Source organism: Zingiber officinale, chromosome 3B, assembly GCF_018446385.1.
Source record: "Zingiber officinale cultivar Zhangliang chromosome 3B, Zo_v1.1, whole genome shotgun sequence".
NCBI lineage: Eukaryota > Viridiplantae > Streptophyta > Magnoliopsida > Zingiberales > Zingiberaceae > Zingiber > Zingiber officinale.
The window spans coordinates 59,190,112-59,334,290 of NC_055991.1; the positions used below are offsets into that span (position 1 = coordinate 59,190,112).

Sequence of the window (144,179 nt, forward strand, 5' to 3'; positions counted from 1 at the left end):
CAACTATAATTTAAATCTCATACTCTAACAAAATATAATCAACACAAATTTAGTTAAATATTATTTATTTTTTATAGGTAAAAAAATTTAAAAAGAGATATAATTTTTTAAAAAATTTTAGCCATTTAAATCAGATTCAATTTAATAAAAAATATATTAAATTTTAATTTAAATATTCTGAATTTAAAAAAAAAATTATATTTTTTAGATTGTTTTTTAATACGGACAATTGACAAATTAACATGTATTAAGGGTTGAATTAAAAAAAATACATAAAAAAAAAGTGGAAATAAACATTTTCTGATATAGAGAAGAAGAATAGTTTAGTATCGAGAGTGGAATTTGAGCAAATTTCCTAGAAAGTAGGGGTGTCAAAAATGAACCCGATTTGATAATCCAATTTAAGTCAACTTAAAAAAAATCAGATTCGGATTGAACATTTTCGGATTCGGGTTGAAGGATTGGAGGGTAAAAAAGTTTCGAGTCGGGTCTGGTTCAGGTTCGGGTTGACTCAGGTTGACTTAAATATAAAATTTTGTGAATATTTTTGGGATTAAATCAAATTTTATTTTAAAATTTTAGATATTTTTATGTATATTAATATCATGTTCGTATGATAATGATGGAATATTGAGATAAAAGTGAAGAAATTATAGGGAAAATAGTCCAAAAAAATCGTTTTGAATAGGATTTTCAAGTTATATGGGTCGAATTCGGATTGATCAAGTTCAGAGTCGGATTGAGGTGTTTTGGATTAGACTCGGATTCGGATCAAATTCCGATTGGATTAAAAAAATAAAACTCATCTCGATCGAACCCGATTCGAACCATTCAAATTAACACCCCTACTAGAAAGTAAGTATTTGTTCTCTAAAGTTTCAAAAAATACTATTAAAAATATTAAATAATGAATGAGTTAAGAAATTATTTTTAAAAAATAATTTATAGAACTTTTACGACATGCGAAGTACTTACTGGCAATTAAGCTACGAGGACCATAATTAAAATATTAATTTTAGTGACTTTTAATATAAAATAAATAATTAAAGTACAAGCATAAATCCGTGAGCTAAATCCAAGCAGCAAGAGGAGAAAGAAAGATTTAAGAAAAATTACTGTCACGTGCGTACCTTGCGGGTGAGCGAGATGTCGGGCTTTGGGAACTCGGTGAAGCACGTGCCCGACGATGCCGGCAGGCAACTGTTGCACCTCGGCATCGACTTTCGATCGTAGGACTGCGAGTCGACTCGGAGCGAGTTGAACAGCGGCGCGCCGGGCGTCCCGGGTGTCGCCGGCGCCGACAGGTTTGGTGTCGCTGGCTCCCCCATTGCCTCTCCGAAATCGACGCACAAATAGTCTCTTTCTTTTTGGGATTTTTGTTTTTCTATAATTTTTTTTTTTTTTTTTTTTTTTTTAGGAGAAGATAGCTAAGGAGAAGGAGGGCTCAACTTACATGATTTTGAGGCTTTTATAAAGCTTTCGCTATAAGAAAGGTAAAATCCTTGCCAGGATTTTAGAACGTATAAATCTAAGGATCAAGGAGAAGAAGAACTTGATAAGCCAGACGGATGAACTCAAATTCTTTCAGGCTTTTCTTTATCTGTCGGAAGATCGAAGAAGGGAGAGAGAGCAGAGGGCCCGAGCAATGGAAAGGGGAAGAAGGGGAGAGGAAGAGCAGAGCATGATGGAGAGGAAGAAGGGGAGGCAGGGTGAATATATGGAGATGTGTTGGAAGGTCAATGGCTCACCCATTGACAGCTAAAATGCCATAGCGTACAGTGAACCTGACTAAACAATTCAATAAATTAATAAGATTTGCTGCATTATTTGCATCAGAATTATTTTAGTTAAGTTTTTTATTATTAAATCAAATATTTTGAATTTAGGTGAGGAAGTAGCTTCCTGTTTTTCGGATCAGTTACGAACGGAGTTCCTCGTGATAATTTTGAAGTAGTTAATAATTGATTGCATCAGGCGTGGTGGAGGAAATAAATAAGATAATTACAATCTGTAGTTTGACTTCAGTAGCTTGTGTAATACTTTACCGGAAAATGTTAAAATATGAGCTTCCTCGATATCTTGGCACGAGCTTGGAGAATGTTATTTAATTTGGAGGATTAATGAGTTAGTAGGCAGCTTGAGTTTCGATGAAAGAGCTTTGTTAATTATTTTTGTGATGGTCAAATGTATAATATATTGAAGTCGGCTTGCTAGCGACTTCGAGTTACAGATCTACCTCAATTTGAAAAGTTGGTAATGGATGGAGCTGTAAGAATAAGAATAAGAATAAGAAATTAAGAAATCTAATGAATAAGAATAAGAAATTAAGAAATAATATTAGAGTAATAAAATTTATTATTTATTGATATTTGTCCTAAGGATAATAAGATATATAATATTTAAAAAGTATTTTATTAATTAATTAATTAATTAATAACAGAATTATTCTAAGAATAATTCTGAGAATAATTATAACAGAATTATTTGAATAATCTAAATACTAATATGATTTGATTTGGTAATTTGATCTGGGCAATTTTGATAATTTTGTTTTATCTCTTTTATTTTCCGACAAATTCAATGGGAGATCTCTGACGTTGAGTTTACTTGCTAACTTGTTGAAACATTGTCTGGATAGTGGCTTAGTAAAGATATATTGGCACGAGCATGGAGAATGTTATTTAATTTGAAGGCTTATGAGTTAGTAGACAGCTTGAGTTTCGATGAAAGAGCCTTGTTACTTATTTTTGTGATGGGCAAATGTATAATATATTGAAATCAGCTTGCTAGCGACTTAGATGATTACAGATCTACCTCAATTTGAAAAGTTGGTGATGCATGGAGCTCGGGTAAATCTAATGGGGTCATCGTCCTATCTGGGCCTATACGCTGGCTGACGTATCTCATGATAACATGGCCCTATCACTCGACTTCCTTTATGTTAGATCGAAAGCGCTATAGGGAGGGTGAATAGTGCTCGTGGCTTTCACAATCGATTTCGGAATCATAAAAGTAAATGCAATGGAAAAGAAATAATACAAACACAGAAGACACGAGAAGTTATTTCGTTCGGAGCCTATCTCGACTCCTACTCGAAGGTCCGCGGTCGTTGACCGCTTTCGGTGGGCAACAACTATATAGTGCAAATCTTTACAAGTAGATGAGAACAAGTATGAGCTTAAAAAAGAAAGATTATACCGACAAAATACAATATATTAAGAGTGGTTGCTGATTGTCGGAGCAGCAGGGCGTTGTTGAAGCGTATGGAGCAGCACACTAGAGCACAGGAGATCTTCTGTTCGAGAGTTGTGTTCTCAAGCTGCACCTCGAGGCCTCCTTTTATAGCTCTACAAAGTCTGATCCAGATCCCCAAGCTTCGGGATCAAGTTTGACCCGACGCGGATCGGTCGACCGATCCCAAGGTTCGGTCGACCGATCAGGCGATCCCTCCTATCTGATCTGCCCGATCTTCTCGCTCCGCTTCGATCCGGTCAAATTGCATCCGAGGTTCGGTCGACTGATAAAAGGTTCGGTCGACCGATAAGCTCTTCTGACTCAGCCCAGTCAGCCTGATCCAGTCGACACCCAACCTAGGTTCGGTCGACCGATCCCCTAGTCGAGCCCAGTCCAACCTCTGGAGATCTGATCTGTTGATTTGTGGGTTCGGTTGACTGATCCCACGGTTCGGTCGACCGATCCCGGTCACTTCTAACTCTGCATGAAAAATGTTAATTACCTGCAAAACAGAGTTAGAACACAATGGAATATATAAACGAATAAACTGATAGCCTTCAGACTGTCCGGGTCTGACTTCGGGTTTCCGACCGAAAACCCTAGGTCGACCTGACGCCTACTGTTTCCTCTAAGGGGAACGCGTCCTCACCTACTCCACTCAAGAGATTTACCTGTTGCCAGTGCGATCCTCCAGATCGACTGGACTTTTCTCGGCGCTCGTTGCCTCCGGACTTTCTACTGGACGCCCGCTTCCCGACCCGTCCAGTCTTCCACCTGGTTCGCGACACCAGGTCTTTCCACCTAGGGTTACCAGCCCCTAAGACTTTCGCCTGAAGCACCCGACCCACCAAGACTTTTCGCATAGGGTTACCACCCCCTATGACCTAGGGTTACCACCCCCTAGGGGTTTTTCCCTTGCCTAACCACAGCTAGGACACACATTAGCTAACAATTAAACTTAACTTTGAATCCCTTTACCATTATCAAAACTTGAGTTCGATCGTCGGATGCTTCCCGCACCAACAATCTCCCCCTTTTTGATTATGGCAACTGAAATTTAAAGTTAAGAAAAAAATGCAATAAGGATACGCATAAATAAAACGTAAGTACATTAAAGCTCCCCCTTAATTGAACCTCCCCCTTAACAAAAAATTTTCTTTGAACAGTCTTTAAATTTTCTTTTAAATTTTCTTTGCATTTTTCCTATTCTCCCCCTTTGCCATTTATCAAAAAATATGTTTGAGAAAATACCAACTTTTCAAAAAGATTTGATAATCAGAGAGATAGTTTGGGGATTATTTTTGCTAAGTGAAAAATAGAGTTTACTTAGCTCAATTTTGAATAAAATTTTAAAGATGATTTTTGCTTTGAAAATTTGAGAAATTTGATATATTTGAAATAAGATATACTAAGTTTAAAAGTATTTGCTAAAATATTGGTAGACAGCTATAGAGATCACGTAGCTAAGCATTTTACAAATACTTTAGTTGTAAATATTGAATTTTGAAGGATCCTAAAAGGATATTATAAATTTGATAAGATGTTTTAATATAAAAATATAGCTAAAGTTGGAAAGAGGGAGTAGTTAGACTTATAAAAATTTAAGTAAGGTTATTCATTCAAATTCAGTTGGTCCTTAAGTCCAAGCATGAGATTATCCAATTTACTTTAGAGAGGTATCAGAGCCCTAAAGTTCATGCCTGAGTAAATTCAAAAACGGTTTAAATATCAAGCACGTTGATTTGCGGCTACAGGTCTAATCATTTAGCTACTAGCTGATTATCTGGAGGGCAACAACTTTCACTTGGTTAGTCAAGTTAAGTCAATAGATCCAGTTAGATTTGACTAGTGCTGGAAGACTTAACTTGATTACTGTTGACTTGGTGTTTAACGCCCAAACTCATATTGATGCACAGATATAAGCATTCTTGAGTCCAGGCTGTACCCTATGCATCTCACGTCGTTCTATGTTTTTCAAACACAAGTAAGGTAAGCCTAGGTGTTTGTGAGATGCTCTGACTGAAACTTAGGGGAGCAAGTTTTCTAGGGTAGAGCCTAAGCTAATTCCATATTTTGAAAATCTAGTAAAATTGAAATTTTAAAAACAATATTTTCCTAGAATGTTTAAAACCTTATTTTGAAAACAAGTAGAACAGTGAAGCTAGGAAACTGATTTGAAACTCACTACCTACTCTACCCAACACATTCCTATTTGTCTTCTAAGTGAGCTGAACTCAAGTTTAGGTAAGGGTTTTGTGAAGATGTCAGCTAGGTTTGATTTTGACTCAACATAGTTGAGTTCAATATCACCCTTAGCTACGTGATCCCTTACAAAATGGTGCTTCACTTCTATATGTTTAGTCCTTGAGTGATGAATTGGGTTTTTTGTTAGATTTATTGAGCTTATATTATCAATTGAGATTTTTATTTTATGATACTCCAGTTGATAGTCTTTAAGGGTATGCATCATCCATAGCAACTGAGATGTGCATTCACCTAAGGCTATATATTCAGCTTCAGTGGTAGATAAAGCAGCACAGTGTTGCTTTCCACTTGACCAACTTACTAGACATTGTCCTAGAAATTGACAGCTACCAATTGTGTTTTTTTCTATCTAGCTTGCATCTGGCATAGTCTGAGTCAAAGTAGCCGGTTAGGTCAAGGGTGCCAGATCTAGGGTACCATAGTCCTACATTTAGGGTTCCCTTAACATACCTAAGGATTCTTTTGACAAGGGTTAAGTGAGACTCTTTTGCACAAGATTGGTATCGTGCACACATACCTACTGCGAAAATAATATCTGGTCGACTTGCAGTTAGGTACAGTAGACTTCCTATCGCATTTCGATAGTATTTCAAATCTACTGGTTTACCATCTAAGTCTGAGTCAATTTTAGAATTTGTAGCCATTGGTGTATTAATTGTTTTTAAGTTCTCCATGCCAAATTTTCTAACTAATTCCTTAGCATATTTAGTTTAATAAATATAAATTCCATCTTTAGTTTGCTTAATCTGTAAACCTAAGAAGAAATTAAGTTCTCCTACCAGACTCATTTTGAATTCATTTTCCATTAGTTTGGTGAATTCTTTTAGAAATTTAGAGTTTGATGAACCGAAAATAATATCGTCGACGTAAATTTGGTCTATGAAAATGTCATTTTCTAAGGTTTTTACGAAAAGGGTTGGATCTATTTGACCTTGTTTAAACCCTTTTGATGTTAGATAATTAGACAGATGTTAATACCAAGCCCTAGGTGCTTGTTTTAGTCCGTATAGGGCCTTTTTTAGTCTGAAGATATAATTTTGTTGTTCTATGTCCTCAAATACTAGGGGTTGACCTACATATACTTCTTCTTTAATAAATCCGTTTAAAAATGTGGATTTTACGTCCATTTGAAATAGCTTGAATCCCTTGTGTGCTGCATAGGCCAGCAACATCCTAATGGATTCAAGTCTTGCTACAGGGGCATAGGTCTCATCATAGTCTAACCCTTCTACTTGACTGAATCCTTTAGCTACTAACCTAGCTTTGTTTCTAACTATTTCATCTTGATCATTTAATTTGTTTCTAAAAACCCATTTAGTGTCAATTATGGATTTATTAACGAGTTTAGGCACTAATTCCCAGACCTGATTTCTTTCAAATTGGGTCAATTCTTCTTGTATTGCTAGAGTCCAATCTGGGTATGGTAGGGCTTCTTTTATGGTTTTGGGTTCGATTTTTGAAATCAGGGCTATTTGGCTCTGGTTTCTATAAGATGACCTAGTTCTGACTCCTAAAGTTGGGTCACCCAAAATTTGGTCAGATGAGTGATTTGTGCTTGTTCTTGTTGGTCGTATACCATTTGAGTTAGTGATTTGTTCTTCAGATTCGATAGGTTCAGGTTCGATTTCATCATCTTCTTTGTTTCTTGGGTTAATGTCAACATTTTGATCTATATTAGGTAGATTATCTTCTTCATCAAATATTACATTAGTTGTTTCTTCAACTTTTAGGGTATTTTGATTATAGACTCTATAGGCCCTACTGGTTGTAGAGTACCCTAAAAAGATTCCTTGGTTTGATTTGAGTGTAAATTTTCCTAAGTAGTCTTTAGTGTTTAAAATGTGAACTTTACATCCAAATACTTTTAAATAGTTTAAGTTGGGAATTTTATTATAATATATTTCATATGGGGTTTTATTATGAAGTTTGTTAATTAGAATTCGATTTTGAATATAGTTTGCCGTATTTATTGCTTCAGCCTAAAATTGATGGTTTAGATTATATTCGTTTAGCATGGTTCTAGCGGCTTCTTGTAGGGTTCTATTTTTTCGTTCCACTAGACCGTTCTGTTGAGGGGTTCTAGGGCATGAGTATTCATGTTTATACCCATTGATTTTACAGAATTGGGTGAATTTATGATTTTCAAATTCCCCTCCATGATTACTTCTTATTCTTTTAATTTTAGTATCTTTTTCATTTTCTGTTAATTTGCAAAAATTACTAAACACTTCAAAGGTTTCATCTTTTGTTTTTAGAAATTTTACCCAGGTGAACCTGGAGAAGTCATCAATTATAACTAAGCAATACTGGTTCTTGCTTAGTGACTTGGCTCCATGTGATTCAAATAGGTCTAGGTGAAGGAGCTCAAGTAAACAAGTAGTTCTAACTAGATTTGTTGACTTGTGGGTTGATTTAGTTTGTTTTCCTTGTTGACAAGCATTACAGATTGAGTTTTCAATAACTTTTAATTTGGGAAACCCTCTAACTAGTCCATTTTGACTCATTTTTGAAATGAGTCTAGTGTGAGTGTGACCCAATCTCCCGTGCCACAACTCAATTCCTCTTGTTGTGTTAGAAAACACTTCATTGAGGGTGTTGGTAGATAAATGGTATAGACATTATCTTTCCTAGTGCCCTTAAGTATGAATTTTGGATTATCAATATGTTTGACTATACATTCGGACTTGGTGAAATTAACTGAGTAACCAGTATCGCATAATTGACTTATACTTAATAAATTAAAATTGAAATTTTCAACTAATAAAACTTTTTGAATAATAAAATCGGAGTTAAGTTCAATATTACCTTTTCCGATTACCTTAAGTTTACTGTCGTTGCCGAATGCAACCAACCCTAGGTTCTTTAGTTTGAGCTTAGTAAATTTCAACCTATCTCCAGTCATATGTCTGGAGCATCCACTGTCCAGTATCCATTGATCTAATTCCTACACATAAAGTAGTTGAATTGAATTTTTCCTCTTTAATCAAAAGACAGTTTAATTGAGGTAAACTCCCTAATTTTCAATCTTACCCAATCTAGGTTAATTATCAGTTAATCCTATGGGGGATTGTTAGATGGTTTGAATAATGAAGACATTAATATTAAAGGTTTTAAGTTAATTAAGTTTTGAAAGATATTTTAATTTTAAAAAAAATATTTTAAGTTAATTAAAATTTTGAAAAATATTTTAAGTTAATTAAATTTTGAAAGATATTTTAAGTTAATTAATTTTGAAAAAAAATATTTTAAGTTAATTAAATTTTGAAAAATATTTTAAGTTAATTGAATTTTGAAAAATATTTTAAGTTAATTGAATTTTGAAAGATATTTTGAGTTAATTGAATTTTGAAAAATATTTTAAGTTAATTGAATTTTGAAAAATATTTTAAGTTAATTGAATTTTGAAAAATATTTTAAGTTAATTGAGTTTTGAAAAATATTTTAAGTTAATTGAATTTTGAAAAATATTTTAAGTTAATTGAATTTTGAAAAATATTTTAAGTTTAAGTTAATTGAATTTTGAAAAATATTTTAAGTTAATTGAATTTTGAAAAATATTTTAAGTTAATTAAAATTTTGAAAAAATATTTTAAGTTACTTGATTTTAATTACGAATTTACTTTGAAATTGAATTAATTTTAATTACGAATTTAATTTTGAGATAATTGTGAGTTTGAATTAATTTTTAATTCCTTAGTCATCTCACTCGATCTAAATTTTCAATCAGGGAATCCTATAATTTTTATGAGATGAATTAGATTCAAATTTAGGGTTTTGGTTTAACTTTGTGTTAGATTCAGGTTGAGCTTTTGGGTCAACAAAAATGCGTTCTTTGGATAAACTTCTGGGCTATGGTGAGTCACAAGGACATCATTAAAGTAACCATGCCTTCGAGGTTTTCCAAATAGTCCCACCCATTGAACTTAATACAAAATCTTGGTCTAACTGGTTAGGATCCATAGAGGGTAGCTTCGGTTAGTTTCACTTAGCCAAACGCACTAGGTCGAAGCCATATCTTCCTAGACATGCGATGACTAAGCTTCCCCAACGTACTATCATCCAATACTTCACCAGTACCATGGGTCAAGTGAAAGCTTGCCCACTTTACTCTAATCTTAATTACCCTGCCGGGTAGTCTACTCTTGGTTACCCTTATCGGGTGGATTAAGTTAGGAGGTGCCAGCTATTCTGGAGTCTTCCTTTGAATTTTAATTTGAATTTGATTTAATTTGGATCTTAGTTTAATTTGATTTAATTTGAATTTTAATTTAAATTGAATTTTAATCTTATTTAATTTGAATTTTAATTCAATTTTATTTTTATTGTTTTTCTTCTAGCTCCCCCTGGATCATAGCCTCGATATGGTCTATCGAGGTAATGTATTTGATCCTTAGGGACCCAATATTAACCAAGTCCAACTTGATTAACCAGGTTGGACTTGGGTACCCATGCTTGGACTGATTTATTATTTTGTCTATTTATAATTGACAAATATGATTTATATTTCTTTTTTGGTTTGAATCCTAGTCAAGTTCTATTGTAGATTGTCCTTTGTGTCCCAAGAATCAGATCAAGGTTCTTAGAACCCAAAGAGAATTGTTCTAATATTTTCTCCAGATCCTTGACCTGAGTTTTCAGGCTGGAATTCTCTTCCTCAAGTTTTTGGACTTGAGTCGAGTTTCCAGTCTGAACTGGTTCAGTCAAAGATTCGGAGTTAGTCACTTCTTTAAGAACAACTACTTCCTTTAGAAGTGACTTAATTCTAAGATTAGACTTAGCTAATTTTCGTAACAGGTAATTGATTAGATTGTTTAGTCGAGGGATACTTACAGTGGGATCGGGCCCTTTGGAAACGGATGCGGATCCGTGGCTTCTTTCTGATTCTTCTTCCGACTCGCTCTCGGACACGTCGATCTGGTCCCGGGCCATCAGTGCAAGAAGGCTCGTCTGTTCGAGCTCGTCGTCGGTATCCTCTTCTGAAGATTCGTCCCATGTCGCTTTTAGGGCCTTTTTCTTCCTTAATTTCTTCGGATCTTTCTGATTTGGGCAGTTCGCCTTGATGTGTCCCTTCTGATTACATCCGTAGCATGTTACCTCAAACTTCACCTTTGATTGAACTTCCTTGGACTGAACTGCCTTCTTGAGGTCCTTCTTGTTGAACCCCTTCTTCTTCTTGTACAATTTCTTTACAAGATTGATGAGTTCAGCTGTTAGTTCATCGTCTTCATCGTCTGAATCTGGTTCTTCTTCTGACTCTGGTTCGGTTCTGCGCTTTATCTTTGATTCGCGCATTCTCCCTGTTCCTGCAACCAAAGACAACCCTTTCTCGGTCGGGCGTGCATTAATCTGTTCATGAAGTTCGAATTCTGCAAAAAGTGTTTCTAATTTAATGGTAGATAGGTCCCTAGAAACCTTGTAGGCATCTACCATGGATGCCCACAAGGTGTTCCTCGGAAAGGCGTTTAAGGAGTACCTTATGATGTCCTGGTTATCTACCTTTTGTCCAATTGCATGAAGACCGTTGAGCAAATCTTGAATCCGGGCGTGGAGTTGGGCAGCCGTCTCACCTTCCTGCAGTTTGATATTAAATAATTTATTGAAGATTAGGTCTCTTTTACTTACTTTGGTGTCGGACGTTCCTTCATGAAGTTCAATGAGCTTCTCCCACAGCTCCTTGGCACTATTGAAGGGGCCGACCCGGTTAAGTTCTTCTTTTGATAGGCCACACTGGAGGGTGTAGGTCGCCTTGGCATTAGTTTCCACCTTCTTAATCAGAGATGCGTCCCAGTCCTTGTATGGTAGTGGCTTGTTGGCGCTATCAGTTGGTAGTTGGAGTCTAGTTTTGACAATTATCCAGACTTCAAAATGAGTCTGGAGATATGCCTCCATCCGACCCTTCCAGTACCCGAAGTCGTCTCCGGTGAATAGTGGGGGGGGGCGAGCTGTACTGTAGCCTTCTTGAAGGGCCATTTTAGATCAACTATGAAGAAAATAAACAACAAGAAAATTCCAGGACTTGGTCCTGGATTAGTAGTGCGGGAAGTATAAAAAAATAGAACATGAACTCGGGTGGTGTTGCACCAACCTCGAGTAAGAAATCTAATTACAAAAAATAAATTAGAAAATGGTAAGAGTACCGATTCCAATCGACTCCTAAAACCAAAAAATGTCACGAAAGATGCTTGATTGGTGGTTGCACCAGATCAAAGCTACCTTGCTCTGATACCAATTGTTGGATCGAAAGCGCTAGAGGGGGGGGGTGAATAGCGTTCATGGCTTTAACAATCGATTTCGGAATCGTAAAAGTAAATGCAGCGGAAAAGAAATAACACAAACACAGAAGACACGAGAAGTTACTTCGTTCGGAGCCTATCTCGACTCCTACTCGAAGGCCCGCGGTCATTGACCACTTTCGGTGGGCAACAACTATATAGCGCAAATCTTTACAAGTAGATGAGAACAAGTATGAGCTTAAAAAAGAAAGATTATACCAACAAAATACAATATATTAAGAGTGGTTGCTGATTGTCGGAGCAGCAGGGCGTTGTTGAAGCGTATGGAGCATCACACTGAGCACATGAGATCTTGTGTTCGAGAGTTGTGTTTTCAAGCTGCACCTCGAGGCCTCCTTTTATAGCTCTGCAAAGTCTGATCCAGATCCCCAAGCTTCAGGATCAAGTTTGATCCGACGTGGATCGGTCGACCGATCCCAAGGTTCGGTCGACCGATCCCCTAGTCGAGCCCGGTCCAACCTCTGGAGATCTGATCTGTTGATTTGTGGGATCGGTCGACTGATCCCACGGTTCGGTCGACCGATCCCGGTCACTTCTAACTCTGCATGAAAAATGTTAATTACCTGCAAAACAGAGTTAGAATACAATGGAATATATAAACGAATAAACCGATAGCCTTCAGACTGTTCGGGTCTGACTTCGGGTTTCCGACCGAAAATCCTAGGTCGACCCGACGCCTACTGTTTCCTCTAAGGGGAACGCGTCATCACTTACTCCACTCAGGAGATTTACCTGTTGCCAGTGCGATCCTCCAGATCGACTGGACTTTTCTCGGCGCTCGTTGCCTCCGGACTTTCTACTGGACGCCCGCTTCCCGACCCATCCAGTCTTCCACCTGGTTCGCGACACCAGGTCTTTCCACCTAGGGTTACCACCCCCTAGGACTTTCGCCTGAAGCACCCGACCCGTAAAGACTTTCCGCATAGGGTTACCACCCCCTATGACCTAGGGTTACCATCCCCTAAGGTTTTTCCCTTGCCTAACCATAGCTAGGACTTGCTAACAATTAAACTTAACTTTGAATCCCTTTGCCATTATCAAAACTTGAGTTCGATCGTCGGATGCTTCCCGCACCAACACTTTACTTGTACGGCCACAGTGGTTCGCGGATAATGAGAAATCTTGATTGAGCTATTTCTTTCTAACTTCAACCTCTAACAATCTTTGACACAAAATCGACCTTAGCAAGGTTGCTTACCTTGAAATCAACATCGAGCTAAAAATCAGACAACGTCAAGAGTACGGTCCAACAATTGTGCCCTCAATGTAATGTCTTTCTTATACAGTTGGCTAGCAAGAGACACTTTGCTCGTCCACGTGACCTACCTAGGACTTGCATGGTAACTTATGTGGACCTTCCATCTCTATGACTATATAAGATTTTGCGAAGGTAAATGAAGGTATGATTTTTTTCTCCTCTCACGCAAAGGCTAATCTTCTCCGTCTTCTTCAAATTCTTACGCTCTCTTACGCACACACACGAGCCTTCCCTCTTATCTCGACGTCACTAACTTAATGGTCGGATGGATCACACCAGCAACGTCGACTCCCAACTTACATGCTTCAATTCGTAGCAGGCAACGAACACACCGGAGGACCTACCTTGACCGCCGTTCTGAAGGAAGGAGAGGAGGAACCCGAACAAGTGAAGGACAAACCGAGTTAAAAGGAACTCTATTTCGAGTTACAAGTTCAATCCAATCAAACGATTTACAATTCAATCAAAATAGGCGGGGTGTTAGACATTGCATCAGTTGCAACGTTAGGAAGATGAAGGGGTGTCAATTCACCTTCATCTTCCTCCATTGAATGCCATCAAAACATCGGTTTATAACCGATGCTTGCTTCCTATTTATACTGGCGTCCAAGAACAATCAAAGATAGAAGAAAATCACGGTGATTAGAGTGCACGTAGCGAAAGCGACAGTGGACAAAGGAGAACATCCGAGAGGAAAGGGATTTGGCTCGTGAAACTTGAAGAGCTTTCCGGTTCATCCGTGATCGCACTTCCGACAACAGCGACATCCAGTGGCTTCTTCGATTTCTTCTCGAGAGATCACTATGAGATGTTACATGTTTCATTTCCTGTTTGTTTCATGCTATTAGGAACAACAATGGTATCAGAGCGTTTTTTGAAAGTATGAATTTCAATGGCGGAACTGAGAAATTGTGACGTTGTGATTTCACTCAATCTCTGCAAGAATCGACATCCCAAAGTCGCGATTTCCACCCGGATACATGGAAATTGTGTAGTTCTCGGCGGCATAGAGTCGCAGCAGAGGAGCTCTGGCGACCAGGTTTAAATACCGATGAAAGTCAATCGAGTGAAGCCTCGCGTTTGTCACTAGATAGAAGATGAACAGTGTTAATTTGACGGCACAGTTTTTTTCCCCTATTTTAATTGATTACTCAATCGATTCATTTATTTAAATCTATTGATAAGAAAATTGAATCGATTAATTTCATGATACAATGATTCATATACTTAATTGACTCATCAATCGATTGAATTTATTTTAATCGATTAATGAATTCATTCAATTAAATCGATTGAATAAAATCTTAATCGATTCAAAAGGAAAAAAAAAGAGATGAATAGTGCTATTGACGAAGTATTGTAAAAAAAACATGAAACCATGCATGAAGAGTATGATACATGTTTAAAATTTAATTAAATATATTTGTTAATTAATTAAATGCATAAAGAAATGTATTATTAATGAATTAATATATATTTAATTGGTTAGTATTATCCCTAGTACTAATTATGAGATGATTGTAAAGGGCTCATTTTGTATCATATTTTATTATTAATAAAAGGCAAAGTTGGTTATTATATTTATTTCAGTTCAGTGCTGATTAAATAAGTATAATAATGTCCTTGGATAGTAGGTTCTTATCTACAGCATATCAATTAGTTGAATTGATAGTGAAATATTGTAGATATACATGTAACACTACTCTTAACTATTCCTAATCAAGCATTAATATACAAGGATAATATTAATGCATTGAGACTAACATGTAGGTCAACGAATGACTTGATCTCACAAGTCATGGATATGAGATATCAGGTTGTCACATGGGTATATATTAGAGAATATATATTGAATGACCCGTTATGAGAATATTTCATGGATCGTTATATGAGCGGCATAAATAGTTTCATGTGACTATTGGTATGAATAGTCCTTAGACCTGAAGTCACTACAGTTCCCTACATAAGGAGTTATGTACTTTGGTATCAGCAAACGTCACCTGTAACAAGGTGGATAATAAAGTCGATCACTGGATATGTAATGAATTATGCGGAGGAATGTGAGTGATGTAGATGTGATCTATCCCTTCCATATGACGGAAGCGATATCTGTGGGCCCCTTGATTAGTAGGACACAAGAAAGCATGAACATGCGCAAATGAGTCAATATGAGATATTGAGCTTATTTAATTGAGTGTGTCTACTTAGAGATCAAGAAACACAAAAGTTTGATAAGAGGATGACATGGTCTATGTCTCATTGATCAATCTAGATATCAAAAATTGAGGGACCAAGTCATACAAGATAATAGCCATGGACATGTTAGGTCGGATCTCGACTTTCTCGTCATTTGGGTAGCAATGATGTCTTACTAGATGTCACTCATTACTTATTGATCCTGTCCAAAAGTCGAAGAGACGGATGCTGGGGGCGTGGCGCTCTCGCTGACCTCCGACAGACCTTATTCCTGCCTGCAACACAAGAAGCGTTAGTGCCGAGCTAGTGAAGGGTCCCCGGCGATGGCCCTCCGACACTCAAGTCAGTCTTCGGCGAAGCAAGAAGCAAAGAGCACTTAGCGCAATAGTAGAAATCGCGAAAAAATCATGCCTCCACAGATATCTGGACCCCCCCCCCCCATTATATAGGGCTCCTGTAGCGTGTGTGCACGCTTCTTAAAGTGGGCACGCTATCCCAAGCTTTCCCTGAAGAGACATGTCAGTAAAGTGTCCTTGACACAGTACCTTAACGGACCGAGCATATCTCTAAAGTGACAGTAGAAGCTTCCGCCGTACGATCCTCTGTCTGACCATGCCGCTCGTTGGCGGCACTAACTCCCAAAAGGATGATGAAGGATATCCTGCTGTGTCTACTGCTTGGCCGAACGGAATGACCACTCGGCTGAAAGTTCCTTATCCAAGTGTCGTCCATTGCTGGGCCGAGCGGGATGGTCACTCGGCCGGAAGCCCACTATCGCATCGAGCGGTAGAGCCGCTCGGCTAAAAGTCCTTGGTCCATGTTGTCCATTGTCGCGCCGAGCGGCAGAGCTGCTCGGCTCAGCTTCTATGCATCCCTTAAGCGTCGATTCGATTACTTCATGTCGGAGATGGTGGCTCAGTGCTTAACCTATAGTTGGAATATGCCCTTCCCGACCGGCCAAGCCCCTCCATCCGTTGGCCATCTTGACTTTGACTTCCATTGCCTTCCACCGTGGCAGCGGGGCAAGACCCCTCTATAGTTGTTGGATAGTCCTGTAAAATAAAAAAGCAAAACAACCCTTCTCGAACTCTTTAAGCTAACACTTGCATAAATAAAGCAGAGCAAATAAATAAAGCATTAAAAAGACGAGACACAAAAGGTTTACTTGGTTACAACCGATGTGGTTGTTAATCCAAGGAAGATTAAGCTCACTTAAAAACTCCTTCTGGCGGAGAAGCCTCGTACAGCGTTGAAGTGGAGAAAATAGAAGCTCAACTCTAGACTAAAGCTTACAAGCGTTGGAATTACAATTCAGAGTTAGTTTAAAAGCTTCTAGACCAAGGCTATATTTATAGCCTTGGTCGGGGCGCCTGGAAGGATTTCGGGCGCCCTGGGGGGATAAATTTTATCCCCCAACGTTCAGATCGAGTCAAAGCTCGATCCGTTCAAAAACTGACTCCCGGGCGCCCGGAAGGGTTCTGGGCGCCCAGGGCTTGTCCGGGTGCCCCGGACAGTTCCGGGTACCCCAGATACTGAGTCAACTCTGGTTGACTTTCGTCCGGGTCCTCTGCTCCAGATCCGCTTGATTGGGTGATCTCTGCTATCCGGAATAGGGCTCACCCGAACCCAAGTTCCGGTCTTCTCGAGCGGGCTTCCCTCCGGCTTCTCGTCCCTCGGAATCATTGCGTGTTTCCTTCTCGTCCGCCGACGTACTCATCCGCAGTCTTCGCCCCTCAAACGCACCGCGTGCCGTCCTTCTCGCTAGGTGCATCTCTTGCTCCCCGAGTAATCTTCCACTCCGACTTTCGTCCCTCGGAACCACCGCACGCTTCCTTCTTGTTCGCGGGTGTACTCTTCCGCAGCACCTCGTCCCTCAGACTGTCGTCCTTCACGCTAGCTGCGTCTTTCACTCGACTACCTGTGCTCCGAGTAATCTTCCACTCCTACTTTCGTCCCTCGGAACCACCGCACGCTTCCTTCTTGTTCGCCGGTGTACTCTTCCGCAGCACCTCGTCCCTCAGACTGTCGTCCTTCATGCTAGCTGCGTCTTTCACTCGACTACCTGTGCTCCTAAGCTCCTGCACACTTAGACACAAGGTTAGAAACAATGCATGACCTAACTTAACTTGTTGATCACACCAAAATAACCTTGGGGTTCCAATAATCTCCCCCTTTTTGGTGTGATCAACCCAAGTTAAGTTAGGGTCAAAACTAGACATAAAATTAAAACAAGTTATTGCAATAATGTGCAACAAGATAGAAAAAAATTAAATTTCAAAAATTTTCAATTTTCAATTTTCAATTTTCAATTTTCAATTTCTACCTCCCCCTAGACTTATACTTTCCTTCTCTCCCTTTGATCACAAAAAAATTGGGTTGTAAGAAAAATCTAAGGGTTGACACTTAGAAATTTTATAAGAATCTATTTCAATGATTTTCTGGAAAATATCTAAGTCAAGAAAATTTTCCAAGTCAAAATTAACTTTTGAAAAATTTCTAAGCATTCATTATCAAGAAAAAACTTTCTAAGCCTAAAACTTTATGCAAGAAAAATTTAAAACAGTTTTTGAGAATATTTAGAAAAATTAGAAAAATTAAAAAATTCTATGCATTTATTTAATTTTTTAATTCTCATAATTTTATCAAAAGTTTTAAATTTCCATTTTAATTTATCATAACTTCTTAAATCACAATTTTTCAAATTTAAGGCAACAAATATTAAACATGCTAAAAATTTTATTCGATCTTTTAACATGTCATTTTCTGTTATTTTTTTATTTTCTACTTCACAAAAATATTTCAATAACTTTAATTCTAACTTGAAGAAATATTTTGTGCAAAATTCGTTTGAAGAAATATTTTGTAATTTGCAAGAATTTTTTAACAAAAATTCTAATTTGCAGGAATCTATTAATAACAGATTTCTTAATCCGAAAAACTTTTTCGATGACTCAATTTCTAATTCGCAAAACTTTTTCGATAAAGTAATTTGTAATTCGAAAAAAATATTCGAAGAAAGTTTTCGACAACATTTCTAATTTCCATAATTCTTTCGAAAAAATATTTTACAATTTACAAAAGCCTTTCAACAAAATTTCTAACTTGCAAAACTCTTTTATCAAAATATTTTGTAATTCGTAAGAATCTTTCATCGAAACATTTTGCAGTTCGAAGAATTCTTTTGATAATATTTTTAATTTGCAGAATTCTTTCAAAGTTATTGGTAAACCAAAAAACTCTTTCAATAATTCGATTTTAAACTCGCAAAAATTTCTAATAAACTTTTCATTTTCAGGCAATTTTTCAATAAATTTATCCAATTTCTCATAAGGTGAAGACCATACCTGACTTACCTTATCAACGGTTGATTCTCCCCCTGTTGAGTTGCTTTCTTCCAATATCTCTCCCCCTTCATTGATGCTCACCTGGGATGAGCTCTCCGTGTCCTCGGGATGGAGATCGACTATCTCGGCAGTTTCCTCATTCTCGGACTGTTTTGTCAGCGGCTCGGTGTCCATCAAGGAGTCGGATTCGATTTCAGCTGGTTCTTCGTAGATCTTCAAGAACTTTTCCCAAAGTTCTTTTGCGTTCTTGTATTCTCTGATTCTGTCGAGATCTTCTTTTGGTATTACGGTTAGAATGTGAAATTTAGCTCGCGCGTTTGCCATAAACTCCTCACGTTGCTTGCGAGTCCAGAGACGTTTATCGATTTCTTCTCCGTACGCATTCTTCGGTTCTTCATAACCAAATTTCATTATTAAAGAAATACCAAAGTCTGAGTTAAGGTATACCTCCATTTTTTGTTTCCAGACGAAAAACTCCCCCTCGAATGCAGGTGGGTAGTCGCTAGCTCCGGCCATCGTTTTGTTGCTTCAGATGGCGGTTAGTCCTTCTTGAAGAGTCTCGGCTCTGATACCATTTGTAGGACCGTTGCGGCCGGCTAGAAGGGGGTTGTTGGATAATCCTGTAAAATAAAAAAGCAAAACAACCCTTCTCAAACTCTTTAAGCTAACACTTGCATAAATAAAGCAGAGCAAATAAATAAAGCATTAAAAAGACGAGACACAAAAGGTTTACTTGGTTACAACCGATGTGGTTGTTAATCCAAGGAAGATTAAGCTCGCTTAAAAACTCCTTCTAACGGAGAAGCCTCGTACAGCGTTGAAGTGCAGAAAACAGAAGCTCAACTCTAAACTAAAGCTTACAAGCGTTGGAATTACAATTCAGAGTTAGTTCAAAAGCTTCTGGACCAAGGCTATATTTATAGCCTTGGTCGGTGCGCCTGGAAGGGTTCCGGGTGCCCTAGGGGGGGATAAATTTTATCCCCCAACGTTCAGATCGAGTCAAAGCTCGATCCGTTCAAAAACTGACTCCCGGGCGCCCGGAAGGGTTCCGGGCCCCCCGGGCGCCCCGGTCTAGTCCGGGCGCCCCGGATGCTGAGTCAACTCTGGTTGACTTTCGTCCGGGTCCTCTGCTCCGGATCCGCTTGATTGGGTGATCTCTGCTATCTGGAATAGGGCTCACCCGAACCCAAGTTCCGGTCTTCTCGAGCGGGCTTCCCTCCGACTTCTCGTCCCTCGGAATCGCTGCGTGTTTCCTTCTCATCCACCGGCGTACTCATCCGCAGTCTTCGTCCCTCGGACTCACCGCGTGCCGTCCTTCTCGCTAGCTGCGTCTCTTGCTCCCCGAGCAATCTTCCGCTCTGGCTTTCATCCCTCGGAACCACCGCACGCTTCCTTCTCGTCCGCCGGTGTACTCTTCCGCAGCATCTCGTCCCTCGGACTGCCGTCCTTCACGCTAGCTGCATCTTCCACTCGACTACCTGTGCTCCTAAGCTCCAACACACTTAGACACAAGGTTTGAAACAACGCAGGACCTAACTTAACTTGTTGATCACACCAAAACAACCTTGGGGTTCCAACACCCTCATTATCACCGCATCACAAGCCTCCCCTTCCAAGTCTAGTCGAAGGAGGTTGTAGTCCAACTGACTGGACCCTTGTTTGCGCAGATTCCTTCCTGATCGACCTTCATTACTGTATGGACTCCGATCAGGCTAGGCTCGATTCTTGTCGATTGGCCTTTTGAAGCTTGTCGTTCGGTCCTAGGCACGCTCCCTCGATCCGATCAGGTAGACGAGGGCATTCACTTGTAGAATTTTTTCCTCGGGCTATCTCGGGCGAGCGCGAGCTAGGTTAAAGTCACCACGATTTCTTGGAAAACATGAAAATCCCCTCTCATTAAGGCAGAACAGGTTCCCATGCCTGCCTTAATTGCCGACCCATGGTAGCACGCCACGTGTCATGCCCACAGCCGCCGCACGCCTGACGTGATAGGCATTGATTGCGATGTTTGGCGGTTTAAATTCGACGATCGGATCCTGGCCTAGGTTTCCGTGACCTAGATCCGACGGCTCTAGTTGCCCGAGCTCGGGGTTTATAAACCCGCTTTATCGCCACTTCTTCATGCACCCTCATTCTCGTGTTGTGCTCTCCGACTGCACTGCTTCGGTGTTTTTCCCGATGACCTCCTCTCCTTTCCAGTAAGCTCTCTCCCCCTTGTGTCTACTTTTGGGGCATTTTGACCCGTCTTCGGGTTCCGATGCAACCCGTGGCAGTTCTTTCCTCCCCCCATTGTATTTATTTCCTCCAACTGCCCCCCTTTTTTCTCGTGTTTTCGCGATGGCAAGCTCTTCGCAGCCGTCGACCCCAGTCCTTGGACCTTGGTATACCACCATGGAGTCTAGGTTTGACAAGGGCGATGCCGAAGGCCTTAGAAATGCCTTCAAAATTCCGTCTGACCACGAGATTGTCTTGCCTTCCACATCTGATCGGCCAAACACCCCGTCGTCCAGATGCATCTGCTTGTTCAAGGGCCATTTCTCCGCCGGTTTGTGATTCCCTATCCATCCTTTCATTATCGTAGTTTGTAAATACTTCCGTATCTCCCTCCCTCAACTCGTGTCAAACTTCTTCCATCTTTTGTGTGGCGTAGTCGTCTTATTTTGACTACACGACATCCCTCTTGTCCCTCGAATCTTCCACCTTTTTTATTACCCAAAGCTGTCCGAGCGAGGTACCTTCCTTTTCCAATCTAGGGTTAGCTTGTGTTCTTTGATAAAATGTCAACCTCCAATAAACATTGGAGGGAGTACTTCATTTTCCTACGTCTTCCCGAGCGGTCGGAATTCTCGACTCACTGGCAGCTCGAAGTGGCACCTCAACCCCCACTGAAAAGCTACAAGAGCCGATCGGACTACTTGGATGCTGCGGCAATATTGGCCGATCAGAAGTATGACATCCATAAGCTGCTGCTTGAGGGTGTCCTCTACATCTTTGGCCTCAGTCCGATCCGCACCCGGTTCCCGACTAGCTTAGGTATGCCACTACTTTACCCTTTTCCTTTGATGCTAATTGATTTTTCTTTTTATCCCGCAGCCGAAGTCATGATGCGAGCACGGATGATAGACAAGGTGAAGCTCTCATACAGCACGATTGAGGCGACGACTACCGAGGAACTAGAGAGCAGAGGTCTACATCCGGTCGGGTCCCATGAAGATCCGCTCGGGTTGAGCGAGGAGATGCCTGTGGAAGTGGGCAAAGGCGCAACCAGCCATGCGTCGAGCGGAGGACCTACTCCAAGCTCACAACCTCAAACGGATCGATGCCCCATCATTCCGGTCGAAGAACCCTCGGGCTCGGCCTCCTCCGACATGCCATTGACCAGGCGCAAGAGGTGCCGAGCGGAGCCATCTTCACGTTCTGCTACCTCGAGCGCGCAACCGGTCGAGAGGGTCAAAACTTCGACTCCGGCTCCGCTCCCAGCAACTATGGAGGCTTCGTCGTCCGATCGAACGCCCTCCCTGGCTGAGCTACCGCCAAGGGTCGTGGCCGCATCTCCTGTGGCCTTCATGCCACCGCCACTGAAACCTTTAGCGGTCAAATGGTCCAGCATCTCATCGGCTTCCGGTCGGAAGGCCTCATCCCACTCGGCTCCGAGTGGCTAACGATCTGTTACGACGATCCTCCATCTGCCAACGGAGGACTACATCGAGCCAAGTGCCCAGTCCCGGACGCCTGAGCTCCAAATCCTCATCCGGGGGCCGCTCGTCGAAGTCTGGGAGGATGCACGTGTTAGAGTGTATACTAAAAGTCTAGCTTTTTGTAAACATCTATTTTTGAAATAATAGAATCATATTGGTCAAATGTCTACATTTATTTGTTAAGTTTAGTTGTTCAATTAATTTATATTGTAGATAACATAGTGTGTGGTGTCACACATAGAAGATCATATTATCAGTTCTTTATTTTTTTTTGGGGGGGGGGGGAGGATATTATCAGTTCTTTATAAATTATAAACAGTTACTCACGACTAAGATGGAAAGGAACAAACTGTTGGAATAGTCGTAGTGTAATTAGGTATTAGTTTATCTTGACTAATAAATTACACTAGTACACTCTGAGTGTATTGAGTAGGACCATTTAAGGTAAGTTCTTTTTGTACTGACTTAATAAAAGAACAAGACTTTAGTTATTATGGAAGTGTGTGCTCTTAATCCTAATATAATAGCAAGCACATATATTTAGTATTTATTTCTTTGACTTATCAAAGGGTGAGATTTAGCTCGATAAATCAAAATGGTCGATAAGTTGGGAAATGATACTACTTATAGTGCGTGTTGTTGATTATAGAAAGAAACTGTGTCATAGAAATCTAGGTTGATAATGTCCCCAAGAGGAGCTTATAAGGATTGTCATGTTAAACCCTGCAGGTGGACTTAGTCCGACATGACAATAAGGTTGAGTGGTACTACTCTTGGACTAAGATATTAATTAAAATGAGTTGTCAATAACTCAATTAATTAGTGGACATTCGACATCTTAAACACATGGAGATTAACACACACATAATAAGAAGGAGCCCAAAATGTAATTTGGGATTGGTGCGGTAGTTCAATAATAATTCTTTAGTGGTATGAATTGTTATTGATGAAATTAAGTTAGGTGTTCGGGGCGAACTCGGGAAGCTTAATTTCATCGGGAGACCAAAACCAATTCCTCCTCTCGGTCCCTATCGTAGCCTCTTATATATACAGAATTATACCCACCTATACCCACCTTCTTACCCACTCTTTGGTGGTCGGCCAAGCTAACTTGGAGCCCAAGCATGGTGTGGCCGGCCCTAAGAAAAATAGAAGGATTTTTATTTTAAAATTTTTCTTATGCGGATTCCATGGTTTTAAAAGAGAGTTTAAAATTTAAATCTTTCCTTCTACAAAAGATTAAGAAGAGATTTGATATCTTTCCTTATTTGTAGATTGAGAGGAAGATTTTAATTTTGATAAAACTTTCCTTTTTTGTAACCATGTTCATGATTTAAAAAGAGAGTTTTAAAATTAAATATTTCCTTTTCTAGTCTTCTACAAAAAATTAAGAGAAAGATTAGATATCTTTCCTTATTTGTAGATTGAAAGAGAGATTTTAATTTTAGAGATAACTTTTCTTTTTGGAAATCAACCACATATTTAAAAGAAAGATTTTAATTTATAAAATTTCTTTTTATAACCAGCTATGAAGGGATAAATTATTAGAGAAATTTTAATTTTAAAATTTCCGGAAACAAATAAGGAAGTTTTAATTTTGTGTTTAAAACTTTTCTTATTTGGAGCATGGGGATGTGGCCGACCATAGCATGGTTAAAAGGAAAATTTAATTATTTTTTCCTTAATAACCAAAGGCAAGGAATATAAGGGAATTTTAATAACAATTAAATTTCCTTATTTGTCAAGACCAAGGAATATAAAAGAGGGGGTAGAGGTGCCTTCATGTAAGAACATCTATTCTATAGTTCCTCCTCTTTTCTTTGGTGTGTGATCGACCCTATTCCTTCCTTTTCTCTTCTTCTTTAGTGGCCGGATTATCCTTCCCTTGGAGCACTTGTTGGTGGCCGGTTCTAGCTAGGAGAAGAAGGAGAGAAAGGAGGCTTTGCTCTTGCATCCCTTGGAGCTTGGTGGTGGTGGCCGGACCTCTACTTCTCTTGGAGAATTGGTGGTGGCCGAATCTAGCTTGGAGAAGAAGGAGCTTGGTGGTTCTTGTCTCGGAAGATCATTGCCCACACAACGTCTGAAATTAGAAGAGGAATACGGTAGAAGATCAAGAGGTTATTTGCTTACAGAGAAAGGTATAACTAGTAATTGTTTTCCGCATCATACTAGTTTTTCTTTGTATAAATTCCAAACACAGGAGGCATATGATTCTAGAGTTTCGAATTTGTGATTCGAGTTTGTGTTTTTTTTTGTTTTTCAAATTTGTGATTCGATTGTTCCTTTTGGTTAAACCTAGAGTTATATAAGGAAATTAAATATTAAATTTCTCTAAAAGGCTTTGTCTAGGAAGTGGTGGTTGCTCCCATATCCAAGAAGGCCTAGTGTTTGGCCATGTTTAACCTAAAGCCAATTTTGGAAATTAATATTTAATTGAATCTATAACATAGGTGGATTTGGATCAATAATGTTAAGCATCATTTGCGATCCTAATCTAAACCATTAAGAACAGATAAGTTAAATTTGGAATCAATAATGTTAAGTTCCGTTTGCGATTTCTAATTTAATTTCTAAAGAACACAATAGGTTGTTTAGGAAAGGTTCGACACTTGTACAAAATTTTTGTACAGTGGAACCGGTACGATCTTCCTAGGACCAACCAACAGCATGAGTCCGTGCGGCGATGCTACCTCCAGGCGTTCTAGCCAACAGTCACACCCAAATGGCCACCGGGGTAAGTTCTCTAATGTAGACTCATGACTTACCTCTGTTCGACTGTAACCTTTTCCCTTTTACTTGTTGTACTGGGTGGAGAGTCTGGCCATGTGCCACAGGCTTACCTTCTTGGAGGACGAGTTCAAGAAACTCAAAGTCTTGAGCGACGCCTCCTCCTCCCAAGGGCCATCTCTCTCTGAGGTCGAGAAACTGAGGGTCGACTTGGAGAAGAGTAATAAGCTCCTGGAGGCCGAGCGGAAAAAATCCACAAATCAAGAGGTGATGTTGGCTCGGCTCAACAAGCAGGTCACCACCTTCGACAAGAAGATCGATTCAGTTTTTGCTAGGAAGCAACAGGCCATTGATGACCTTGAACTGAAGAACAAGGAGGCCCGAACTCTCTCCCAGAAGATGAAGGAGCTCAAAGACTTCTTGGTTGCCGAGTGGAACAACTGCTCGGTCGAAGAAAAGTCCCTCCACGACTAGATTGCTTCTAGGGACGCCACGTTAGCCGCCACCAAGGACGAGATGGAGGGCTCCTGCGCATCACTGCGGATTTACCAGGACGCCGATGGGAGTAGGTTTGAAACCATGAAGCAGACCTACCTCCGTTAGGACAGGTTTTGCTACAGGTTCACTGATCCGACCCTTCTGTTGTTTGAATTGGCGATCGAAGGGACGATCGGTCAGCTTTGCGAAGGGGGTCACCTGCCGGCCGCTGTGACCAGTAAGGTCATAAGCCGGGAGATGCCGACTGCGATTCTACCAGATGACGTGCTAGATTACTTAGAGTGAGGTTGAGGGCTCGATTTTTTGTAATCTTCCCTTTTGTAAACCTTTTAAGTATTAATGCATGTCAGGTCATTCGGCCAAGCTCCCCCTTCTTTTTTTTTGTTTGTCTGGCCTTCTCTCCCTAGTATTGCAACTTCATAATTTTTTCGATCAACAATAGCTTACGTGCATGTCTACTTGATTCGCCCTTCTTTCCAAGTTACGGAGCTTGAAGTATGTTAGCACATTCTACCGAACGGGCCATTCATCTGTAAATTTGGGGGCTTTTGGGCAACTCTTATCTGCAGTCACTCGTTCGACTATCCGCGTAGACTCGGGTCTATCGTTGCTGCTCGGCTATTTGATGAAGCCTCGGGTTTAACATTGTCGCTTGACGATTCGAAGTAGGCCCGCGTTTAACATCGTCGCACGACGATTTTGGTGAAGACTCGAGTTTAACTTCATCGCTCGATGATTTGTCAGAGACTCGCGTTTAAGGTCGCCACTCGACCGTTGGTGGAGACAAGGGTTTAAGGTTGTCGCTCGACCGTTGATGGAGACACGCGTTTAACATCACCGCTCGACGGTTTAGAGACACGCGTTTAACGTTGCCACTCAACGGTTTGATGAAGACTCGAGTTTAATGTCGTCGCTCGATGATTTGGAGTAGACCCGCGTTTAACGTTGCCGCTCGATGATTTATCGGAGACTCGTGTTTAAGGTCGCCGCTCGACCGTTGGTGGAGACAAGGGTTTAAGGTCGTTGCTCAACTGTTGATGGAGACACGCGTTTAACGTCGCCGCTCGACGGTTTATGGGGACCCGTGTTTAACGTCACCCCTTGACGGTTGATATATACCCGGGTTTAGGGTCACCGCTCGACTGTTGATGGAGATGCACTTGAAACTTTTTTATTTAAACTTTGTCTTGCATTCGACAAACATACAACAACTACAAAATACAGGATTCACTTGTGCCCGTCTCATCTATCCCTGTAGGGTTGAAGATGGTTCACGCTCCAGGGTCTCTCAAGCTACCTCCCCCCTTCGTCCTACAAATAGTAGGTGCCCGAACGGAGCTTCTGCATGACCTTGAACGGTCCCACCCATGGTGCCTCGAGCTTGGTGACGTCGTCGACCGACTTCACTTTCTTCTATACGAGGTCACAGACCTGGAAGGACCTCGGGATCACTCGTCGATTGTAATTCTGCTTTATGCGCTGTCGGTAAGCCGTTATCCGAGCGGCGACTTTTGCCCTTGTTTCGTCCACCAGGTCGAGCTCCATCAATCTCCATTTGACGTTCCCTTCGTCGTAGTGCTGCACCCGATCGGATTCTACCCCGACCTCTACGGGGACAACCGCTTCTCCGCCATATACCAACTGAAATGGGGTTATGTCGGTTGCCTCTTTCGGGGTGGTGCAGAGAGCCCATAGCATGCTGGAGAGCTCATCGACCCAGCTGCCTCCCATGTGGTTGAGCCGAGCGCGCAAGACTCTGAGGATCTCCTGATTGGTGACTTCTGCTTGCCCATTGCCTTAGGGGTAGGCCACCGAGGTGAAGGATTGTTGGATGTCATATCCTTCACACCATTCTTTGACCTCCCGACCGACGAACTACCTCCCATTGTCAGACACGAGTCAACGTGGGATCCCGAACCGGCAGACAATATTCTGCCAAATAAATTTAGTAATCATCCGCTCGGTGATTCTTGCAAGCGGCTTAATCTCTATCTATTTTGAGAAGTAGTCCACCGCCACCAATAGAAACTTTCGCTGACCGGTTGCCATAGGGAAAGGTCCCACGACGTCCGTACCCCATTGGTCAAACAGACACGATATCGTGGATACTTTCATTTTCTCGGTCGGTCGGTGCGACATATTGTGGTACTTCTAGCAAGATAGGCAAGTTGCCATCATCCAAGCGGCATCCTCCTGAAGGGTCAGCCAGAAGTATCCAGCCAGAAGTATTTTTCAAGCCAACACGTGGCCGCCCGGATGACCCTCACAAGAGCCTTGGTGTACCTCCTTCAAGATGTAATCAACGTCTTCTGGTCCGACGCATTTGAGTAGGGGTCGGGCGAAGGCTTTCTTATAAAGTTGGTCGCCAATCAGCGTGAACCGACGGACCCTCTTTTTTATCAAGCAAGCATCCTCCGAATCGGTAGGTATAGTTCCCGAATGCAAGAACTCTGTTAGGGCCGTCCTCCAGTCATTCGAGAAGATGATTCCCTCCATACGGTCGATGTGGGCCACCAGTGAAACTTGCTCGATCGGCTAACTTATGACGATCGGCTGACTTATAACGATCAACTCTAATGAACTGGCAAACTTTGCTAGCTCATCCACCTCTTGGTTCTCCGATCGGGGGATCTTCTGTATCACCACTTCTTGGAAGTTGGCCTTCAACTTTTCAAAAGCCTCTACATAGAGCCTTAACCGTGAGCTACTCATTTCAAAGGCCCGGATAGTTGTTGGGCGGCAAGCTGGGAATCCAAGTGAATGAGGACTTTATCTGCTCCCACGTGCCGAGCTGCTTGTAAACCAGCAATCAATGCGTCATACTTTACTTCATTGTTAGTAGCTCGGTAGTCCAATCGGATAGACAGCAACATCCGGTCCTCTCGAGGTGAGATGAGGATTAAGCCGATCCTGCTGCCCTGTCGAGTGGACAAGCTATCCACATATATTTTTCATGTCGCCGGTGGCTTGTTACTCTGGACTTCTATAACAAAATTCGCCAAGGCTTGAGCCTTGATCATCGCGCAGGGTTGATATTGGATGTCAAACTTGCTAAGTTCGGTCGTCCACTTGATTAGCCATCCAGACACCTCTGGATTGAGGAGGACTCTTCCCAGAGCACTGTTAGTCATCACTATCATTGAGTGCGCTAGGAAGTACGGGTGGAGCCTCCATACTGCAAGTACCAGTGCATAGGCCAACTTTTCGAGACCGGTGTAGTAAGATTCAGCATCTTTCAATATGTGACTCAGAAAATATATAGGTTGTTGATTCTAGTCGTTCTGCCTTACTAAAGCCAATCCAACGACATGTTCGTTGGACCACAAATATATCCAGAGCGGCTCACCTGTGACTGGCTTGGCTAACATAGGTAGTGAGCTCAGATACGCCTTCATCTCCTCTAGCGCTTGGTCACACTCGGCGTCTCAATGGAATTTTGTGACTCGGCGCAGTATCTTGAAAAATGGCAGGCTCTGATTGGATGACTTGGATATGAACCGGGACAATACTATGATCCGACCGGTCAGCCTTTAAGCTTCCTTCAAATTTCGAGGCGGAGACATGTTCTGCAAAGCGTGGACTTTACTAGGGTTAGTTTTGATACCCCGCTCAGTGACAATGTAGCCTAGGAAGCGACCACTCTTTGCGCCGAACGAACACTTGCTCGAGTTCAACTTTATCTCATATGCCCTTAACGTCCGACAAGTTTCGTCGATATCTACGCATAGGTCAGCTGCTCAGAGAGATTTGATGAGTATGTCATCGACGTATACCTCCATATTAAAACTGATCTGCCGTTGGAACACTTTATTCATTAGCTTTTGGTAAGTGGCCCTAGTGTTCTTCATTCTGAACGGCATGACATTGTAGCAGTATGTTTTGTCAGCCGTGATGAAGCTGACCTTCTCTTGGTCTTCGTTAGCGAGCGACACTTGATGATATCTTTGATACGCGCCAAGCATACAAATCAACTCGCAGCCCACCATCGAGTCCACCAGTTGATCTATCCTGGGCAACAAATAGAAATCCTTCGGGCATGCCTTGTTTAAGTCTTGGAAGTCGATGCAAACCCGTCATTTGTTGCTCAGCTTGGAGACTAGCACCACATTAGCTAGGCAGCTTGGGAATTGGACTTCCCTGATGTGGTCGGCGTCCAATAGCTTTTCTATCTCCGTCCAGATGATCACATTATGCTCTGCGCTGAAATCTCTTTTTCTTTGTTTGACCAGCCGAGCGTCCGGTTGGACGTGCAACTCGTGCTGGGCCACGCTTAGGGAGATGTTGAGCAGCTCATGTGTTGACCAAGCGAACACATCATGATTCTCCTTGAGGCAGACAATCAATTCTGCCTTCTGCTTCTCCTCCAGGTCGGCAACCACGAAAGTCGTGGCTTCCAACCGGCTAGGGTGGATCTGCACCTCTTCCTTTTCTTCATATACAAAGGTGGGAGGTTTCTCAATAATAGCATTTACCTCTAGCCATGGAGCCTTTTGCGCTGATTTGGCCTCAGCCTTGACCATCTCCACGTAGCATCGTCGAGCGGCCAGTTGGTCGCCCTTAACCTCGCCCACCTGGTCATCTACTAGGAACTTTATCTTTTGGCAGTAAGTGGATACTATCGCCCAAAATTCGTTGAGGGTCGGTTGGCCCAAAATAACGTTATAGGCTGATGGTGCGTCGATAACTGAAGTTGGTGGTTCGTATCCTCCTCAACGGTTCTTCTCCCAGCGAGATGACCAGTCTCGCTTGGCCAATCGACAAGACTTCATTGCCCGTGAACTCATAGAGCAGGGTTGCCATGGGCAACAATTCTCTGCGATCGATTTGCAGCTGATCAAATGTCTTCTTAAAAATGATATTCACCGAACTCCCCGTGTCAACGAAGGTCCGGTGAATGGTGTAGTTGGTGATTACCGCTCGGATGATCAAAGCATCATCGTGAGGGATTTTGACCCCTTCTAGATCGCTGGGGCCAAAGCTGATCTGAGCTCTTCGGCCTTCTCCTTGCTGCATCCGACGGCATGGATCTCCAACCGCCGGACGTATGATTTCCCGGCCCAGTTGGAGTCTCCGCCGGTCGGCCCTCCAGCGATCATACCTATCTCCCACTGGGAAGCGTTGTTCCTGTTTTTCTCTTCCCGGACAGACGACCTATTTCGCTCGGCCGGGATCCTGGAGGGATTGGTTTCCTCCCTCCGCTGATGATAATGGCACTCGGGCTCCCGTCTATCTTCTCATTGCACGGTCGAGTGGCGACGATCCCGTTGGTCAGGGGATGGGGAGCGACGGCGATATCCCCTGGGGGCCAGTCGGTTGACGATCGGCGTCAGTCCTCGACAGTCCCGTGTGTTGTGCGTTGCCGACTGGTGGAACGAACAAAACATAGGCATCCATACCTTGCCCTTAGACACCTTGGCCCGACCAGACGCCACGTGTTGTACGCTGTGTGCTCTGGTCTCCTGATGCAGCCGGGCTCCTTCAGCCCTCGGCCCTTTGGGCGATAAATGGATGCTAGCCGGTCGATGCTCGGTCGGCACCGAATGCTCGGTTGGCGCCTCCTTCCTTCTGGCTGCCTAGGCCTCTTCCACGTTGATGTATTCATTGGCCTTTTTCAACATGTGGTCGAAGTCTCGGGCAGCTTCCGGATGAGCGACTGAAAGAAGTCCCCTTCGGCGAGCCCCTGGGTGAAGGTATTCATCATGGTCTCGGACGAGACCGAGGGGATATCCATGGCCACTTGGTTGAAGAGCTGGATGTACACTCAGAGCGCTTCCTTGGGCCCTTGTTTCATGGCGAAGAGGCTGACACTTGCCTTCTGGTAGCGTCGGCTACTGGCAAAGTGGTGCTGGAAGGTGGCTCGGAAGTGTTTGAAACTTCGTATCGAGTCGTCTGGCAGCCTTCTGAACCAGCGTTGTGCCGATCCAGAGAGAGTCGTGAGAAAGACTTTGCACTTTACTCCGTCCGTGTACTGGGGCAACATATCCTCATTGTCGAACAAATCCAGATGATCATTTGGGTCGGTCATCTCGTTATACGTCCCGATCACCAACAGGGTGTAGTGTCGAGGCAGAGGATCTTGTAAGATCTCCTTTGAGAACTATCTGTTGATCCATTCGGGGGATGCAGTGCTTTGGGGATCTTTTCCTTTCCTCGCATCCCGAATGGGCGCCTCGTCAGAAGATGACCCCCGCTCCTGATGCGCTTGAACTATCTTCGAGAGGGTTTGGAACAGAGCCCGATGGAAGGGGATTGACGATGGCGGCGCTTCCCCTTAGGTGTCGGTCGACCTACGATTATGTCCCCATATGGAGAGTTGCTCCACTCGGTCTTCTTGCCCCGCTTGCTTATCGGCCGCTAAGGTTGTCAGTTACGGTGTTGGCCGATCGGCTATCGCTTGTTGTTGTTGTTGCTCCATCATTTTTACTGCCCGTGCTTGAATGAGCAACTCCAACTCCTCTTGTGTGAGCGTCGCGGTAGTTAGTCGTCCAGCGTCTTCCATTTCCATGGCTTGGATTCAGGTGACGTTCCCACAGATGGCGCCAAATATGATCATGTCCAAAAGTCAAAGAGACGGATGTTGGGGGTGTGGTGCTCTCGCTGACCTCCGACGGACCTTGCTCCCGCCTGCAACACAAGCAGCATCAGTGCCAAGCCAGGGAAGGGGTCCCCGGCGATGGCCCTCCGACGCTCAAGTCAGTCTCCGGCGAAGCAAAAAGCAAAGAGCACTATAGCGCAACAATAGGAATCGTGAGAAAAGCATACCTCTGTCGATGCCTGACCCCCTTTATATAGGGCTCCTGTAGCATGTGTGCATGCTTCTCAAAGCGGGCACACTATCCCAAGCTTTCCCTAAAGAGACATGTTAGTAAAGTATCCCTGACACAGTACCTTAACGGGCCGAGCATATCTCTGAAGTGACAGTGGAAGGTTCTACCGTACAATTCTCTATCAGACCATGCCACTCGTCGGCGGCACTAACTCCCAAAAGGATGTCGAAGGATATCCTGCTGTGTCTGCTGCTTGACCAAATGGAATGGCCGCTCGGCTGAAAGTCCCCTGTCCAAGTGTCGTTCATTGCTGGGCTAAGCGGGATGGCCGCTCGGCCGGAAGCCCACTATTGTGTCGAGCGGTAGAGCCGCTCGGCTGAAAGTCCTTGGTCCATGTTGTCTGCTGTCACGCCGAGCGGAAGAGCTGCTCGGCTCGGTTTCTACACGTCCCTTGAGCGTTGATTCGATTACTTCATGTCGGAGATGGTTTGTCGGTGCTTAACCTATGGTCGGAATATGCCCTTCCCGACCGACCAAGCCCCTCCGTCCGTTGACCATCTTGATTTTGACTTCCATTGCCCTCCACCATGGCAGCGGGGCGGGGCCCCTCATCATCACCACATCACTTATGTATCTAAATGTTGATTTGGATACATTGACAACGTTATGAGAACCTATTGGGTCACACACAAAGATCAAGTAGATTTGGAGATGAGTTCATATGATGAATCATTGGATTAATTCTAATTCGAATTGGACTTATTGAGTTAGACTCAATTGGATCTAATTATTGGATTGAGTCCAATTCAAACTAGACTCAATTATTTAATACAAATTAATGAAATAGTGATTCATTATATTTGAAAGCGCATGAGATCAATTGAGTAAGACTCGATTGAATTGGACTTGAGTTAGACTCAAGTGAATTCTTTCACTAAGAGGATTAATGGAGATTAATTTATTGAATTTTGAAATTCAATGAATCATTCAATTTTTTAAATTGAATTCAAAATGAAGAGGTTCAAATGTGGTCCTTAATGGAGTGTAAATATTCATTAATGCTCATTAATTAAATTAATGTTCATTAAGTATTTTCATTGGATGAAAATACTTAAGCATTTTTTCTCTCATTTTGGTGTTCTTCTTTATTCTCCTTCCTCTTCTCTTCTACTCTAGTCTGAGACCTCCTATCAAGGTTGCTTGCACAACCTTAGGTGGTTGCCTTCTCCACTTTGCGAGTTTGTGAGACAAACGAACACTTATTCGTGTGGATACCATAGAGGCGCGAACGTATGACCGTGCTGAGATCCAAGCTGTTTGGAGTTCATGTGCATGCATTAAAGGTATACTATCATGATATAAACTTAGTATAGATTGTAACATGTCTTTCCCTTGCATAGATCTTCTGGAGGAACTAGAAGTTTTCCGCTGCGCTTAAGCGTGTTTAGCGCCCTAGTTCCTTACATAATTAATCTATGATTCAATTAAATTGTAAATTGAACTAAACCAACTTGTCCAATCCAGCTCAAGTTTGATTTAAATTGTTAGTTGATTTAAGCAGACCAGTTTGATTCAATAATACCTAGATCTAGTTCAAATCATTTGTTAGTTTAACCAGATCAGTTTATTATTGAATTAGTTGGGGTGGTTTTTGATTACATAAGTTGGATTGATCAAATATGACCAGATTAGTTCTATAGTGTCAGATTTGATCAAAAAGATTAGATTTGTTCTAATGAGTTAAACTTAATCCAATGGACATTGGATTGATCAAATAGACTTAAGTTTGGTCAATAAGTCTAAAATTGACTTAAATGAGCTTAGATTAAAATAATAATAGAACATAGGTCAGAAATCCTTGTCCAATTATATTAGTTATAATAAGGACAATAGACTAAGCTTAGGATCTGGATTCCTGATTGATCGATCTAATGGGCCAGTTGACTTAAACTCCTGAAAATCAAGAAGATTTATTTTTCTTGATTTATAATGATGGTTCTATGTCTGTATAAATTGAATTAAACTGGTTTTGTACTAGTTAGTTGATTTTATACTGACTTATTTAAATTTAATTTTTCAGATGACATGGATGATTATCACATTGACTCGTCGCGAAGTGCGGTGAAACCTGCTCCGGGAGGAGATTCAAGATATAGAGTATAACTCTGCTTATGGAGTTGACAACCATGTTAGACGACTTGATAGACTATTCTTGAAACTCAAGCGAGAAGTGTATCCAGTCTAGGATAAATTAAGGAGATGGGCTCTGGTTTATTCACTGTCAGAACATCTTAGGCAGAAAACATTCCAACTTTGGGATGATTCTGAAGGACACATCTCATATTTAGAGATGTGCAAACAATTACTTCAATTGGAATGGGATCCTGAAGATCCTGAAGAAATGGACCTTGAATAATTTAAGGAGGATCTAGAAATGGATCTTGAAGATTTTGAGGAGGATCCAAATCTCGAAGAATTTGAAGAGGATCCAAAAATGGATCCTAAAGATTTTAAGGAGGACCCAAATCTCGAAAAATTTGAAGAGGATCCAGAAATGGATCCTGAAGATTTTGAGGAGGATCCAAATCTCATAGAATTTGAGGATGGTTTGGAAATGGACTTTGAAGAATCTGAGGAGGATCCAGAAATGGATCCTGAAGATTTTGAGGAGGATCCAAATCTCAAAGAATTTGAAGAAGATCCAGTAATGGATCCTGAAGATTTTGAGGAGGATCTCGAAAAATCATAGGAGGATCCTGAAGAGTGTGTAGAATATCCAAAAATAGATCTGATGGATATATCTGAGGCCGATCCATCCATCATTGAGTTCGGGATGAACGGGATACAAATTCCCACTGCACTAGCATTTATCCTAGTGGGAGTGGTGCTAGCTTATCTATGTTACTAGTGTTCTATTTGCTTTCATTATGTACGAACATTAATAAGCCATTCAATTTTTGAGTCGTGTAATAATTTCTGTCTTTATGTACGAACAGAGTTATGTTATGAAAAGTTATGTTATCTGTTAACAAACTTGAAAATGTCATATCATGATTCATTCATGTTCAATGATTCTTTTATATTCATGATTAGTTCATGTTTAATTATGATTAGTTTATATATCCATATGATTAGTTCATATGAAAAATGATTAGTTCATTTGATGAGATATGTGTAATATAATTGATTAATGTTGATTAAATTTGAATATACAAATGATGAGTGGAAATCTAGCTATCACTTGATTTTATAAACAAATTCTAATTTACAGTGAGTCAATAATTAATTGCATGCATAAGAATTACATTGAAATAATGAAGAATGTGTTTATTTATTGTAGATTATGGCAGCTAAAAACATCATAGCTGAACTCAATAAGGGAGAGAAATTATATGGGGATAACTACAAAATCAAATCAAGAAGAAAGGAAAGAAATATGGACAAAGACCTAAGAGCAAGTTAACTTGCTATAACTGTGGCAAGAAGGGTTATTTTGCTCAAGAATATAATGAACCTAAAAAGGTTGATCCATCTTTAACTTCTTTCCATGAGCATTATGTTGCACGAACAGTGTTGTTAGCTGATTCTTATCCTTTATGGATTGTAGCTACATATGTGGAGTATCGTTGAGTACCTGCTGGAAACAAATAGATATATTGTAACGACCCGACTCCTGGGTACTAATCTGTGAGCCGGATCGCTACATTAACTACTGAAGCTACTGTGTGGAAAACTGGGTAAAATAAAATTTCACTAACTGACTCGGTTAATCTGACAACTGATACACCCATGCTGTTATAAAGAAGGATTCCAGACCCTTTCCGGTTGGTGTACATGTGCTAAGGAGGATACTTGACCTCCCATCTGAGCTAGGAACTCAGAACTAACTTCCCAGCTAGCTGCTGATCGATCCACGGATCGATCAACTTGCTACGATTCTGTGCCCTACTGGATCGGTCGGCAGACCGATCCAGGTGTGTCTGGATCGGTCTGCAGACCGATCCAGGCACCTGGAAACGCTGGATGCCTTCTGTTCGATGTTGGATCGGTCGGCTGACCGATCCAGGGAGATACAGTAGGCTACTGTATCCATCTGGATCGGTCGGCTGACCGATCCAGGAGAAGGAATGGCACTGGATCGGTCTGCTGACCGATCCAGGTTCTGATAGTCTGAAACGAAATCAGAATTTCTGATTTCCAGCACTGATTCGTGCCAAAAATCGCATACACAAGTTCTAGATACATGAAAACACTCTAGCACGTAAATAATAACATTCTAAACATGATAATCTAAACAAAACATAGTTCACTAAGCTATAACACCTAGCAACAAGGCTAAGTCATAAAACTAGTCATGTTAAGTATCAAAACTGAAATGGAAGCGTATAGATCCCCAAGGATCTTTATTCCAAACCCCTTGCACACACACATCATCGTAGCATCGCCCTCCAGCCTCCGCTAGTCCACTTTTCTTTTACCGGTATATGCAGTATAAGAAAAATAGCATCTGTAAGCTTAAAGCTTAGTAAGAAACCATCTACCTCACTAAAACATGCAACGATGCGATTATGTTTTTAAATCATGCTGTTTGAAACATACTGAATATGCAAGCATGGCATGGCATGGTATCATACAAAGCATAAACTGGAACTGAAACATGGCATAGCATATAAACTGAACATGAAACTGAACTAGTCATACATATATCTAAATCTGTACATGAACTCAAATCATGTAAACTGAACCTGAACTGAACTGAAAGCTAAATTAGTGTTCTCATCACTAGTTTCAAATTTGAAAACTATACATATAATAGATGAAAATACTAAACATGTTGTTGGGGCAATCAGATTTATCATGATCCCTACGAGACCCGGATTGCAAGTTCAATCCAACGAGGTTACTAGGTTATCTCGAACCTAGGGACGATCGTGGGAGTCCACCATGGATATCTGATCCAAGTACAGTGCTAACTAAGTAAAATAGCTAATTATTGTTTATTTTGCTCTTTCTAGGTTATCCGAACCTAGAGCTAGGTTATCTGAACTAGAGGCTTCTGGGAGCCCACCCAATGGATATCTGATCCATATAGCTGTAATAACTGATAATAAACTGAATAAAATATTTCTAATACATTTTACATGCTGTTAGGACGCCTACTAGTGCATCCTTCTGGACTGGGCATTCTACCGAATGCTTGGTGTGCACTAAAAGCACACCCTAAAACTGAAAACTGTAAAATTACTGAACTAACGCCAAAACTAACAAGCGAGAGCAATTATACTACAGGTGAGGGGTTTCTTACCTCAATCACAAGGTTTTCTTACGATTCTAACCGCTAGGTTTTCCGGAAAACTGCTCCGTTCGACGAACCGCTTATGTCCTCGCGTTCCTCTCGCGGAGAAGAACCTTTTTCATGTTGGAGTCGTTGCCGGAAGATGTTCCCTTGACCCTTGGCTTGGTGTGTGCCGTGTGTGAGGAAGAGGGGAAGAGGAGAGGTGCGGCAGTGGTGTTAGGTCTCGGTGGAAAAGATGTTGCCGAACCAAGTTCTCCAAATAAACCAACTCCAACTTAAGTTTATTATTCATATCAAGTGGTTTAATGAACCCAACTCTAATATAAATATATTTGGTTCTCCTTTCTTTCAGCACGGCCCTGCTGGGTTCACCGATTACTAAACTTATCCGTAAACCATAGGTCTCGGGTTCGATTCCCGCCTAAGCTATTTTGCGGTTCTAATTATTTTTACGGAAAATTCCGGAAAAATATCTAAAATTCCAGAAAATCATAGAATAATTCTAAAATAAATTCTGGAATTTTTCGGACAATCCCCATACCTTATAAAAGTTTGTCCCCGAACTTGTCTCATGCTGGCCTCTGCCTCCCAAGTCGCCTCTGCTGTGCCAACCGACTTTGACTAATGGTACTTCCTTGTTCAGTAATTTCTTTACCTCGGTCTATTATCCGAATAGGCCGTCATAGTTGAGATCATCTCGACCTGTACCCGGGGCTCAATCACCGGGTGGCGTCGAATATGCTTCTTCAAGATGGAGACATGAAATACGGACAAATGACATCTCCGAGGTAACTCTAGCTCATATGCTACCTTGCCCACTCTCTTCGTGATAAGGTATGGTCCCACATATCGGGAGCTAGCTTGCCCTTCTTCCCAAAACGCATGACTCCTTTCATGGGAGCTACTCAGGAAAACTGTATCCCCAATTGAAAACTCTAGGGGTCTGCGTCGTGTATCGGCATAGCTCTGTGCTGTCTCTATCCTCTGGCGAATATGTTGTAGGGGCTGTGGTATCTGCTACTAGATTTGTCTGAAGCTCTAGTTCCTTCTGCTCAAACAGATTGGTGATCTGCACCTCCGCCCATAGAGTGCCTCATAAGGTGTCATGCCAATAGTGGCGATAACTATTGTTGTATGCAAATTCCGCTAACTCGGATATTTGCACCAACTTCCTTGAAATCTAGGGCACAAGCTGGAGCATATCTTGAGTACCGGTTTACTCGCCCGACCATCCGTCGAGGATGGAAGGTCCTTTGAATTTTAACTGGTGCCCATCGCACACACTTCGAAGTGTGATGTAAATCTCTGTCATCGATATAATGGTTTGTGGGACTCCATGCAGACTGACAATCTCCTTGAGATACAACCGAGCTATTGCTCCATGGAATAGGATATTCTAATAGCTAAGAAGTGGGCTGATTTAGTCAACGACTATTACCCGGATGGCATCAAAACCATTCGTGGTTCGTAATCCCACTATGAAATCCATAGAGATATCCTCCCACTTCCATTCGGAACTGGATAACTCCTCACAGTCGCGATGTTCCGCCTTAACCTCTCGAGTTAGACAGATGCCGACGATTCGGCGATATCTCGCTTCATCCTGTGCCACCAAAATCGTTTCTTTAGATCCCGATACATTTGGTGGAACCGAGATGCATCGCATAGGGAGTCTGTGAGCCTCGTCTAGAATCTGCTTTCGTAGTTCCTCGATCTGGAACACAAAGTCTGTCACCACAATACACTACCCCACTGAACTCTCCATTTTCCGATTCGCCAACCCTTGCTTGATTTTCTGGATTTCATGATCTGAGCTGTCTGGATATCATCAAGCAAGGTAGATGCTAAGGACATAGTGGAAAGCTGTCCGACTATAAGCTCGAGACTAAAGGCTGTAATCTCCTTCCTTAGGGGTGGTGACATAGTTACTAAAGATAATAAGGTAGCACTGCTGTGTCTGCCACCTTATTAGCTTTCCTGGATGGTAGAGGATATCTATATCATAATCCTTGACCAGCTCTAACCATCTACGATATTCAGATCCTTCGAGTAAAGAAATACTTGACTTTGGTGATCGTATACACTCGCATTGAGCCCGTGCAAATAATGTCTCCAATCTTGAGAGTGAACACCATCAAGCTCAAGGTCATGAGTAGGATAGTTCCTCTCATAATCCTTGAGTTGTCTCGGAGGCATAGGCAATCACCTTGCCCTGCTGCCAGTATCGCTCCTAATCCCAATTTAGAGGTGTCACTGTAGATGTCTGTGTTTTCTGGTATAGCTAAAATAGGAGCACTTGGTCAATCTCCATTTTAGTTCACTGAAGCTCCTCTGTCCACCGAAATTTCTTGTTCTTCCCGTGAGAGTCACTGGGAGGCTATCTGGAGAAGTCCTCTACGAATTTCTGTAGTAGCTCGCTAATCCCGTAAAGCTTCGATTTCACCGCGCCTCGGTCTCTTCCAGCTATTTACCGCTTCTATCTTGGGATCTACCATAACACCATCCTTGGAGATGATGTGACCTAGAAAGGCTACTGGTCTAGCTAAAATTCACATTTCGTGAATTTGGCGTACTGCTGGTTCTGCTGAAGGAAAACTATCTTCGGATGCTCGCATGGTCCTCCTGAGTGCCTGAATAGATAAGAATGTCATCGATGAACACGATGACAAACTTGTCTAAGTATTCTCTGAATACTCTGTTCATGAGGTCCATGAAAGTAGCTGGAGCATTTGTCACGCCGAAAGGCATGACTACGAACTCATAATGTCCGTATCTGGTCCTGAAAGCTGTTTTAGGTATATCACCTTTCTTGACTCTAACCTGGTGATATCCTGATCTGAGGTCAATTTTAGAGAACACTGTGGCTCCCTTTAGCTGATCAAACAGGTCATCTATCCTGGGGAGAGGGTACCTGTTTTTAATTATGACCTGGTTCAAGGCACGGTAGTCTACGCATAGGTGCATGCTTCCATCCTTCTTCTTCACGAACAACACAGGTGCCCCCCATGGTGAGTGACTAGGGCGTATGAAACCCTTGTCAAGAAGCTCCTGTAATTGCTCCTGAAGTTCCTTCAGTTCTGCTGGAGCCATGCGGTATGGTGCCTTGGAAATTGGATTTGTGCCGGGAATGAGCTCTATCTCAAATTCAATCTCCCTGTCTGGTAGCTCTTCAGGGAAGACTGCTGGGTAGTCACAAACGACTCGAACCTCTGATAGCTGTTGGTTCTTGTCCTGGCCGGTGTTGACTACATTTGCTAAAAATCCCATGCATCCTGAATCCATTAGCTGTTGTGCTTTCAATGCTGAGAGAAACTTCCTGGCTTTTCTCTTTGGTTTTCCCATGTACTCCTGCTTCAGGTTGGAATATGACCTTCTGTTTACGGCACTCTATAGAAGCGCCGTATCTGATCAGAAAATCCATTCCAAAGATAACATCGTAGTCCGTCATTTCTAGCACTATCAGATCATCAAAAAGTTCTCTGTCTGCTATAATGACTGGCACTGCTCTGAGCTAGTGTGTAGATGTCATAATGTCTCCTGAGGGTAGTGTTGTCAGAAACTGACTATTGAGTACCTCTGGAGGTGTTGCTAATTTCTCGGCAAATGCCCTGGATACATAAGAGTGGGTTGCCCCAATATCGAATAAGACAGTTGCATTATGCTGTAAAATATTGATCTGACCTGTGACAACTGTCGAGGCATTTGCTACGTCCTCTCCGGTGAGAAAATCACGCATTTGTGTTAGTGGGGCTTTAATCTGCCTGATCGATCATGGACCATCTAAGGTGCATACATTCGTGTGTACCGGCCGAGCTCCATCTTGATCGGCCGAGGCCGAGGAAGACTGTTCTTGTTCGGCACTGCTTAGCCATGTGACCTTCCTGCCCACATTCAAAACAACCTCGCGTACCCTTGCGGCAACTCCGGATGATGTTTCCCACAAGTAGTACATTTGGGATGTCTGGAATGTTTTCCAGGTGGTCCTCCTTTTGGGTCCCCTTCCAGTTGGAGCTATGTCCCTGTTGTTTCTGCTGAGTACCTGAGCTAGCTTGTCCCTTGGGCTCTGTGGAAACCTGCTTCTGCTGGGTGATATTGTGCTGATAGTGCTCGGTGATCAGAGCACTACTCACTAGCTCCTCTATGGTTTGTGGCCTATGAACGCCACCAGCCACATTCATTGTGATCTCTGGGTACTCGTTCCTTCTCTGAGCTGACTAGTTCTGGACACAGACGGGCCAACCTGTTGAATTTCTTCACGGCCTCCTGAACTGATAGGTTGCCCTGACGAAATTCTGTAAACTCGTCATAGTGTCGGTTCGTGACCTGCACGTGAAAGAATTCCTCGAAGAATTCTTTCTCGAAGTTGGCCCATGTCATCTGGTTTACTGGCCACTTCGATTTAATCCGCTCCCACCACATGCGTGCATCTCCTGGTAAACAAAAAGAGGCACACTTCACCTTTTCGTGCTCTGGCCAGTCTAGAAGCTCCATCGTGCTTTCCAGGGTTTTAAACCATGCTTGTGCATCCCATGGTTCGCTGGTGCCTGAGAAATTCTCGGGCTTAATTCTCTGCCACTGGATAAGGTAAGCTTCTCTCTTAGCCCCTGCTATTGGGGCTACTGGGACTGGTACTGCAGGCTGAGCTGGTACTACCTCTGTGATTACTGGAGTCGTGAGGTTCGGTACTGGAGTGACTGGGGGAGTAGTCTGCTGGTTAGCCTTTAAGGTCTCGGGGAGGCACTGAACTACCTGCCTCATGCTGGAGCTCAGCCGCTGATGCTTTCTTAGCTGGACGTCCTCGTACCATTTTCTAAATAGCAGAGAACACATATATATAACTAGGCTATCATGTTATAGTTAACTACTGGTAACATGTTAAATACTATCACTGTAAACATGAATTAATTAACTATCAACATGAAAGCAAACATGACAGCACATATAACTGATATGAAAGCTGAAACAAAATTGGGTGAGAGATGTTCTTACTTGGAAGCTGTAGGCACAATGCTGATGTGTGTGTAGGAAGTAAGGAACTTGCTCTGATACCACTCTGTAACGACCCGACTCCTGGGTACTAATCTGTGAGCTGGATCGCTACATTAACTACTGAAGCTACTGTGCGGAAAACTGGGTAAAATAAAATTTCACTAACTGACTCGGTTAATCTGACAACTGATACACCCATGCTGTTATAAAGAAGGATTCAAGACCCTTTCCGGTTGGTGTACATGTGCTAAGGAGGATACTTGACCTCCCATCTGAGCTAGGAACTCAGAACTAACTTCCCAGCTAGCTGCTGATCGATCCACGGATCGATCAACTTGCTACGATTCTGTGCCCTGCTGGATCGGTCTGCGGACCGATCCAGCAAAGGCTGGATCGGTCGGCAGACCGATCCAGGTGTGTCTGGATCGGTCTGCAGACCGATCCAGGCACCTGGAAACGCTGGATGCCTTCTGTTCGATGTTGGATCGGTCGGCTGACCGATCCAGGGAGATACAGTAGGCTACTGTATCCATCTGGATCGGTTGGCTGACCGATCCAGGACGATCCAGTTTCTGATAGTCTGAAACGACATCAGAATTTCTGATTTCCAGCACTGATTTGTGCCAAAAATCGCATACACAAGTTCTAGATACATGAAAACACTCTAGCACGTAAATAATAACATTCTAAACATGATAATCTAAACAAAACATAGTTCACTAAGATATAACACCTAGCAACAAGGCTAAGTCATAAAACTAGCCATGTTAAGTATCAAAACTGAAATGGAAGCGTATAGATCCCCAAGGATCTTTATTCCAAACCCCTTGCACACACACATCATCGTAGCATCGCCCTCCAGCCTCCGCTAGTCCACTTTTCTTTTACCGGTATCTGCAGTATAAGAAAAATAGCATCTGTAAGCTTAAAGCTTAGTAAGAAACCATCTACCTCACTAAAACATGCAACGATGCGATTATGTTTTTAAATCATGCTGTTTGAAACATACTGAATATGCAAGCATGGCATGACATGGTATCATACAAAGCATAAACTGGAACTGAAACATGGCATAGCATATAAACTGAACATGAAACTGAACTAGTCATACATATATCTAAATCTGTACATGAACTCAAATCATGTAAACTGAACCTGAACTGAACTGAAAGCTAAATTAGTGTTCTCATCACTAGTTTCAAATTTGAAAACTATACATATAATAGATGAAAATACTAAACATGTTGTTGGGCCCTGGCAACTGTACTTACTGTGCGCGCATCCCTACGAGACCCGGGATTGCAAGTTTCGAATCCAGCAGGGTTACTAGGTTATCTGAACCTAGGGACGACTGTGGGAGTCCAGCCCATGGATATCTGATCCAAGTACAGTGCCAACTAAATAAAAGTAAAATACTGAATACTGTTTTATTTTACTTTGCTGTTCTAGGTTATCTGAACCTAGAGCTAGGTTATCTGAACCTAGAGGCTACTGTGGGAGCCCACCCAATGGATATCTGATCCATATAGCTGTAATAACTGATAATAAACTGAATAAAATATTTCTAATACATTTTACATGCTTTTAGGACGCCTACTAGTGCATCCTTCTGAACTGGGCATTCTACCGAATGCTTGGTGTGCACTAAAAGCACACCCTAAAACTGAAAACTGTAAAATTACTGAACTAACGCCAAAACTAACAAGCGAGAGCAATTATACTGTAGGTGAGGGGTTTCTTACCTCAATCGCAAGGTTTTCTTACGATTCTAACCGCTAGGTTTTCCGGAAAACTGCTCCGTTCGACGAACCGCTTATGTCCTCGCGTTCCTCTCGCGGAGAAGAACCTTTTTCGTGTTGGAGTCATTGCCGGAAGATGTTCCCTTGACCCTTGGCTTGGTGTGTGCCATGCGTGAGGAAGAGGGGAAGAGGAGAGGTGCGGCGGTGGTGTTAGGTCTCGGTGGAAAAGATGTTGCCGAACCAAGTTCTCCAAATAAACCAACTCCAACTTAAGTTTATTATTCATATCAAGTGGTTTAATGAACCCAACTCTAATATAAATATATTTGGTTCTCCTTTCTTTCAGCACGGCCCTGCTGGGTTCACCGGTTACTAAACTTATCCGTAAACCATAGGTCTCGGGTTCGATTCCCGCCTAAGCTATTTTGCGGTTCTAATTATTTTTGCTACTTCCGATACTCGGAAAATTCCGGAAAAATATCTAAAAATTCCAGAAAAATCATAGAATAATTCTAAAATAAATTCGGGAATTTTTCGGGCTTTACATATATGTGGGAAACAATGCAAGAATTGAAGTCAAAGGAATTGGCACTTGCAAGCTTAACCTACGTGGTGGGTGTACCTTGTTTCTACATGATGTCCTGTATGCTCCTAAGATTCGACGAAATCTGGTTTCCATCATTTGTCTTCCTAATTTAGGTTATTGTGTAAATTTTTATAGTCATTGTGTGGAACTTCAAATTAACTCTATGTTAATTGGCCATGGTTATGTAACAAATGATTTTATGGTTCTTGATGTAGAACCAAATAATAATGATGGTTGTTTTTCAAATATTACTCTTACTAGTAAGGCTGATGTTAATGATGAAATTTGGCATGCTAGACTAGGACATATAGGACAAGAACGAATTAATAGATTAGCTAAGGAGGGCCTTTTAGGCACTAATGCTAAGATTAACTTATCTATATGTGAGCATTGTCTTGCTGAAAAGGTAACTAGGAAACCATTTGGTAAGGCTAATAGGGTTGCATCACCATTGCAATTAATTCATTCGGATATTTGTGATCCAATGAATATGAAGGATAGAAATGGGAATTCTTATTTCATTACATTTATTGATGACTTCACTCGTTTTGGTCATGTGTATTTGATTTTTCATAAAAATGAAGCATTAGATTACTTCATTCGTTACTTGAACGAAGTTGAGAATCAATTGAAACGTAAGGTTAAAACCTTGTGCACTGACCATGGAGGTGAATATTTATCTGATCAGTTCAAGACAATGTGTAATGAGAAAAGAATTATTAGATAGCTAACTATCCTGGAACTCCACAGCAAAATGGGATTGCTGAAAGAAGAAATATGACTCTTCTTAAAATGGTTAGGTCTATGATGACGCAGGCTAATTTGCCAATCTCCAATTGGGAAGATGCATTATTAGTTACGGCCTATATACTTAACAAAGTACCTTCAAAGTGAGTTCCATCTACCCCACATGAACATTGGACAGGCAAAAAGCTCTAATTTGAGTAATTTGAGACCTTAGGGGTCAGCTGCCTACGTTCATGATAAGACTCACGAACATAGAAAATTGAGACTCATAGATAAGAAGTGTATCTTTATAAGGTATTCTGAGACTTCTAAGGGTTATGTTTTTATTGGTGAGTGACAAGATGAAACCATCTCTGAAATAGAGTCAAGAGATGCTACTTTTTTTTTAAACTGAGTTCCCAACACGAGGTGAAGTTGAAAAGACAATTCCTCTATATGAGATAGAGGAGGAGGATAATATTCCTTTATCAACAAATCTGGAGATGCTTGAATCTAGTCAACCTAGTAGGAGTAATTTACCACTAAATGAGTCAGTTTCTCAATAGTCTAACCTATGAAGAAGTAGTTGTCAGATTATTCCTCTAAAGAAGGTTTGATATTGAGAATGAGGCATTGATGATTCTCCTAGTTGATGATGAGGAACCTTGAACAGTTGAGGAAGCTTTGAGATGCTCAGTTAGAAAAGAATAGAAAGTTGCAATGGATGAAGAAATGGAGTCAATGAGAAAGAATCAAGTTTGGGATTTAGTCGATCTTCCTCCAAGCCTAAGGGCTATTGAGAATAAGTGGATTCTCAAAATAAAGAGGAAAGCAGATGGATCGATTAATCGATACCAAGCTCGATTAATTACAAAAGGATATACCCAAATAGAGGGTATTGATTTTGAAGAGGTATTCTCCCCAGTTGTAAAGTTTGTGTCAATACGTGTCATCCTAGCTATAGTAGCACAATTTGACATGGAATTACATCAAATGGATGTAAAAATGACTTTCCTTAATGATAATCTTAACGAAGAAATCTATATGGTACAACCAGAAGGTTATGTTGCTGAAGGCCAAGAGAATAGAGTATGTAAACTTAAGAAGTCTATATATGGGCTAAAGTAAGCATCAACACAATGGAACATAAGTTTTAATGAAGTCATTTTGTCTTATGATTTCGAAATGATCAATGAGAATCATTATGTTTACCATAGAAAGAAAAAAAGGAAAGTTTGTCATTTTATCATTATATGTTGATGATATGCTAATAGCTAGAAGTGACATAAAGTGTGTAATGGAAGTCAAATCTTGGTTTTTATCACAATTTAATATAATAGATATGGGAGAAGCAGAGTATATCTTAAGAGTGAAGATCATTAGAGATTGATCAAAAAGACTTTTGGGTTTGTCTCAAGAAACTTATATCACTTAGATGCTACAACACTTTAATATGTTAGATTATAATATTAAACAGACGCTTATAGCGAGAGGTACTATTTTGAGCAAAAGTATATATCCCAAGACTCTTGAGGAAATAGTCGAAATGAAGAAAAAATCATATGCCAGTGCTATTTGTAGTTTGAGGTACACTATGTTGTGTACTTGTCCTGATATAAGATATGTTGTTGGCTTAGTTAGTCGTTTCCAGTCAAACCCAGTATTGAGACACTGGAAAGAAGCGAAGAGGATATTCAAATATCTCAAAGGAATAGCAGATTATTGCCTCTATTTCCAAGGATCAGATATGAGCCTAAGTGGCTACACAGATGCAGATTGGGTAGGGGACCTTGATGACAAAAAATCCACATCTGGATATACCTTCTTGCTGAATGGTGGTGTCATCTCATGGAATAGCAAGAAGCATGCTTGTGTAGCCTTATTGACAATGGAAGCTGAGTATATGGCTTGTGTAGCGACTGTACAAGAGGTTGTCTTGCTAAGAAGGTTCCTGAAGCATTTAAAGATTGTTGAGGAAAGTAGGGGTCCTGTTATAGTGTACTGTGATAGTCAAGCTATAATAGCTTTTTCCAAGAATCCCAAATATCACAGCAAAGGCAAGCATATAGAAATTAAGTATAATTTTGTAAAGGATATTGTTAATAAGAAAAAGATAATTCTTGAGTACATTCCTACACGAAATATGCTTGCTGATCCTTTTACTAAGCTATTGACTAAAGAGTCATTTCATGGACATGTGAAGTCTTTGGAACTTCGAAGAATATAACTTATTGTAAAGACATTTTAATAAATGAAAAATGCCATGATCTATTCAGTATATATGTCTTTGTTGCATTCGAATAAAAGTTTCGATAAGTATGTTGGCAAATTGAGATTGGTCCACTCACATGATCATTGTGAGATCATTGTGAGATGTTACATATTTCATTTCTTGTTTGTTTCATGCTATTAGGAATAACACAGGGAGTGTAACATTGTTTAGCCCAACTGTTTGAGATTTGTTGATGATGTAGTTCAATTAAAATGTGAGTGGGTGAGTGTTGTTTTGTCTATGATTTTTTTTTTTTTTTTTTTGATAATCTAGGTATCTATCTCTTTGAACCAACTAATTCTGGAGATGATTGACCTGACCTCATAGAAATTTCCTATTAGCAATTAGGGTAAATTGAAAAGCACTCGCAGAGGCCCATCCAAGCGGGAAGCCTTTTTTAGGTTTGTTATCCCATTGAAGGAAAAATGCCTACCATCATGGGTGTATCCATGATTCAAAATTACCTCGGGCAGACTATCAACTAAAATTGATATAAAAAAGTAATTAATTCAAAAATACAAATAAAATAAAAAAGTATGTTAATATTTAATACATTCAAAAACATAGAATAGCTACATTAAGTTGTTGGGATCACTTAGTTTTGTGATAGATTATGAATTAAATATTAATTTAATTCTGCACAGATTTTTTGATAATTATTCACTGTTTGTGATGAACTATCGGATGAACCTTATTGAATCCACAATATCAAAATTGATCAACATGCTCAAGATTATAGAGTCATCTATTAAGAAAGAAAAGAAGGTTATGATATTTATTGACTCTTTAAAGAAAGGTTTTAAGAGGAAGTCAAAGCATCAAGCAAAAGGGAAGAAAAAAACCAAGACACTAGAACTAGCTCCAAAGGAGCCATGTCACCATTGTAGCAAGATGAGACATTGGTGAAGAAACTACAAGATCTATCTTGAGTCCATGAAGAAGAAGAATACGCTTCATCTACTTTAGGTATCTTCGTTATTGAATATCATACTATTTTTTCTAACATCTGGATATTGGATACAAAATATGACTCACATATATGTAATGACATACAGGTGCTAATGAATAGTAGAAGACTGGTCGAGGGAGAATCAAATTTGTGAGTTGGTAATGGAGCAAAGGTTGCATCCATAGCCATCGGAACATATTTGTTAAAGCTTCATAATAGATTAGTCTTAGAATTGGATAATTGTTATTTTGTTCCTGCAATAAAAAATAAAATTATTTCTATTTCTTGTTTAAATAGAAAAGATTTCCATTTGACTTTTAATAACAATTGTTGTTATATAACTTTGAATAGTATTCTTTATGCAATTAGAACATTATGCAATAACATCTACGCGTTAGATATATCCAATGACATATTCAATATCTAAATGAGCAACAAACATGCTCGAATGGATGATTAGTTGACCTCCTACTCATGGAATTGTCATCTTGTCCATATAAACAAGAAATGCATGTCCGAACTATAAAATGTTAGCAGTTTGAAATTATTTGAATTAGATTCATTTGATACATATGACTTATGCTTAATAGGCAAGGTAACTAAGTTACCCTTTTCTAAAAATGGTGAACTAGTGTGGAAGTTGATCAGCCTTATATATACTGATGTATGTGGACTAATGTCAACTGAAGAACAAGGAGTTTATAGCTATTACATTATCTTTATCGATAATTAATCATGATTCGGGTATATATATTTATTGAAATACAAATTTGAGGTCTTTGAAAAGATTAAAAAAATTAGAAACGAAGTAGAGAAACAACTTGGTAAAAGTATTGAAATACTTTGATCCGATCAATATGGTGAATACTTAAGTCAAGAGTTTCAAGATTATCTAAGAGACAATGGAATATTGTCTCAATGGACTCTGCCTTATATGTCATAATATAATGGTGTATCTGAAAGAAGAAACCAAACCTTGTTGGACATGGTTAGATCAATGATGAATCATGCGAGTCTTTCAAAATCCTTTTAGGGTTACACACTTGAGATAGCTATTTACTTGCTAAACAGAGTCTTGAGCAAGACAATCTCTACTATTCCATTTGAGAAATGGAGTAGTAAGAAATATCACCTATCTTACTTGAAGATATAGGGTTATCTTGTGGTGTGATAAATCTGCAAGTACATGAAAATGTTGTCAAGTAATAAAATATCGATCCATAGGGAATATTGATTAAGCACTAGTTGTATTCACAAAGCAAGTTATCTAGATAATCAAGGTTATGTGTGGTCACGAGAGCGAGCGAGAGAGAGAGAGAGAGAGAGAGAGAGGTTTGAGAGAGGGCCTAGAGTACAGGAGATCAAGAGAAAGCAAGTGATCGAGAGGAGAAGTTGGAATTAGTAGGAACAATTATAGAACTTTGGTTTCACTATGATGCTTGTGAACACCTGATCTATATTTAGTTTCCTATCCTCAATAGTTGTTTATGCAGGTAGACTATCCTAGGGTATCCAATGTAGACTTTTGGAACTACACCGATGTATCCATTCTAATTCATCATATACTTTCAGAGTGACAAAGCTAAGGGATTTATTTATTAAGGGAATCCCTGTCACATGATCCCACAACCCCGAGTCACCTTCTCCTACTGTGTGATGATGAATTTGAATCAATCCATTAAGATCTATAACATCCTATTGCTCCTCGTGGTAAACTGATCTACTCTCGTAGTCGACTCTCCACATCTCATTTTTTTTATAGGTCGGAGGATTGGACTCTTCTTTTAGTTCATTCCCAAATCCTCATGGGATATGAATCTCATACTTTTGGCATCAAAATCATGTGTACACAGTAGGCCTGGACCACAAATAAACATATCATAGAATATAGAAGTGATCAAATACATAGTTCATGCATCAACAATCAAATCATAGTTACTCCCTACTCCTAGAATCTGGAGATCCACTCAAGAGATAAAAAAAATAATAATCTATAACTTAATACATAAAATAGAGAGAAGAAAATGCTTATCGATATGTTATTGATCTTCTCGAATGAAATTCTTACTCCGGAGATGGACGGATCATCAAGATAGATGCATCAAAATATGATTAAAACCCTATATGAAATGCACTCATCATCTTGCTTATGTAAAGAGGACAGTATTAGATAAGTTAGATGTTAAGTCTGATAAGTGTCTAGTTATTAGTTACCCTAAGAAAACTAGGTGTTACTAATTCTATCATCCCTTGGAGAAAATGTTGTTTATTTCAAGGCGTTTTGTATTCCTAGAAAAAGAGTTTCCCTTACAGGAAAATAGTGGGAGTAAAGTTAAAATTGAGGAAAATCAAGAGGTTCCAATAGACACAGAAGAGATGATTAGTCAACAACCACAATCGATTACTCATGATGATAAGCTATCAATTGAACCTATGGAGAAACTACCTCTTTGTAGATCCAGTAGGACATACAATATTCCTAAAAGATATGAATTTCTCATAAGTGAATCAAATTATGTATTGTTCATTGAGGATGAGATGAGGATGATAACTTACTGATTATGAAAAAGTTCTAAATGTTGGATCATGTTGGCCGGCTATAAGGGGGGTTGAATAATCCTGCAAAAATAAAAGAAAACTACACTTCTCGAACTCTCAGAATAACACTTGCATAAAATAAATAAAAGTAATAAACTAAAAGAGGAGGCAAAGGGTTTACTTGGTTACAACCGGGGAGGTTGTTAATCTAAGGAATGTGTCACACTAGTATCTCCTTCAGGCGGAGAAGCCTCTTACAGTAATGACGCACAGAAAAATAGAAGCTAAACTCTAAAGAAAGCGTACAAGTATTGGAAATGCTAATTGCTTGAGTTGATTGAGCTTCTTGGACCAAGGCTAGATTTATAGCCTTGGTCGGGGCGCCTAGAAGGGTTCCAGGCGCCTGGGAGGGGATAAAATTTTATCCCCTTCGCAACAGATCGCGTTTAACCACGATCCGGTCAAAACTCGGTTTCGGGCGCCCGGAATGGTTCCGAGCGCCCGGACCACTAAAGTTAACAAAGTTGACTTTTGGTTTGTGCCCTCTGCTCCGGTGCTGTTGCCTCGATCCAAGTCTTCCACTCCGGCTCTGCTCGCTTGGGTGATTTCAGTCAACCGAAATAAGGCTCACCCGAACCCAATTTTGGTCTTCTCGAACAACCTTCCGCTCCGGTTTCTCGTCCCTTAGAAATGCCGCGCGCCTCCTTCTCGTCCGCCCGCGTACTCTTCCGCAGCAACTCGTCCCTTGGACACACCGAACCCGTCGACTCTCTCTCGTGATGTCCTTCTCGCTAGCTACGTCTTTTGCTCGACTCCCTGTGCTCCTAAGCTCCTACACACTTAGACACAAGGTTAAAACACCACATGACCTAACTTAACTTGTCGATCACATCAAAACAACCCTGGAGTTTCAACAATCTCCCCCTTTTTTATATCAGCAACCTAAGTTAAGTTAGGGTAAAATAGATAAAAAAATGAAATAACTTATATTGCAATAAAGTACAAAAAGATATAAAAAATTGTAGTCTACCTCCCCCTAGACTTATACTTTTCCTTCTCCTCCTTTGATCACATAAAAAAAGGGGTTCCAAGAAACATCTAAGGGTTAAAACTTAGAAAATTTTAAAAATTATTTCAATGATTTTTAGAAAACATTTCTAAGTGAAAGAAAATTATTTTTGAGAATTTTCTAAGCAAAAACTTAAGCAAGAAAATTTTTCTAAGCAAAAAAATATTTTTGAAAAATTTCTAAGTTTTTGCAAGCAAAATTATTTTTGAGAATTTTCTAAGCAGAAAACTTAAGCAAGAAAATTTTTGTAAGCAAAAAAAATAAATTTTTTTTAATTTCTAAAAAAAATATTTGAAAGACTTTCTAAAATATTATTTAATTTTAACTTTAATGTTTTATCAAAAAGTTAATTAAACATTTCATTTCAATATTTTGGCTTCCAAGCAGTGGCGAGGCACTAGGCCTTCTTGGTTATTGGAGCAACAACCACTTTCTTAGACAAAGCCTCATAAAGAAATTAACTGTTTAATTTTCTCGCTGAAAGTACTAAATCTAATTAATAGTTTAAGTTAAACAAGACTTTGGAACCCAATATAGGTTCCAGCCTACTGGATTAACTAAAAATTTCTTAGGGACATACCTTTTTGAAATATTTCTAATTTATCCCTTGTGATATCCAAAATACTAATTTAAATTGTTGTATTTTCTAAAATTTGTATTATGGGAACATGCATGCTTTTTTAAAGAATCTATTTGTCTTTTCAAATTTTCATTTTCTAACTTTAATTTGTCTAACTCTTCTAATGGGCAAGACTTTGCTAGAATTACTTTTAAATTTTTAATTTCCTTTTCTAACTTGCAGCAGTCTTTAGTTAACAATTTAACAAACTTAAAGAGTTTATCTGGAGGAAGAGATCGTACCTGACTTACCTTGTCGATCTCGTTATCAGTGTCTCCCCCTGAACTGCTGCTTTCTTCTGAAGTAGCTCCCCCTTCATCGATGCTCTCGATGCTCATTTCGGATGAGCTTAAATCGTAGTCCTCGTCTTGATGACTTGCCATTAATGCAAGTTCGGAGAAGGCCTTGACTTCCGATTCGGATGATGTATCATCTCACGTCACCTTTAAGACCTTGCGCTTGTTTGTTTGTACAGACTTCTTGCCTTTGCCTTTGTCCTTGTTCTTTAGCTTGGGGCAATTGTCTTTGACGTGCCCTTCTTCATTGCAGTGGTAGCAGCGAATCGTCCTTTTCTTTCTACCATACGGATTGTTAGTTTTTCTAGAATTACATAACTTCTTAAAGCATCTTACCATCATAACCATTTCCTCATCGTCGAGGGAAGACTCTGACTTAGGTTCGTCTCTCGATACTTTGAGGGTGATGTTTTGCTTGGGCTCCTTCGTACCTGCACATCTTGATTCATGTATTTCAAATGTGGAAAATAATTTTTCTAATGTAATTTTTTCTAAGTCTTTCGAAATATAAAAGGCATCTACAAGTGACGCCCATTTTGAATTTCTAGGAAATGAATTGAGTGCGTACCTTAGCGAATCTCTGTTACTTACCTTTTCTCCGAGATTCGAAAGTCCGGTGATGATTTCCTTAATCTTCGAGTGCAGATGTTCGACTATTTCATTTTCTTCAAGTCACAGGTTGGTGAGCCGGTTGCGAAGAAAATCCCGTCTTGCGAGCTTGGCTCCGGACGTTCCTTTGTGCAGCTCAAGAAACTTTTCCCACAGTTCCTTTACTGAGTCGTAGTTGCTGATATGGTTGACTTCTTGTGGTGGAAGAACACTCAGCAGATGGAATTCTACCTTACCATTTGCCATGTAGTTGGCCTGCTCCTTTTTCATCCACTGGTATTTTTCTTTGCCCTCCGGTGCTACAAAACTGAATTCCATAATTAAAAATAAATCAAAGTCTGTCTTGAAAAATACCTGCATTCGGTTTTTCCAGCTAGCGAATTCCCCTTCAAATTTTGGCGGGTAGATGTTTGGTCCGGCCATTGATTCGGTGCTTCATTCGACGGTTAGTCCTCCTGAAGCATCCTAGCTCTGATACCACTTGTTGGATCGTGTTGGCCAGCTAGAAGGGGGGGTTGAATAGCCCTACAAAAGTAAAAGAAAACTACCCTTCTCGAACTTTCAGAATAACACTTGCATAAAATAAATAAAAGCAATAAACTAAAAGAGGACAAAGGGTTTTACTTAGTTACAATCGGGGAGGTTGTTAATCCAAGGAATGTGTCGCACTAGTATCTCCTTTAGGCGGAGAAGCCTCTTATAGCAATGACATACAGAAAAATAGAAGCTAAACTCTAAAGAAAGCGTACAAGTGTTGGAAATGCTAATTGCTTGAGTTGATTGAGCTTCTTGGACCAGAGCTATATTTATAACCTTAGTCGGAGCGCCTGGAAGGGTTCTAAGCGCCTGGGAGGGGATAAAATTTTATCCCCTTCACAACGGATCACGTTTGACCACGATCCAATCAAAACTCGGTTCCGGTCGCTCGGAATGGCTCCGGGCACCCGGACCACTAAAGTCAACAATGTTGACTTTTGGTCTGAGCCCTCTGCTCCGGTGCTGCTGCCTCAGTCCGGGTCTTCCGCTCTGGCTCTGCTCACTTGGATGATTTCAGCCAACCGAAATAAGGCTCATCCGAACCTAATTTCGACCTTCTCGAACAACCTTCCACTCCGGTTTCTTGTCCCTCGGAAACGTCGTGCGCCTCCTTCTCGTCCGTCCGCATACTCTTCCGTAGCACCTCGTCCCTCGGGCGCACCGAGCCCATCGACTCTCTCCCGTGCTGTCCTTCTCACCAGCTACGTCTTTTGCTCGACTCCCTGTGCTCCTAAGCTCCTGCACACTTAGACATAAAGTTAAAACACCACATAACCTAACTTAACTTGTTGATCACATCAAAACAACCCTGGGGTTCCAACACTAAAAAGTTCAGAAAGGGATAAGTGGCTAATAGTTATGAAGTTAAAATGGATTCCATGTACGAAAATCAAGTTTGAAACTTAGTAAACCCACCTAAAGGCATCACGTCTATTGGGTGAAAGTGGGTTTTCAAGAAGAAAACTGACATGGATGGTAATGTAATTACCTACAAAGCAAGATTAGTGGTGAAAGACTATCATCAAAGATAAGGTATTGACTATGTTAAAACTTTCTCACCAGTAACCATGCTTAAATTCATTTAGATACTCTTGACAATAATAGTTCATTACGATTATGAGATATAGTAGATGAATGTGAAAATCGTCTTCCTCAACAAAAGTCTATTTGAGGAAGTGTATATGATACAACGAAAGGGTTTCACATTTATTGATAAAAATAAAATATGCAAGCTTCAACAATCCATTTATAGATTGAAACAAATATCTAGGGGTTGAAATATCCCTTTTGATGAGGTAATTAACAAGTTTGATTTCTCATAAAATCTAGCCAAACCTTGTGGTCTTCCTCAATAAAAATCTATTTGAGGAAGTGTATATGATACAACATGAGGGTTTCACATTTATTGATAAAAATAAAATATACAAGCTTCAAAAATCCATTTATAGATTGAAACAAGTATCTAGGAGTTGAAATATCCATTTTGATGAGGTAATTAAAGAGTTTGATTTCTCTTAAAATCTTTCCAAACCTTATGTGTACAAGAAGGTTAAAGAAAGTGTGGTCATATTCCTAGTGTTATATGTCGACGATATATTGCTTATAGGAAATGATATTCTTGTCCTATAGTTGGCTAAAGTTTTGTTATCCAAAATATTCTCCATAAAAGACATGGGAGAAGCAACCTATATCTTTGGGATTAAGATCTATAAGGATAGATCAAAATGGTTGTTTGGTCTTTCACAACCTACATATATAGACAAAGTGCTAAAGTGGTTTAGCATGGATGAATCCAAGAAAGGTTTTATACCCATGAGGCATGATATTCAGTTGTCAAAGTCTATATGCATAAATATAGACGACAAAAGGATTTGCATGAGTGAGATACCCAATGCGTCTATGATAGGATCTATCATGTATACTATGATATATATGAGGCTCGATATATCATACAATTTGAGTGTCACGAGCATATACTAGTCAGATCCTAAAATGAATCATTGGATAGCTGTTAAGTCAATCCTTAAGTACTTGAGAAGAACTAAAGATGTGTTCTTAGTATATAGAGATGGTGATATGGTAGCACGCGGGTATATTGATGTCAGCTTCCAAACAGATAAGGATAACTCTAAGTCTCAATTTGGATATATATTCACATTGAATGGACGCATAATAAGTTGGAAGAATTCCAAGCAAGGTATCATTGCCAATTCTACCATAGAGGCAGAGTACCTTGTCGCTTTTGAAGTAACAATGGAAGTGATTTGGATTAAAAAGTTCATCTTTAAACTTAGAGTGGTTCTGACCATTGATGAAGCCTTACTAGTTTACTGTGATAATAATGGAACCATTGCACAGGAGAAGTAATACAAGTCTCACCAGTGATCTAGACATGTACTTCGGCGTTATCATTTGATCAAAGATCATCAGTAGGAAAGAAATAAAAATTGAGAAGATTCTCACTGAAAGGAACCTAGTGGATCTTTTGACAAAGACTCTACCTTAAAGTAAGTTTAAGAGTCATGTATACACCTATGGTATTGGATACCATGTCGATTAACATTAGGTCAAGTGGGAGTATATTATATTTGAGAGATGTCCTAAGGTAATTATCTTATGGTATGTACTATTTATTAGATAAATAAATATTCACTATTTGAGTATACATTCTTTATATATAAGATTAGATCTTAAACTTATTTATTGAATGCCCACAATACTATTTATAGCATGAGAGAACTTATGATTGGATCACAATTAGTGAGCATATCTACATGTGTAATTGTGAATATATTGAAATAATTCCTAGTCGATGAACTAATGAGTTCGGACATCGTCGATTCTGAGAGACTATCATGTGTTAGACTTCTTGATTTAACTAAGTAGATGATCCTCGCTAGCTAGAGATATTGGGATATCAAGAGTTAAATATAGATGCTAATTAAGGGTAACTAATTCATTGGAGTGACCTACCATGAGACTTTATATAGTTCTATACATATATAGATATATCAATGAAGATCTCATAGCATCTTAAGTATGAGTTTCCTTTGACTTGAGGTATTCAAGTCATCTTGATCATAGAGACTTATACTTTGACATTTTAAGCAAGTATCTCCTTATAGATATAGATCTGGGATGATTGAATATAAGTCAAAGTCCCCGAACGTGTTTGTATATCCCATAGAGGATTCACTGCTCCTTACGAAAGGAGATATATACCCTATGATCTCTTGTCAGGATTATTACTCGAAGTTTTTGGTTAAAGAATTACATGTCAAGAGTATGGTACCCTTGGAACACATGTCTGATTAATTTAAATCTACAAGATGACGAAGTATAACTTGGACTAGGTGTAATATAGTCAAATTAGTGGGGATTGACACATAGACCAAGTCCTGAACCTTATAAGACGAGTGAAAGGAACGAGGCACGACTCATCGTAGCTGATGAAGGGTTCAGAAGTGGTTCTGAGATCAACCATTACTTTTTTAATCAATTGGGGATCATGATGTACTACTAGGTGTCAATCATAATCTATTCATAATTAATGGTTAATTACAAATTGCCAACATAACCGGGAACCAATTGGGTCACACGCGCTAAGAGTTTATCCGAAAGACTTAAAACGAGTTTGAAAATTAGATTCTCAGATCAAAAAAGATTGAATCTGGTTAGACCAGATGAAAGGCAAATATGGAAGAAGTTTTGTCTCAATGGAGCAGGGATATACCACATCTTTTGAACATGAGTTGGATCCTCGTTAATTTAATTATAAACCAAATTGGTTTATGTTTTAATTAAAAGAAGTTTGGTTATTGAATCAAGTGGTTTGGCTTTGAACCAAGATTGTTTGATCTTGAACAAACCTAAGGTTAATGTTTTGGGTTAGTGGATAAGGGTTTGAATTTGATCTAAAGGTTTGAATTTGAAACCTAAAAGTTAGGTTTTTGTTTCCCTCACCTCTCTCTGCTGCCAATGCTAACCAAAGAGGATAGCTGCCCCTCATCGTCGCCGACCAACGACGTCGCTTGTCAGCACCTGTTGCTGCTCCGGTTAGGTGAAGCTTCACCGGTCGTCACTTGCCTTGCCGGACAGCAACAAGGTGCTGATGTCCCACATGTTGTCGCTCCAGACCAGTAAGGTACTATTGTCGGCCTCCCCTCCCTCCGTCGGTCACCAACTGACCTCTAGGGCCCTCTGTCATAGGCTATATATCCGACAGCAGTAAGTTCTAGCCCCGAACAATAGCCTCTCCGATTTTCATTCACCTTGCCTCATGTCGTTAGGTAACATACGTCGTCGGGCATCGAAGCGAGTGCAATATCCTCCACGCTTGGTATCATCGGGTTGCTAACGCCATCAAATACCGAACAATTGGTGAGATCTCTTTGGATCGCTTCATCTCCAATCGACTAGTATTGAAGATGGAGATAAGACTCATAACTTTGTGAAGTTGTCTTGACAATTGCTTGACATGGATACAAATAGAGATGAGGCTTGATAGTGTCGCTAGTTGATGTCGTTTCCACTCCAAGTCATTCGTCAAATATAATTTATTATTCATAAAAGTTTAATTGTGTGATTATGTCCTTCATGTGTGTATCTTGTATGCTTGAGATATGTGTGATGTAAGAATTAGTTTTATTATTTGTCTTCCACTACGTGATTTGTGAAACGTGTCCATGCACGCATCCATCAAGCTCCCCAACAATTACCCTAATTGATTACCAACCCTAACTCCCTTAATCCGAGTTTAGGGTTCCTTTACCTAATCTCTAATCAAGCTAAACCTGTTGGGACTTACTTACTAAATATCCAGTCAACCTTTGACCTACTTGGACTTTTCATCTCATGCTAATTTCCATTGGACTTCTAATCACCAAATGTTCGATCAACATTTAACCCACTTAGATTTTTCCCTTTCCTAACCTCCAATTAGGTCTTCCATTGCCTAGCCCCACTAGGATTTCCACTGCCTAATTTCTAACTAGGTCTTCCACTACCTAGCCTCACTAGGACTTCCACTATCTAGTTCCCAACTAGGTTTTCACTGCCTAGCCTCGCTAGGACTTCCTCTACCTATCTTCATTTACTAAGATTTTTTCATTGTGTAACCTCTAATTAGGACTTCCTTAAACAAGTATTCAGTCCTCCCTTGACATACTTGACTTCTCTCTCACATATTATCAAACATCAACACTCAAGCTCGAGCCAACTCGAGTTTAGTCAAACTAGTCAACCTTGATCTGAGGACAATTGCACCAATAATCTCTCCCTTTTTGATGTTTGACAATATGTTTAAGTTAGGTTAACCCATATTAGTCTAAATCCTTTCTTAATCTCATGCCAAAGTATAAATGAGAGTTTCTTAACTTGAACCCTATATTTTTCTCCCCCTTTTATACATATCAAAAAAAAACTCTTCCCAAGATTTATCCTTTTGTCATTCAAACTTCACAATGAAGCACTCATACCCTTCCATTGTCTCTAATGCTCAATCTTGAGCATCCATCCAATATCCTTCAAAAATTCTCCTTCCATACACAAATCATGTCTTTAAGGTGGCCCTCCCTCTCAAAATATGTTCTAACTTCTATCATTGCACCAACAATGATTTGAAGTTCCTAAACCTTTAGGAAATTCCAAAATTAAAGTTGTAAGGTTAAAAATTCAACCTTGATTCTAAACCTCCTCCTCCTGCTTAACTCTAAATCTTTTAACCATTCCTTTCTCATTTTTATGAAGAAAATTACCCTTAAATGCTTACCTAAGCACTTCATAGGGTTAGAATAGTTAAATTGACTAAACGTAGTTTAATGAACTGAAATCAGACCATTTCAGCCAAAAATAGGCTTATTAATCGATTAGTTTTAGCTACCAATCAATTATAGCTTGTTTGAATTGATTAGTGTCCACTGCCAATTGATTACAACACATCCCAATCGATTAGCAACAGTACATAATCGATTGGGGTTTCTAATTTTCAAAATCAATTTCAAATCAAATTTTAGAAACTCATAAATAATATTCTATGATTTTTTTTCAAAAAATCATGAAACTTCATTTAGACATTACTTATGTCATACTATTATGAAAAAATAGTTTTCTATAAAAAATACCTCCAATTTTCAAAGAATGATACAAAATTAAAAACTATTGAAAACTTCAATGTTTCATTTTGACTTTGTATCTAACTAATCAATGGTGATTATTATCAATAAGTAAATTTCATCAAGGTTTTCTAAAATAATTTTCAAAATAAATTTTCAACCATAATTTTTAGTCTAAATGCATTATACTTGCATATTAGCTCTCCCCATAATTGGACTTTACATAATCATTTGTTTTAATGAAATTAAAACTCAATTAAATGTACTAAATCAACATCTTGAGTCTTATTCATCTTCCTAACATCTCACTTATATTTATGTGTCTCAATACACATACAAGTTAACTCTATAGTCTTTGTGAAATGTAAAATAGGGTTTTCCTAAACTAAGGGATCATGCATCTCTATCTAGGCATTTTAATTTTAACCATCTTATTTAGGATATTAATTTATGTCATTGTTCTTAATTATAAGAAATTTAAATTAATGCATGATAATGATGATGACATACATCAAATGAATATTTCTTTATAAGAAAAATTCATCATAGCTTAATGATACATGTATGACATGACATGTAGCTTTTTCATGACAATATGAATAAAAAAATTAATGTCATATCATATGATAGAGCACATAAAATATGACAATTATAGCACAAAAAATATACCTACATTTTCATCTATGTCTCAGCCTGAACTAATCACTATACCAAAAGAGGCATAAGTTGCCCTTCCCTTGGAAATGTCAAAAATTTTAACTTGGCATTCCTTTGAATTATATCCTATTTGTGTCAATTTGATTAAACTCAATACTTCAAAAAATTTAATTGAAACACTTTTTTTCTTCAAGAGTAAAAATTCAACTTCTCATTTTCAAAGTGTCACAATACCTTAAAAATGTCATAAAGTGACAACTTTTACTATAATTGGGTTAACTACCCTTCCAATTAGAGTTAATACACTATAAACCCATTTACTGTATAGAAAACACACTCTTAGGAACTTAATACCTATTGATGCTCCTTGGGTATTCTAGATACTCATTAGTGATAACTTCCCTAGAAACATTCCTAATAACTTTCCTAGACTTCTTAGAAGTCTTAGTCACACTAATCTTCTCAAAGTCAACTCTGGGGATATTTTCCTTGTAACCTTGACTTGACTTGACTTCTAAACCTAGGATTAGTTCTATAGCTATATAGAACTCTATAATATAAGGATACTTTGTCCTTAGTCTTGGATTTGTACCCCCCAAACCCTTCTTGTCCATATAATGACCCTTGTTTATCCAAGCCTAGATTTTTCTTATTAGACCTTTGACTTCATTTGTCATTTTCTTAAGACTCTTCTCTAATTTATTAAGTCTTGACCTCAAGACTTAATTCTCGATCCTTAATTCCTCAAATTTAGATTTTTTAAGAATGCCTTGAATATTCTTCTTTTTCGGCATAAACTCTAATTCCTTAGAGCTCTTGCCTAAATTGTTTTCTTCCTTCCTATACTTAGGTAAGATAATCCTAGCATGATATGACTTATAATTTTCCTAAGAAGTATCATACTTCTTATTCTCATGATAAATAGTACCAAAATCATAATAGTTATTTTTAGCATGCTTTTTATCATGATATGAATAAGTACTATTAACTAATGGTACCTTAGTTTTACCCTTGGAAGTTCTCCCTTGACATAGAAATAGAAATAGAAATAGAAATTATTATTTTTAGCCGGTCATCCCAAGTTCAATGTTTCCTAGTTCATCATATTTTTTTTTAGCAAGAGAAATAGAAATTTTTATTGTAGATACGTTATTCACCCTTCCCCTTTAGTGATTTAAACTGCTTCTGTTACACCAATATTGTATGCAACAGAACGGTAGAAAGTTAAATAAATACAAAGAAGACGACACAAAGTAATGAATATATGATACTATAGAATCTTATGATTGGTTGATGGATCACTCCTAATAGCATGCTAAAAAAAATTTCCTCTTTAGACACCTTCTAAAGGCTGAAAAATCTGTTATAGTCCTTTTTTATACCACAATTAGAAGAAGAAATAAATATACAATGACACAAGAAATAAGATTATTCAAAAGAATTGCTTTTAGTCAGTGTATATCGTTGTAAATGCTCATGAGGTCTTGAAATGTAGCAACAATCTCCCTAGAACTGATCACAAGCATTATCTTTAAAATCTCCACTGCTTACTTTTGATTAATCAACTACTCACATCAGTCAGCTCCTCCATGACATGTGGGAGCAAAAGCTCAATGATTACCAGTAGACCAACTTTAAGGGTAGAAGCATTAAGTATACTGAATATTTGGTGAACTGCCAAATACTAAGGTGAGTTGAGAACGAGAGGATGCCTCATGGAAATTCACTAAGCACAACAAGTGCTGCAAGGGAGAGAATGCACCCAGGATGTCTCAAGCTTAGGTGGGAGAGAATGTCACAACACACTAATTTTTAAGTCTAAGAGAGATCGAGGTTCTTGATTCACTCTTTTTCCCACCCTCTTACCGCATGGTTTTTTGTAGGATTGTCAATAATGCTAGCTGGAGTGAATAGTGTCTTTAGGTTTTAAAATTTTTCTTAATAGATTTTCAAAATTCTATTTTGAAAACTTTTTAAATTCAAATTCGAAAGATTGTATAGAAAAAATAGACATTTTTCACAGTTACAACTTTACATTTAAATAATTTTTTTTTCCAAAAATATTGACTAATAAAGAAAATGTGTAGTAAGTAAAGTAATCAATAAAGAAAATGAACATAGTGATTTGATATGGTTCAGAAACCCCATGGCCTTATTGCAAACAAAAACAATACAAGTGGTACAAGAATTAAACAAAACTCTGAGAAGCCCATTATTTTCAAAAGAGCTTTTGGGGTGTACTGGAAGTAAGCTTAGAGTGTATTGATGTCTTGGTCGTGTAACATCATGCCCCCTTTTATAATTGTAAATTATTATACTTCAATCAACTAGTTGTCACCCATCTGTCGAATGGTCTCACAGTTCTGATCGTTAACCATGTTACATGGATTGAGTCCACTAGTCTGATATCCATCAATCCACTGCTTGCATGAGTTAGCTCTAATTTATTTTTTGTCGACTCAAATCTACCATATTGATCGCTTCGACTTCGTCTGGATCAGGACTATGTCACCAACTCACTATGCCCTTAGTCACTGCTTCATTGGTTTGGACATGTTGCATCATATCTTAATATTATTCCCTCCTAAAGATTTCCAAAGTATATATAGGTATGTGTGTATTAATAAAAGCTATTTGTGTGCATTTATTCTCTTTGAATCCATAATTGCTCTATCTTGTCCCTGAAACCACAATGTAACTAGCACTGAACACATTCACTTGGTGCCCTTTTGATTGTTAACCATGGCTTTCTTATCTGATTACCATCCAGTCTAGTCTCTGGCAGCCATCTACATCACTGTTTACTTGATTCCTTCTGTATTATGCTAAAGTAGCCACTAATTCAACTTATTTTATCTGCAAAAGGCAACTCATTAGGTTGCTGGCTGACAATCATTGCCATTAATAATGCTAATCACGTCACTTGCATGTGTACCTTAAACTCATTTTCTTATTAACAAAATGATGATGACTTAAGACTTAAATCAGAGTTTTGGTTCTTTACCTAGCTCATTTAAAAGGGCGTGCAGGAAGGATTCCTTGCCTGCCCAACTTTAAAACAAAGTCTCAGAAAAACTTCACCACACTTAAAAGTTGAATAAAAATGACAGTTCGATACACGAAACTCCCGTTATACGAATCCCGGAAAAAAATTCATGTTAAAAACATGTTAAAAATTATTAAATAAGCTTATTAATACTTTTTTAACATGTTTTTATAAAAATAAGATGGTTTACAATTACTAAATAATATAATGATTATATTTCATTAATTCCACCAAGTTATATACAATTATACTGTTCATGTTTACTTCGGTCTTAGAATTATTATCGATAATTTATCGAATGGTGCACTTAAAGCTATAGAATTTTTAAAAGGCTCACCTATCTTTTAGATTTTTTAAATGGCATAATTTTTTACATTTTACCCTTTCCATCCATCACTATGATATTGCATTACAAAAATTATCATCGTTGTGATGCTGTATTTTAAAAAATAATATCACTTTGGTGTTATATAAATCTTAAAATCAACATCATTATGGTACCATATTTTGAGAATCAATCACATCTTATTTTTAAAAACAGAAGAAGAGTATGATTTTATTTTTAAAAAATCAGCATCATAATAATTCTTAATTTTAAAAATCAACATCTTAAATGTTTTTTAAAAAATGGAATTTGATCCGTCGTCATCGGTGAAAGGGATAAAATAGAAAATAAATCTGTGTTTTTAGAAAATTTGAAAATTAAATGTATCGCTAACGAATTTTATAATTTTAAATGTACCTTTAGTCAATTCATTGCCGAATTGTTATAGGATGAATTAGAGAATAGAGTAGATTGTCTTTGTCCCAACACATCATCCTCGGAGTCACTTGACAGTAACATAACGCAAAGTAAACTTGTGATTTGTTTTATTTCTCTTTACTTAGACTTATTAACAATAACGACACGTACGAGTTGGATATCAGTCCGAAGTCGGGAAGAATGTCGTCATCGTGACTGCACATGACAATGCCTCTATGTGCCAATTTAGTTACTATATGAGTTAACAATCAATCAATCCATGCATCTTGTTCTTTCTGACAACTGATAGGGGACCTGTCACTCTGACTGACATTCAAAAAATTTCAATCCGATTATTCATCCATGTAGTAAGTAGTACTCCAAGTCGGTATGTTCTTCTGCAAGCATGTTTTGTCACATCGTCCCTTTTATCCCTGGCCATCTGTTCGGTTAAGTGGGGGACTAAAGCAACTGTGAGAGAAGGAATACTGTGCAAGAATCCAAAAAGACTGGTCGCCTAAGGCCACTTTTTTTTTTTTTCAAGTCTTTCCGATGGGCCGAAAGGCGAGATATTGTAGGGTAGCTTGTTAGGATGCCTGAAGGAAGAAAAGCAACTGCTCGGTACTCAATTCTACTACTCCCCACCTCTACGTTAGGACCACATCTTTGTGACGTTGAACCACCCTCACCAGAAACCACCGGTTCAATTTACTACGACCTTTGACTGAGTGGAAATGATGCTTGTCTTGTAATGCAAGGCCAACTCTTCGGCTTAATTTGCTTGGACAAGAACTTAAATGCAGCCCCTTACTCTGGCGTTACCTGCTCGAGGTAATAGTTTAATGAAGTGCTGCTTGTTGTGACAAAAAGTGGAGGACAATTTTGCAATCATCCCACCCATACAGGGATTGCAGGTATAATAATAACATAAAGGCAGAAGCAAAGCTACAAAGGCAATTTTACTGAAGCACTTAAAGTTTCAGTATTATTCAAATCACATACTTAATTTTCATAATATCTAAATCATGCATCATATTTCTAAAATATCCTCTCTTTTTTTTTTAGAGTCGGGTTTGTCTGAATAGAAAACTCCAAATCATTTAAAATAAAAACCAATATATTTCTAAAAATCTCTTTAATGTATTTATGTCCTCGGATCTAAATTTGATAGCGTCAATTGAAAGCAATAAAATTTTAAACTTGCAAAGACTTAATAAAATTTATCACACTTATTATAAGGTTTAAGATAATGATACTCACTAACCAACACCACTAATAAGTTCCTAGAACTCCCATAATAAAAAAAACATTAAACTTTTAAATTTTCAAATGATGTAAATCAATCGGTCAATTTCAACTGAAACTAATAGATGGACATAGAGAACTCTAAATCACTTCAATTGACTCTTGAAAATCTCCTTAATATATTTATGTCCTCATATATGAATTCAATAGCGTAAATTGAAAGTAATTTTTTTTTAAATAAATAGAGTAAAAATTTTGAGATGTCCTCTCAATTTAATTCATTGCTCTCAATTTATATTTTCATATTTATATTTAATGGAATAAATACATTAAAAAAAAATTCAAGAGTACATTAATTTTAATTTGAAGTGATTCGGAACTCTTTAGGATCATCAGTCAATTTTAGATAAAATTGACTAATGAATCTATAAAGAAAAAAGTGTGATATTTCGGAAATATGTTACGTGATTTAAATATTATGAAAGTTAGGCATGTAATTTGAATAATATTAAAACTTGCTTACATGATTCAGTAAACCCGGCATTAGAGGACAAGGAATCGGTTTAATGGCTATATTTTACACCTAGAGCACATGAACACCCGTGGCTAATGTAATATTTGAAATTGCACATTTGGTAGTCTCTCAATTAGGTTTAAAGTGTTGATCTGTGATGCTTGCTAATTGAGACACGGTGAGATTAAGAAGATGGGAACTTTGGGATTGTTTTAGAGTTGCTATGAGATTGAAGTGTCTCGTGGTCCATCTAATTTGCAGCCTCATAATACCTCAACAGAAAATGCTATTTTACTCGAACTTCATATCTATCTGTCTCTAGTCTAGTTCAGATTCCCATTATGACAAAAAAGCACCGAGGAGCACAATCTGCCGTTACTGATTACACTTTAATATCTATGATCTTAGAATGATACAAGAAGGCATTCCAGAATGGTAGACCTGCTGGTTATATTGAAATCTACATTACCTTTTTTCCATGATCCAATAAGTTAATAACTCTATATTTGTAAGACGGCATAATGCCACTGGCCCTCTATCCCAGAAAAAAGAATCCGCTAAAATTGATTCAGAAATATAAAACTACTAGTCTTAATAACTCTAATCTTGGGATGTTTTTTTTTCCAAAGCATCTACACTAAGCACAAGTGTCTATATTCACATAAAAGAAATCTGCAGCAACTCTAGTATCTTTTCATATAGGATTATAAAACAAACTCAATTGAAGGCGCAAAAATCTGAACAAGCTCAACCAACTCTCCACAATTTTCTTCCTTGAACAAAGGTTGTACGAAATGAGTGAAATCCTAGTTGCATCAAGCAAAATACCTTCAGAGACATCCTGTTACTCTGTAAACTTATTACAAATTTATCTTTAAAAATTATGTCGAAGACTATACAAGGAGATAAATAATACATAAAAACAGCAGCAGATGGTAGGTCATTAGCCTACTACTACCCAATCTCGAGTCAGTTGGGATAAAGCTAACTTCATGATCTCTCCTATTTGCTCTTATTTTTCTTGACTCTGGCTTTTACCTTTGATTTTTCCATCAGGGTCTGGACTGTGTTAACAAAATTGCCCACGGCCATCACAATAAGCAAGATTCCACAAACTATTACCTGAAGTTAGAGTGTCAGATAACAGATCATTGTTAGGAAAACAAGAAAATGAAAAACACAAACTGATTTATTAAGGAAAAAAACACTGAATGGAGAGAAATATGAGATTGCCTGCCACTCAGATACAGCTCCAACCAAAGCAGTGCGTAGTAATAGCACTCCAACATATCCTTCGAACCCCTGAAATCAAGGGATTTGGTAATGTAAAACTTCATCAGCTGCTCAACTTAAGTTTTTGCCATCCCATGAATGTTCAGTTTAATTCTCACAGCGAATAGAAACAAAATAGCCATCTTTCAATTTAGAGTTACATAATATTAACGAGTAGCACCACCATAAGACCAATACCTGCAAAGTGAATAGGATTGGACATAACAACAACAGTTGACCTCGTACTCCAGCTGTTTCTCCCCACACAACATCCATTCTCTTTGCCTGTTCAAGGATAATATTCATGATTGCAATATTTAACAATTATAGATAAAAATGCCCAAAACTAGCTTCTGAGAAAGAAATGTTTTCACGGGTAAAAATACCCAAAACTAGTACATGGATAATAAATCTTGTTCAAGGGTAAAAGAAATGTTTTCACGTTTAATAAACCATCATAATATGGCTTCCTTTTACCCTGCTTCAGCATGTCATCTAATTTTAAAACATCTCAAGTAAAGTGTAGGAAGAATGCTATCCTATTAGTTGTTGCTAGTCAATTGGTTTCATTCACAAATGTATCTGTAGTATGGAGCATCTGTAGTTTGTGTTACTTTCCTTCTCCCTCCCCCATCGTCTTCCTATCTCTCCATCCAAGTAAATCCAGCCTAAGAGCCAAACTTCAGCTCACTTCAGCCATGCTTTTCCTGGTCAGATACATTCATCAGTTGCAGAGCCTTAACAGAAGGTAGCATTTCAAAAGTGGGACTATAGGCACCATTTGGCAATGATGCTACTGTAAATTAATGGTAACAGCATGGTAGTGGGGTTTGTTTTGGAAAGAGAGGAAAATTAAACAGGGAAGAGAAGCCCTACTGTAGGCTCCTCCTGATACAGTATAGTAGCTAAATGTTTTCCTTGCTCTCATTTAGTTATTCTATAAATGTCTCTTTCCCCTTCTTTTGTATCCAATTTTTGATATAACCGTTCAAAAGTTTCATTTTTTGCTTCACTCACTATTTTCTTAGCTTCTTTCTTGGTTATTATATATTTTTTTAAGTTTTCCTCGTTCTTACAAATATATAATTCCTTATAAGTTATTCGTTTTTCCTTCACTTTATCTTGTACTTTCTCATTCCACCACCAAGATTCTTTACTTAGTGGTGCATGTCCCTTTGACTCACCGAGTACACTCTTAGCTACTATTTTCAACTTTGATACCATCTTATCCCATGTTGTATTAGAGTCATCGTATATTTCACCTAATGCTTGCACTACTACCTTCTCCTTAAATATATTTTGCTTCCCATCTTTTAACTTCCACCACTTAATTTTAGGAATCGTATATATTTTCTTTCTATTAATACTATGTTTGAGGCGTATATCCAACACTACTAACCTATGTTGGGTAGTTAAGCTTTCTCCAGGTATGACTTTGCAATCTTTACAAATCTTTCTATCATTCTTTCTAATCATAAGAAAGTCAATTTGCGATTTATTATTCACACTTTTGAATGTGACTAAGTGTTCTCTTTTCTTAAAAAACGTATTAGCTAATATAAGGTCATATGCTATTGCAAAATCTAATATAATTTTCTCTTCCTCATTCCTCGTTCCAAACCTATAACTCTCATGTACTCTCTCATAATCCTCATTTTTCACTCCGACATGCTCATTTAGATCACCTCCTATTAAAATCATTTTATTTGGAGAAATATTTTGTAATATTTCATCTAAGTCCTCCCAAAATCTTGATTTGGTAGCTTCATCTAGTCCTACCTGTGGTGCATATACACTAATTATGTTCATAGTTTCTTTCGCCACTATTATCTTAAGGGTTATAATTCTATCCCCTTTTCTAACTACTCCTACAATTTCATCTTTTAACAAACTATCTACAATAATACTCACTCTATTTCTTGCTTTACTCTTTCCAATGTACCATAACTTAAAACCCGAGTTCTCTATCATCTTTGCCTTCTCACCTATCCATTTTGTCTCTTGTACACACAAAATACTAATTCTTCTCCTAATCATCATATCTACTACCTCCATTGATTTACCGGTGAGAGTTCCTATGTTCCATGTTCCAAATTTTATATTATTAGTTTTCCTATCATATTTGTTCTTACCCAACCTATAGTGTGAGAACCCTTGTCTATTTAACACTACACCCAAGTTCTCATGGAGATGTAACAGTCCTTGCTTAGACGTTACAGTCGGACCCTGTAACGCGAACTCTTACATATTTAGCACTACACCCGAGTTCTAGAGATGTAGCGGTCCTTATCGAGATGTTATAGTCGGACCCTACAACGCGTTTCTTCCGGAGAACAACCTAGCATTAGCACAATAATTTAATGGATCCATTCATTGAATATTTACCATAGTTTGACGCTGGCTGACAACCTAACGCAACTCTCCTCCTTTATCCGGGCTTGGGACCGGCCATGATCGGTCACTCATGGGCGGAGTTAATTCCATATTATTTTTTTCCAATTACTCTAGTAAATATGGTAAACATGGTAAACATGGCTGCGATTCTATAGTGTGAACTATCTTGACACTTTTCTCTTCTGACCAAGATTATTTCATTTTCCCTTCTCACCTTGATAGTGATCCTTTAATAGCCCTTTATCAACTCAACATTAAGAATACTTTCTTTTAATATACAGTGATTTGATGCTCAGGGAAGGAAAGGCTGACCTATGTGTTGGTGCAATCATTCTCTACCTTGGTCCTATTAGACCAAGAATTACGAGTAATACTTGGGCAATATAGTTTGATGTTGGAGCTATCATGTTTGGGAAATATTGAGTTTGAGTTAGGTTGATACATAAAGTAGGTAAGGGTAACTAGATATTTTACATTAGATAAAGTCCAAATGAGTTAAGGTTGATTGGACACTTAACAATAGTGAATGTTCGACACGTGTTGGCAATGGGAAAAATAAGTGGAAAGTCTAGTGTTAGCAAGTGAAGGTCCTAGCAGATCAAGGTTCATTGGACGCTTGACAAGTGAAGTCTTGACAAATCGGGATTGACTAGATGCTAGACAAGTAGAAGCCCTAGAGGCTAGACCTTTAAGCAAGTGAAAGTTCTAGTAGGTCAAGGTGGACCTAAAGCTATAGAAGTAGAAGTCTTGGTGAATTAAGTTGACCCTAGGTTGGGCAAGTGGAAGTCCTAATGAGTCAAAGGTAACTCACAATGGGCAGATGGTGAAGTCCCGAAGGCTAGTTCTCTTGGTAGTGGAAGTTTTAATAGGTCCAGGTCGACTAATCCCCGAAACATGATCTTTTGGCATAAGTAGTCACGGAAGCAAGGCCTCTTAGCAAGGCAATGAAGTATCAAAGTTGTGATCTCTTGGTAGGAAAGTCTAAGGGATACAGAGTTTACAAGTGACTTGTACTCTAGGTTTTGGGTAGATTTGACTTGGCAGAGGACTCAGCCTTAGAGTTGGTTGGAGTCTATGTTTCAATCGACTGAAAGTTGGTCTTAGTTGATTAATGGTTGAATCGACTAAGCAACTGACTCAGGTTGGATTGCCAACGAACACAATATTTTTGCTTATGGCAAGATCTTGGTCAAATGATGAGTTGAATGGGAATAATCAACTAATGAAAGAGCAGGAATCCAAAAAAGTCATCGACACTGATCTGACAAGATTGGTTGCAACTGACAATGATTCAGATGCTACAATAGGTCAGTCAACTAGCTAGATGATCAATTGACTCAAGTAGCCATTGGGAGCTAGACAATCGACCAGATGCAAGTTCAATCTACTCAGCTAATACAATGGAGAATTTAGTAGCATTTACAAGTGATTGAATGTGAATGAAAGTGTCAGTTTCATGTAAGTGTTCGTGTAAAATTTAAATTGAATCATTTCAACCTACACCCACCTCAGTTCAATAAAGAACATCTATTGCTTCCCTAACGTATATTGTAGATAGATAACATTATATTCTAATTCAAGGACCCCTTTCATGTCTAGTAACTAAGGTTTAAAATATTATTGTATGTCATAGAGATAAGTGTCTTAGAGCATCCACATCAGATACTCTAAATATACATTTTACCTTAAATTTTACATTTTACCTAAAAAAATCCCTTATATCAGATACCCTACTAGTTCTCTAAATTTAGATTCTATAAACAGTAACTCCCTAAATTTAGGGAATGAAGACACTACCCTAAACATTAAATGAATAATAAAAAAGTATAGAGGAGAGAGAAATAATAATAAATAAATAAAGATATGGTAAATTATAAAGTAGCTGGTGTACCATGCATTGAAAAGAGATTCTCTAAATTTAATAAAATTGATGATTTACCTTAAATTTTAGAGATATTGATAGGGAAACTGATATGGATGCTCTTAAACATAAGTGTCTCATATAGGAAGATGTATTTCTCTTCTCGACTTGTTTAGGCCTAGCACGTGAACTAGAGGTCGTGGATACAATATTTTTTCCACTCGCATGATATTCAGACTCTTCAACTCTCATCATCTTCAAAAACCAACTCATCTTCTTATTATCACTTTCTCCATACATTCTGCCCATCAATCATTCATTAGTATCATCAATATCCGCAATCTGATCACGTACATCGTACCGAAGTTTTAAGGCATAATTGTATTTCATAAATACCAAATCATTTAAGCGCTGCTGAGTTAGCCTATTCTTTTTTTTCTGTGAATTTGCAAAATGTCAAAAATCACAATAAGTATAATAAAATAGCAAAGAATATTTTCTACTTATAAAAATAACATGCTAATAGTATTATACATTTGTATTTATTACATACACGCTCAAATACACTCCAATTGCGCTAACAGCAGGAAGCACTACAAGTGAGGCTAAACACTTTAATAGCAAACTTTTGCAATTCTAGTGTATTTGCTCCGTAGCATTCCCACCATTCTGCTATAGCGTTCAATGACAAATAGCAGAGCACGTACCAGAAGAAGATGAAAAGAAGAGAAGAAGAACAACAGAAGAGAAGAAAAGAAGAAGATAACAATAGAGAAGAAGAACAGAAAACAAAAAAAAAAGGAAGAAACACATACCTGGGTACGGTGGAACGACTCAAGCAACGACAGCGGCGGACGAAAATGCTTCGGGTAGGCTGGGGTTTAGGTGGCCACGACTTGCGTTCTTTTCTTCTTCCTTTACTTCATGCCTTAATTCCAACCCGGGCGAAAGTTTTTTTTGGCAAAAGGTTAATAATGCGTTTTAAAAAACGCTCGAGTTCAAGAGGCATGCCTCGTTCGCGCCTCAGATGAGCTCCAAAGGCGCACCCATGCGCACGCCTGAACAACAGCGCCCGCCTCTTGGTGTAAAAGGCATTTTTTGAATTGCCTCGCGCGCCTCGGGCACGCCTTTCACAACACAGCTACTACCAATGTCGATAAATATGTTTTGGTTAACTAATGAGTGTTAAAGTCAGGTTGGAATCTCGAACCATGTTAGACAACTATGTTAAAATATATCATTATGATAAATTCAGAAAGATACTATTCAACATAGAAAATCTTTTTTGTCATCATGTCGATAATGTTGAATATCGTATTGTGACAATACTTGGCACTCCATAGCATGCTACATGAGATATTTGTTGATGCAGGTTGCACTAATAATTTGATTTTGATATATGACAAATAAGTTAAAATTAGATGTGTTATTTGTCTAACCCTTCTACCAAGTGTGCAGGAGTTGACGGGTCTGAAGGGACCTAACACCAGGCTGAAATCCAATTAGGTCTGTGGGACCTAATAGCTGGTGCGAAGACTAGATAGGTCTGCGAGGCCCGATATCTGACGGGAAGTCCGGTTGAGTCCACGAGACCTGACAACCAACCGAAGTCTAGTTGGGTCTGCGGATCTGACAACTAGTAGGAAGACCTAGTGGGTCAAAGGCAAGTCAAGCGACTGCAGTTGGTAGGTAAGCAACTGAAGGAGAGATCCAGTGAAGACGCGTTCCCCGTTGAGGGAACTATAAGTGTCAATCCAGCTTAGGTACATTTGAGAAACCTAAGTTGAGACCTTGACTAGATCCTGGTCTCGAGAAGACAAGATCTAATTACTACTACTACTTTATTATGTCGTACTAACTCTGTTTTGTAGGGTAAATATATTTTCTATTACCTAGACTAACCTTTTTACAAGGAAGAAGCTGTTGAAGAAAAGGAGAGTCCGAGCGCCCGGAACTGGTCCGGGCGCCCAGGCGAGTGCCGCGGGCATCCGGGCGGTCCGGGAGCCCGAGGTCGGTCCAAGCGCCTGGACCCAAAAACTCATCCACAAGCTGATGTGAGCCGCGTCAACTAACCGAGCCACGTGGTCCAAGCGCCCGAGAGTTCTAGGCGCCCGGAATGGGCCTATATAAAGGCCTTCGACTAGGAGCTTCAGAACAACTACTATAAGTTTTTCTCTTGCGTACTGCTCCGAAAATGCTCCAACAACACCGAAAGGCTGCTCCGAAGTTCGCGGAACTAGAGATTGCATTTTGCTTCCTTTCTGTTTGTCGATAACTTTTATTTCTAGTTCTTGTACTCAACTCTTGTAACACTTTTTGCAAACTATGTCTAACGAAAGCACTCGATGAGTGCGGGCCTTGGAGTAGAAGTCGTCGAAGGCTCCGAACCAAATAAAACTTGATTTGTTAGCATTGTTTTTTATTCTTCCATTGCATACTTCGATTTAGTTCGCTCTCGATTTTCAACGATCGCTATTCCCCCCCCCCCCCCCCCCCCCTCTAGCGTCTTTCCGATCCTACAATATCAAGACTAATTAAAATAATATTTGTTATTTTTTATAGCTCATGTCCATACAACATAATGCCAAAATTGTATTTAGATAACCAAACTTAGGTATAACTTCTCTTCTCTTTTTTTTTTTCATCTTCCTCCACCAACCTCAAATTCGCTATTGGTACCATGTATCGGAATATCGATATGATACCAAAATAATATCATTCTTATTAAACTCCAAAACTCCGACACAACTCAGGATTTTAAACCTTGGTTAGACTAAACGGCATGGATACATTTGGATTTCTTAACATTTTTAGCACTCTATTTTGTTGGCGCTCAGATTTGGGCTTCCCTTCCCTCTTTTTTTATAGCGATAGTAATTCAAGTAGGCAAGTCATAAAAGGGTCGTGTTTTGTCAACCCGCATGTTTAATACTAACTCAAACCCAACCTAGAGATGTCAAAATGGACTGATTGGACTGAGCATGGCCTGTCCCAGTCGGCCAGTTTTCTATATACTAATACATCTGAACATATACTCACTATATTTTTTCAATAAAAAAAAAACAACTATTCTCAGATGACCAATACAGAAAATTGATTTAAACAGGGGAAGAACTGTAGGATGCAACACTACCTTTCCCAAAGCAATTCGAGTATACAGCCTCTGCCTTTGGTACCTATTTTGTAAAAGCATTGCAAAACCTTGCATAACAGCCCATGCCAAAAATAGTTGGACACCTCTCTGCATAGAGTTTCTATTACATTAGACTAATAGAATATAAAATAAAAATCCTACATAATCATGAATGAAATTACTACCTGCTTGAAGTTACAATCAGGTTCCCCTTTTATCTCCCATGTGAGACTAATAAGGGCCATCAACATGGCACAATAATGATGGTAAATCCACCTTCATAAACACAACTAATGAATCTAGAGAGAAATTATACTGCATTGCCAAAATAGATTTCAGAAAACACTTATCATTAATCAACTAAGGTGACCCCAAGTTCAAATGGAAATAAAATTTAAAATTTCTTAAAACATAAAATTTGAAGAGAAGTTGGGACTAATTTAATTGAAAAATGATATTGTATTAAATGCCCGTGAACCATCACTAGATAAGGAAATAAATAGAAAGTGAAATAAAAATAGATCTGATTCTGCATTAGCAGTGGTAGAGAAAGCAAGAAGCTTTCATGGGGTAAGTCACATGCATATAATTCAAGAATCAATAAGCATGATTGCTTCAACAAGAATATACAGCAAAAAGTATCCATATAATTTGGATTTGGAAATTTACTATTCGTCAAATAGTCTAGGGAAATCATAGATTATATAAGTGAGTGATAAGGATGCCTCTCATAACAAGATATACAAGTGTCAAATTGAATTTTCAATTTGCATTTTTCATCAATTATTGATTGATTAGGTTTCTGAGTTCAAGAGTATGTATGAAAGGAGATATCTACTTGAAACTATGCAGAGGTCAAAGAGATTATGCATTGAAGTTCATAAAGTAACCAAAATTCACAAATTTATATTGTATGAAAACAATCAAATTTATAAAACATGATTTAGCACCATAATCAAACAAAATTCAATAGAGATTTTAACCAAATTGATTTAGTATGGGATAACTCTCCAACATAGATAAATTAGACATCTCATTGAGCGACAAAAGCTCACAAAGAAAAGATCTACAATGGGTCTAGGACACTTTTTATAGAACAATTAAAGGGCAGTCTTCTTAACTGATCCTTCTTGAGACAGGGACTTCACCCTAAAAGTTTTTAAAACTTAAAACAATCTTTTAAAATTTAAAATTTTCTAATCCACAATTTTTAATTTAAACTTCCTAATTTTAACCTATCTAAACCCTAATTTTAAACTGCTTCATTCTCCCCTTAACCATGGAGAAATCCAAGTTGTCAATATTCATTTCCAAGCATAAATCCTTTAAAAATCACTTCATCAATTTTGTTAAGCATGATTTCTTCTTAGCATTACTTGGTTGAGCTTTCCCATGAGTTGGGAACTACACTATTTCTTTGTCAATCTAATACTTGAGGAATTGAAACAATTTTATTTCTTCCCTTTTGATCGCTCTTTCCAATGACATTGTGACTGATCAAAAGAAGAAGAAAATTTGGCTCTTTTATGAAAAAGTCAAGTAGAAGCATGAACGTCTCCATGAAAATTTGCATATCTTTAATTTGAAAATTGAATTAATATTTTAAAAAGTTGATAAATCTAACAAGCATGCGTTAGAATCAATTTTCTAGCCATTAAAGATGGTGGAATGAATGTAATATTTTTGAAGTTTTTATGGGGATTCTTTGGGCTAGTGAATTCATACGCATACTCAATATTTGTTATGGTTGTATTTAAGTCTAAAGGGCACATATAGTAATCATTACTTGACTCATCCTCTCATTATCAATATGTGTATCTCTCACGCACTTGTCCCCTCGGGACGGTCTAGTGGCTAGCGCATGAGGTGCTGCCACCATGAGGTCTGGGATTCAAATCTTGGAATAGTCAAGGTAAATGTCTCCCTTATGCGCCAATCACTATTCCAAAGACTAGTAGTCATCCGTGATTTATCTCTTTCGTGTTGGCCCTGGGATGAGTTGGCGGGGCGCTGGGGGTGAGCGTAATCGCCTTTTGCCACCGTGTATCTCTCACGCACAGATTAGACTTTTATTTTGGCGAATAAAAGCAGCAAAACCAGATCAATATCCTGACAAAATTTAAACTCAAAAGTGACTATAAATGAAAACATATTTTTATATTCTTTAATAACATTGTTGGTTCTTTTGTACCCTCAGGGTTTCATGAAAAAAATTGTGTATCTAGATTATGATTGATATGTGAAATGTTTCTTGTCCATGGTGAGTTGTCGAGAGCTTAGTTAGGAGATTAGATTAAAGGACCATACGAGGATTCTTTAGAAGATTCAAACATAGGATCGTCAATCTATGAAGACAAACCACTAAATTTGGAACGATTGGTGTCGTATTAGTTGGTTTATAAAGGGAATGGTTTATTGGGCCACTCTTTTGAAGTTGTATTAGGGCTAGCTTAAAAGTTTGTTCTTGGACCTCGATAAAGAAGGGACCAATATAAAACATAAAAGTTTTGATCTTTAAAGAAATAGTGATGTAGTGAGTTTTCTTGATGAGTAAATCATCAATGAGCTCACTCTAGTTAATTATTGAGGCTCAATTACAGGTCCTTTTGATTTTGTGCTGAGGTTAGATTCTCTTGTTTCCAATTTTCCTCTAAAGTTGAGAATACATCATCAAGTGAGTTTTCTAAAAGTATATCCTTAGGATCATTCTTAGAGGATGACTAACTCACACAGTGGGATTTCTACTTCTATTTCTTGAGAATCTAAGGTTAACACTAATATTAAATCCTTTCATTTCAATAGGTGCGTAAAAGATATTCTTTGATAATTATCGATTAAGTTTTACTTTGTAAGGATTAAGTATGGCCTTGTTTCCTTGTATTTTTTCTTTGAACATGTTTGAACAAGCGATCATCCACTACAGATGACATGAGTGATGTTCATGGGGAACATCACTTCATTGGTGCAAAACTTCTTTCCATGATAACCAAAATATCCCTTTGTAATGAAAATGGATGTTTGGTTTACCCATACAACTTTACAAAGAATTGGATGAAGTTCTAGTGAGTTGGATTCTATCAAAGGTCTTTACAAAAGCAACATTAATGCAACAACCGATGTATGAAAAACATTTGTGTGCTTTGATGTATCATCTAACGTATGTGAACTCACATATCCTAGTATATTAAGTAATAATTTTTTTCATCCTCATCTTTCTCTAATGGTTCATTTAAAGGGTCAATATACCCTTTGTGTTAGATTGTTTAGGTCTTCCAAGTTAATTTAATAAATTTTGGCTGATAAGTAACAATGCTTAACAAATAAAAAGACATAACACTAGGAAACAACAAAGGAAGAGATTACCAAACACCTCAAAGAACCTATACAAATCCCTAACCAATATCAAAGTATGTGGCAAGAGCAAAAGCAATAGAAGAAGATGGATTAATAGGCTACAAAAGGAAGGCAAGTAATTGGACATCAATCTGCTCCCATAAAGCTTGTGTACTCAAGATTTCAGCAGCCTAAGCAGTGAGGTAGTCCAAGTGACTTTAGCTTATGAATCATACTTGAATTATATTGTAGCCCACAAAAGATAGTTCTTTTCATTCATCTCCATAGTAATCATCATAAAGTTAGAAAAGCTTGAACCTAGAAAGATTGGTTGTAAGAGGCTAGGAGGTAGTAAAAATACAACATTTTAAATTGAGGCGAGCCCTTTAGAGTTCACCAATCTAGGTGACTCAATTCCCAAAGACAGACTAACACTAACATTCTATCAAATAAAAGGTGGTGAGCAACAAATGCCACATCAAAAGCCGTGGAGAAAAAAGCATGATCCAAAGATAGGAGTGCAAAACAAGGCAAGGTCCTAAGTAACCTATGTTCGACTTTGATAATCATCTTCCACAAATGGGGGCTATAAGTAGTAGATCAGGCTTGACACATAGAGGAAGAGTCAAAAGAGTCAAAAGTGAGAAGAGGCAGTATCAGAAGAGGCGGCATCACATGAAACAATGTAAGAGGCCATGCTCGTGGGCATGTTCTCATGCCAAAAACTACTAAATCTTTAACCATATTTGTGAAAAATGTGGACAGAATTGATATCTCACCAATTGTATTTCATTCAAAATGGGAATACCCACTATATACAAAATTATAATAAGAGAGATAGAAGGAAACTAATTAATATGTACATAAGAAATTAATATCTTTCTAACTAAATCTATTAATTTCCTACTTTATACCCTTGTCTTATTTCTGTACTGTTAGGAACTGTTTGCAAAAAACAAACTAAAATGCAGCGGAATTTGATCCCTCCAGAGATCCATGCGAATGCAAAATTACTCTAGCAAATAGGATTATTACCTTTGATGCGTGAACAACCCTCAAAAGTCTGCTAGTCCAGCCGATCTGAGGGTGATTAGAATGTCTACGCCTCTGCGGTATCCACACGAGCACGTCCCTAGTTTCGTCTCACAAACTCTGGAATTGGAGAGTCTCACACACCTTCACCTTTTTGCTAGAGATGGCTATTAGTGTTTCTCTTAGCGGTGGCTATTAGTGTTTCTCTTAGCGAGCTCTATAGTTGTGTTGGGCCTTAAAAGAAAAAGAAAGCATACTGAATTAACTCATTAAATCAATAAGCTTAACGTCTTAAACCAATTTCGGACTTAAAAAAACTCAGACCCACACTATTTTAGTCAAACTAAAATAAACCAATCTCTAAATCAACATGCTCTTTGTGTGTGACCCAATAAGTTCTCATAACATTGACAGTGTTTCTAAAATTATTTTTAGATACACAAGCAATGAATGATATTTAACAATACATCATTGCTACCCAAGTGACAAGAATGTCGAGATCTGATCTAACTTGTCATTGACTATTATCTTTTATACCTCAATGTTTTTATCCTTGATATCTAGATTGATTCACGAGGCATAAACCATGTTATCCTCTCATTAATCTATGTGTTTCTTGATCTCTAAATAGACTCACTTAATTAAATAAGTTTAATCTCTCATATTGACTTATTTGATCATGGTCATGCATTTTAGTAGTCAAGAAGTCAACATATATCTCTTCCGTTATATGGAAGGGACAAATCTCACTCACATCGCTTTGCATATCTAGTGAATGACTTTATAATCTACCTTGTTACAGGTGACGTTTGTCAATACCAAAATACATAATTTCTTATGCAGGGAACCGTAGTGTCTTCAGGTTTAAAGGCTATTTATACTAATAGTCACTATGAAAATGCTTATGACACTTAATATAACGATAAACTTCTAAGGTGAGACAATTCAGTACAGATTCTCTAATATACTCATGTGTCAACTTGATATCTTATATCCATGACTTATAAGAATAAGTCATCCATTGACTTACATGCTAGTCTCAACATATTATATTGTCCTTGTATATTAATACTTAATTAAGAATAATTAAGAATAGTATTTTATATATATATATATATATATATATATATAGACAACCTCCCACAATCAAATCAATCAATTGATAGTTGTACACTAAAACCTACTATTCTAGGGCTATATTTATTCAACTAGCACAAACATGAAGTAAATATCGCAAACAAAATATTGTCTATTATAAATATGATACAATATGTCCTAAGTCAATTAACTTATAATCAGCTCCCAGGACTGACACTAATATGTACAAGCTGTGAAATCTATTCACAGTTGTTCGGCACAGCTATATAAGCTGTGAAATCTGTTCATCAAATCTGTACAGGCTATGAAATCTGTTCACAACTGTCTAATACTCCCTCAAGTTGAGAAATAAATGTTTTTCATTCCCAACTTAACTATAAGATCATGAAATCTAGAATTGTTCAGTACTTTTGTTAACACATCAGTCAATTGTAACTCTAACAAAACATATAGCATACACAAAAATCCTTCTTCTAATTTTTCTTTGATCAAATATCTATCAATTTCAATATGCTTAGTCCTATCATGTTGAATAGGATTATGAGCAATATTTATAACTAACTTATTGTAATAATAGAGTTTCATGGAATATTCCCATTTGATTTTCAAATCATCCAGAATAATCTTCAACCAGAGTAGTTCACATAATCCATGAACAATGGATCTAAACTCTAATTTTACAGATTTGTCACCACATTTTGTTTCTAACTCCTTCATGTCACCAAATTACGACCAAAGAAAGTACAATATACTGTAGTTGATCTTCTATCCACTAGAGAATCTACAGTCTAATCTGTGTAAGCTTCTAAAGCTAGTGTCCGACTTCTCTTGAACAAACTTCCCTTTCTTAGAGTACCTTTCAAATCTGTAAGTAGCTTGAAAGTGATATTCTCTTGGATCATGCATATATTGGCTAATTACACTCGCAGCATATATTATGTCTACACGACCAACCTCTAATACATTATTTTGTCAACGGTTGGTTCTTCCTTAGCTTCTCCTATCTTGTAATTTGGATCCATTGGACTAAAAATCGGCTTATACCCAATCTTCCCTGTTTCAGCTAACAAATCAGTCATGTACTTCCTTTGGTAGAGTATGCTACCTTAATACCAAGGGAGCACTTCAGTTTGCTAAATTCCTTTATTTCAAACTCCTCTATTAATTGCTGCTTTAGATTATGTTTTCCCTTTTCATCATTTTTAATTACAATGATATCATCTACATAGACAAGAGCAGCAGTCACCTTTCCCATTGTTGAGTGCTTAGCAAAGAGAGTATGGTCCCCTTGGCTTTGGTTATGTTGGATCAAAACTGACAGAGGGAGGGTTGAATAGCGCTCGTGGCTTCTTCACTATCAATTCGAAGTAAAGCTATCAAAAGAATCATGCAGCAAAAATAAGAAAGACAAAGATAGAGAAAGAACACACAGGAACGCAAGTTTTTACTTGGTTCAGAGCTTATGACGACTCCTACGCCCGCACGTGAGAGTGCTTTTATTGGGCAATCACTGATCAATCGAGTCGTTATAAAAGCAATTCGAATTTAAGTACAAGTAATTGAAAAATAAAAGATACCGACGACTTAGAAGAAAAGATCTTAAGCGTAGTTGTCGTCGGAGCAACGTTCGGGCATCATAGAGTTGTCTATCAAGACGCGCGCAGGAGATAAACTTTTATAGCCCTATCCAGGCGCCTAGACTCCTCCCCGAGCGCCCCACTGAACTGGCGTGGCATGCTCTCGTCGAAACTTCATTCAGCAAATTTTATCCATCTCTGGGTGCCTAGATCGATCCAAGCATCTGGACTGTTGACCTACCAGTCGAAGTGCGCCACTGCAACCTGTGGATGAAGTTTGCCCGATCTGGGAGCCTGGACCAGTCCAAGCGCCTGGACTGTCCCAGTGCCCTCGGTGACGAAGGTTAGCCAACCGACGCACACCCTATTAGCCACTGACCCAAGTCCAACCGCCTGGATATCTTGTTTCCAGCAAGCTTTATTTTGCATAACAGGTTAGTTCAACAAACAATAATATGTAAAACAGAATAATATTTGCGGTCTCCAAGCTGTCCTGTCTTGACTTTGAGTTAGCTGAAACTTTAGGTCAGACCGACGCCTACTATTCCCTCTACGGGGAACGCGTCCTCACCTACTCTTCTTAGGAGAGTTTACCGTTTGCTAAATCGGTCCTACAAGTTATTTGAATTTTTGCTCAGCATCCAAAACTTCAGGACTTTCACCTAATGTCCTCGACCCTAAGATTTCGCGGCTGATGTTTGTGACCTCCAGGACTTTCACTTAATGTCCTCGACCCTAGGATTTTTGCCTGACATCCTCGACCTACCAAGGCTTTGCCCAATCCCACGAAGCAGGACTTCCTTGCCTAGCCATAACTAGGACTTTCCCCTATCTAGACTTATCTAGAACTTGCCTGCACACTCAGGTAAGCTTGTTAGATAACAATTAACTTTAACTTTGAACCTTTGTCAATCATCAAAACCAGGTTCGATTATTTAGTACTCCATGCACCAACTATCTCCCCCTTTTTTATTATGGTAATCTAGTTCAAAGTTAAGTAAAAACATAGAGCATATACAAAGAAAATAAGTTAAATAAAAAATGCTCCCCCTTGATTTAATCTCTCCCCCTGAAATTAATGTCTTAGGAAACTTTAATTTTTAACCTTATTCTCTCCCCTTTGACATTTATCAAAAAAACCAAGGAATCAAAATAACATGGTTATTATGTTATGGAAGAACATGTAATTAATAGAAACACAGTTTGTTACTTTAATGAAACAAAGAGATAATAATTTAAGTGCAGTAAATGAAATGTATTTTAAAAAAAATATATTCAAAGTATAGTTTCTTCGAGGTATAGAATATTCCAATATGTAACGATTTTCAAACATACTCTTCGCTCTTGAATTAAAACTCTCCCCTTTTGATATAAAAAAAACATAAATCACCTAAGGTTCATTAGGTATCAACAAAACCCTTTTAGAAAAACACTTAGAATATTTGAGATAAAACATTGTTTTCAAAAAATCTAGAGTTTTCAAAAAAAAAATTCAGAATAATGTTTAAGATATTCCAGAGTATTTACAAAAAATTTCAGAGTATTCCAGAGGTTTTCAAAAATATTTGTCAAAGACATGTGTAAGAAATGAGTTTTCGATCATAGTTTTAAAAATTTGCAAATGAAGTTTGAAATAATTTTGTTAATTTTATTTGAGCTTTTAATTATGACTCCCCTTAATCCGACGCATATGTAGGAATCTTTGTTAACCACGAGAAAATTGACCTACATGTCTTAGGGATGATCCAAATAAAAAAAACAACTAAAGTATTTTTCAAAAAAAAATCAAGGTATTTTCGGAGAATTGACACAATTTTTCAAAGACTAAAGATTTTTCAAAAATATTTCTTTTTCAAAAGAATTTTCAAAATATTTTTAAAATAATTTTCAGTAGGCAATTATTTGAAAAATACAAACATTTTTTAAAAATAAACACATAAAGATAGACATATTTTGAAAACCCTTTTCAAAACATTTTAATATTTTTGAAAAAAAATTATAGCAGCAAATTTTGAAACAATTTAAAAAATATATATATATGTTTTAAAAAGATGTTTCAACATTACCTCCCCTTAACTTAACACACCCTGGTTATCTTTGTAAGCCACAAGAAATTCTACCTAAGTGTCTAGGGGTTTTGGTTCTAATGTTGACCTAAGGATTTTCTGTCTAAGCGTTGGTCAATCAGTTTTCAAGTGATAGTTTAACCGAATTTAAGCAAGAAGAAAAAAGAAATGAGCAAGTCTATAATATAAGATTAATACCTTTATAGTCTAAGCATGCATTTTAAAAATATTTCTATGAAATTGTTTTCATTAAATGTATGAGTTAGTTGATTATCAATCACGGATTTTAGTTAATTGAATTTTGAATTATATTTAGTTAGAGTTTAGATTAATCAATTTAAAGTTTTAATTAATTTGCAACAATTTAGTAGTTTAATTAATCAGTTTAAATTTAATTGATTAACTTGGTTTTAATCTGATTAAGTTAGATCAATTAAATGAATTTGATTAATTAAGGTTTAATTGAATTAGATTAATTAGATTGAATTAACTTTATAACTAACTTAATTAGTTGAGTTATGTCAAATTAATTTGTTACGAATTAAAAGCTTCAATTAAGTTTGACTAATAGAGTAGATTAATTAATTAATTAAATGAATTTAGTTAATTAAGTTTAATTAAATTAATTAATTAAGTTAGATTTGTTAATTATGCTTGAATTAATTAAGTATTAATTAAATGAATTAATTAATTGGGTTGAGTTTAACTGATTAATTTAGTTTGATAATAAGTTGAGTTTGACCTAAATCCATCTAGATTTTCAAACATGGAACCTTATAGGATATGTGAGATGGTTATCAATTTAATCTTGATTAAGTTAATTTGTAATATAAGGATTGATTGACATTTAAGTTAGATTCAAGTTTAACCGTCAGATAATTAAATATTCATTTTAAAAATTGGCTTTCAGATTATGATGAGGGAGGCCTTCTTAGGTATCAGAGCAACGACTACTTCAAGACAAAACCATTTTATGAAATTGTATATTTAACCTTCTTATTGAAAAATCCTGATCTAACTAGTCTAGGATGTGACTAGATAGCTTCGGTTAGTTTCACTTAGCTAAGTAGACCAAAAAGGGTACGCCTTACCCAACTTAATTCCCTAGACCAAGTTTTTCTAACGTACTATCATCTAGCCCCATCCTGCTACTAGGTTGAGCAAGTCTCAATCAAGTCTAGCCCTTATCTAACCATTTTAGATTAAGCAATTAGTAAATATGAAAGACATGATATTTATCAATATAGATTAAGCATATGTATGTTCATGGCAATTATACATGGATCAACCAAGTCAAGCAATTATTAAATAATTTGGTCCATACTCATAAGGTATATTATATTTAATTTTAAGATTTAAGTTTCAAATTTAAGTTAAATTTTAATTTGAGTTTTAAGTTTAAGTTATGTTTTAAGTTTTATAATTGAAGGATATTTGATTATAATTTGGTTTATGGGGTGTAAGTTTATTATTCAGATTTGACTTAGACTTGTAATCCAAGTCTAGAATTTATGAGTTGATAAAATTATTAATTAACTTTTCTAATTTATCAATTTTATTTTTTAAAATATTATTTTATTTTCTAATTTTCTAAAACTTGAATTTGAATTTTTAAACTTTGACAATTATTTTCTTTGTTTTTACAATTCATAGAATTCAAATTTTTATTTTTATACGTTTTCAACTTGTTCTTATTTGAATTTGAATTAACATGATTAATTGAATTACTTGAATTAATTAATTTGTTTGAGTGAATATACATATCTAATTTTTCAAGAAAATCTAAGCTAGACCAACAATGATTAACTAAGTTACTAGCATGTGTTATAAAGATAGGATTTTTATGTAATGTAAACTTACTTTGTTTGCTTCCCTTGGATCCTCCTGTTTCTAGACATTGACTTTTGTAATGTCCGAACTTCTGGCACTTGAAGCACTTGATGTGCTCCTCCCTTTCTGAACTTTTGGTGTCGATTTCTCCTTTGTCTCCGGTTGTGTGGATCGACTTTGAAAGTAAGACACTTACTTTTGTAATGTCCTCTTTCACTGTATTCAAAACATATTATATGATTTTTAAATTTTGAGCTTACAAGGTTACCTTTTAAATCCTTGTTAGGATTCTCCCCCTGACTATTACCGTCTCGAATTTGGACTCGGCTTCGGATTCAGGTTCAGACTCGATCTCGGCCACTTGTGCTTGTACTGATAGTGCAAGGTAGTTTATTTGAGCAAGTACTTCTTCGTCCGACTCTTCCGATGATTCAGACCGCATCGATTTCAAAGCATTAGTGTTGGAAGTCTCTTCGTATAGCTCGATTAGTTTCTCCCAAATCTCTTTGGCACTTTTGAAAAGTTTAACCGCATAGTAATGTTAGAGTTGTCTTAGTGTCGACCTCGATCTTCCTCTGCGTTGGTTCGTCTCATTTATCGCAAGCGAGTGGTACTCCATCTTCGGTGGAGAGAGTAAACCAATTTGAATTATGGACCAAATTTCCACCTAGATCCTTAGGTGGTACTCCATTAAGTCGAAATCCTCCTCGGAGAAAAGAGGTGGATGGGTGGTACTGTTAGGCTATAAAAGAATCTCACACAACAGAAATAAAAAGCAAAGTGCACCAAAACTTAATCGATAATGGGAAGAGAATAAGGCAAAAAACTGACTCGAGTGGTGTTGCGCCAATTTCGAGAAAATTCAAAAAAATAATAAATTTATCAGAAGAGGTTATTATACCAATTCTAACTTATGATGAAAATTTGAAAATGAAAAAAAAAACGTAAAAATATTTTTAACCAAAAAATAGACAAAAAAAACAACGAAATATCAATTGTTGGATCAAAAGCGCTACAGCAACAACAACCAAGCCTTTTCCCACTAAGTGGGGTCGGCTGTATGAATCCTTTTACGTTATTGAGCTCTATCTCCTATTATATCATCATCTATATTTAAATAAATTTTATCTTGTTTTATTGTTGCTAACCAAGTCTTTTTTTATCTTCTTCTTTCTCGTTTGATATGCATGTTTATCATAGTTTCACATCGCCTAACTAGAATATTTATTGGTCGTCTAAGTACATGTCTGTACCATCTTAAACGTGTCTCTCGGAGTTTTTCCTCAATAGATGCAACTCCGACTTTCTCTCTAATGCTCTCATTTCTTATTTTGTTCATCCTCGTATATCCACACATCCACTTTAACATCCTCATCTCTGCAACTCTCATCTTCTGTTCATGTGCTCGAGTCATATCCCAACATTCAACTCCATATAACATAGCAGGTCAAACTGCGGTTTTCTCTCTAATGCTCTCATTTCTTATTTTGTTCATCCTCGTATATCCACACATCCACCTTAATATCCTCATCTCTGCAACTCTCATCTTCTGTTCATGTGCTCGAGTCATATCCCAACATTCAACTCCATATAACATATCAGGTCAAACTGCGGTTTTATAGAACTTACCTTTAAGTTTAAAAGGTACTTTACGATCACATAAAACACTCGATGCTCCCCTCCATTTCTCTTATCCTGCTTGTATTTTTTGTAAGACATCTCTCTCAATCCCTCCATCGTTTTGCAAAAATGATCCTAAATATTTAAATCTCTCGATTCCGGGCAACTCGTCCTCTCCTATCTTAACAATTATTTCATTACTTCTAATATTGCTAAACTTAAATTCCATATATTCTGTCTTTAATCTACTAAGCTTAAAACTTTTCCCTTCTAGTGTTTCCCTCCAAGATTCTAATTTAGCATTTACTTCTTCACGTGTTCCATCTACCAAAATAATATCATCTGCAAACAACATGCACCACGGTACTGTCTTGAATGTGCGCAGTGAGTTCATCCATAATTAGTGTAAAAAGATAGGGACTTAAAGTCAAACCTTGATGTAACCCTATCTTTATTGGAAATGCTTCAGTTACTCCGCCTGAAGTCTTTACTCTGGTCGTTACATCCTCATACATATCCTTAATTAGTTCAATATATGTTACGCTAATACCTCTCTTTTCTAAAATTCTCCATATAATTTCTCGTGGGACTCTATCATAAGCTTTTTATAAGTCAATGAATACCATGTGTAGATCTTGTTTTTACTCCCGATATTTTTCAATTAATTGTCTAAGAAGATGTATAGCGTCTATTGTCGACCTTCCAGACATAAACCCAAATTGATTTTCTGTCACTGTGGTCTCCTTCCTTAATCTTTTTTCTATTACTTTTTCCCAAAGTTTCATAGTATGACTCATTAGTTTAATACCCCTATAATTTGCACAATTTTGTACATCTCCTTTGTTCTTATATAAGGAAACTAGAGTACTTATCTTTCATTGATCAGGTATTTTTTTTCGTTTTCAATATTATGTTAAATAATTTTGTAAGTCATTCAATATTTTGTTTCCCTAAGCACATCCATACCTCTATTGGAATATCATCTGGTCCAACGGCTTTTCCATTGTGCATCTCATTTAAAGTTTGTTTTACTTCTGAAGTTTGAATTCTACGATAAAAATTAAAATTTCTATGCTTATTTGACTTACTTAAATTACCTAAGTTAAGTTGGTCACCTAAACCTTCATTAAAAAGTTGATAAATTACCTCTTCTACCGCTCTTTTATTTCTCCATCGTTTACTAATACCCTATTACATTTATCTTTAATACATTTTATTTGGCGAAGATATCTTGTTTTCCTTACTCTCATTTAACTATTCTATAAATATCTTTTTCCCCTTCTTTTGTATCCAATTTTTGATATAACCGTTCAAAAGTTTCATTTTTTGCTTCACTCACTACTTTCTTAACTTCTTTCTTGCTATTGTATATTTTTTTAAGTTTTCCTCGTTCTTACAAATATATAATTCCTTATAAGTTATTCGTTTTTCCTTCACTTTCTCTTATACTTTCTTATTCCACCACCAAGATTCTATACTTAGTGGTGCATATTCCTTTGACTCACCGAGTACACTCTTAGATACTATTTTCAACTTTGATACCATCTTATCCCATGTTGTATTAGAGTCATCATATATTTCACCTAATGCTTGTACTTCTACCTTCTCTTTAAATATATTTTGCTTCCCATCCTTTAACTTCCACCACTTAATTCTAGGAATTGTATATATTTTCTTTCTATCAAGGTTTAAAATCTCGACCCGTGCCGAGGTTTCGGTCCCGGACCGGAACGATACGGTTTCGGTATCGTGCCGATACTATTTCGGTATTTATATATAATAATTATTAGATAAATATGTTTATTGTGTATAATTTACAAATAAGTTGTATATTAATTTTATATAAATTTTCAATTATTGAACAATTTAATATGGTTAGAAAAAATAATTAAATATAGTTTTTTTTAAAAAAAGGTTGATCTATGAATAACTTGAATTAAAATTGATAAATCATAATATGTTACCTTATTAATACCAAAAGGAGTGGCATGAATCAGATGGAAGCATTGGTTCTTGCGACATTCTGCTTAGGTCAACTCCATAGTTCTCCAATGACCAGATTAAATAAGCATCCCATGACATGCAATATTGATATTGATTTCTCCACATGTTCATCAGCGTGTCTCGATTCATCACTGGATGTTGGATTTGAACTGGCACCATTGAAATCGGAACGGGTACAGGTACAGGCACAGGATAAGGATAAGGATAAGCATACGTCCCCGAGCTCTGGTATGACGAATCACCATATGATGCATCAGAGTTATAATAAGAAGGTTGCGAGTATGATGAACTTCGACCAGAATCAATCTCAGTTAAACTCTCCCGCATATCTCGATAATTATGAGTTTTCTTTTGTTTGTCACCCTTATATCGACGCTGATATTGAATAGGGTTACTTCTAGCTCCATGATCATCATCTTGAGTTGCATGTGTGTAATCTATCTCACATGTCCATGGCTCCGGTGCTAGAGTAGGGGGAACATAATTTTTACCACTAGATGCGTCACCACTGTCATCACTTCTATGAGTACTTACACTGCTATCAACATCACTATCCTCATTTCGAACTTCTTGTCGGACTTTTGAAGGTGATGAAGTTTCATCACTGTCATTATGTTCTTGCTCATCAATTGCATCGAGTGGATTTTCTCTAATGCTCAATGGACCCCTTCCAGTAAAAGCAGGAGGTTTACCTTTTTCTTTCTTTTTAGTAAAAATTGCAAGAGCTTTGCCTTTGCCTTTATCTATGGACTTTGGTTGGGTTTGTGATGTTTGAGAACGCCTAGACCGAGATCCAGAAAATCGAAATTCTTGATCAAAAGCTTCATCATCTTCTTCCTCGCAGATATCTCCTCTAGCTTGTATTTTTTCAATCTGTTAGTAAGAAATTGAGATGGTCGTGGTGGGTCTCCTGCTTCATCAAGTAATGGATTCTCAGCCTCAACAGCGCTCCACCAATCCATCATTGGATCATTCTCAGTTTGGACAAATCCAATATCAAATGGGTCTACATCACCAGACTCCTGTTCTTCATTCTCTTTTGTTATTGCTCTTAGTTGAAGACACATATTATAATGAACGTAGACCATCTTCTCCAAGCGACGATAAGAAAGACGATTTCGTACTTTTGTATGAATGAGAGAGAAAGTTGACCAATTTCTTTCACAACCGCTTGAAGATGTTGTCTGTGAGAGAATTCGTACTGCAATCATTTTCAAATTTGGAGCTGATCCTCCATATTGTAACCACCACTCAGCTGTAAGATAAATAAAAACAAAATTAAAATAATTATTTATATTTGTTGACAATAATTAGTAATAATTTTTACTATATTTACCTGCATCCATTTTATATCTGCATGAAACTGCAATAGGATCGCTAAAAGAACCATATGCTTCTCGAAATAATCGACTTTCATTAATAGTCTCAGCAATTGATTCTTTGTTTGTATGCAGTCTTGATATTACATGTCTGAGGGCCACTAATAAATCATCATTTGTGTCAAGATTATAACGATATTGATATGCCGGATTGAGATAATAGCCTATAATAATTAAACATATATAATTATTAATAACAATATTAAAAATTCATTATCATTAAAAAATACGTACCAGCCAAATGAATAGGTTTTCCCATTTGATCATCCCATCTTGTAGTGATTATATCAATGTAATGTTGATACTTGGTCGGTGATTGTAGACGCCTCTTAATTTCCTCTTTTGCTTCATGAATTAGGCGGTAAACGTTGCCCATTTGTGGCTTCTTGTCCATATCAACTTTACGTAGAACAACGTACAATGGTTCTACTGCTATAAGAATATCTGCGATATAGTCCCAAAATCTGACAGACATAATAGTTTTTTGCACCTCCTTACCTTCAGTCGTGTTAGAATATCGAGAGGCTTCCCAATCCTCAGAAGAGAACATGGCCTTTAATCCGACTTTTTTCTGATTCAACGATTTTAACAGTAGAAAGTGAGTGGCAAATCTAGTCGCTCCTGGTCGCAGAATCTCCCCATCAATAAATTTCCTCATTAATTCATGAACCCAATGATGATTATAGATGAATTTTGTTAAAGATTGACCTTTTTTCACTACCTTCTTCACTATATCGAGCTTACCGATATCCGCCATCATCAAATCGATACAGTGTGCTACGCATGGTGTCCAAAATAATGTTTGATACCTTTGCTCCAATATCTCTCCAGCCCTTTTAAAGTTGGCACCATTATCTGTAATCACCTGTACTATATGTTCTGCACCTATCTCGTGAACTACATTATCCATCAAACGAAATATGTAGGGTGCATCATGATAGTCTGTAGTTGCATCGATAGATTTATGAAATATCACCTTTCTATTGCAATATAGTAGAAAGTTGATGATGCTCATCCGTGTAGGTCCTGTCCAGCCATCACACATCAACGTAACCCCATATAAGCTCCATTGTTTCTTGCATGATAGGATCCAAGTCTTGATCTCCTCCACTTGTTCATCTAAATATGGACCGGCAATTTCATATGCAGTCGGAGGTTGAATACCAGGACCAGATTTTTGGATGTTGGACACCATGCTACGGTAGTATGTGTTGTTTGCTGCATTAGGGGGAATATGATTAAAATGGAAAAATTTAGCAATACTTTTACCGATTGATTTCTTCTTCTCTTTTGAATATGCATCATCAATCCTAGTCTGCTTGCTAGCTTGGTCTGGAAATGCTAGTGGATCAATATCAGTAATATCAACTGCACGTCTTCGTCCCATAGAAGAAAAAAAATGACCAATACCACCTTGTGTTGAAGTAATACGAACACTTGCACTCCTTCCTAATGTTGATGCAGTAGTTGAGCCACTTCCACTAGCACCAAAGCCACTTCTATGTTGCATATTTTGCTCATAGTCATATTGAGTTCGAGAGGCATTGAGAGCTGCTAAAAAGTCTTCGTCATTTGGAACTTCACCACGACCTTCCATTTCATCATAGATTGGTTCTTTAGAGCTTCGGTTATCAACAAGTTCACGCTCTCGTTGTTGTTTATACTTTAATGCTTTTTTGCCATCAAGTTCCTCTTTCATTGCACGACGAACTTCTTGAGAAACTTTTGGACAATTAGAAACATCCGGATATCCACCAGCAAGATGTTGTTTTAGGCGTGTGACCCCGCCGCCGCGTCCAATCATATCGCAATGCAAACATTGCCAATGGAATCGATTTTCTAATCGACGTGCGTGTCTCCAAGCTGGATCATAAGATTGTTGTTTGGGTGCCATTGCCTATGCATTATAAAAAAATTATAAAAAATGATCAAAATTGCACAAGATTAAGAATAATACACATTTCCAGTAATGATCATTATTTTATAACGTTAAGAATATATCCAAATTTTTAAAATAAAAGACTTGTAATATTTCTAAACATATTACAAAAGTACAAAAAATTAATATTTATGGATCCAAATTTTAAATTAATTCTAAGATAAAAAAAATATTATCTATAATAAATATATAAATTAACATAAAGATGTTACTTTATATATAATAATTATACAAATTAATTAATTATTATTTGTAAAAAAATAAAATAATAAAAATATCAAAATATAAATTTAATTTATTAATTTTTTTAGAGTATTAAAATATAAATCTGAATTATTATTATTTTTTTAAAAAAAATAAATTAAATTTTAAATAATAAAAACTATTATAATATATATCAGATTTCTTATAATTTTTTTTTAAAAATTTAAACAGATTTTTTATAATTTTTTTTAGAATTTTAAACAGATTTTTTATAAATTTTTTTTTAATTTTTAAATACGATTTAAAATATTGAAAATTTAATTTTTCAGAATATTAATTAAAATTTTAATTTTAAAATATACTTTTTATATATTTAAATTTTTATTAAGAAAATTTTATTAGGATTTAAAAAAGCCTGTTTGGAATACCATACCAACCTTAGGAATTATTATAAATTTAAATTATATATAATTTTCTTCACCTAGAGCACGCGGGCATGCGGGCACGGGCGCCGGCAGCACCGCTCGGCAGCGGCGGATCGCAGGGGTCCGGCGGCGCAGAAGGCGTCGCCGGAGGCCTCCGGCGCCTCCTTCGGCGGCGCTGTGATGCATACGAGATGGCGAAAGCGTACCTCTGTCGCTGCTCGTCTCGCCGCGCCTCCCCGCTGCTCGCCGCGCCTCGCCGCTGCTCGCCTCGCCTAGCCTCGCCTCGCCGCTGCTCGCCTCGCCTCGCCTCATCGTTGCTTGCCTCGCCTTGCCTCGCCGCTGCTCGCTGCTGCTAATCGATCACTGGTACGTTTTTATAGGATTTTTGCGAGCGACAGAAGGAATCGATTCGATTCCTTCTGTCGCGCGATTTTTTCGATCGCGAGTGTCGCGCGTGTGTTGGCGCGCATCAACGAGCGTATCACGTGCCGAAAGCACAGCGCCACGCCTGCGCGCATCACGCGAAACTTCTGCGTGTCGGTCCGTGCCGCCCGGCACGAAACGGTATTCTAAACCTTGCTTTCTATTAATACTATGTTTGAGGCGTATATCCAATAATACTAACCTATGTTGGGTAGTTACACTTTCTCCAGGTATGACTTTGCAATCTTTACAAATCTTTCTATCCTTCTTCCTAACCATAAAAAAGTCAATTTGCAATTTATTATTCCCACTTTTGAATGTGACTAAGTGTTTTTCTCTTTTCTTAAAAAACGTATTAGCTAATATAAGGTCATATGCTATCGCAAAATCTAATATAATTTTCTCTTCCTCATTACAAACTCATAACTCCATGTACTCTCTCATATTCCTCATTTTTCACTCCAACATACTCATTTAGATCACCTCCTATTAAATCATTTCTTTTGGTGGAATATTTTGTAATATTTCATCTAAGTCCTACCAAAACCTTGATTTGGTAGCTTCATCTAATCATACCTGTAATGCATATACGCTAATTATGTTCATAGTTTCTTTCGCCACTATTATCTTAAGGGTTATAATTCTATCCCCTTTTCTAACTACTCTTACAATTTCATCCTTTAACAAACTATCTACAATAATACCCACTTCATTTCTTGCTTTACTAATTCCAGTGTACCATAACTTAAAACCCGAGTTCTCTATTATCTTTGACTTCTCGTCTGTCCATTTTGTCTCTTGTGCACACAAAATACTAATTCTTCTCCTAATCATCATATCTACTACCTCCATTAATTTATCAGTGAGAGTTACTATGTTCCATGTTCCAAATTTTTTATTATTAGTTTTCCTATCATATTTGTTCTTATCCAACCTATGGTATGAGAACTCTTGCATATTTAACACTACACCCAAGTTCTCATGGAGATGTAGCGGTTCTTGCTTAGACGTTACAGACGAACTCTATAACGCGAACTCTTGCATATTAGCACTACACCCGAGTTCTGGAGATGTAGCGATCCTTACCGAGACATTACAGTCAGACCCTGTAATGCGTTCCTTCCGGGGAACAACCTAGCATTAGCACAATAGTTTAATGGATCCATTTATTGAATATTTGTCATAGTTTTGACATTGGTTGGCAACCTAACGCAACCCTCCTCTTTTATCCGGGATAAATAGTGCTCGTGGCTTCTTCACTATCAATTTGAAGTAAAATTATCGAGAGAATCATGCAGCGGAAATAAGAAAGAAAGACAAAGAAGGTGAAAGAACACACAAGAATGCAAGCTTTTTACTTGGTTTGGAATGTGTGACGACTCCAACTCCAAGGTCCACACGTGAGAGTACTTTCGTTGAGCAATCACTAATCAATCGAGTCACTATAAAAGTAATTTGAATTTAGATACAAGTAAAAAAATAAAAGATACCGACGACTTAGAAGAAAAGATCTTGGGCGCAGTTGTTGTCGAAGCGTTCGAGCGTCGTAGAGTCATTTATCAAGACGCGCGTAGGAGAGAAATTTATAGAAGGTATGTTGAAGTTAATGGTCGAACCCTCCTTTTATAGCCCTATCCGAGCGTCTGGACTCCTCCCCGGGAGAGCCGAGCTGACGTAACGTGCTCTCGTCAAAACTTCATCTAGCAAATTTTATCCATCTCCGGACGCCTGGACCGGTATGAGCGCCTGGACTGCTAACGTAGTCAGCTAGTTGAAGTGTGCCACTGCAACCTGCGGATGAAGTTTGCCCGATCTAGGCGCCTGGACCAGTCTGAGCGCCTGGACTGTCCAGGTGCCCTCAGTGACAAAGGCTAGCCAACCGACATGCTCCATATTGACCACTAACCCGAGTCCAGGCGCCTGGATATCCTATTTCCAGTAAACTTTATTCTGCATCACAGGTTAGTCTAACAAGCAATAATATGTAAAGCAGAATAATATTTGACCATCTCCGGACTGTCCGGTCCTGACTTTGAGCTCGCTGAAACTCTAGGTCAAACCGACGCCTACTGTTCCCTCTATGGGGATCACATCCTCACCTATTCCTCTTAGGAGAGTTTACCATTTGTCAAACGATCCTCCAAACTGTTTAGACTTTTGCTCAGCATCCGAGACTTCAGGACTTTCACCTAGTGTCCTCGACCCTAGGATTTCCCACATGGTGTTCGTGACCTCCAGGACTTTCACCTAGTGTCCTTGACCCTAGGATTTTTGCCTGACGTCCTCGACCTGCCAAGACTTTGTCCCACGGATTAGAACTTCCTTGTCTAGCCGCAATTAGGACTTTCCCCCTGCCTAGACTTATCTAGAAGTTGCTTGCACACTCAGGTAAGTTTGGCAAATAACAATTAACCTTAACTTTAAACCTTTGCCCATCATCAAAATCAGGTTCGATTATCTGGTGCTTCATACACCAACAAGATATACCCTAATTTCTTCATAACTTTTGTAAATCTTCCAAACCATACCCTGGGAGATTGTTTTAGACCATAAAGAGTCTTCCTCAATTTACATACTCTGTTACCAATATACCCTTCAAACCTTGATGGGAGGTTCGTATAAATTTTTTCATCTAAATCTCCATGAAGAAATGCGTTCTTCGCATCATATTGCATGAGTTAAAGAGCCAAAGATAATAGAACTCTGACATTGTTCAATTTTGCAACTAATGCAAAGGTCTCCTGATAATCTACCCCATAAGTCTAAATATAACCTTTTGTCACTAATCTATCTTTATATCTTCCAAGAGAGCCATTTAGTGTGAAAATCCACTTACAATCAAGAATGTTCTTCCCCTTTGACTTCTCAACAACCTCCCATGTCTTATTCTTTTCTAATGCATCCATTGCCTCCCTCATGACATCCCTCCATTCCCCTTTTGACAATGCCTCAAAAACAGTATTAAGAATAATCATAGTATTTAGAATCACAATGAATCTTTTGTAGGCTAGTGATAGATGTTTAAGAGAAACATAATGATATAGAGGACAGAGAGGGAGTTTGGTGCATTCTCTAGTACATTTTCTAATAATAATGGGAAGGTCAAGGCTCTCTGTTAGGTTAGTGGATGATTCAGTAGATTGTAAAGGTGGGTTAGAACTTACCATATCCCAACATCAGGATCGAAAGTTTGTGGTTGAGGTTACTTGTATTGCTTCTGGAGCAGCCTTTCTCCTTGAATCCAGGGATACTTGGAGTATCACAAGAGACATTAGGAGGAGACTCACTAGATAGAATAGGAATAAAAGGTGATTCGATACGGACTTGAGTAGAGGAAGATCAAGAGTGTTAATGAGTCACTGAAATCTCCCCCTAGGAAAGGACTTGAAAAAGAACGGATATGTTGAAAGAAGGTAACATCAGCCAAAATATAAAACTTTTGAGATGAAGGGTGATAACACTTATACCTTTTTTGAGTGGATGAGTATCCAAGAAAGACATTTAATGGCACGAGAGTCAAGTTTACCTCAAAGTGGAGCGTGGATATGGACAAGCAATGCACCCAAGAATCTTACGGGTAAATCCATTTGTGGTTTGGAATGAGGATAAAAATTATTGAGTTATTGCATAGGACTCTTGTTATCTAGGACACGTGAGAGAAGTCCGCCTATCATGTATGTGGTATTAAGGACAACCTCTCTCCAATAGGATTTAGAGATATTATTGTGGAAAAGAATAACATAAGTAGTGTTGAGTAAATATTCATTTTTCCATTAATGCTATTTCATTCGATTAGGGTGTATAAATACAAGATGAATCATGAATAATCCCCTGAGATGGGAAATAGGAGGATAAAATTTGGTTGAAGTAATCTCTAGCATTATCGGTTCTAATGCTTTTGATTTTCACTCAAAATTGATTTTGGATCATTGAGTGAAATTTAGGAAAAATAATGTTGACATCAAATTTTTGTTTGAGGAGAAACATTGGGAATATTAGAAGGACCCCATATGTCACTATTAATTAATTGAAAGAGAGTAGAACTTCTTTTATTGCTAATAGGAAAGGGTACACGAGAATGTTTTGTCAATTCACAAACATCACAATAAAATTCATAAACATCCAATTCCTTGAAAAAAATGAGGAAACATGACCTTCAAAACTCTAACAGAGGGATGATCAAGACGTTTGTGATGCAACCAAATATTATCTTAATTAGAAGAACTGTGAAAGGACAAAGACAAATTATTCTTCTTAGTAGATTTAAGGTAACAAAGACCACTATGTTGTCATGATCCTAGAAAACACAATAAGAAGGGGTAAAAAATGATATGACAGTGAAGTTCAGTAGTTAATTTTTGAACGGAAACAAGATTGGCAACAATTTTGGTACATGGAGGGCGTTTTTGAGGATAAGGTTAGGAATAAGATGAACATTTCCAAAACTAGTAATAGTAGCTAGAGATCTATAGGTTATTATAATTTTCCTGTTACTTGGGCTGAGGTTACAAGTGTGGAAAATTTAAGAATTGGGAGTCATGTGGTTTGTAGCACTGGAGTCTATTATCCATGAGTTATCAAACAAACTATTTGATGTATTCATACAAGAAGAGAGTGAGGGGATACCTGAGCGAGTCAAAGAGCACACGTTAGACGGTTTATCAAGAGAACCCAACAATCCTCGAAGTTTCTCAATTTCTACACCGTTGAATCCGCCAAGGATTGAGCTATCTTCAGTATGGGATTGCTCGATCAGTTGTGCCTGAGATTTGTGTTGCCTCCCACGTCTTCCCCATTTTCGACTTGGTGTTTTACCATGTAATTTCCAACATGTCTCTTTGGTGTGACACAGTTTCTCCCCATAGTTGCATAGTTGTGAAAAGTGTGTGTCTAGGCGCAAGGCACAGCCAAGTGCGTCATTTGCGCTTGGGTAGCCATCCAGGCACAATGCTTGAAAAAGTGTGCTTAAGCACGCGCCTTTTGAGAGTTTAAGGCGTGCTTAAAGCGCGATTTCCCTCGCCTTATTGAAGTGAACAAAAAATTTTAAAGCCCAACTCATACCTTTAATTATCCTTTAAATTAATTAGATTGCATGCATACGACACATTTTTCTAGCATGACTCTTCCTCTCCCCTAAAAAAATGAACATCAATCTTTAATTATGTTGCATGCCTACTACACATTTTTCTTCCGTGACTCCGCCTCCCCCCTAGAAAATAATCATCAACCTTTAATAAGGTTGCATGTATATGATACATTTTTATTACATGCGCCCTGGAAAATAAACATCAACCTCCCTTGCAAACTTATTTCTCTCGGCATGACTCTTCAATATTTGAAGTTTGTTTTTTCCTTAATTTAAAGTTTGATTTCAATTATAAAGATAAATAATTTCAATATTTAAATGTTAGTAAATTTTATATTTACATTATTATTTAATAGTTTATAAATTATAATTTTGTTAGTGAAATATGTTGATAGAAATTTCATATAAATTTGAATTGTATAAATTTATACCCAAAGCGCCTTACTTTGGTAAGACGTGGACTTCACTTTGCGCCTGAAACCCCACATCACCAATGCACTTTTGGGCACCTTACGCCTTAAATAACTGAGTAGTTGCACTAAAGATGGACTTTATTGTCTTTAATCGGAGTCACATCATACTTATCTTTCTCCTGCGAATCAATTTTGGCAGCAAGGGCTGACTCAGTCATAGGTTGGGGCTCAAGCATCACACTTCATCGACTTTCCTTAGCTCTGAGTAGAGAGATCACCTCTGTTAGGGACGATATATAGTCTTTGCCAATGATTTGGATACAGACCTGATCAAATTTAGGATTTAAGCCGACCAAAAAATCATATACACACTCCTTTTTAATAAAATTCTTCAAAGCGGCAGCATCTGAAGCACATTGCATCTCAGTTACGAGGTAGAAATCGAGTTCTTGCCGCAGATTTTGTAAAACCGTGGCATATTCAGTGATTGATTTATCTCCCTACTTAGTACCCTCTTTAACTTTTGAGTTCATAAACTTGGGCAGCATTACGGGCTTTTGAGTAAGTACAGGTAATGCAATCCCAAATTTCACGAGCAGTAGAGAGAAATATACATGTATCACTAATGGATGGTTCCATGGAATCTCATAACCAAGGCATAATCATAGAGTTTTCTTCATCTCATGCCTTAAAAATTAGATTAGTCGTGGCAGGTCCTATCCTAAGGATATGGCTAAGTTTCCCTTTGCCTTTGAGGTACATACGAACAACCTGAGATCATTTCAAGTACTTCTTCCCATTGAGTCGATTGGAAGCCTGAATATTCTATACATTACCAATTTTCTAGACTAAACTACCGTTATCAGATACAATAGATTGGCTATAGTGATTAGAAATGGTTGTTTGAGAATCCGTAATGATGAAAAAATGGGAAAAAGAGAATTAGCAATGAAGGATAAAGCTCTCATACCATGTGAAAAATGTGGACAGAATTGATATCTCATCAATTGTATTTCATTCAGAATGGGAATATCCGTTATATACAAAATTATAGTAAAAGAGTTAGAAGGAAACTAATTATTCTGTACATAAAAAATTAATATCATTCTAACTAAATCCCTTGATTTCCTACTTTGTGCTCACAACTATTTTATTTATATAGTGAAATATATTCACAGTTGTTCAACATAACTATACAAGCGATGAAATCTGTTCAAGTTTGTACCGGCTGTGAAATATGTTCACAACTGTTTGACAATATTAAATCATGAAGCAAAAGTTCCAAATAAAAAATTATAAAATACCTTAATAATTAGAATGTATTTAGAATAATTTTGATATCTAAAACTTTAGAATAATACAAAACACTTAATAACATAAAAAAAAATAGATAAATTAAATGTTATATTCATAATAAAAAATAAATGCATATCCTCAACAATTTACAAATTATTGCTTAGTTCATTGCATTAAGAATTAAAACAAAATAAGCAATAAAAGTTTTCTCATCAAATGCTTATGCTTTTAACATAGATTAGTGTGACTTTTGAATCACAACCAATTCCACTCTTATTGTTATTCTATGCATCAACTTAATAAAATTTATTTTTTTTAGTCATTGTTAAGTGTCAAATTTATACAAGCAACTATCAACTTTATGTCTAAGTTATTTTCTCATTGTTAATTAATATTTCACTTAATTTACCATTATGTGACACTATTGTATAATATAAAATTCATCATTTTTCTTCATCTATAATAATTTTGAATTAAATTGTAATATACTCATTTTAATTTATTTTCCTAATGAGTTGAATTTCCTTTTAGTTGGTTAAATTTAACTTTAAATGAGCTTTCTTTTTTATTTTTAGAATTGTTTAAATAAGATTTGTATTGAATTATATAGAACCGAACTAAAATTGTTGCACTTGTTATATAACAATCCTATTTTTTATATGTGAAATGTATTGAATCATATGATTCTACCAATTATACTTCATAGACGAAAGCAACATGATATGTGGTGATTGGTGTAAAAGAGGAGTTTTGAAGAGGTTAACCATAGCTACTAGAGAAATAAAGTGACCACATGGCACAAGGTAGTGTATAATGCAAGCAAGGAATCTTGGTCTCAATGGTATAGAGGGAATGATGTGATTGCAAGGACATTCCTCTATTATGCCTCAGAGATCCATAGGTCAAGCAAAGTATGTGTGTGTGATCTCATCACGATTTCGATATCGTATCACGTTGTGTCAATAAGGTTTTTAAATATCAAACATATTAATTAAAAAATACTATTATAATATTTTATTACTATAATATACTTAAATAAATTTTATTTTGTTTTATTATTGTTAACCAAGTCTTTTTTATCTTCCTCTTACTCATTTGGTATGTCTGTTTGGTATAGTTTCACATCATCTAAGTATTTATTGGTCGTTACATGCCCATACCATCTTAAACGTGTCTCTCAGAATTTTTCTTCAATAGATATAACTCTGACTTTCTCTCTAATGCTCTGATTTCTTATTCTGTCCATCCTCGTATATTCACACATCCACCTTAACATCATAATCTCTACAACTCTCATTTTCTACTCATGTGCTCGAGTCATAGTCCAACATTCAACTTCATATAACATAGCAGGTCTAACTACGATTTTATAGAACTTTCCTTTAAGTTTTAAAGATACTTTACGGTCACATAAAATACTCGACACTCTCCTCCATTTCAACCATTCTGCTTATATTCTATGTAAGACATCTCTCTCAATCCCTTCATCATTTTGCAAAAATAATCTTAAATATTTAAAGCTCTCGGTTCTGGGCAACTCGTCATCTCTTATCTTAATAATTGTCTTACTACGTCTAATATTGCTAAACTTAAATTCCATATATTCCATCTTTATTTTACTAAGTCTAAAACCTTTCTCTTCTAGTATTTCCACCAAGATTCTAGTTTAGCACTATTTCTTTACATATTTCATCTACCAGAACAATATCATCTGCAAAAAAACATGCACCACGGTACTATCTATAATATGTGTAGTGAGTTCGTCCATAATTAGTATAAAAAAATAGAGACTAGTTGATCCTTAATATAACCCTATCTTTATTAGAAATATTTCAGTTACTCCGCCTGAAGTATTTACTCTGGTCGTTACATCCTCATACATATCCTTAATTAGTTCAATAAATATTACGCTAACACCTCTTTTTTTTAGAATTCTCCGTATAATTTCTTTTGGAACTCTATTATAAATTTTTTTTAAGTCAATTAATATTATGTGTAAATCTTGTTTTTCCTCCCGATATTTTTCAATTAATTGTGAAGATGGATAGCTTATATTATCGACTTTCTAGGCATGAACCCAAATTCATTTTCGGTCACCGTGGTCTTCTTTCTTAATCTTTTTTTATTACTTATTTCCAAAGTTTCATAATATGGCTCATTAGTTTAATACCCCTATGGTTTGCACAATTTTGTATGTCTCTTATTCTTATATAAGGGAACTAGAGTACCTATCCTCCATTGATCAGGTATTTTTTTTATTTTTAATATCATGTTAAATAATTTTATAAGTCATTAAATACCTTATTCCCTAGGCACTTCCATACCTCTATTAAAATATCTAGTCCAACGGTTTTTCCATTGTGCATCCCATTTAAAGCTTGTTCTACTTCTGAAATTTGAATTCTATGATAAAAATTTAAATTTCTATACTCATTTGACCTACTTAAATTACCTAAGTTAAGTTGATCACCTAAACCTTCATTAAAAAGTTTATGAAAATACCTTTTCCACCGCTCTTTTATTTCTCCATCGTTTACTTAGTACCTTATTACATTCATTTTTAATATATTTTATTTGGATAAGATTTCTTGTCTTCCTTTCTCTCACCTTAGCTATTTTATAAATGTCTCTTTCCTCTTCTTATGTATCTAATTTTTTATATAATCGTTCAAAAGTTTTATTATTTGCTTCATTCACTACTTTCTTATCCTCTTTCTTGGTTATAATGTATTATTTTAAGTTTTCCTCGTTTTTCATTCACTTTCTCTTGTACTTTCTCATTCCACCACCAAGATTTCTTACTTAATGATGCATGTCCCTTTGACTCTGAGTACACTTTTAGCTAATATTTTTATCTTTAATATCATCTTATCCCATGTCGTATTAGAGTCACCATATATTTCACCTAATACTTGTACTCCTACCTTCTCCTAAAATATATTTTTCTTTCCATCCTTTAACTTTCACCACTTAATTCTAGGAGTCGTATATATTTTCTTTCTATTGATGCTATGCTTGAGGCGTATATCCAACACTATTAACTTATGTGGGGTAGTTAAGCTTTCTCCAAGGATGAACTTGCAATTTTTACAAATCTTTCTATCCTTTCCAAACTATAAGAAAGTCAATTTGCGATTTATTATTCCCACTTTTGAACGTGACTAAATGTTCTTCTCTTTTCTTAAAAAATATTTAGCTAATATAAAGTCATATGCTATTGCAAAATCTAATATAACTTTCCCTTCTTCATTTCTTATTCCAAACTTACAACCCCCGTGTACCCTCTTATATTCCTCATTTTTCACTCCAGCATGCTCAGTTATATCACCTCCTATTAAAATCATTTCATTTAGCGAAATGTTTTGTAATATTTCATCTAAATCATCCCAAAACCTTGATTTGGTATTTTCATCTAATTCTATTTACGGTGTATATCCGCTAATTATGTTCATAGTTTTTATCGTCATTATTATCTTAAGAGCTATAATTCTATCACCTTTTCTAACTACTCATACAACTTCATCCTTTAACGAACTATCTACAACAATACCCACTTCATTTCTAGCTTTACTCTTTCCTGTATACCAAAACTTAAAACTCGAGTTCTCTATCATCTTTACCTTCTCGCCTATCCATTTAATCTCTTATACATACATAATACTAATTTTTCTCCTAATCATCGTATCTACTACCTTCATTAATTTAGTGAGAGTTCCTGTTCCAAATCTTAGACCATTAGTTTTTCTATCATATTTATTCTTATCCAACCTATAGTGTGAGAACTCTTGCCTATTTAATACTACACCCAAATTCTCATGGAAATGTAGTCCTTATCGATACGTTACAACCCTGCAACACAAACTCTTACATATTTAGTACTGCATTCGAGTTCTGGAGATGTAGCGTCCTTGCCGAGACGTTACAATTGAACCCTGCATCGCGTTCCTTCCGGGGAATAACCTAGCATTAGCACAATAGTTTAATGGATTCATTCATTGAGCATTTGTCATAGTTTTAGCGTTAACTAACAACTTAAGGCAACCTTCCTCCTTTATCAGAGCTTGGGATCGATCATGCCTAGTTTATCATGGGCGAAGTTTACTATTAAGTTAAACTAATATTAATAAAATTAGAATTGAGTAAAAATTAATTTAGGATTAATTAAAGTCTAGATGTAATGATTATCATCAATTAAGTTTAAATCAAATTCATATTATATTTATTTTAATAAGTTTAAGGAGAAATTTTTTTCGAGAAAAGAAATATGAAAAAATCAAATAAACAAAAAAAATTCGAAAGGAGAAAAAAATTAATCATTAAAATTTTTTAAAAAAAATAGTTAAAAAATAAAAAAATTGAAAAAGAATTGTCCATTGAAGAAAAAAATTCAATTGAAAAAAAAAGCCTCACGCGAGCCGCGAGGCCACTATGGCGAACGCGAGGCTAGAGTGAGGCCCACGTGCGAAGATGTGGAGTATGCTGGTGTCATCGCCATGCCAATTGACGAAACGAGATGTTTCGCTCATGTCACTTGGTACAACATGAGATTTTAAACCATAGATCCCAATGTTAAAAGTTAGTAGAGAAATAATTGAGCCAATCATGACAACCAAGACTCTGATACCAAGTAGTGGTTGATGGAAAATTATTAGGGTTGGATTATTGTAATAGTGTCCAATATTGTATCTTTACATTCTACCTAACTTAAACATATTTAAATAAGGTTCTAAGCAAATGAGAATAAGAGACCTTAAAGCTACAAAATTGTCATAGCACAATGGTTGATGTTTAGCTACACTCGAAGACACCATTTAAGATCAGTGATTGGATTGTTGGTTTCCATAAGCAATTCAAGCTAAATCATAGATAACTTTCTGTAGACCAACACCTAGTCATGCATATAATCCATAGACTTGTCTCTAACAAAACAAATCAATATATTTTTGATGATGACGATGGACAAGTTGAACAAGGCCTCACTAATGATCATGTTATTAGTAAAGAATTTGTTAGCTAGAGCCCTAGAGCCAATCATTTGATGATTGTATAATGGACTTATTGTATCATATTCTATATAAATAAAGGCATTTGGATTTTGGTTATTATACTTACTTGTATTGGTGCCAAATAAACTAAGTATAATAATGTCCCTGAGTAGACGGTTCTCATCTATATCAATCGGTTAGTTGAACCGATAGTGAGATGATATAGGGAACACTACTCTTAATCATTCCTAGTCGAGTATTAACATTCAGGGACAATGTTAATGCAATAAGACTAGCATGTAGGTTAACTCGATGACTTGATCTCACAAGTCATGGATATAGAGATATCAAGTTGACACATGGGTATCATTAGAGAATGTATCTTGAATGACGCCGTGAGAAAGTATCGTGGATCGTTATATGAGTGCATACTTTCTCAGTGGCTATTAGTGACTACTAGTCCTGACACAAGTCACCATGTAGATCCCTACATAAGGGTTATGTACTTTGGTTTCACAAAGCGTCACCAGTGGACTATAAAGGCGATCTTGGGTATATAACAAATTATGCAGAGGGATGTGAGTGATGTAGATGAGATCTATCCCTCCTATAGGGAGAGACATCGGTATTCTTGATAGAGTGAGACCACTAAGTGCATGGCCTGCCCAAATGAGTCGATATAGGATATTGAGCTCGTTTGATTTAGTGAGTACTTGGAGTTCAAGATTTAGATTGGTCGAGGATGACGATACATGCCTCGCCTACATTAACCAATCTAGATGTCTAGGATAGAAGGATACTTGTCATATATTGTGAGGAGTCACAATTAGTAGTCACAAGGTGATGTTGGATCTCAACATTCTTGTAACATTGGGTAGTAATGATGTGTTGCTAGATACCGCTCATTACTTATGTTCCTAAATGGGTTTAGGGCATTGTCAACGTTACAAGAACCTATAGGGTCACGACAATTAGATGGAGATTAGGTTCATATGATGAACCAAGAGGATTAAATTCATTTGATGAATCAAATTGGATTAAGAGTAATCCTATTTGGGCTAACTTGAGTTCGACTCAAGTTGATTCATGTGTTCAATGAGTCTAATTTAGATTATGACTCATTGAATCAATTTAATTAAATGAATTAGATTCATTATATTAAGTTGGCTTGAATCAAATGGTTGGATTCGATCAACCATGGAAGAGATTTGGTCAAGTTTGACTTGACTTGTGAGGAAGAGGAAGAGTCAAGTTTGACTTGACTTTATGCCACATCATTTGTGACTTGGCATTAAGTGGCCAATGATGATGTGCCACATCATCAAGGCACATGTGTGTGCCACCTCATGGAGGTTACATATTCCCTCTTTGATGGCCACTTAATGCATTAATGAGGGGAGTTACACAAATGATGGTGGCCGGCCACTTGATGGCATGATGAGGAGTTTTTCATTTGGTGAGTTATTCACATTCACTCCTTCTTCCTCCTTGAGTTCTTCTTGCTCTCTCCCTCTCCTCTTCTTGCCGTGGCCTATCAAGGTGCTAGCACACCTTTGTTTAGGTCTTCTCCACCTAAGTTGTCCGTGTGGATACTTCTAGAGGATCGTACGCTTGACGGTCTAGAGATCCGGCATTTTGGACGAGCGGGATTCGCGTAGGGCGCGCATCAAGGGTATATACATCTTAGCCTTTGTAGATTTAGTGTAAATCGAAGTTTTCTAACTCGTACTTGAAATTTTTCGAATTTTTCCTTTGCACGGATCCGGTGGCATGGGTGATTCGGGGTTTCCGCAACGCGAAAAGCGGTTTTCGCGGCCCGAAAAACCCAACAGAATTAAATGAAATTTGAATAAATAATATCAACTCCTCAACAACGACAACGACAACCAAGTCTTATTATACTAGGTGGGGTTAACTATATGAATCCTTTTATGTCATTGAGCTCTATCTCCAACTATATCATCTATATTTAAATAAATTTTATCTTGTTTTATTATTGCTAACCAAGTCTTTTTTGTCTTCCTCGTTCTCGTTTGATATGCGTGTTTGTCATAGTTTCACATCGTCTATCTGGAATATTTATTGGTCGTCTAAGTATATACCTATACTATCTTAAACTTGTCTCCCAGAGTTTTTCTTCAATAGATGCAACTCCAATTAGGCGACTGGAGCATTTATTAGTCGTCTAAGTACATGCTCGTACCATCTTAAACGTATCTCTCGGAGTTTTCCCTTAAATAATATCAACTTCTGCTTCATACAATATTTTGCCTCATGGTTTAGTGCTTCAATAATAGTATGTTTCGCAAGCACACACTCTATCAGTTATAAAGATAACAAGATAAACTAATTCCATTGTAGGAGACTCATGGCCTTGAACTTTGTTAAATTGTCTCAACTCTCAAGTATCAAAATATAGAGTGAAACAGCTCCATAGAAAGTATATCCATCAGAATTTGAAGTTAAAAAGTCAATTAGAAATAGCATACTCAGAGAGTTTGGTCAATTATGTTAGATCCAAGGGGCTTTCTGGCAAAATGCAGATTTCAAACAGGTAATGTTGGGAGTATTTTAATTTTATTGCTATCATGGCACTATCGCTCCCACCCCAAATGGAGAATAGTATCACATCCAATGGTGTGGGGACACCTCGCAATCAAGACCAAAAAAAAAAAGAATTTGACTCTACAATGGCAAATTAATCATACTTGATAAAATGATTCAACTTTGCAAATAGTTTGTTATTTGAGACAGTTTAACTGAACAACAAATTTTTGAGGGATAAATGGAGTTAGGATAATGAAAAACAAACCCTAGTCTACAATATCAATATCAAACTACAAGATAGCAACAAAATTTTCTATAACTAGACATATGATTAAGGTAATGAGAAAAACATTAGGCATAGAGCATTACCAAGGCCTGATATCACTTCCATTTGCCCTCAGTACGTTCTCTCTCAAAGCTAAACTTGTATAGAGAAATAATAGCCAAACCTACAGATACAAAGGAAATCAAGTATATTTATTTGACATTTCACATCATGCACGCAAAGTTGGGATTAAAACTTAGCATGTATTGTAGCTATACTTGGTAGAGTTGGACTGGCAATATAGGGAAGCACCCATCCCAAATCCAGGACCTCAGAAGAAGTAAAGTAGAAGGAAAAAGAACAAACAATATGGCTGTCCTGTCCTGATAATAAGACAAATAGAGCATCAACAAGATTTAATCCCTTAAATTTGCATAACAATATCGAAACCATTAAGCCAACAATATACAATCTTTGAGTCACTATGTGTTTCCTTCTTGTCAAAATTTTCCTGTACAAATGCCCAAATATTTCTACACCATGTATATCAAGACAAATGTGAACCCTAAGTGCAGATAAAGGTGACTTTTTTAGCTTATAGACCTTTATTAGTTATTATGAAAAGTAAATTTGTTTAGTAGGAGAAATCACAAAGTGACATTTGGTATTTAAATGGTAATAAACCAGAACCTGTGGCGATCGCAAAAACCCTTGTGGAACCTCATAGAAGAAAAGTTTGATTGCCATGAGGAGAGAGAATAAGTCAGAGTGTAGCTGAAGGCCAATAGCAATTATGGGAAATTAAGAATTATTTTATCTTAATGAATACTAGAGATCAAAAGATGTGCGCCAAGTTATACAAAATTTCTTAGTAGAACTTGATAAAAGAGGAATGTCTGATGTGGATTGACTTACACACTATTTCATGGAAAGGGGCAATTGGATGATAGAGAGCTAGAGAATAGATTTGGTGTTCAAAGCTTGACCAAAAGGAAGCTACTCTTTCAGCCAAAGTGGTCAACATGCAGAGGATAGACTAGATTTGCATGAGTTCTTCCTAGACACATGGAGCTCCATCATTGGATGAGTACTCACTTTGAGGCTTATAAATGGGGAACCAAGCCTAAATTTTTTTAAAACAAAAAAAAAAAGACATTTTGGATGGAAGATTATCAAGAGTAACTTGTAATGTCTAGACAATTGGGGTAACAAAATAATCATTGTAACAGGATTTCTACATATTCACAACCTTGACAAAGTTGACCTGTCCCATTCTAAAAATTAGATAGACATCAACCTGACCACTGTAACTCAAAGCAATCCTATCTCTCACGTCAGATGTGTTGCTCCTAACTTGGCCGAACCCAACTCACACCATCTGAAATTCAAGCACCTCGGTTGAACTAAGCGCATCCAAAGTCCAATTAGCCCAAACTCTACATGTAGCTGCACTAATAAGCATTCCACTGTGCTGTCAAACCATGCCCATACCGCATATGCAGATGGACCTAGTGTAGTGATTAACTTTTGTTATCAATACAATTGCTATGTGTATTCTGTTTGTTGACAGTTTTTGTGAAATTCAATTTGTTCGAGTAATAGCTAAAGAGAAGTTGAGCATCAATGCATCTAAGCTGATCAACAACTATGATTAAAGTCATCTAAAGTAAATCATGAATGAAATAATGATGGCACAGAAAAACTAAAATGAACTTAATTAATGCAAGAATCATACTTTGTAGTTGTTGTACTCCTCCTTTACTTTCAATTGAACGTCTTTCCTGGCAGCACGTACGTTCACAGGGCCAAGAAACATCCTCAGAAACTTACCTATAACAAGATGACGACATATAAAGCCAAACACGCTGCGTCAGATAAACCATTAAACGAGAGAGAGAGAGAGAGAGAGAGAACCACATCCAGTTATTCTAAAGGATGACAATAGTACCCTGAGTCTTGCCAGCAAGAAGAAATGCAGCATCGCCCTCGCTGAGTGCATAACTAGCTCTATCCAATTCCTCCTCCACCTGAAAACACAGATCTGCATCGATATGTTCAACAAGCTCTCATTAAGAAAAACACCAAGACTGGAATTCGACCACCTTCTCGGCGACCGTCGGATTGACCTCCCGGTTTTTGATGGCGGTGCTGAGAGAAGATCGCAGCCTTCGAAGATCGGATTCAAGCGCCAGCGCGCGCGCGCGGAGGGAATCCTCGTCGGCGGAGGTCCTGGAAGCGAGAGCCGCGGCGGCGTCGTGAAGCTCGCGAGCGCGATCGGCGAGGCGTGCTGACTCCTCTACGACGGCCCGTTCGGGAGGGCCCTCTCCGCCGTTGGCGCCAGCGGGGGCTTCCATATCTCGCACTGACAGCCGCGGGTGAAAAAGGAGAAAAATAACGGAAGCGATCGAGAGGAAAGGGAGAGGGAGGCAGAGAGAGAGAGAGAGGATGAAGCGTGCCCTCGATTCGTTTTCCACTTCAAGTTGCCCTTTCTCCTCTTTTGTGGCTGATAAGAAACAGAAAAGAAAAATAATCGCGGTGGAGATTCATAGCTGAGAGGATCCAACGGCTGGAGGCTCAAGACGGTTAGTTATATCATGGGATTGCGTAAGTTGTTGTTAATCAGTTGATTCCATTGCTAATAAAGTGGGTAATTTTTCGACTCTTTTTTTTTTTTGGTTTGTATTTAACTACCAGATAAACAAAATAACCAACATTACAACTAAATGGGCAACGTCATAATCATTTACCTAATCCGAAGACACTAATTTACTCCTTGGTGGATCAATCCTATAATATTGCTATATTTTTTGCTTTTCGGAAAACTGTCAAAGGGGCAGCAACTTCTTTTATAGTAAATACAAGAAGAATGAAAGCACCACCCACGGTGTCAGATAAAGCACTCAAACGGATAATAAAATGACCGAAAGATTTTGAATACAAATTATATTGTCGGATAAAGCACTCAAATAAATAATAAACTGATAAAAAAACTTTTAAATTATATTTTAAATTCCCCCAATAAGTAAATTAAGAGACAATAGTTTATCTTAGGTAAAATTTGGAAACCTTTACAAAAAAAAATAATAAAAGTACAACCACAGAACAGAATAAAATATAAGAATATTAAAAATTACAAAAAAAAAAATTACTTCCTAATTTTTTTTAGATGGTTCACGAAGTCTCAAAACTATAATAACATTTTCTTCCTAACCAATCATAAATATTATTTTGAGATCTCCGCCATATCAACTTTAATAAGTCTCTTGTTTGAAATTAATCCCATTTTTTGAGAGTAGTGCAATGATTAAGATATAGAATGTTATCATATTAGATCATCAAATTGAAATTTAACATGTTTGATCATGTCTTTCTCTATGTCTTAGTCACTATACCGATAGTTAGTAGTCATCTGTAATTTATCTTCTCTGTGTTGACCAAAGAACAGATTGACGAAGACATTAGAGATGAACGAATTATCTTTTACCGCATTATTTGTAATTAATCCTTGGACACAATTGAGATGGTAACCATAAAGTAGAATTATTGAATGGTACAAAGATCGAATCCTAATAAAATCGTATGACCATACCCTTTTCCATAGAGATCATCTATAATTTTCTAATTTATCTCACATTAGTTGCGATTGTTTGTTGATTATCAATTGACTCTTGAATTTGTTCTTCACTTAACTAGTTTATCATTCAATGATTGCTTATTATTAGTAAGCAAATAAAGCCATGATTAAATCTTCTACATCATGACCTCGTCATCCACTTTAATTGTCCATATTGTCTACTAATTGTGTCATTAGTCAACTATTCTACAATAGTGGACTATTTAATTGGCTAATCCTTAAATAGAAACAAATTTATTTATTAGCACATTGGCTTGAGTGACTACTTGATCAATCAATTATCATCATCCATAATTGATTGCTCAAACCTTAAATTTGTCCAAACTATAATTTTATGATTTCAAATTCATCGATTGAGTAGACCATTTCCATAGTCAACTAATATTATCTGAAATATGACCTAACCAAAACTTTGAGATTTTAGATTCACTAGTCGGTTGCATTTTTAACTCCAGCCACACCAAGGCTAAGTAAGTTTGTAGCATATTACACTCTGCAATCGAAGGCACAAACATCGATGTTGCTTCCAAAATGCATATTCAAAAATAACAAACGTCAAAAGTACAAAAAAAACATATAAACTCATCTTTATTGCCTTAAGACATCTGATTCTTTGATCAAATTTCAATAGTGAAATCGCGTACAGAAGAATTTCAAATTGATGAATTTTCACACGTTTACAAAGCCCTTGCTGTGATACCAATGTGAATCTAATGCAATTATATGAGAAAAAACTGTAAACACTGATATTATTCTTCGTACTTATCATCATAAGAGCACTTATATGAGATCGATAAACCCTTGCAAGAAAAGAAAAACAACACCATCTTATTTGCCCTTTTTTTTCTTTGGACAGATGATCTGGTGATGAGGAGGGGTCCGGTCCTTTAAGGTGATCAATGACATGATGGAGATCAAACTCAAGCTAATCAACGCTCTAGTATCATCATCCGATCGGACAACCTCCTTTTCCGACCGGGAGGAAGAATCACCGAGCCTACATGAAGCAGATGTTAGCACAGCTCGGCCATGTACCGAGCTTTCGACGCTCAAACAGATAAGGTATGTGTCGAGTGGCCAGCCCGCTCGGACTCACATCGACAAAACATGGACGACCGAGCAGACTACATTCAGACACAGCTCTGGCCTACATAACACGGAGCCAGGACAAGGTATGTTGGCCGAGTAGCCATTCCGCTCGACCCGAGGACATGACTCGCCGAATGGCCAAGGGCTGGTCGAGCAGCCATCCCGCTCGACCCACTAACAGACAAAAGGAGGATCAGCCGATATCCTCATAGGGACTCGCACCACCGACAGACGGCATGGTTGGCGGCATGGACATGCAGAGGATCGTACGGTGGAAACTTCCACTGTCTTGTTAGAGATATGCTCGGGTCGTTAAGGTATGGTGTCAGGGACACTTTTCTAACACATCTTTTCAGGATATGTTTTGAGGAGCGTGCACGCCTCGAGGAGCGATGCATAATCTCTACTATAGCTACAGTTACTCTGCCATTTTGCTTCCTCGCTTCTTCTACATCGCTGGTGTTTGACTTGAGCGTCGGAGGGCCATCACCAGGGAACCCCTCCCCGGCTCGGCACTGACGCTATTGTGGTTGCAGGCTTCATTGACGAGGAGTCCACCAACGGTCAACGGGAGCGCCACGTCCCTAGCATCCACTGCCTCGACTCTCGGACAGGATCAAATTTGGCACCGTATGTGGGAACGCACTTGCATCCGAGCCAAGAAAATGGAAGAAGTTGGACGACTTCACACCGTGACTCTCACTCAAGAGGAGCCGACGTGCTAATACAAGCGCGAGCGGCAAAGATCGTCGAGCAACAGTAGCAAAAGGCACTAGCCGACTGGCTGGCGCAACAGGCAACGTCGGCCTCGGGAGGCAGAGTGTCTCATGACGACCGGTCGGAGCAGTATTCTATTTGGGGGCAAAATAAACTATCAACCGGCACGCATAGAGAAGCTCCACCCATGCCCATTTCATTCTATCGGGCTCTGTTCCAAACACCCTCAGAGATTGCACAAGTAAATCAGGAGAAAGGATCTTCTTCAGATGAAGCGCCAGTTCGAGATGCAAGGAAGGGCAAGGCGCCCCGAGCCGACGCGTCCCCCAAGCGGATCAACCACCAGTTCTCCGAAGCAATACTTCAAGACCTATTGCCGAGGCACTACGCTCCATTGGCAATCGGAGAATACAACGGATCGACCGATCTGGATGATCATTTGGGAAAGTTCGACAATGCTACTACGCCTCACCAATACACAGATGGGGTGAAGTGTCGAGTTTTTCTCACAACGTTGTCCGGCTCGGCCTAGGGATGGTTCAGGAGGCTACTGGATAGATCAATACAAAGCTTCAAGGATTTTCGAACGGCCTTCCTCCACCATTTTGCAAGCAGCAGGTGCTATCAAAAGACAAACGTCAGTCTATCTCTTTGAAGCAAGGGTTGAGAGAAACCCTCCGAGCATACATCCAACGCTTCAACCAGGTAGCTATGGATATCCCCTCGGTCTCATTTGAAACCATGATGAATGCTTTCACCCAGGGGCTCGTAGAGGGAGACTTCTTCTGGTCGTTTATCAGGAAGTCACCCCGCGACTACGATCATATGCTCAAGAAGGCTAATGAATATATAAACGTGGAGGAGGCCCAGGCAGCTAGAAGGAAGGAGGCGCTATTCGAGACTGCGGTACCAACCGAATGACGACCGCCAAGCAGCCACCAACCGCCAAGGGGGCCATGAGCTGAAGGTCGACCGCACTAAGAAACAAGAGTGCAGGCCATGCAACATGTGGCTTTCGACCGACCGAAAACATCGAAGGGCAAGGTATGGACGCCTATATTTTGTTCCTTCCACCAATTAGCGTCACGCAACACCCGTGACTATCGCGGGTTTACACCGATCGCCCGACCGGTGCCAAGGGTCTATCATCGCCGATCGCCTTCACCCGACCGACGACATGAGCATCAAACCACCGGACGATGAGAAGATGCCAGGCGGCAACACCACCATCAGCAGAGGAGCAATGACCATCCCCATGCCTCACACGAGCGGCACAGGCCTAGTGCTCGGGAGGAGGAAAACATAAGCAATGCCGCTCGGGGAGAGATAAACATCATTGCCGGCGGACCGACCATTTGGAGACTCCAATCGAGTCAGAAAATCATAGGCTCGGCGCATAGAAATTCAAGCCAATGGGCTATAGTCAGGAGAAGGTGAGCGGACTCGAGATCAGCTTCAGACCCCGGGACCTTGAAGGAGTGGAAGTCCCTCACGATAACGCCCTCATCATTCGAGCGGTAATCACCAACTATACAATTCATCGGATTTTCGTTGACACAGGGAGCTCGATGAATATAATTTTCAAGAAGGCTTTCGATCAACTCCAGATCGACCGAGGCGAGCTACTGCCGATGACGCCCCCACTATATGGATTCACCGACAACGAAGTTCTGTAGGTCAGCCAAGCCAAGTTGGCCATATCACTCGGAGAAGAGCCGCTCAGAAGGACTAGGACCACGAACTTCATTGTGGTTGATGCCCCCTCAGCTTACAACGTCATTATGGGCCGACCAATCCTCAACGAGTTCCGAGCGGTAGTCTCAACATACTGACAGAAGATCAAGTTCCCGGTAGAAGACCGGGTAGGAGAGGTCAAAGGCGACCAGTTGGCCGCTTGGCGTTGTTATGTTGAGATGGTCAAAATCGAAGCCAAGTCCGCTCAGAAGACACCCCGACTAGATGTAAGAGCCATCACTGAAAAGCCCCCTACTCTAGTCTATGAAGAAAAGGAACAAGTACAGATACACCCCTGCCTAGCGGAGGCAACGACTTTCATTGCGTTCGACCTGGGATCTGAGCAGAAGGCGGAGCTAGTTGCCTGTATCCAACAAAACGACGATGTGTTCGCATGGTCGACGCATGAGCTCCCCGGGATATCGTCGAGCGTCGCGTAGCATGAGCTTTATGTCCGACCAGACGCCAGGCCGGTGAAGTAGAGAAAGAGGGACTTCAGCGCTGAACAAAATTTGATCATCCGAGCGGAAATAGAGAAGCTCTTGGAAGCCGACCACATACATGAGGTTCAATTCCTGAGCTGGCTCGCGAATGTAGTGCTGGTCTTGAAGTCAAGCAACAAGTGGGGAGTCTGCATTAACTTCAGGGACCTCAACAAGGCATGCCCAAAGGATTTCTACCTGCTGCCCCGGATCGATCAGATGGTAGACTCTACTGTCGGGTGCGAGCTAATATACATGTTGGATGTGTATCAAGGATGCCACCAAGTGTCGCTCGCCCGAGAAGATCAAGAGAAGGTCAGTTTCATCATGACAGACGAAACCTACTACTATAATGTCATGTCGTTCAGGCTAAAGAATGTTGGCGCTACTTATCAGAGGTTGATGAATAAGGTGTTCCGGCAGCAGATCGGCCGAAATATGGAGGTATATGTCGATGACATACTAATTAAATCCCTCCGAGCAACTTGTTGGTGCGGAAGCATCCGATGATCGAACCGTTGTTTTGATAATGGAAAAGGAATTCAAAGTTAAGGTTATATTTTTATCTAACAAGATTCATGGAGCTTGCAAGAAAGTCTCAAGTGGTACTTAGGCAAAAGTCCTAGCTACGGTTAGGCAGGTGGAAAACCCTAGGGGGTGGTAACCCTAGGTCATAGGGGGCGGTAACCCTATACGGAAAGTCTTGGCGGGTCGAGGGCTTCAGGCAAAAGTCCTAGGGGGTGGTAACCCTAGGTGGAAAGTCCTGGTGTCGTGAACCAGGTGGAAGACTGGATGAGCCGGGAAGCGGGAGTCCAGCAGAAAGTTCGGAAGCATCAAGCGCCGAGCAAAAGTCCAATCGATCTGGAGGATCGTACTGGTAACAGGTAAAACTCCTGAGTGGAGTAGGTGAGGACGCGTTCCCTGCAGAGGGAACAGTAGGCATCGGGTCGACCTAGGACTTCCGATCGGAAATCCGAAGTCAGACCCGGACAGTCTGTAGACTGTCAGAATATTTTATTATCATAATTAATAGTTGTGCTAACTTGGATTATCATAATTAATAGCTGTGCTAACTTGGTTTTGCAGGATGTGTTTGTATTTGTAGACTAACATGTTTTGCAGGGCCAAAAACTAGAGTTTAGCCTCGGATGAACAGTGTCCGAGGCGCCTCCATGGAGCTTGGAGGCGCCTCGGGTGCAAACCGAAGCCAGCTGTCTAGAGGAGCTGGAGGCGCCTCGGATGAAGCTGGAGGCGCCTTGGACCAAGGCTTGAAGGCGCCTTAAACCAGATAAGGTGCGACCAGATTTGTGTTGATCCACCTGTGCGACTCGGCGGCCTGGAGGCGCCTTAGACAGGCTTGGAGGTGCCTTGAACAGGCTTGGAGGCGCCTCCAGCACAGTATAAAAGAGGGGTTCGAGGCAGCACTCAAAATAACTTCATCCAAGCGATCCTTCTGCGAAAAGCTGCTAACGACACGATCCCGAAGTGCTACGACAACCTCCCGACGACCCGGAGCTTCGTTTCTTCATTTCTAGTTGTCGGTATAAGATCATTATTTTAATTTGAGCTGTAATTGTTATTCTTGTAAACTTTATCGATTCTATAGTTGTTTCCCACCGAAAGCGGTCAACGATCGCGTGCCTTGGAGTAGGAGTTGTCACAGGCTTCGAACCAAGTAAACGACCTGTGTTCACATTGTGTGTCTTTTATTTCCGCTGCTTTATTACTCTTATTACTCGTCGAGTTTTAGGAAGTCGATTCCGAAATGCAAAATAGCCACGAGATCTATTCACCCCCCCTCTAGCGCTTTCGATCCAACAATTGGTATCAGAGCGGGGTCGCATTGATCTGGTGCAACCACCAATCACGTAATTTTTTCGTGGTGTTTTCAATTTTACGGAGTCAATTAGAATCTAGCTTAATTGCTACATTCTATTTCTTTTTATGAATCGGTTTTTGCTCAAAGTTGGTGCAACACCACTCGAGCTCGTAATCTTAACTTTATTTCCCGCACTGCTAATCGAAGACCTAGTCTTGGGGCATCTCTTCTATTTTTTTTGTTTTGCATACTATCAATGGCCTAACAAGAGGGTTTCAGCACCGTTCGTCCCCCGCTCTTCACCGGAGAAGATTTCGGGTACTGGAAGGGATGAATGGAAACTTTTCTCAAAATCCAATTCGAGATGTGGATAATCGTCAAGACTGGATTGCAACTTCCAATTGACGGAGATGGCAAGCCTACACCCTGCGAAAATTGGGAACCATCCCTAATCAAGAAGGTGGAAGCCGATGCCAGAGCGACCTGCACCCTCCAATGTGGCCTGATTAAAGAGGAGCTTAACAGAGTTGGTCCATTTTCAACCGCAAAGGAGCTATGGGAGAAACTGATAGAACTGCACGAGGGCACCTCAGATACCAAAGTAAGTAAACGTGATTTATTGTTTAATAAACTATATAATCTAAAGATGCAAGAAGGTGAGACGGCAAGTTCACTCCATGCACGTATACAAGACATCCTCAACTCCCTCCACAGAATCGGGCAAAAAATCGAAAATAGGGATATCATCAATATGCTCTTAATGCTTTTCTAAGGAGTACATTGTGGGCATCAATGGTAGATGCCTACAAAGTCTTCAAAGATTTATCTTGTATAAAATTAGATGAATTATTTTCTGAGTTTGAACTACATGAGCAGACTAATGCACAGCCAATCGAGAAAGGTGTAGCTTTGCTTGCAGGTACCAGCAGAACTCGTGAACCAAGATCACGATAAAAAACTGAACCCGAGTCGGAAGAAGAACCCGACTCAGATGATGAATTGACAACCGAGCTCGTAAACCTCATGAAGAAGCTTTACAAGAAGAAGAAGGGCTTCAACAAAAGAGACCTAAAGAAGGCAGTACAATCCAAGGAGATTCAACCCAATTCAAAAGTTAAGTTCAAGGTGATCTGCTACGGGTGCAACCAGAAGGGGCACATCAAGGCCAACTGCCCTAGTTAGAAGGATGCAAAGAAGCGAAGGAAGAAGGCCCTCAAGGCGACATGGGACGAATCGTCCTCAGAAGATACCGACGATGAACTTGATCAGACGAGTCTCCTGCACTGATGACCCGTGACTAAATCGATGTGTCCGAGAGCGAAAGCGAGTCGGAAGCAGAATCGAAAAGAAGCCACGGATCCATATACGTTTCCGAAGGGCCAGACCCCGCTGTAAGTATTCCTCGACTAAATAATTTAATTAATTATTTATTACGCAAATTAGCAAAATCGAATATTAGGGTCAAGTCACTTCTAAAGGAAGTAGCAGTCCTTAAAGAAGTGACTAACTCCAAAACCTTGCCTGACCCAGTTCAGACTGGAAGTTCAACTCAAGTCCAAAAATTTGAGGAAGAAAATTATAGTCTGAAAACTCAGGTTAAGGATTTGGAGAAAACTTTAGAACAGTTTTCTTTGGGCTCCAAGAACCTTAACCTAATTCTTGGGACACAAAGAACCGTTTACAACAAAATTGGGCTAGGATATAAAACCAAAAGGAAATATAGATCTTATCTATCCTTAGTAGATAGGCCAAATAGTAAATGATCCGGCGGTAAGAACAGGGGACTCCCGTTCTGGGGAGTCAACGCCACGTGTAAGTCAAAGGTTTAGGAGGCCGACCGGATAAGGGTGGGTCGACCGCCCGGGCGGCCCACCGATGTCTAAATGATGGCAAAGGGTGCCCCGACTGGGGTCGAGGTTCCGACGCTCGCTGAACAGGATCATAGGGCCGAGCGGATGGCGCGCTCGGTCGAAGACATAAGGTAGCATACTACGAACAGCCCACATAACACATTATCAAGGATTTCCCAAGCATACTAGTGTATATGGAGGGCCGAACGTGATGTGAGTGCCGGGCGGCCGGACGGGAGGTGAGTGCCGGCCGGCCGGACGCCCTGGCATAGAGTAGGGAGAGAAGGACAAGGAACATCTGCCAGCGGTCATGCTCTAAGACTAGGCCGTACTTCAAACCTTATGACAGGAGGTTCCGCTGTCCTATCGAAGACGTGCTTGGGCTGTAGCAGTATGGAGTCAGGTAAGCTCACTGACAGGCCTTTACTGGGGTATGGGCTGAGGACACGTGTACACCTCGGTATGTGTGCACCCGCTTCTCACAGCCCTATATAAAGGCTCTCATCCTTCGCCGGAGGTACTCGTTCTATAATTTTTGGAGCCACTTCTTCACTGTTAGCTTGCTTGACTTGAGCGTCGAAGGGTCGTCGCTGGGAACCCCTTCCCGGCCCGACTTCTGTGCAGGTTCGCCGGAGCGCCGTACGACCGGTCGGGGATCTACGCCAGCAATCAGGAGAGCGCCACGTGCCCAGCGTTCATTGATTCAGCGATTCGGAAAGGATCAATTTGGCGCCGTCTGTGGGAACGCTCCTGCATCCGATCGGAAACAATGGACGAAGCTGGACGACCGCACTCGGTGATGCTCTCCACAGAGGAGCTCGATGCTTTAATCGAGACAAGAGCTACCAAGCTTATGGAACAGAGACAAAAGTCACAAGCCGAGCGGGCGGAGCAGCAAGCAACATCAGCATCAGGAGGCCGAGCGGAACCACCTCAGGCCACCGTTGCATTCCATCGGGCCCTATTCCACACTCCTGAAGCCGCAGCAACTAATCGAGATCGGGGGTCTTCTTCGGATGAAAGGCCAAGACGAGACGACAAAAAAGGGAAAGCCCCCCGAGCGGATGCATCGCCCGAGCGGATCAATCGCCAATTTTCAGAGGCTATTCTATGAGACCCCCTGCCCAAGCATTATGTGCCTCCAGCGATCGGTGAATACAACGGAACCACCGATCCGGATGATCATTTGGGTAAGTTCGACAACACGGCAACCCTGCATCAATACACAGATGGGGTGAAGTGGCGGGTTTTCCTCACCACCTTCTCTGGATCGGCTCAACGGTGGTTTCGGAGACTGCCGGACGAATCTATCTCAAGTTTCAAAGACTTCCGAACGGCTTTCCTCCACCACTTCGCAAGCAGCCGGCGCTATCAGAAGACTAGTGTCAGCCTGTTTGCCATCAAACAGGAAGCCCGCAAATCGCTCCGAGCCTACATCCAGCGGTTCAACAGAGTGGCCATGGATATTCCAACAGCCATCTCAGAGACCATGATGAATGCCTTCACACAAGGCCTAGTGGATGGGGATTTCTTCCGATCACTCATTCGGAAGCCGCCCCGAGACTACGACCACATGCTACACCGGGCCAACGAATACATCAACGTGGAGGAAGCCCAAGCGGCCCAGAAAAAAGAAACTCCAGCCGAGCGGGCTCCTCCTGCCGAACAGAAGTCGCACGCTGCTCATCAGCCACCCAGAGGACCGAGGGCCGAAGCAATCCGCTCCCCCCATGCTAGGTCCCACGTGCAAGAGGTAGCTGCCGCTCGGCCCAAGTCAAAGAAGAAATGGACCTCAATGTTCTGTTCCTTCCACCGGACGGATACGCACAACACAAGGGATTGTCGAAGTCTTCCCTTAATTGCTCATCCCGTTCCCCGGAGTGGCGGTCGTCGATCGCCATCAGCCGACAGGAGACAGAGGCCTCGTGAAGCCGATCGGACGCAAGTTGACAGGCGACAACAACAGACTCCCGAGCGGCATCGCTCTCCGAGGTGGGAGAATCTCCGGATGTCTAGAGAACGGCCCCGACCGTCCGCTCGGGAAGAAGAAAATAGGAGTAATACTTCCCGAGGCGAGATCAACATTATTGCTGGCGGGCCGACCGGAGGCGACTCTAACCGAGCAAGGAAAGCGAGCGTTCGGCAGCTCCAGATCCATGCGGTCGGCTGCAGCCAGGAACGGGCAAGTGGACCCGAAATCAGTTTCGGGCCCAGGGACTTGGAAGGAGTTGAAGTCCCCCACGACGACGCTCTTCTCATCAAAGCGGTAATAGCCAATTACACTATTCACCGCGTTTTTATTGACACAGGAAGCTCAGTCAATATCATATTCAAAAAAGCATTCGATCAACTGCAAATTGATCGAGCCGAGCTGCTGTCCATGACAACCCCCCTATACGGGTTTACGGGCAATGAAATTCAGCCGGTCGGACAGATCCGGCTGGCCATATCGCTGGGAGAGTAGCCGCTCAGAAGGACGCGTACTGCAAACTTCGTCGTGGTGGATTCTTCGTCAGCATACAACGTCATATTGGGGCGACCAGCTCTCAGTGAATTCCGAGCGATCGTTTCCACCTTCCACCAAAAGATCAAGTTCCCCGTCGAGGACAAAGTGAGAGAAGTACGAGGGGATCAACTGGCAGCTCGGCGATATTACGTCGAGATGGTCCGAGCAGAAGCCAATGCCGCTCGGAAGACGCCCCGGATCGAGGTGAACGCTATCACTGAAAAGCCGCCCTCTTTGATTTATGAAGAAAAAGAGGAAGTGCAAATTCACCTGACCCGATCGGAGGCCACGACATTCATCGCGGCCGATCTGGAGGTGAACCAGAAGGAGGAAGTGATCCAATGCCTCCAGAGAAACCATGATGTCTTCGTCTGGGCGACGCATGAGCTGCCCGAAATTTCACCAAGTATAGCGCAGCATGAGCTCCATGTCCGACCGGATGCTCGGCTGGTGAAGCAGAGAAAGAGGGATTTCAACGCTGAACAGAATGCCATCATCCGAGCGGAGGTGGAGAAACTCCTGGAGGCCGGCCACATACGCGAGGTCCAATTCCCGAGCTGGTTGGCGAACGTGGTGCTTGTCTCCAAGCCCGGCAATAAGTGGAGAGTGTGCATCGATTTCCGGGACCTTAACAAGGCGTGCCCAAAGGATTTTTATCCCCTGCCCCGGATCGATCAACTGGTGGACTCGACGGCCGGCTGCGAGCTGATATGTATGCTCGACGCTTACCAAGGTTATCATCAAGTGCCGCTCGCCCGAGAAGATCAAGAAAAAGTCAGCTTTGTTACAGCCGATGGCACCTATTGCTATAATGTGATGCCGTTCGGGTTGAAGAACGCGGGAGCCACTTACCAACGCTTGATGAACAAAGTGTTGAAGGAGCAGATCGGGCGAAATCTGGAAGTATATGTGGACGACATTCTCATCAAGTCTGTCCGAGCAGCCAATCTCTTGGAAGACATGGAGGAGACTTTCCGAGCGCTAAGAAGGTATGGAGTTAAACTAAATCCCCTAAAATGTCTGTTCGGAGCAAAAGGAGGGCGTTTCCTGGGTTACATAGTGACCGAGCAGGGTATCGAAGCAAATCCCAGCAAGGTGAAAGCCTTACAAGATATGCCGCGCGTAAAGCCACCAAGTTTCACTGGGACGAAGAATGCGATCGGCGTTTGAAGATCTGAAGACATATTTGAATTCTCTTCTGTACTAGCCAAGCCAGTTGCGGGTGAGCCACTTTGTATCTACTTATCTTCAACTGAACAAGCCGTCGACTCGGCATTAGTAAGGCCGAGCGGAGAAGAGCCAGTGTATTTTCTGAGCCATATTTTAAAAGATGTGAATCTCGCTACACCGGGCTCGAGAAACTGCTTTCGCTTTGGTCCTCGCCGATCGACGCCTCCGTCCTTATTTCTTGGCTCATACTATCATCGTCCGGACGAATAGTCCATTGGGAAGAGTGCTGTTGAATCCCGAAGCGTCTGGACGACTCATTAAATGGACGACGGAGTTAAGCGAATTCGACATCCAATACCAGCCCCGGTCGGCGATAAAGGCGCAGTCCTTGGCGGATTTTGTCACCGAAGTACAAAGGCCAGAACCTGAAGCCATGTGGAAGATATTTGTGGACGGATCGGCCACTCGGCTCGGGAGCGGTATTGGTGTATTATTGCTTTCTCCCCAAGAAGAAAAGATGCATCTATCCGTCCGGCTTGATTATAGAGCTACGAATAATGAAGCAGAGTATGAAGCCCTTATAGCCGGCTTACAGGCCGCCCGGCATGTAGGGGCCGGACGGGTGATGCTACATTCAGACTCCCAATTGGCTGCTCAACAACTCTCAGGCTCTTTTGAAATCAACAACGCTCGGCTCAAGCTTTACGCTCAAGCCTTCGAGAAACTCAAGGCCGACTTCAGAGAGGTTATTATCCAGAAGATACCCTGAGCGGAGAACCAAGCGGCCGATGAGTTAGCCAAGCTCGCAAGCTCAATAACGCCGGTCGCCATCCAGCAGCCAATTGAACAAGTTTCGCTGGTGGCTCACGTCGACCGGATGGAGGGCCTCTCGTTTCCGATCGATTGACGGACACCCATCATGGAATTCCTCCTCTCGGGAGCTACACCGTCCGATCGGGATGAAACCCAGCTACTAAGGAGGAGAGCCGGACGGTTCACGCTGATTGGAGACCAACTATACAAGAAGGCTTTCTCTCGCCCACTATTGAAATACGTGAGCTCGGAAGATGCGGCGTACATCCTCCAAGAAGTGCATCAAGGATCCTGCGGTGGGCATCCGGGCGGACGATCGCTGGCTAAGAAAATCTTACTGGCAGGATACTTCTGGCCAACTTTACAAGCAGATGCCGCTCGGACCGTCGCGACGTGCCTTTCTTGCCAAAGGTATCATAATTTCTCTCACCGACCAACAGAAGAAATGAAGGCAGCTACTGTGTCTTGTCCGTTCGACCAATGGGGAATGGATATTGTGGGTCCGTTTCCTATGGCGACCGGATAACGGAAATTTTTATTGGTGGCGGTTGATTATTTTTCCAAATGGGTGGAGGCCGAGCCGCTAGCCAAGATCACTGAGCAGATGGTCAAGAAATTTATCTGGCAACATATCATCTGCCGGTTCGGCATCCCCCGTCGACTTGTTTCAGACAACGGGCGGCAATTCACAAGAAAGTTGCTCGAAGATTGGTGCAGAAGCTATGACATCGAGCAACACTTCACGTCCGTGGCATATCCTCAAAGCAATGGTCAAGCCGAAGTAGCCAATCGGGAAATTCTTCGTATTTTGCGCGCTCGGCTCGACCACTAGGAGGAAGTTGGGTGGATGAAGTGCCGGGCGTTCTGTGGGCCATCCGAACGACCCCAAAGGAAGGAACGGGCGTCACGCCTTTCCATCTGGTATATGGCGGCGAAGCGGTGATTCCTGTTGAAGTCGGCGTCGAGTCCGCCCGGATCCAGAATTATGATGATGGCAACGCCGAGCGGAGGAACATGGAGCTAGATTTGGTTGACGAGGAGCGAGCCAAGGCGTCCGTCCGGCTGATGGCGTACCGACAACGGATGAAGGAAAACTACAACCGGCGTGTCATCCCCAGATCATTCCAAGTCGGCGACCATGTCTGGAAGAAAGTGAAGTCGGCCGGCGACGTCGGCAAGCTAGAAGCTCCTTGGGCGGGCCCCTTCAAAATCATCGAAAAGCTCCGCTCGGACGGTTATTATTTGGAAGACGAAGATGGGCGGCAGCTGGATCGGCCGTGGAGCGCGAATCATCTTCAGCCGTACCGAGCTGGGTAAGAGGTGCGCTGATGTAATTTCGTATACGTTTTGGTCGCCCATGTACATGTAATGCAGGAAGCCAAAATAATTGAAGGATGGCAAATAGCTTCGTCGTCCGAGCGGAAGGCCGCCGAGCTCCGACGTTAAATATCGAGAGACGAGCCGGCGTCTATAAACCGGAAGACCGTCGAGCTCGCGTTAAATATCGAGAGACGAGCGGCGTCTATACCGCCGAGCGGAAGACCGCCGAGCTCCGGCGTTAAATATCGAGAGACGGCGTTTATAAACCCGCCGAGCGGAAGACCGTCGAGCTCCAACGTTAAATATTGAGAGCCGGCGTCTATAAACCCGCCGAGCAAAAGACCGCCGAGCTCCGACGTTAAATATCGAGACGAGCCGGCGTCTATACCCTCCGGGCGGAAGACCGCCGAGCTCCGGCGTTAAATACGAGCCGGCGTCTATAAACCCGCCGAGCGGAAGACCGTCAAGCTCCGACGTTAAATATCGAGACGAGCGGCGTCTATAAACCCTCGGCGGAAGACCGCCGAGCTCCGGCGTTAAATATCGAGAGACGGCGTCTATAACCCGCCGAGTGGAAGACCATCGAGGTTCGACGTTAAATATCGAGACGAGCGGCTTATAAACCCGCCGGCGGAAGACCGTCGAGCCTCGGCGTTAAATATCGAGACGAGGCGGCGTCTATCCCGCCTAGCGGAAGACCGCCGAACTCCGCGTTAAATATCGAGAGCGGCGTTCCCTCCGGCGGAAGACCGTCGAGCTCGACGTTAAATATCGAGACGAGCCGGCGTCTATACTGAGCGGAAGACCGTCGAGCTCGGCGTTAAATATTGAGAGACGGCGCCTATAAACCCGCCGAGCGTAAGACCGTCGAGCTCAGGCGTTAAATATCGAGAGCGAGGCGTTATAAACCCCGCGGAAGACCGCCGAGCCGACGTTAAATATCGAGAGATGAGCGTTTATAAACCCGCGGAAGACCGTCGAGCCTCGGCGTTAAATATCGAGACGAGCCGTTTATAAACCCGCCGAGGAAGACCGTCGAGTCCGGCGTTAAATATCGAGACGAGGCGCTATAAACCCGCCGGAAGACCGCATCGAGCTCCGACGTTAAATATCGAGAGATGAGCTGGCGTCTATAAACCCACCGAGCGGAAGACCATCGAGCTCCGACGTTAAATATCGAGAGACGAGCCGGCGTCTATAAACCCGCCGAGCGGAAGACCGTCGAGCTCCGACGTTAAATATCGAGAGACGAGCTGGTGTCTATAAACCCGCCGAGCGGAAGACCATCGAGCTCCGACGTTAAATATTGAGAGACGAGCTGGCGTCTATAAATCCGCCGAGCGGAAGACCGTCGAGCTCCGACGTTAAATATCGAGAGACGAGCCGGCGTCTATAAACCCGCCGAGCGGAAGATCGTCGAGCTCCGACGTTAAATATCGAGAGACGAGCCGGTGTCTATAAACCCGCCGAGCGGAAGACCGTCGAGCTCCGACGTTAAATATCGAGAGACGAGCCGGCGTCTATAAATCATCCGAGTGGAAGACCATCGAGCTCCGACGTTAAATATCGAGAGACGAGCCGGCGTCTATAAACCCGCCGAGCGGAAGACCGTCGAGCTCTAACGTTAAATATCGAGAGACGAGCCGTCGTCTATAAACCCTCCGAGCGAAAGAGGCCAATAAAAAGGATATAATTGTCCAAGAAACTCGCCGTCAATATCATTCGATCATCTCTATGTTCCGCTCGTCCCAGTACCCAAAGGTACTTCATCGGTGTCTAGCGAGCGATCTCTGCTATTAAAGCGGAATGTTACGTATTCGAAATATTACATATTTAGCCGAGCGGAAGGGCAACACCAATACTTTGTAAAAGCCCCTTTCGAATACCAGAGGTGTGATAATAGGCGAGCGGGCAACACACATCAACTAGCAAAAGGACAAAGTATGCGAAAGGAAAAACATTGAATTAAAATTAAAACTTTAGGCCGAGCGGCCTAAGTACAAAAAAAAAAGATCCATTTTTTGGCCTAGCGGCCTAACTACATCTAAAGACGTCTACTCAATGTAATCATAAAGGTCCTTGGGGATGTTTTCCAGGAGAGCCACTTGATCACCGGCCGGAATAGTAGTGGACTCTGGGAGAAGACCCTTAGACTTCAGATACGTGGTGGTGGCGGTCATAGCCAAGTTGAAGGCTGTGTACATCCGCTCACAGATTTTCTCCGAGAATTCAGGCGAGCGGATGTAGCTCTGTCTTAGGGCAGCAACCCGACTCGGCTCGACCTCTTGATATTCTTTGAGGGCCGCCTGGGAGGCAGTAAGGGAATCCTGCATATTTTGAAGTTTGTCCGCGTCGGCCGAGCGGCCCGCCTTCTCTCTATCAAGCTGCTCCGTCAGTTCCTTTACCTTCAGCTCTAGGCCCCGAGCCTCCACGTTCTTCTTCTCCAAGTCGGAAATGGCCGTGTTTTTCCGAGTGGTGGCCAAGGTTATTTTTGTGTCGAGCGACTTGACTTGTCGCTCGGACTCGGCCAAGGCATGGGCCTGATCGACCGTCTTTTTCTGCTCAGCCGCCAACAAATCTTGAGCTTTCTTCAGCTCCTTTTGCAGCTCGACATACGAAGGGCCTTGAGAGCCGGACGGACCGCTAGCTGCCTTCAGTTATCTCAATTCCTCGTCCACCATCGCCAGGCGGTTGGAGATAGCTATCTTTTCCACCCATCTCTAGCGAGAGAGGGAATTAGAAGTTGTTAGTGGCCGAGCGAAGATAATGCATACCAAACTTTGAAGAAAACAAACTTACCCCCGTGGCCTCCTGCATATGGCTATTGGCCAAATTTCGAAGGGGGATCAGCGTGACGCGCGCCCGAGTGTCGGCCCACATCTAAGCTAGGGGCCCCTTCAAGGTGATGGTGTGCTCGGGCACGGTCGGGCGGTCGGCCTCTGGCAGCAGCTCTTCAGTCGGGAGATGAAGAGAGACTCGTACAGTGCGGCCATGACCGGGGGTCGTCCGACCGGCGGTCGGAAGAGGATCAGAAGCTGGCGCCGAAAACTGAGAATGAATGGTTGAACGCTTGACTGGTTGACGAGCGGGCGGAAGGGTGCTGACCGGAATAGCCTCAATCGGGGCTGCCGGCTCGTCCTATTCAGAAGGCGTCCGGTCAGACGAAATAGCTTCGACTTCTGGAGCCTTGCCGTGAGCAGGTGCAGTAGCTCGAGCGGACGGTTGAACGACAGAGGTAGCCGAGCGGAGTGGAGTTTCCACTCGGCGCCTCTTCGAGGCGGGTTGTCCCTCTTCCCGAGCGGAACCTTCTTCTTGGACAGTTTGTCCTCCGCTGGGGGTGGCTCCACTTGCCACATGCTGCTGAGAAGCCTGAGCGGCCGACTCTGCATGAGTCCTGCTCTCTCCTTCATGTGAGCCGACCGGCTGGATGCCGAGCGCCTCCATCTCCTTTGCTGCCGTGGCTTCGAGCGCCGCCTCCTTTCTCTTCAGAATGCTGGACATTACCGACTCCATGACGATGTCCGCTGCAAAGGAAAGGAGAAAAATCAGTTAGCAATCAAAGTATATGCCCAAGTTAAATTCTTACCGAAGCTGCTCGGAAGGGGAGTCCGCATGGGACTCAGACCGAAGATGTACATCACTCCTTCGTGAAGAAGCTTATTGATGTCGAGTCGTAGACCGGCTAGCATATTTGCAGCATGGAGGTAGTCCGGTCGGGTCTTGAATTTCTTCAGCTCAGGAGTGGGGGGTAGGTCGATCTGCCACTTGGTCCGGAAATTGGCCTGCTCGGGCATACGGATATAGAAAAAAACTCCTTCCAATGTTTATTGGAAGAAGGCAGTTTGTTAAAGAAGACTAGGCCGGGCCGAGCTTGAAACATGAAGGTGCTCGGCTCGGACTGCTTGGGGTAATAGAAATAAAAAAAGACGTCCGGTCGGAGGGGGATGTTGTGGATTTTGAACAAAACAACAACCTCGCAGAGAAGGCGAAAAGTGTTGGGTACTAGACTGCCGAGCGGAACACCGAAAAAGTTACAAACATCGATAATAAAAGGATGTACAGGGAAACGCAGACCAGCGATAAACTGGTCGCGGAAGACACAGAAGGCTCCGCACGGCGGCCTGTGCGGCCGAGCGGAGGGACCGGCCAAAAGAAGTTCAAAATCATCGGGGATTTCAAAATTGTCTGTCAGAACATCAAAGTCACGCTGGTCGAATCGGGACTACATGGTAGTGTACCATGGGCCGAGGGACTGTTCTTCAGGATGAGAAGAACTAGCCATGATCCAATCGAAAGAAATTGAAAAGGTAAAAAGGCAGAAGAAAGACGACAGCAAGCAAAAAGAGTACCCTGGGAGCTAAAACTGGGGAAAGAAATGCGGAGAAAGCACAGGGAGCAGAAAGAAAGGAGAACCTTACAAGAAAAAGGGGGACCGAAGGAAGAACACTGGGGATCGCCGGAAGCAGGAGAACACGACCGCCTGAACTTTGGAGCGCGAGGAGTAACCAGAGGCACGCGAGAGAAGAAGTGAAACGACGAAGGAGGAAGCGAAGTTTTTATAAGGCGGGGGCCGGGCGGCCTCCACCGTTGGATCCAGGTCACGGGAATCAAAGTGCCCATCGCACCATCCATTTCGAACCGCCTCGATCCCATCAAAGCACCACGCCGCCGCCGTACGATGACGATAGTGCGCCACGTGGCATTCAGCCATTCGAGGCATTTAATGAGCGCATGCTCAGCCTTAATGTCGAGGATTGATGCAGGTTACGAGAAGATCTGAGGAATGTTGCGGTTGACTAACCTTACGGCCATCCCCACGGAAAACCGAGCGGAGGATAATTGTACCAAAGTACCGCTCGGCTAGATTTGCAGTCCAGTCAGTCGGACTAAGTGCCTCTTTCGACTAGACTTGAAGGGGAGGCAAGTGATCCGGCGGTAAGAACAGGGGACTCCCGTTTTGGGGAGTCAACACCACGTGTAAGTCAAAGGGTTAAGAGGCCGACCGGAGAAGGGTGGGTCGACCGCCCACATAGCACATTATCAAGGATTTCCCAAGCATACTAGTGTATATGGAGGGTCGGACGTGATGTGAGTGCCGGCCAGCCGGATGGGAGGTGAGTGCCGGCCGGCCGGACACCCCGGCATGGAGTAGGGAGAGAAGGACAAGGAACATCTGCCAGCGGTCATGCTCTAGGACTAGGCCGTACTTCAAACCTTACGACAAGGGGTTCCGAGTCAGGTAAGCTCACTGACAGGCCTTTACTGGGGTATGGGCTGAGGACACGTGTACACCTCAGTATGTGTGCACCCGCTTCTCCACAGCCCTATATAAAGGCTCTCATCCTTCGCCGGAGGTACGCGTTCTACAATTTTTGGAGTCACTTCTTCATTGTTAGCTTGCCTGACTTGAGCGTCGGAGGGTCGTCGCCGGGAACCCCTTCCCGGCCCTACTTCTATGCAGGTTCGCCGGAGCGCCGTACGACCGGTCGGGGATCTACGCCAGCAATCAGGAGAGCGCCACGTGCCCAGCGTTCATTGATTCAGCGATTCGGACAGGATCAGTAAATCAGTCCAAGCATGGGTACCCAAATCCTACCTGATCAATCAAGCTGAACTTGGTCAATATTGGATCCCCAAGGATCAAATACATTACCTCGATAGACCATATCGAGGCTATGATCCAGGTGGAGCTAGTATAAAAACTATCTTAATAAAAAGAATATAATTAAATCAAAAATCAAATTAAATTTAAAATTCAAATTAAATCAAATTAAATTCAAACTAAAAATTCAGATTAATTCAAAATTTAAATCAAATTTATGGATTAAATTCTTACAAAATCTTAAAAATCCAAGGGAAGACTCCAAAATAGCTGGCACCTCCAAAACTTAATCTACCCGACAAGGGTAACTAAGAGTAAACTACCCGGCAGGGTAATTAAGGTTAGAATAAAAAGGGTTAGGTTTAACTTGATTCATGGTACTGGTCAAGTATTGGATGATAGTACGTTGGAGAAGCTTAGTCATCGCATGTCTAGGAAGATATGACTTCGACCTGGTGCATTTGGCTAAGTGGAACTGACCGAAGCTACCTTTTATGGATCATAACCAGTTAGACCAATGTTTTGTACTAAGTTCAATGGATATGACTACTTGGAAAACCTCGAAGGCATGGTTACTTTAATAATGTCCAGGTGAGTCACCATAGCCCAGAAGTTTATCCAACAAATGCCTATTTGTTGAACCCAAAGCTAAACCTGAATCTAACACAAAGATAAACCAAACCCTAAAATTGAACCTAATTCATCTCACAATATTATAGGATTCTCTGATTGAAAATTTAGATCGGGTGAGATGACTAAGGATAAAATTATAAATTATAAATTATAAATTAAAATTAAATAAAATTATAAATCAAAATTAAAGTAAATTTTAAATTAAAATCAAAATTAAAATTAAATCTAAATTAAAGTAAATTTTAAATTAAAATTAAAATAAATCAAAAGTAAATTATAAATTAAAATTAAATTAAATTATAAATCAAAATTAAATCAAAATTAAAGAAAATTATAAATTAAAATTAAATTAAATTATAAATCTAAATTAAATCTAAATTAAAGTAAATTATAAATTAAAATTAAAATTAAATTAAATCAAAAGTAAATCTTAAATTAAATTAAAGTTAAAATTAAATTAAATTAAAATTAAATTAATACTAAATTGAATTAACATTTTGTTAAATTTAAATTAACTTGATGATCTACAAGTTTAATTAACTTAATTAACTCAATACTTTTTCAAAATTCAATTAATTTAATATTCTTTCAAAATTTAATTAACTTAAACATTTTTCAAAACTTTAATTAACTTAATATTTTTTAAAATTTAAACTTAATATTTTCAAAATTTTAATTAACTTAATATTTTCAAAATTCAATTAACTTAAAATTCTTTCCAAATTTAATTAACTTAAATAAAATTTAATTAACTTAAATAAAATTTAATTAACTTAATTACTTTCGAAATTTAATTAACCTAACATTTTCAAACTTTAAGTAATTCAAACTTAATCATTTTAATTTTTTTATTAATGCTTAGACATTAGGGCTCTGATACCGTACTAAAAGAAATTAATTAATTTACAATCTCTTTAACTCAGCTCATGCTTAGACATTAAGATTTTATGCTTACTAATCCTCCTTTGCCTTTAAGTATCTTGGAATTCTTTATTCGGTTAAATATTTTTGTTAAATGGCCTTAGCCCTTCTTAATTTTCTCTCTTTCCAAATTATTGTTCAAAAAGCTTTTTCAAAATTAAGAAAATATTTACTAACAAAACCTTTCAAATTTATTTTGAAAATTTAGCTAAGTATTTTTTTCTCTAACAGATTTTCAAAATTTAACTAAGTATTTTTATAACAGATTTTCAAAATTTAACTAAGTATTTTTATAACAGATTTTCAAAATTTAGCTAAGACTTTCAAAGTATTTCAACTTACCTGAAATATACTTCAATATATTGTTCAAATTTTACAATTAATTTCAAAAAGATAAGTGTTGTCAAAGTATCTTTATCCCTCTTTAAAGCCTAATGTTTATTTTTCTAACTATAAAATCTGTTTGAAAAGTTAGAATTGTTCAAACTTGCTTATTTTTGATAAATGACAAAGGGGGAGAGTAGGGAAATTCAAAGTAGGAAAATTCAAAAGTAAAATTTATAAAGAGGACCTTTATTAAGGGGGAGCCTTACAAAGTTTAAGTTAGTTTTAGCTTAACTATGCTTGCATTTAAAGTTTTTTTTAACTTTGAAAAATATTTATGCGTCTATTTTACTTAACCTTGAATTTCAGTTGCCATAATAAAAAAGGGGGAGATTGTTGGTGCGGGAAGCATCCGACGATCGAACCGTTGTTTTGATAATGGCAAAGGAATTCAAAGTTAAGGTTATGTTATTATCTAACAAGGTTCATGGAGCTTGCAGGAAAGTCCTAAGTGGTATTTAGGCAAAAGTCCTAGCTGCGGTTAGGCAGGTGGAAAACCCCTAGGGGTGGTAACCCTAGGTCATAGGGGGCGGTAACCCTATACGGAAAGTCTTGGCGGGTCGAGGGCTTCAGGAAAAAGTCCTAAGGGGTGGTAACCCTAGGTGGAAAGTCCTGGTGTCGCAAACTAGGTGGAAGACTGGACGAGCCGGGAAGCGGGAGCCCAACAGAAAGTCCGGAAGCATCGAGCGCTGAGCAAAAGTCCAGTCGATCTAGAGGATCGTACTGGAAACAGGTAAAACTCCTGAGTGGAGTAGGTGAGGGCGCGTTCCACCCAGAGGAAACAGTAGGCGTCGGGTCGACCTAGGACTTCCGGTCAGAAATCTGAAGTCAGGCCCGGACAGTCCGTAGACTGTCAGAATATTTTATTATCATAATTAATAGCTGTGCTAACTTGGTTTTGTAAGATATGTTTGTATTTGTAGACTAACATGTTTTGCAGGGCCAAAAACTAGAGTTTAGCCTTGGATGAACAGTGTCCGAGGCGCCTCCATGGAGCTTGGAGGCGCCTCGGGTGCAAGCCGAAGCCAACTGTCCAGAGGAGCTGGAGGCGCCTCAGATGAAGCTGGAGGCGCCTTGGACCAAGGCTTGAAGACGCCTTGAAGAGGCTTGGAGGCGCCTTAAACCTGATAAGGTGCGACCAAGTTTATGCTGATCCACCCGTGCGACTCGGCGACCTGGAGGCGCCTTGGACAGGCTTGGAGGCGCATCCAACATAGTATAAAAGAGGGGTTTGAGGCAACACTCAAAATAACTTCATCCAAACGATCCTTCTGCGAAAAGCTGCTAACGACACGATCCCGAAGTGTTGCGACAACCTCCCGACGACCCGGAGCTTCGTTTCTTCATCTCTAGTTGTCGGTATAAGATCATTATTTTAATTTGAGCTGTAATTGTTATTCTTGTAAACTTTATCGATTTTATAGTTGTTGCCCACCGAAAGCGGTCAACGACCACGGGCCTTGGAGTAGGAGTCGTCACAGGCTCCGAACCAAGTAAACGACCTGTGTTCACATTGTGTGCCTTTTATTTTCGCTGCTTTATTACTCTTATTACTCGTCGAGTTTTACGAAGTTGATTCTGAAACGCAAAATAGCCACGAGCTCTATTCACCCCCCCCCCCTCTAACGCTTTCGATCCAACACAGCTGACCTATGTGTAGATATCGAGGATACCTGCCAGACACTCAGGATGTATGGAATCAAGTTAAATCCAAGCAAGTGTCTGTTCAACACAAAGAGCGGGCGATTCCTGGGCTACATCGTCACTGAACGGGGTATCGTGGTGAATCCCAGCAAAGTTAGAGCACTACAAGATATGTCGCCGCCAAGGAATCTTAAGGAAGCCCAACGTCTCACCGGACGGATAACAACACTATCTCGCTTCATCTCCAAGTCAGCCGACCAGAGCTTACCCTTCTTCAAGATATTACGCCGAGCCACCATATTTCAATGGGACGAAGAATGCGATCGGGTGTTTGAAGAATTGAAGGACTACCTCAATTCATTGCCTGTATTGGCTAAGCCAACTGTCGGTCAGCCACTCAGAATTTATTTATCCTCAACTGAGCATGCGGTCGGCTCGGCACTAGTTAGGCCGAATGGCGATGAACAGCCGGTGTATTTCTTGAGTCATATATTGAAAGATGCTGAATCCCACTACACCGGTCTTTAGAAGCTGACTTTTGCATTGGTGCTCACCGCTAGGAGGCTTCGCCCCTACTTCCTCATGCATTCCATCATCGTGATGACCAACAGTCCCTTGGGGAGGGTCCTTCTCAATCCAGAAGCGTCCGAACGGCTAATCAAATGGACGACGGAGCTCAGCGAGTTCAATATCCAATACCAGTCCCGAGCGACCATCAAAGCGCAATCATTGGCGGATTTCATCACTGAGGTACAGAATCCTGAACCAGAAGCCGTTTGGAGAATATATGTAGATGGTTCAGCCACTCAACAAGGGAGCAGGATCAGAATATTGCTCATCTCTCCCCAAGAGGAGCGGATGCGACTGCCCATTCAGCTAGACTACCGGGAAACCAAAAATGAAGCTGAATATGAAGCACTTATAGCTGGCCTACAAGCTGCACGACACGTCAGAGCCATCAAGGTCCTCATCCACTCGGACTCGTAATTGGCGGCTCAACAGCTAGCTGGGATGTTCGAGATAAGTAACACGCGGCTCAGGCTCTACGCTGAGGCTTTCGAGAAGCTGAAGGCCAACTTTTGGGAGGTCATAATACAGAAGGTCCCCTGAGCGGAGAACCAAGCTACAGACGAATTGGCCAAACTAGCCAGCTCGCTATTGCCGATTGTCATATCTCAGCTGATCGAGCAAGTGGCTTTAGTGTCCCACATTGACCGGATGGAGGGACTTACCTTCCCAGACGACCGGAGGATGGCGCTGACAGAGTTTCTACGATCGGGAGCTACACCATCCGATAGGGAGGAGGCCTGCTTATTAAGAAAGAGGGCTGGTCGGTTTACCTTGATCGGAGATCACCTCTGCAAGAAGGCTTTCTCGAGGCCCCTACTTAAGTGCGTCGAGTCGGAGGATGCCAACTATATACTGCAGGAGGTACACTAAGGGTCCTGTGGAGGACACCCGGGCGACCGCTCATTGGCAAGGAAGATTTTACTTGCCGGATACTTCTGGCCGACCTTCTAGGAGGACGCCGCTCGGACGATTGTCATATGCTTGTCCTGCCAGAAGTATCACAACCTCTCACACTGACCAACCGAGGAAATGAAGGCGTCCACAGTGGCTTGTCTGTTCGACCAGTGGGGTATGGACATTGTGGGGCCCTTCCCTATGGCAACGGGTCAGAGGAAGTTCCTACTTGTCGTGGTGGACTATTTCTCCAAATGGGTTGAAGACGAGCCGCTGGCAAGGATAATCGAGCAGATGGTCATGAGGTTTCTTTGGCAGCACATCATTTGCCGGTTCGGGATCCTGCATCGGCACATCTCGGATAATGGGAGGCAATTCGTGGGTCAGAAGCTCAAGGAGTGGTGCGAAGGGTATGACATTCAATAAGTTTTCACTTTGGTAGCCTACCCTCAGAGCAATGGGCAGGCGGAGGTCGCCAACCGCGAGATACTCCGGATCCTGCACGTTTGGCTGAACCATGTCGGGGGGAGCTGGGTAGATGAACTCCTCGGCGTGCTATGGGTGATCCACACGATTCCCAAGGAAGGGACAAGGGCAACGCCTTTCCACCTGGTATATGGCGGTGAAGAGGTACTCCCCGTCGAAGTCGGGGTTGAATCCGACTAGATACAACACTATAACGAAGATAACGTTGAGAGGAGGCTTCTAGAGATGGACTTGGTGGACGAATCGTCGCACAAAGCGGCAACTCGCTTTACAACATACCGATAAAGAATGAGGCAAAATTACAACAGAAGAGTTATCCCCCGATTCTTTCAAGTAGGGGATTTAATGTGGAAGCGTAGTAAAGCTATGGGAGACGTCACTAAGCTGACATCTCCATGGGGAAAACCCTATCAGGTTGTGCAGAAGCTGGCTTCAGCCTATTACTATCTCGAGGACGAGAATGGGCAACGACTAGAACAACCATGGAGTGCGAACCATCTCCAGCCTTACTGAGCCGGATGAGAGGTGCGCCGATGCTATTAATATACCGTTACATCCCTGTGTTCCTTCGTTGCAGGACAGGAAATAAAAGATTAAGCTTCCAAGCTTTGTGCTGAATAGCATGCTAGACAGTCGAGCGGCGACGTTAAACCTGAGTCTTCATCAAATCGTCAAGAGGAGACGTTAAATCCCTGTCTTCACCAAATCGTCGAGCGATGACGTTAAACCATTGTCTTCACCAAATCATCGAGCGACGACGTTAAACCCCTGTCTTCACTGAACCATCGAACGACGATGTTAAACCCCTATCTCCCTCTGTGTTCGAGCGACGACCCTAAACCCATGACTTCATCAAATCGTCGAATGGTGACGATCAAGAACAAGTCCTTATAAGTGGTTGAGCGACGACCTTAAACCCAAAAGGTACAACTCGAGCCTAAATATACTGTCCGCTCAAGATGATAAATGTAAAAACTGTTGGATCGTGAAACGTCGATAGAGGGGGGGGGGTGAATATTGATTCGAAAAATAGCGTTAGAAAGAGTTAAGCGCAGCGGAATAATAAAAAAATAAGACAAATGAACACGGTATTTTTTACTTCATTCGGAGCCTGTGATGACTCCTACTCGAAGGCCCGTACTCCGTGAGGACTTTCGTTGGACAATTTACTAGCAATTCGATATTATAAGTACAAAGACAGTACAAGAAATGCTAATAAACAGTAAAACAAAGCTATACCGACAGAAGGAAAGCTACAAAGAAAAGATCGCGTTGTCGGAGCTTCGTTAGCGTCGTCGAAGCGCAGAGCAGCAGAGCAAGCAATCAAAGAGTTCTGAGATGAATATGATCTCTGCCTCCGCCCCATCTTTTATATGAAGTTCGGGGCGCCCTGGATCCCTTCCAGGGGCCCTGGTGAGACGTGGCAAGTCCAACCAGCGAACTCCAAGTGGCGACGCTCGGTCAGAATAATTTTTGCCTCCAGGGCGCCCGGGTGCCTCCCGGGCGCCCGGACCTCCGGGCGCCCGGATCCCCTCCGGGCGCCCGGACCACCTTTTTCCAACGAATAACTTTCCTGCAAAACAAGGTTAGTCCGACACAAAATAAATCCTGCAAAACAAAGTGTTAGCATAATTAAAGTTCAACAAAGTAATAGCAAAGAGTATGACTTAGATTCTGTCTTTCCGAGACCGGAATCTAATCACGATCTCGACTTAGATATCTGAAATGGATCTAAGCCGGATCGACGCCTAATGTTCCCTTCCCGGGAACGCGTCCTCGCAGTCACTCCCCTCCAGTGACTTACCTCACTTATCTGCCAGACGTCCGGTCAGCCCTTCGACCTGTCTGGACTTCTCGCCAGCTATCCGGTCAGCCCGTCGACCTAGCTGGACTTCTCGCCAAGCGTCCGGTCAGCCCGTCGACCCGCTTGGACTTCTCGCCAAGCGTCCGATCAGCCCGTCGACCCGCTTGGACTTCTCGCCAGCTATCCGGTCAGCCAATCGACCTAGCTGGGCTTCGTGCCAGACATCTGGTCAGCCCGTCGACCTGTCTGGACTTCTCCTGCACACTCGATCAAAAGTGTCAGACAACAACAAACTAACTTAACCTGATTTGTCATTCATGAAAACCTAGGTTAAATCGTTAGTGCTAACCGCACCAACAATCTCCCCTTTTTTGATGGAATGACAACCTGGTTAAGTTAGTGAAAACATATGCAAGAAACAACATGCATTTATGTGGTTTTAAAGTTAGTTTGTATTTTCAAATTGGTTTAGCTAACTTAACCACCTAACCCTTCCCCTTTGGCATTCATCAAAAGTAAGCATAAATACAGACCTCAGACAAAATAATAAATAATGTCAAGTAAATCTGGGTGAGTTTAAACTTTTGAAAACTTGTTTAAAGCATTAGCTTTTAGCTTTTAGAAAAATAGCTAAGTTTAGATAGTCTAATTTTCAAACATAAGTGCATAAGTTCTAAATTTCAAGATCAAGTTTTAAATTTTCAAAGCAAGTTTCAACTTTGAAATGCTTTTCAAACACAAGTTTTCAAAACCAAAATTCCAAAACTAAGTTTGAAAATTTTATTTTTCCAAAACTGATTTATTTTTCAACACTAAGTTTGTAAACGATTCAATTTAAAACTTAAGTTTTGAAAATGATTTAAGTTTGTAAACTTAAGTTTTGAAAAATCTAACTTCCACAATTTTCAACACTAAGTTTTTGCAAATCAAATTTTAGTTTGCAAATATTAAGAAAAGTGATTTTGAACTTAACTTTTAGTTTTTTAAAGGAGTTTGGTAAAACTAATTTTGATAAAGTAAAATAATTTTTAAAATGAAGGAGTTGTCAAAATAATTTTGTAAAATTCTTTTTCCAAAATCAAATTTTTAATGTTCAAAAGTACTAGTTTCTAAACCATGGTTTAAAATACTTGAAAAGTTCAGTTTTCAAAGACTAAGTAAAAAGGATAAAAAGTTTGTGATTTAAAACAAACAATTTTGAGTTGATTTAAAAATTTTTTCACAATTTTAAGCAAGTTGATTTTGATTTTTAAACTTTGAGAAGCTTAGTTTTTCAAAATTAAGGAAAATGATTTTGAGAAGCTTAGTTTGTAAACTTAAGTTTTGAAAAATCTAATTTCCATAATTTTCAAAACTAAGTTAAATCTAATTTTCAAAATCAATTTTCAATAAAAAGTAAAACCCAATTCTTAAAAACAACTTAGTTTTATAAGAGTTAGTTTTCAAAAGTAGGTTTAAGAAGTTTTTAAGAAAACATTTTTCAAACAAAATTTAAAATATTTTATGTAAAGGGAAATTTTTAATTAATTCCTTCCCCTAAACCTGACATAAAATTTGAAAATATTTGCTAAAAATATTCAAAGTAGATATTTTTTTTTTAAATTGAGGTAGAATTTTCTAGAGAAGATTAAAAAATAACACTTAAGGAGATAATTAAAAAGTAAACCTCCCCCTGAATTTGATACTCCTTTAATTTATTAATCCTCCTTATTTATTACTCCCCCTTAATATAATGCTAAGGTTTGAGTGTGTTAAATTTCAAGCCCTAACACATTTATCTATCTAAGTGATCTAAGAGATTTGGTAACACTTATATTATTTACATATTTATCTCTGTATCCTTGATATAATTGTTTATTTGAATTTGATTAATCAATTAGATTCAGGTGGTTGAGCTTCAGTTTAAGGTTTAATAAGATAAACTTTATTAAATCAAAAACAGTTAAGCATTATCAATAATTTATTGATTAGTTTTTACTTGATTTAATAATTTTAATACTTAGTGAAAGTGTTTATTATTATTATTTTTATTTATTTATTTAATTTTTTAAAGGGATTTCTAAAACAACATTTAAAAAGAATTTAAAATGATTTTTATAATATGTTTTATGTCGATTAACATATGTTTGATTCAGTATTGATTTTAGATTTAAATTAATATATGTGGTTATTTTAAGTTTAAGTTTAATTTGAAGTTTAAGTTAAAAATTTTTAATTTTAATTGTAATTTCAATATTAAGTTTTAATTTAAGATTTAATTTTCAGTTAAGTTAAATTAAAAAATAATTTTAAGGTTAAAATTATGTTTAAGATTAAAAATGAGTTTAAAGTCAAAATAATAATTTTTAAAGTGAAAATAATCTATAGAAATAATTTATTATTACTATTTTTAAGTAACAGAATTTTACTAAAGTGAAAAATAAGAAGAATTTTTCAAAATGATACATAATTTTTAAAATAGTTTTAAAACGATTTTTAAAAATGGTTTTTTTTTTTAAAAGTTTTTTTTTAAAAAAATAATTTTTAAGTTAAAATAATTTTTATGTTAAAATAATTTTTAAGAGTTTTTTAAAAAAAAAATTTAAATATTTTTTTTTAAAGAATTTTTTAAAATAGTTTTTAAAGAATGTTTAAAACAGTTTTTAAAGAATTTTTTTTTTAAAATAGTTTTTAAAGAATTTTTTAAAATAGTTTTTTAAAGAATTTTAAAAATAGTTTTTAAAGAATTTTTTTTTTAAAAATAGTTTTTAAAGAATGTTTAAAATACTTTTTAAAAGGTTTTAAAAGAATTTTTAAAGTTTTTAAAATGATTTTTAAAAGAGTTTTTAAAATAATTTTAAAAGGTTTTAAAATAATTTATAAAAAAATTTTTAAAAGAGTTTTTAAAATAATTTTTAAAAGGTTTTAAAAGAATATTTAATGATTTTTAAAAGAGTTTTTAAAATAATTTGTAAAAGGTTTTAAAATAATTTTTAAAATACTTTTTAAAAGAGTTTTTAAAATAATTTTTAAAAGGTTTTAAAAGAATTTTTAATGATTTTTAAAAGAGTTTTTAAAATAATTTCTTAAAAGGTTTTAGAATAATTTTTAAAATACTTTTTAAAAGAGTTTTTAAAATAATTTTTAAAAGGTTTTAAAATAATTTTTAAAAGAATTTTTAAAATACTTTTTAAAAGAGTTTTTAAAATAATTTTTAAAATGTTTTAAAATAATTTTTAAAAGAGTTTTTAAAAGAGTTTTTGAAATAATTTTTAAAAGGTTTTAAAAGAATTTTTAAAGTTTTTTAAAATAATTTTTAAAAGAGTTTTTAAAATAATTTTTAAAAGGTTTTTAAAAGAATTTTCAAAATACTTTTTAAAAGAGTAAAATAATACTTTTTAAAAGAATTTTTAAAGTTTTGAAAATGATTTTTAAAAGAGTTTTTAAAATAATTTTTAAAATCGTTTTTAAAGAATTTTTAAAATAGTTTTTAAAGAATTTTTAAAAGAGTTTTTAAAGAATTTTTTTTTAAAAAAAAGTGTTTTTAAAATAATTTTTAAAAGAGTTTTTAAAAGAATTTTTAAAAAAGTTTTTAAAGAATTTTTAAAACAGTTTTTAAAAATGTTTTTAAAGAATTTTTAAAAAAGTTTTTAAAAGAATTTTTAAAAATTTTTTTGAAGAAGTTTTAAAATAGTTTTAAAAAATATTTTTTAAAGAATTTTTAAAAGTTTTAATTTTTTTTTTAAAAGAATTTTTAAAATAAGTTTTAAAAGTTTTAAAAATAATTTTTAAAAGAATTTTTTTTTTAAAAGTTTTTTTTTAAAAAAAATTAAGTTAAAATAATTTTTAGGTTAAAATGAATTTTTAATTTAAAATAAATTTTTAAGTTAAAATAATAAATTTTTAAGTTAAAAAAAAAATAAGTTTTAAAATAAATTTTTAGGTTAATAAAAATAAGTGTAATTTTTAAAATAGATTTTTAGAAATTTAATTTAATTTAATTTAATTTAATTTTAATTTAATTTGAAATTCGAAATTTAATTTGAAATTCGAAATTTAATTTGAAATTTGAAATTTAATTTTAATTTAAAATTCAAAGTTTAATTTTAATTTGAAATTTGAAATATAATTTTAATTTGAAATTCAAAATATAATTTTAATTTGAAATTCAAAATTTAATTTTAATTAATTTTAATTTAGTTTGAAAATTAATTAATTTAATCCTTATTCATCTCACCCGATCTAGATTATCAATCAGGGAATCTTATATTTTTGTGAGATGAATTAGATTTAACTACTGAGTTTGGTTTAACTTGTGTTAGATTCAGGTTTAGCTTTGATCTCAACAAATAGGCATTCTTCGGATAAACTTCTGAGCTTGGTGAGTCACTTGGTCGTCATTAGAAGTAACCAACCTTTCGAGGTTTTCCGAATAGTCCTATCCATGGAGCTTAGTACTAAACCTTGGTCTAACTAGTTAGGATCCATTTAAAGGTAGCTTCGGTCGGTTCCACTAGGCCAAATGCACCAGATTGAAGCCATATCTTTCTAGACATGCGATGCCCAAGCTTCCCCAACGTACTATCATCAAAAAACTTCACCAGTACCATGATTCAAGTTAAACTTGAACCCTCTTTAACTAGTCCTAATTACCTTGTCGGGTAGGTTGGTTAGGGTTACCCTGTCAGGTAGGTTAGTTTTGGAGGTGCCGGTTATTCTGGAGCCTCCCCCTGAATTATTGGCCATTAATTTAATTTTTAGTTCTGGGTTTATTATAGTTAAGTTTTGGTTAAAATTTAATGTTTAATTTGTAATTTAGATTCAAGTTTTTAATTTTGAATTAATTAAATTAGTCAAATTATCTTTCTTTAAGAGAATGTATTTAATATTTAAATTTTCTTTCAATTTTACTTTTATTAGGTTAATTGAATTATCTTTCTTTAATAGCTTATTTTTAAAGTTTAAGTTTTTATTCATTTTTAAATTTGAATTAATTAAATTGTTTGAATTATATTTCCTTAAAGGTTTATCTTTTAACCTTTTATTAATTGTTAATTTTGAATTTTTCAGATTATCTTTATTTAATATGTTATTTTTAACATTTAATTTTAATTTTGTTAAATT

At 39.1% G+C, this 144,179-nt stretch overlaps 2 protein-coding genes across 3 annotated transcripts in view; both read right to left on the minus strand.

Moving 5' to 3' along the window:
* The window catches only part of LOC122056515 (probable aquaporin NIP5-1), a 3,914-nt gene extending 2,181 nt beyond the window's left edge, over positions 1 to 1,733 (minus strand). The window contains exon 1 of the mRNA XM_042618494.1: positions 1,131 to 1,733. Coding sequence (XP_042474428.1) covers positions 1,131 to 1,328 — 198 coding nt within the window. The 5' untranslated portion in view covers positions 1,329 to 1,733. The remainder of the gene's footprint in view (positions 1 to 1,130) is intronic.
* A 65,827-nt stretch (positions 1,734 to 67,560) lies between these two features.
* On the minus strand, positions 67,561 to 111,485 carry LOC122056516 (transmembrane protein 120 homolog). 2 transcript variants are annotated; one of them, XM_042618495.1, is made up of 10 exons: positions 111,107 to 111,485; positions 110,953 to 111,031; positions 110,740 to 110,834; positions 109,283 to 109,387; positions 109,109 to 109,188; positions 75,668 to 75,758; positions 75,483 to 75,590; positions 68,293 to 68,379; positions 68,056 to 68,124; positions 67,561 to 67,944 (listed from the first exon to the last, which is right to left on the minus strand). In XM_042618495.1, the coding sequence occupies exons 1-10, from the start codon at positions 111,356 to 111,358 to the stop codon at positions 67,825 to 67,827; spliced, it is 1,086 nt and encodes a 361-aa protein (XP_042474429.1). In that variant the 5' UTR covers positions 111,359 to 111,485; the 3' UTR covers positions 67,561 to 67,824. The 2 variants fall into 2 exon arrangements, with proteins under 2 accessions (XP_042474429.1, XP_042474430.1); XM_042618496.1 differs by lacking the exon at positions 109,283 to 109,387.
* Positions 111,486 to 144,179: the final 32,694 nt, after the last annotated feature.

What these genes read in the sequence shown, in the direction of transcription:
- LOC122056516 (XM_042618495.1), bottom strand. Translation starts at nt 111,358, where the DNA reads ATGGAAGCCCCCGCTGGCGCCAACGGCGGAGAGGGCCCTCCCGAACGG. An exon ending in TGCCAGTCCAACTCTACCAA is followed by an intron (nt 109,189 to 109,282) that starts GTATAGCTACAA and finishes TTGTATCTGTAG; the next exon opens with GTTTGGCTATTATTTCTCTA. An exon ending in CTCGAATTGCTTTGGGAAAG is followed by an intron (nt 68,380 to 75,482) that starts GTAGTGTTGCAT and finishes ATCCTTGAACAG; the next exon opens with GCAAAGAGAATGGATGTTGT.